Source organism: Camelus bactrianus, chromosome 9, assembly GCF_048773025.1.
Source record: "Camelus bactrianus isolate YW-2024 breed Bactrian camel chromosome 9, ASM4877302v1, whole genome shotgun sequence".
In the NCBI taxonomy this organism is placed as follows: domain Eukaryota; kingdom Metazoa; phylum Chordata; class Mammalia; order Artiodactyla; family Camelidae; genus Camelus; species Camelus bactrianus.
Genome location: NC_133547.1, coordinates 12179781 through 12307815, shown reverse-complemented (window position 1 = coordinate 12307815; position 128035 = coordinate 12179781). Strand labels below are relative to the sequence as shown.

The 128035-nt window shown below is 50.5% G+C and overlaps 5 protein-coding genes, 1 long non-coding RNA gene, 2 other non-coding genes and 1 pseudogene across 10 annotated transcripts; 5 read left to right on the top strand and 4 right to left on the bottom strand.

Annotated features, from left to right (window-relative positions):
• Positions 1-2628: 2628 nt before the first annotated feature.
• Positions 2629-8770, bottom strand: LOC105062895 (uncharacterized). The gene is made up of 5 exons (XR_006722056.2): positions 8101-8770; positions 7926-8021; positions 5466-5599; positions 4061-4800; positions 2629-3918 (listed from the first exon to the last, which is right to left on the bottom strand). It is a non-coding gene; the product is annotated as an uncharacterized LOC105062895 (long non-coding RNA).
• Positions 8771-11291: 2521 nt separating this feature from the next.
• TRNAD-AUC (transfer RNA aspartic acid (anticodon AUC)) lies at positions 11292-11364 on the top strand. Its single transcript has one exon. It is a non-coding gene; the product is annotated as a tRNA-Asp (tRNA).
• A 23433-nt stretch (positions 11365-34797) lies between these two features.
• Positions 34798-50703, top strand: ACP7 (acid phosphatase 7, tartrate resistant (putative)). 2 transcript variants are annotated; one of them, XM_074369682.1, is made up of 13 exons: positions 34798-35454; positions 36209-36504; positions 40602-40802; positions 41099-41281; positions 42165-42288; positions 42510-42572; positions 42674-42788; positions 42873-42980; positions 43073-43130; positions 43220-43287; positions 43414-43485; positions 46770-46907; positions 48400-50703. In XM_074369682.1, exons 2-13 carry the CDS (start codon positions 36384-36386, stop codon positions 48463-48465), a joined length of 1317 nt encoding a protein of 438 aa, XP_074225783.1. In that variant the 5' UTR covers positions 34798-35454; positions 36209-36383; the 3' UTR covers positions 48466-50703. The 2 variants fall into 2 exon arrangements, with proteins under 2 accessions (XP_074225783.1, XP_074225784.1); XM_074369683.1 differs by lacking the exon at positions 40602-40802.
• Positions 47656-47728, bottom strand: TRNAT-AGU (transfer RNA threonine (anticodon AGU)). Its single transcript has one exon. It is a non-coding gene; the product is annotated as a tRNA-Thr (tRNA).
• Positions 50704-57184: 6481 nt separating the features above from the next.
• On the top strand, positions 57185-99804 carry PAK4 (p21 (RAC1) activated kinase 4). Of its 2 annotated transcripts, none has more exons than XM_074369680.1 (10): positions 57185-57374; positions 88368-88441; positions 89755-90011; positions 92705-93166; positions 93384-93824; positions 95213-95346; positions 95557-95683; positions 96741-96866; positions 98175-98309; positions 98811-99804. In XM_074369680.1, exons 3-10 carry the CDS (start codon positions 89808-89810, stop codon positions 98964-98966), a joined length of 1785 nt encoding a protein of 594 aa, XP_074225781.1. In that variant the 5' UTR covers positions 57185-57374; positions 88368-88441; positions 89755-89807; the 3' UTR covers positions 98967-99804. The 2 variants fall into 2 exon arrangements, with proteins under 2 accessions (XP_074225781.1, XP_074225782.1); XM_074369681.1 differs by lacking the exon at positions 57185-57374 and adding an exon at positions 79420-79583.
• A 2780-nt stretch (positions 99805-102584) lies between these two features.
• On the top strand, positions 102585-104040 carry LOC105062896 (ferritin light chain pseudogene; annotated as a pseudogene).
• A 5553-nt stretch (positions 104041-109593) lies between these two features.
• Positions 109594-113083, top strand: NCCRP1 (NCCRP1, F-box associated domain containing). The gene is made up of 6 exons (XM_045510907.2): positions 109594-110115; positions 110698-110760; positions 110846-110897; positions 111556-111651; positions 112213-112351; positions 112485-113083. The coding sequence occupies exons 1-6, from the start codon at positions 109665-109667 to the stop codon at positions 112623-112625; spliced, it is 942 nt and encodes a 313-aa protein (XP_045366863.2). The 5' UTR covers positions 109594-109664; the 3' UTR covers positions 112626-113083.
• An 845-nt stretch (positions 113084-113928) lies between these two features.
• SYCN (syncollin) lies at positions 113929-115443 on the bottom strand. Its single transcript, XM_010947220.2, has 2 exons — positions 115007-115443; positions 113929-114093 (listed from the first exon to the last, which is right to left on the bottom strand). The coding sequence occupies exons 1-2, from the start codon at positions 115432-115434 to the stop codon at positions 114084-114086; spliced, it is 438 nt and encodes a 145-aa protein (XP_010945522.2). The 5' UTR covers positions 115435-115443; the 3' UTR covers positions 113929-114083.
• A 10121-nt stretch (positions 115444-125564) lies between these two features.
• LOC105062899 (interferon lambda-3-like) lies at positions 125565-126886 on the bottom strand. Its single transcript, XM_074371217.1, has 5 exons — positions 126707-126886; positions 126360-126437; positions 125941-126084; positions 125750-125833; positions 125565-125663 (listed from the first exon to the last, which is right to left on the bottom strand). The coding sequence occupies exons 1-5, from the start codon at positions 126884-126886 to the stop codon at positions 125565-125567; spliced, it is 585 nt and encodes a 194-aa protein (XP_074227318.1).
• Between the last annotated feature and the right edge of the window lie 1149 nt (positions 126887-128035).

The following is a 128035-nucleotide window of genomic DNA, read 5'->3' as shown; positions in this document are numbered from 1 at the left end:
ATTAAGACATAAATATCTGGGGGAGAAAGACTCTTGGAAGGGGGCACAGCAAGTGCAAAGGCCCTGTGGCAGGAGAAAGGAGCAAGAAGTCCTGTGTGGCCGAAGCATAGGGATCAAACAGGAGAGTGGTAGTGTGAAGGAAAAGCCCAGCGGGGCTAACAAGCTAAGTCACAAATCTAAGTGTAACAAGTGTCGGATTACTGATCTGAGTTCTGCTGGGCTAACTTGTAAATCTAAATTAATAAGTGTCGGTTTGCTGATTCCCTGTTCATGTTTTTGCTAGCCAGCTGGATTTTCAAAGAGACATATCTGGCCTTGAAATGTTGGTTTGCTGCCTCACTGCCTCTACTTTTGTGATAACGATGTTGCTAAAGCTGTTGCATACCTATTGGCCGAATACCCCAAGCTTGTACTTAACCCTGTAAAACCTCATGTGCACTTCTTGGAGGAGCTCAGAGCTTAGGAGCAGAAGCCCCTCTGAGCCCACCGGTGTAATAAATCTGAGTACTCCAACCCTCCGAGTGGTGCTTGTTTCTTGGCTGGCCTGTCATTTCCGTAACAGTAGGAAATGCACTCAGAGGGCTGATGGGGACAGCCTGTGGGAGCCTTAATATTTCCCCTTACTGAATCCTTATATAAAGGCTTTGTCCTTTGCCCTTTGGAAAGAGGGAGTCAGGAGAGTACTCAGAGCAGGGGAGGGTGCTCACAGGTGCCCTCTGCTTCTTGTGGGAAGACCTGGGGGCAGGAGGAGGAAGGGAGCAGAGGAAGAAGAATGCTGGATGATACGGGTGTCAGGGAGGAGGGGCCTGGACAAGGGTAGGGCCATTGGAGAAGGGACAAGTGGACGGGTTCTGGATAGATCGGTAAGTGGAGCTGACAGGATTGGTGGAGAATTGAGTGTGGGCTGCAGAGCCCCACTGAGGATGTGTGGGCTCTCAGGCAAATTTTTTCCCTGTGGAGTCCCTGTCTATGGAGATGATTTGATTGAAAAATGTGTTACAAAGTTCATGGACACAAGTGAGTTATAGTATGAAGATTTAGAATGATGGCTCAGAAGAGGTACTTCAGTATTTGCTTATCTTTCAGTCCTGGGAGGTGAGATTCTTTGATGTCCAGGTACCATTTCTTCACGTTTTTTGTTGTGAGAGGTTGTCATTAATGGCTAATTTAATAGCCCTCATTAAGCAAAAAAGGCAGGGATGCTGTTTTTACTCACTGTTATTGCCTCTGCTGATCTGAGTCCTGAGGCCTATTAGAGAGTTGTCTCAGCAGGTGAGTTTACCTCCTCTCCCCTTCTCTGAAGTCCTTATTTAGAAATGATTAGCATTAAAGCCAAAAATCAGAGAGGTATGTGCCCCAGCTACCACCACCTTGGAAGAACTGAAGTATGGGGAAGAGAGGTGATCTAAAGTCAGTCGACAATTTTCAAATTTCGAAGGTCATTCATTTAGCTGTGCTGACATCATCTCTCATGTCTCTGACTCATCCATTGTGCCCCTGTAACCACCAGCTTCCGGTGATTCTCTCAAAGGGTGGACTGGGCTTTGTTAATGATGACCGCATATGCAATTTTTAACAGAATGCAGGAAAGCATTAGCAGGAGTTTTTTTTTTTAGTTTTTATTGAAGTATAATTGATTTACAATGTTGTGTAAATTTCTTGTGAATATCATAGCCAATCAATTATACATATATATTCCTTTCCATATTCTTTCTCATTAGAGATTACTGCAAGATATTGAATATAGTTCGTTGTGCTATATGGTAGGACCTTGTTTATCAGTTTTATGTATGGTAGTTAGTATCTGCAAATCCCAAACTCCCAATTTATCCCTACACACCAGCTGTCCCACCCATCCCCAACGCCGGTAACCATAAGCTTGTTTTCTATGTCTCTGAGACTGACTCTGTTTTCTAAATAAGTTCTTTTGTGTTCTTTTTTTTTAATATATATGATTCTATGTATAAGTGGTATCATATGGTATTTTTCTGTCTCTTCCTGGCTTAAGTAATACAAGCGAATCCTCCTTTACAGGGTTTTAAAAAATTAGCCCTTGGAGAAGAGAGGCAAAGGCTTACTTGGCCCTTGGCCTAGAGTGTGGGGAGCGGGTTGGGAGAGCGCCCTGGCTGCTGGTGGCTGGGGTGGGGTGCATGGATAAAGGCTCCTGTGCTACTCCCACTGTGCCTTTGGGTGCGATGGGCTGGAGGCAGCAGAGAGATGATAATTGATGGACAGACCCACCTCCTAGGCTCCAGCCTAAGGGATGGTGGCAGACAGGTAATGATCCAGAACCCTGAACTTGTCCTTTGTCCAGCTGAGCGAGTGAAAGGCATCCCAAATCAGTATGCCAGCGCTCTTCTGGCAGCCAGCCCGTGGGAGCCATCAGCTCGCCAATCTACTCACCATGGGACCCCAGGATGACCCCATTAAGGCAAGAGTCCTAGAGTGCCTCTGGGCTTCCAGCTGACCCCATGCACCAGGGCTGGTGGTGGAGGTAAAGGCAGAGCCCCTTAATTGGGCAAGAAACAGGATGAGACTCACCTAGGTCCTGATCTAAAGTTGGGGTCCGTGCCCAGAGAGCCCACAGCCCTGGCTTAGAGAATTTCCAGGAAAGTGCTACATAGGGTGGGGACCCCTTCCTGGGTAAGGATGCTCTTGATGGGGTGGGAGAGAAGCAAGAAAAGTCCAGGGGGACGCCAAGGTTTCTGGTCCAAGAACAGAAAAGATTTCGCTACTTTTTACTGAGACAGGATGAATGTGGAAGAAGCTGGTGGGGAAGGGGTCAGAAAATCAGGACTCAATAGGAGGGAAACTGAGGCTCAGAAAGTCGAGTCCAAAGGCATAGAGTAAGGATGTGAACCTGTTTTGTCTCGTAGCCTCCAGGCAACACCACGTACCCTGGCCCCAGGGGAGGTACCATTTTCAAGCACTTGATACACCAGGCCTGGTGCTGCACTTTTCATAAATGATCTCATTTACTCTTCCCAACAATGGACACTCTGATCCTTTTTTAGGGGGAACAAGGGGAGACTCAGAGAGATCTTGTGCAAGGCCTCAGACTGAGGAGGTGGCAGGCATCAGTCACGTGTGCGCTCCCAGAACCATTTCTCCTCTTCCATCCTGGCTCGGGCTTTCCTGAGACTTCCTCCTCCTGGAATCAGGGAGCCGAGGGTCTCATCTTTGCCATCCAAGGGCCCCAGGGCTAATTCCTACTATTTTATTTGCATTGCTCAGACCCAGCTGGCCCCAGCTCTCACCTGGTGGCCAGCTAGGAGGTGTCAGAAGTGGGGACAAAATCTTCCTGGGTCCTGCTTCCATTGCCCCTCGTAGGGGGCAGAGCAGGTAGGCGTGGGGCACCCAGGACTGGCCAGACATGTGGGACCTGCTACCCTGGCTGTCTCGGGAGGCTGTTACCTGGAGAAGGCAGGGTCTTCTGGGGCTGGGACAGCTGTGAGCAGCAGGAGGCCTCTGTGTCCGCAAACTCGAATACCGGGGTTGCACTGGTAGCAGGATGCTCGTTTGCCCAGTTGGCACCCCAGCAAGTGAGCTGGAGACCAGGAGGGAGCCCCCAGTCCCAGCTTCTGGCCCCCTAACCGACCAGTCCAGGCCTGGCTATGCCCTGGCAGGCAGGTCCTCGGGGAGCAGGAGAAACACCAGAAAGTCACAATGTAGTGTCACTGTGACACTATACCCACATCTGTCATCCGCCTAATGCTTTTAAACCTGATTGATAATCTTTGCCGGGATGCTTTCCTTAGGCCTTGGGAAATAGGGGTCTACCTCTTGCATTCCTTCTACTGGAGAAGACCTTGTACTGTTGTTTTCCTCTGTAGAGTTTTCCCTCCGCAACTGAGACACTCCTTGCTCTGAACCCAGTAGTCAGGGAAGACAGCACCACTGTGTTTCTATTTAAAAGATCTGAGGGAAAACAAAAAACAAAGCGATCTGAGACACTTTTGGTAAAATAATATATTTATTACCTATGATTGGCAGATAGAGTGCTGATTTACTCTCTCCATATTTCAAAAGAATTTCAAAGTAATAAAAGAACTTTGTATACCATATAATTTAGGGTACAGCTGGGCTCAGGTGACCACTTCATTTTTCACAGGGTAGGCAGAAACATCTGACTCCAAACTTGTTTTGAGGTAGGTGACTTTCAGCTGTGAGTCCTGGTCCCAGTCTTGAAACCTCAGGAGGTTAAGTTCACCACCTAAGGGGGCTGGAATTCTCTCAGCCATAGGGAGGAGGTTCCAGTCAGAGAGGAGGAGGCTTCCCGGGAGGCAGCGATAAAGCCTCTTGAGCAGAAACAGAGGAGACAAGGGCAGAGGGGACTGGAGCTGAAACAGAAGGGCCTTGGAGGGAGGGTGAGGAGTCCTCTCCAGTTTCAGCATTTCCCTGTGCTCACCCAGGGGTCTCCACTCAGTAGAACAGGTGGCTGCCTTAGAGAAACAGCAGCAGTTAAACCTGATGGAGGAACTCTTCTAGTAGCTTCCAGAACCTGAAGACAGGGCCCAGTAGCACCCTCAACTGGACCCAGGAGATCCCAGGATGCCAGGGAGCTATAAGCCCTTGATTAACGAACGAGATGTGCCAGCCAATGGTCGCAGCTCCTGGAAGGCACAGTCAGGTGGTTTTGCAAGGACAGTCCTTTGACTAGGACGGACGGACCTGCACGATCACACTGGAGTTGGGCAGATAGATTCCGCATTGCTCAGGCCAAAAGGCGAAGTCCCAGATCCAGTGTTTAAGAGACACAAAGCGGACGCCCGTCTTGAGGTTGGAGAACACATGGCTCACCTGTAGGCAAAGAGGTAAGTCCTATCATGCCATGGCCTTGCCCTCAAAAGCTGAGGTTGGGGACTTCTGGAAGGTGGAATTTCCCACAGACGGCTGCGACAGCACCTCCAGTGCCCCCTGTACTTCTAGAATCAGACCACTCCTCATCCAGAGGTGGCGTCTAATCCCCACTCCCCTTGAATCTGGGCGGGTTTGCTTGTAACCAAGAGTGTGGTAGAGTGACTTTCACCAAGTGACCTCCAAGGCTGGGTCAGAAAGGCAACGCAGCTTCTGCTGGTTTCTCCAGAACCCTCATGGGGGAGCCCTGAGCCCCCAGGAAGCAGTCTGACTGGCCTGAAGCCGCCATGCTGTGAGGAAGCCCAAACTAGACCATGGACAGAGATCCCACGGCCAAGCTCTGAGACTAAACCAGGAGATGCTGGCCAACCACCAGCTGCTGTGTGCACACTGCACCCACCCTGCCCCCAGCTCCGGCCAGTCTCTGTATGCAACTATGTGAGAGAACAGAGCGAGAAGCTCCCAGCAGAGCCCCACTCAAACCAGGAGAGGTGATAGAATCACTGCTGTTGGTATTAAGCCACTAAATTTGGGGGGCAATTTGTTATGCAGCAATAGTTCATCATAGGCTCCAACGACCTTCCCCCTCACTCCTGTCAGAAACTCACCTCAAAGATGACACTGTTTCTATGCTGCTGAATGGGAAAAGACAGGAGAGATGTGGTCCAGGACGGCCTTGTTGGCATCTAGAAGCTGGACGGTTAGTTGATACATACAGTCAGTGCCTTGTCGGTCTGCCCACCTGTGAGAGAAGGGAAACCCTGAAGATGGACTTCCACCTCCATTTATTTCTTTGGGTGTCAAATGACTTCCCCATGTATGCAAATCCAATATGTGGTCCCTGGGACTGGTACCAGTGTCACCTGGGAGCCTGACCCCACTGCACACCCAATGAATCCATCTGCACAAAACCAGCTCCCCAGCTGGTCTGCGTGCACAACCGCTTCGGAAGTGATGACCTAGAGCAATGCTCTTTACAGCACCTCCTCCCCGTATTATTTCTTATCCATGTTTCACTGGTGGCAAAGGATGTACAACGTGTACAACAATGATGTCTGAGATACAGTTTTCTAATCAGTCCTTTAAAAGGATCCAGGGGAATCCAAATCGATGATGGGATACCCAGCGACATTCAAAGAAACAACATCCAATGACCGTCAATGGTAAATGGGTAAATTATGGCATATTCACATAATGGAACATTATACAGCCATGACAGTAAAGTAGCTGCAGCTACATGCAATTATGGGTGAACTTACATGCTATTGAGAGAAACCAGATACAAACTATATACTGTATGGCTCCATATATGTTAAGTACAAAAATGGACAAAACTCATCTACTGTAACAGAATTCAGAATTGTGCTACTCTTGGGTTGGTAGTGATGGGGAAAGGGGCATGAGGGATGCTGAGGGTGGGATTTTCTGGCATTTTCTGTTGTTGATGGGGGGGCTAGTATGGTGAATGTCTTCACTTTATAATAATTCATTCAGTTGCACTCCCAAGAAATGTGCATCTTTGATGTTAGAAATTAAAAATTTAAGAGTAATGAGTTGTATAAATTCACAAACATGTATCTACTTTACAGACACTTCACATCACTCCACTTCTCAGCTGTCTATTTTAATTCTCCACAGAATTTTGTTCTCATGTTAATATATTTTCATGTTCTTCGGATTTACCTTTCACACTATTTGGTGGCAACCACATACAAAGAATATACATTAAAAATTTTAAATTTTCTGTGACCATAAGGCTCTCAATGTTAACATTTTTTCTTTTGGACTGAATTATTGGCTACTAGTAATTTACAGACACTGCCCCAGATTGGAGTCATCTGGAATCTTGAAGATACTTTGTAGAAAAGAATTTAGCCTGGTCCAAAGGTATGGCCTTTGCCCTCTGCTTCTTTGGAATATTATGGTGACAGGAATGTCTGTTTGCCTGGGGACCTTGGGTCATACTGGATGGCCTGCCAATGTGGTTTGGTAGCGATTGGCTGCATCCACATGGGTAGTCTTATAATGGGCGCCAGCCACTCCAGGAGGACTAACAAGAGGACATGGGATGCATCACACAGTGTCAGTTGACTGGAGGCTGAGCTGAGACACATGAGAAAGCCCGATAAAAGCTCAGGTGAGCTTCCCTGGTGGCAGTATCCCATGCACATGTCACACATGATGCCAGGACAGTCTTGTGTCCGGACTCCAAGGGCAGAAGAGAGCAATGGAAGTCTGGCATTGGATTCTTCCCTTGGATGCTATCCGGTGACCTTCCCCTTGGCTGATTTTCATCTTTATCTTTTCCCTGTAATAAACTAAATTATGTATACTAGTTTTCAGTGAGTGCTATGTCTTTCTAGTCAATTACTGAGCCTGAGGGTGGTTGTAGGAACCTCCTACACTGGCCACTGAAAGGCAGTCTTGGGATTGTGCCCTCTAACTTATAGTAGTTGGCTATAAAATTCTGAGAGATGTTGATGCCTGGCTCCCTCACCCCAGATACTTTGATTTAATGGGTATGCAGCGGGACCTAGGCATCGGGAGCTTTATACAGTCCTGGGCAATGTCTGGCAATATTTGGGAGTCACTGATTATTACCATGAAATGGTACATCATTGCTCAAAGTAACACAAACATGCTACAATAGTTTGATAAAAGATTAAATTACAAAGAGAGGTTGATTGCAAATTCATCTGCTAATGATAGGGAAAACTGAGGCACATTGACTGACCCAAGGCCACAAAGCTGCAAAGCCAGGGTGTGAACTTGCGAGGTCTGGCTCCAGAATCTGAACTCTTACCCAACCATCTGGAATTGTCCCCTCTTAAAGCAAGGAGCATCTCATCCACAGACAAGACTAAGTTGGGCCCAAGTCCTCTGTATTGGACCTCACCTGACATCTTCCAATGCAGTTCCCTTTGGGGGCTATGAGAGGGGTTCAGGGAGGGCACTCTGCCAACTCCTAAAGCTCTGATGGTGGTTAAGTCATTTCCTGACCTGCTTTATCCTAAGGGGTTGTTAGGAGGCCTGAATGGAGTCACCTGTGAAAGGGCAGCGCCACTCACCAGTGAGAGACACGAATCTCAACCTTGCCACTATCCAGGAGTTCCGGCCACAGACCCTCCGCCTCCAGGTCCAACGTTTCCTTCTTGTGACACCATCTATGAAAGAGGGAGAAAGGCGATGAGAACAGGTAAGGACTCACGACCACCCTGGCCCCTGGGGAGTAGGGGCATTTACCTGCAGGTAGATGGGAAGCTGGTCTGGGAAGGGGCCCCAGGCAGGACCTCATAGTTTTCCTCCTCTGCCCAGCCGTCCCCACCGCTCAGCATCGTCCACATCTGGAAGCCATCTGTTAAAAAGGTTTGTGCCCAGGTTCCTTTCTGCCCACCAGCCCAGGAATAAGTCCCATGGGGTTCCGGTGCAGCCCTGCCTCTCTGCATCCTCCCACCACTCTGTTGAGGACGATCTGCTTCCTGGGTTCTCCACCTGTGCCCTTAGGGGTTCTGAAAGAGATTGCGTCCTATGGGTCCGCGCGCGCAGAAGCGGCCCAGGAGGCAGGCACTGGCGGCGTCGGCGCGCGGCAGGCAGCTGCGGACGACCGGCCACAGGGCGCGGTGGTCCCGGGCCAGGATCTTCAGCCACAGGCCCGGGGCGTCCACCAGGGCGCGCCAGCGCCGGCACACCTGGCGGCAGCGGCCGAGCAGCGTGCGCGGGGGCAGGAGGCTCAGCACCGCCAGGAGCAGCTCCGGGGGCAGTTGGCTCAGGCCCAGCGCCTCCTCGGGTTCGGGCTGCGGAGCCGGCCTCCCCCTGGAGGCAGAGGCACGTATGGGCTCCTCGCCTGGCCCGGGTGCCCCTGCGGGAGAGTCAGTGTCAAGACGTCAGGGACCTGCAGCCTCAGCCAGCCCTGTCCCTGCCACCCGCACCCCACGACTGTCAGCCTCAACCCCGTCAGCTGCCTCCCCATCCTCACCCCCCCGTCGCCCGGTCCTCAAGTCCCCAGATTCCCAACCAGTCCTTGCCAGCAGACTATCTCAGCCCTTCTCCCCAACACGCACCACTGCCCCCAGCAGCCAACCCCCTCTGCGGCCTCGCGGACCCCCGAGCCCTACCCTGCATCTCAGCCAGTGCTCCTCGCTGGTGGGCCTCCACTTTGCCTCACTTGCTCCCATCTCCTCCGCCGCCCTTTTTATTCACCTGCCCCTCCCTTCTTAATACCCAGCACCGTGGGCTCCCACCTCACAGCTCCATCCTCCCTCGGACCCAGTATCTGCCAGCCCCTCCCGGCCCCGGCCCCGCCCCCTTATTCACCAGACTACTCTCCTTCGGACTTCATTCGGACCACAGGGTAAGTAACCACCAGCCTAACCACCAGCCGAACAGAATCGCAGACCCCACAGATGAAAGAGGGATGGAGGCTGCCAGGATCCACAATGTGTCACTCATCGTCTCCACTAGTGGCCCCTTGTTGCTGAACAACTGCTGTTATTTTGGTCAGGTATCCAGGCAGGAGGCCTCATATTCTTTAGCTCCTGTAAAAATTCCCATCACCTTAAGGGCAGGCCATCACTATGCCAGGGAATCACTTCACAGGAGAAAACAGGCTCCAGCAGGAACCAAATGCATTTCTATTTGATTCTCTGATTGAGTGCTCCAACCAGCGATAACCCTAGCCAACCTTCAGGGAGCGTTTATTCTATCAGCAACGTCCTGTGGTGGTGAGTGCTATGTCCCCACTTCACAGGTGAGAAAACTAAGGCCAAGTGACCTGCCCAAGGTCACAGCTAGTAGCTGACAGAGCTGGGATTCAAACCTAGCCAGACTACCTCTAGAATCCTTGCTTTTAACCTCTATACCAACTCTACCCAATAAAAATAAAATATGAGCTACACATACACTTTTAAACATCAGCAAGTAAAACCAGACATGGGTTCTGGCTCCCATGGAACTTACCTTCTAGGGGGAGAGATGCGGTGAACAGGAGGCAGAGTAAGCCAATTATATACTGTTCAAGAAATCATTAAAAATAAAATCTCCTGTGAACCCCCAAATATACTTTCCACAAATGTAGGAAAGAATGAAACAGTTTTATTATCGAAGAAGCATTAAATCAGACTGTAATGCACATGGGCCATGGGGAGCAGTAAACGTGACGGGTAAATTAGATGGTGTGTTGGAAGAGGATCAGCGCTGGGGGAAAGTAGAGCAGGGAAGGGAATGGGGGATAAGCCATCCGAGTGGGGAGACCCTGAATTCTGAGAGATGGATTGACTTTTATATGGGCTTAATTTCTCTTCAATATACGGATTTTCAAGAAATTGTTTACTATTGAGGTTTTCAAACAGATCCCAAAGTAGAACAGGGTAAGAGCACTGGCTCCAACAGTTCACTACGGACCAATTTGCTTTTATCTCTACTCCCACCCACTTGCTCTCCTGGGCTATTTGAAGTAAATCTTAGAAGTCACACTACTCTGTCCATAGCAATATATTACTCCCCCTGCGCATTTAAAGAAATTGAAGTATAGTTGAGTTACAATGTTTGTATTAGTTTCTGGTGTACAAGTAGTGATTCAGTTACACATATGTATACATATTCTTCTTCATATTATTTCTCGTTACAGGTTACTACAAGCCATTGGATATAGTTCCCTGTGCTATACAGTAGGACCTTGTTTATCTATTTTATATAGAGTGGTATGTATCTGCCAATCCCAAACTCCCAATTTATCCCTCCCCACTCCCTTTACTCCCAGTAACCATAGTTTGTTTTCTATGTCCATGAAGCTCTTTCTGTTTTGGTAATAACTTCATTTGTGTCATTTTTTTAAATTTCATATATAAGTGACACATATGGCATTTGACATTTTCTCTGAGTTACTTCACTTAATATGATAATCTTTAGGTCCATCCATGTTGCTACCAGTGACATTACTTCATTCCTTTTTTATGGCTGAGTAGTATTCCATTGTGTGTGTGTGTGTGTGTGTGTGTGTGTGTGTGTGTGTGTGTGTATCACATCTTCTTTATCCATTCGTCTGTCGATGGACACTTAGGCTGCTTCCATGTCTTGGTTATTGTAAAAAGTGCTGCTATGAACACTGGGGTGCATGTGTCTTTTCGAATTAGAATTTTCTCCAGATATATGCCGAGGAGTAGGGTTGCTGGATCATATGGTAACTCTATTTTTCGTTTTTTAAGGAAGCTCCATACTGTTCACCATAGTGGCTGCACCAATTTGCATTCCCACCAAAAGTATAGGAAGGTTCCTTTTTCTCCACATCTTCTCCAGCATTTATTATTTGAGCAATACATTACTTTTTAAGGTACTATGTAAGGCGGGGGAATCGTTTTGATAATGAGATTATGAAAATTGATAATGACCCAACTACGAGTTCAAAAAGTGGTTTAAAAAAACGTTTAAAAAGTGGGGGAGGGTATAGCTCAATGGTAGAGCACATGCCTATCATGCCTGAGGTCCTGGGTTCAATCCCCTGTACCTCCACTAAATAAATAAATAAATAAATAAACCTAATTACCTCCCCCTCCACACACAAAATAAAGTTTAAAATACTTCAAGTAGAATAAAAGGGCAGATACTGACAAGTGATTATCCTTTCCTGTTCTTCAATTTCCCCCTCTGAGACAATCTCTCTTAATTCCTGGAATTATTCCCCATGCTGTAATCTGATTAAAAGGAAAAATATAATTGAGTTCCAAAAGAGCTTACTGCCTGGAAGAAAATGATTAGAGAATAATGATTTCCAGGAGAGGAGGGGGTACAAAGCATCCCAGGGGCCTTTGGGGAAAGTTATGGGTGCATTTTGGTATCACAGTAATGGGATGCTATTTGGAAGCCGTGCCCAGGATAGGGCCACCCGGGGGAGAATGGTCCTGGATTCCTCCTCCTAGTCAAAGTTCCGTGTGTTTCCATGTAAGAGGAAAGCCTGTGAATCTGAGCCTAGAACCCAATTCCAGCTTGCATGTAAATGTAAAGTGTGTTAATAGACACTGGTGCTCCAGGAATGCAGCTACTGGGTCAATTGGAAGATTGTTCTTGGCTTTGCTGGCACTTTATTGCTTGTGCTGCAAGTGAGAAAAACCACAGGATCTCTTCATCATGGCGGTGCCCACTGCGGGTCTTATGAAGCTTTAGGGGTCCACAGAGAGGTCCCAACATCTTGGGGCTCCATCAGATGCCCAGGGGAGATTTAAAATCCGAACTCTGAATCAGGTCTGCATTTGTAACAAATTCGCAAGGGATGCTGATGGCTGCCCTCTGTGGACCACACTTTGAGTAGCCGAATCTTATTGGGATCAAGCCCAAGCATCATTTACATATTGCAATATGTATTCTTTAAATAGTAAATTTCTCTCCTTCTATTTCACCTTTACACTATTGGGAGCATTTTTAGAAATGTCTGTGGAGGTAGGTTTTATTAAGTGTTTTATTTCAAGATGGTAAAGGCTACATGAGAAATTATTAGTTATAATGGGGGAAGGGGGAGGTTGGCTCTGACAGAATGAAGCAATAGTGATGGCCAGGTGAGGGTAGGGACGCAGGGGCATCTCCCCACTGCAGGTGTGGTTGAGAAGTTGGGGGGAAACCCTGCCCATCTGGTTTGCAGAAGTAGAAAATTCCTGAACCTCAGAGCACTGGGAGGCAGGCTGCATGAACATCCCAAGGACATTAGAAGCTCCACCAACTTGGCTTCCCTGCCCCTGGTTATATCCTATTAGCAAGAGTTGGGTGGCAAACTGGGAGGTATTCTGATTCCACAGAATGAACTGGATTAGGAAATGGCCCTTTGTGTGGAGGGAGGGTCCGAGGGATCCTAGGAAGGAGGAGGTAAGTAGTTAACAAAATCTCCTCTCTCAGAGGGTGGGAGGGATTAGGAAAGAGACCATGACCCTGAAAGTAGTATTGAGTCAGGCCAGCCCTGGGTGTCGGTAATCAAGCTCCTTTCCCAAGGTGATTCAGCCCTAGAATGCCCATCTCTCCTGGAGGGGGCAGGATTTGGGTTTGGAGATGGGATTTCAGGTAAAACCTTCTCAGCTCCCACCCAACAACCCAGCCTCTGGGTTGGGGGTCAAGAGCAGAAAAGAGCCATAAATCCCACAAACTTCTTTTCCCTAAAGAAGGAATTCTTCCTACTGAAGCCAGACTTAGAAATAACCAAGGCCTTTAGAAACGTTCTGGCAGAGGTCATTTTCTAGGTTAAACACAACAACAAAATAAGAGGCTTTAAAGATAAAAATACCAGAGAAAGACAAATACTGTAAGATATCACTACACCTGGAGCTTAAAAAAATACAACAAACTAGTGAATATAACAAAAAAGAAACAGACTCACAGATGTAGAGAAGGAACTATCGGTTACCAGTGGGGAGAGGGAAGGGAGAGGGGCAAGTTGGAGGTGGAAGATTAAGAGGTACAAACTATCAGGTGTAAAATAAGCTACAAGGATGTGCTGTACAACATGGGGAATAGAGCCAATACTTTATAACAACTATAAATGGAGTATAACCTTTAAAATTGTTTACTATATTGTATACCTGTAACATATAATATTGTACATCAATTATACTTCAATTTAAGAAATATGATGTTGTAAAATAAATATATTTTTTTAAAAAGATCAAACACCAACCTATCTGGAGAGGACACACACCTAGCAGGCTTTGAAAAGAAAGAGCTGGATGGGGCAAGGAGGTGGAGGGGCCAGGGAGGGCCAGGACGGGAGCATGCTCTCTGACCTCAGACAATACTACAAAGCTACAGTAATCAAAACCATATGGTACTGGCATAAAAACAGACACACAGATCAACGGGACAGAATAGAGACTCCAGAAATAAACCCACGCACTTATGGTCAATTAGTCTACAACAAAATAGGCAAGAATATACAATGGAGAAAAGACCGTCTCTTCAATAAGTGGTGCTGGGAAAACTGGACAGCTACCTGTAAAAGACTGAAATTAGAACATTTTCTAGCACCTTTACAAAAATAAACTCAAAATGGATTAAAGACCTAAATGTAAGATCAGGTAGAAAGTCTAGGAATAATGTAGTAGTTTCCAGTGGGGCAGCCAGGGGCCTCACTGAGAAGTTGATATTTGAGCTGAAGTCTGAAGGGGATAAGGGATTAAGTCATATCAATGTCTGGGGGAGGAAGATTCCTGGGAGGGGGTACAGCAAATGCAAAGGCCCTGCGGCAGGAGAAAAGAGCAAGAAGAAAGCCCGTGCGGCTGGAGCACAGGGAGCAAAGGGTAAAGTGGTAGGACATGCACTCAGAGAGGTGATAGGGGCAGCCTGTGGGAGCCTTACCTTTTGCCCTTAGTGAGTCCTTACATAAGAACTTTGTCCTTTGCTCTGTGGAAAGAGGGAGCCAAGAGAGGGCTCAAAGCAGGGGAGGGATGCCTCCTGACTCAGGTGCTCACAGGCGCCCTCTGCTGCTTGTGGGAAGACCCAAGGGAAGGCAGAGGAAGGGAGCAGAGGAAGAAGATTCCTGGATGATACAGGTGTCAGGGAGGAGGGGCCTGGATCAGGGCAGGACCATTGGAGAAGGGACAGGTGGACGGGTTCTGGATAGATCAGTAAGTGGAGCTGACAGGATGTGTGGGCTCTCAGAAAAACTATTTTTTTCTGTGGAGTCCCTGTCTATAGAGTTGATTTGATTGAAAAAATATGTTACAAAGTTCATGGACCCAAGTGAGCTATAATATGAAGATTTAGAATGATGGGTAGAGGAAGGGTACTTAGGTATTTCCTTATCTTTCAGTCCCTGCCAGTGAGATTCTTTGAAGTGTCCGAGTACTGTCTTTTCATGACCTTTATTGCCAGATGTGTCATTTCTGGCTAATTTAATAGCCCTCATCAAGCAGCAAAGGCAGGGATGCTGTTATTACTCACGGTTCTTCCTCTGCTGATCCCGAAGTCCATTCATTTAGCTCTGCTGATGTCATCACCATGTCTCTGCCTCATCCATTGTGCCCCTGTGACCTCTGGCTTCCAGTGACTCTCTCAAAGGGTGGGGCGGACTTCACTGATGACGGTCACAAATGCAATTTTTGTTTGTTTGTTTTTTTTTTAACAAATGCAACTCTTAACCAGAGAATGCAGGGAAGTGTGAGCAGGAATTTTTCTGGTTGTGTTAAGGGTCATGTTTGGGATTTTGCAGTGTCAGGGCAGAACACATCTTCAGACCAGGTCTTTCTTACACTCTTTAGGTCGGAATCCCTGCACTCTTTTCAACTTTTCAAGATCTTTCAACCTTGACTGTGCCCTTGCTTCTATAAACCATCCCCAGTGAGGACAAACGCAGCAAGGAGTGGTCCCATGTCTGCCCCACGCTGCTTAAGACTGGCCTGGGGGAGCATCTTTTCACCTATCACCTGGAAGGGCACCTGGTGTCTTGACAGCCCTGGGAGGTCAGAGCTCTTCCTGTTCACTGATTATAGAGAAGGCATTGGCCAGTCCCTTAAAAGCCTAATTTCCTGCAGCAGGAGTTACAGGTCATGGATAATAGTTTCAGTGGTAGAAATAACACGATCTTCAGAGACAGCTGAGAAAGAAGTAAATGCTCCTCTCTGAAGGTTCATAACCTTATTGTAAATCCACATTTACTGAGAGATTGGCCTCATTCTTGAAAATCCAAGAAAGTACAATTCTTAGATTTGGGGCCAATTAGGTCAGAAGAATCAGAATATATCCTGAGTGTTTATAATTTCTATTTTGATCAGGAAACATATGGTGGATTCTGAAGATGCTTTATTTAGATTTGTAAAGGAAAAACCCAGATGTTTCCTTCCTATGTAGGGAAAACCCTAGTTCTTCCTGCTGAGTTTCTCCCCGTGTGTCTCCTTTACTTCTCACACAGAACACTTCACTCTGGTCCCCAACTGTGTGGAGGTCCCCCCCCCCCCCCATAAACGATTCTCTGTGACACCAGCGGGAAGTCCAAAAGTCTTACAATTTACCTCAGTTCTGACACTATCTACCAGGAGATAGTTCAGATCCCACAGGTTAAGGGCTCAGTCCCACAAGACTGCCCCCTCCCCATCAGATGCCAGTCTCAGGCCCAGGTTATCACCTGCGCTTCTGACCAACTGGCTATGGGTCTACAGATGAGACATTCCAAAGACCCCTTCCTGGAGTTCGATTAATTTGAAAGAGTGGCTCACAGAACTCAGGGAAACACCTTTATCAGTTTATTAAAGGATATGACAAAAGATACAGACAAACAGCCAGATGAAGAGATACACAGGGTGGGTCCCCCTCCCTGGATAAGGATGGGGCGGGAGAGAAACAGAGAAGTCCTGGGGGACTCCAAGGTTTCTGGCCCAAGATGAGATTTCGCTGCTTTTTACTGAGACAGGATGTATGGGGAAGAAGCTGGTGGGGAAGGGGTCAGGAAATCAGGACTCAGTAGGAGGGAAACCGAGGCTCAGAAAGTCAAGTCCAAAGGCATAGAGTAAGGATGTGAACCTGTTTTGTCTCGTAGCCTCCAGGCAACACCACGTACCCTGGCCCCAGGGGAGGTACCATTTTCAAGCACTTGGTACACCAGGCCTGGTGCTGCACTTTTCATAAATGATCTCATTTACTCTTCCCAACAATGGACACTCTGATCCTTTTTTAGGGGGAACAAGGGGAGACTCAGAGAGATCTTGTGCAAGGCCTCAGACTGAGGAGGTGGCAGGCATCAGTCACGTGTGTGCTCCCAGACCATTTCTTCTCTTCCATCCTGGCTCAGGCTTTCCTGAGACTTGCTCCTCCCAGAATCAGGGAGCAGAGGGATCCCATCTTTGCCACCCAGTGACCTAGGACTAATTTCTGCTATTTTATTTGCATTGCTCAGACCCAGCTGGCCCCAGCCGCATGCTGTCCAGGTGCCGCCAGCCCTGCAGGGGTCCCTTGCAGAGGCCTGGGGGAGAGGCACTGAAAGGCAGGTGCCACTTGGCTGGGCCACCCATAAACTTCCACTGTGACCCATCCACCCCCGCAGGAGGCATGGTCCCCATGGTGCCGGCCATTCACCATGGACTGTGCCTCAAGCCTGCCAGGTGCCCAGGCCACGTGTCCCGTTCTTTATTCTCCCTCACCCACGTCCAGCCTCTCAGCAAACCTTGCCAGCTCCAACCTCATAAAATCTATCCAGAACTCGCTTCTTTCTGTCCCCACCATGGCTGCCTCCCTAGTCCTGTCCACTTTCGTCTCCTGTCTGGACTACAGTCTCCCTGTCCACCCACGGTGCCACCCACCTCACAGTAAATGTCAAAGTCCTCACTGTGGCCCATGATCTATCAGATCACGTCTCTGACCCCATGGCCTCTCCCACTTGCCCCCTTGCTCAGCCTATTCCAGCCACTCAGGCCTCCTTGCTATTCTGTGACCCCATCAAGCGTGCTCCACCTCAGGGCCTTTGCACTGGCTGTTCCCTCTTGGTGGAACACTCTTCCCTAGATGTCCCCATGGCTCCCTCCCATCCCTCCTTTGACTCTTTGCTCAAATGTCACCTTCTTGTCCACACCTTCCCTGACCACCATGTGTAGTATTACCACTCTGACCTTTCTATGCCCCATACCCTGTTCTGTTTTTCTGAGAAGATTTCCTGAAAAGGAAAAACTCATTTTTCCACCTCCCTGTGTAGGGAAAAACCCAGTTCTTCCCCATCGTGTGGGTCTTTATCCTGTGAGTCTCCTTTATGACCTACACAAACACTTTTCTTCTAGGCATTGAACATGTGGAGGGTTTTTCCCATGCCACGTGATTCTCTGAGACATTAGCTAGGTGCCCTACAATTTAACTCAATTCTGACATTATCTACCCAGAGATAGTGTCAGATCCCACAAGTTAAGGGCTCAGTCCCACCAGACTGCCCCCCTCCCCACGTACGCTGACCCTTGAGACATCAGCTGCAAACTGTTATCACCTGTGCTTCTGACCACCTGGTTATAGAGTGGAGGTTCCAAAGACACCCTCCTTGGGTTCAGTTAAGTTGCCAGAGCAGCTCACAGAACTCAGGGAAACTCCTACTAATGTTCACCAGTTTATTAAATGATACAATAAAGGATACAGATAAATATCCAGGTGGAAGAGTTGCACAGGACAAGGTATGTGGGAAGGGGAGGGCGGAGCTTCCATGCCCTCTCCAGGCACATCCCACTCCCAGCACCTCCACCTGTTCCCCAACTCGGAAGCTCTCTGAACATCACACTATTGGAGCTTTATGGCGGCTTCCTCCCGTAGGCATGATCAATTATTAACTCCATTTCCAGCCCCTCTCTCCTCGCTGGAGGACAGGGAGTGAGGATGTCCCATCTCCCCACCACCACTGACACAACAGCAAACACTTGTGTCTCCAACCCTGGTACAACCCTGACCTTGTTACCTCCACTCAGACTCCCAGCCAATCATCCCTGTCTTCTCCTCTCTACATCTCTGGGCCAGTTTCCTACCCTAGACAAAACAATCTCTCTGGAAATTATCACTTATTTCCTCCCAAAACAGCATTTCCCAAAGAGTAAAACATACTGGTGAGATTTTAGGTGGACACAAAATGAACATTTATCATATAAACAGCTCCATATTGTCTTTGAAAATATATTAAGTGGTATTGGTTTTCCCTTTGTAGTAGTGATATAAAGATATCTTTTAAACTAAATTAAATCTAAAAAAGATTAATGAAAAACTGTTAAGCAAATAGTAGTTCAAGTAGTCCTCAAACATGACTAAAAATCTCAAATTGTACACGAGCCACCGAGGTTGGGGGAACTTGGTCTTAGAGGAACCCAGGTGATAGTTTTGCCCCAGGTGATGGCCCCCAGTTTGTGTGGCTTGGCCTTGAGAATCTCCCTTCTTTCTTGGATCTTCTCTTCATATGTGTGAGTGTCCAGCACCTAGCTGGCCAAGGGGAAAGTTGATGGTTATCACAAGCAGCCAATATCTCTCTGTTAGAAGCCTTCAAAGAAATTACAGTGACAATGATTCAAAGCAAGCAGAGAACTTTAGGAAACCTCTGCTGAGGTAGCACAGACCATGCCCACACTCCTATTTCTTAATGTTCCTGGATGAGTAGGGGCAGGGCTGTGGGCTGTTGGGTTATGCTGTGGAAAGGGAGAGGTTTCACCACATACAATCCATGTGATGGAGACAAGCTACCTAATTTCTCTGGCCTCAGTTTCCTTATCCGTAAAAGGACTAATAAGGAAATCTACTTCTTGTACTGTGAGAACAAAATGAGATAAGGAATGTAAAATACTTCGAGTGCTTGAAGCCAATAAGTCAGATAAATTAGATGACCTCAAGAAATAATCAGACAAATCCAGAATGTGGGACGTTGTAAAGCACAACCATCCTGGACTTCCTCAAAAAGTCAGTATCTACGTCTGTGAGTTTCTTCCTATTTTGTAAATAAGTTCATTTGTGCCATTTTTTAAGATTCCACATGTAAGTGATATCATATGATTTTTAAAATACTCACAGACATAAGAAACAAATTTATGGTTATCAAAGGGGAAAGCTGGGCAGGGAAAAATTAGGAGTTTAGGATTAGCAGATAAAACTACTATATGTAAAAAAGATAAACAACAAAGTCCTACTATAAAGCACAGGGAATTATATTCAATTACTTGTAATCACCTATAATGAAAAAGAATATATATATATATAAAATTGAATCACTATGCTGTACACCAGAAATTAACACAACATTGTAAATCAACTATGCTTCAGTAAAAAAAAAAAAAAAGTCAATATTATAGAAAATAAAAGGATGTATATGTGGGAAACTAAAAGGGACTGAAGTTGTATAACAAACAAATGCCATGTGTGAGTCTTGATTGACCCTAGATTTGAAAAAAAAATGAGAACGGAAGGGGAGGAGGAAGGGAGGGAAAGAAGGAAGGAAAAACGCTATAAAAGACATTCTTGAGGCCATTAGGGAAATCTGAGATGGACCAAGTAGAAAATATTATGGATTTAGATGGGATAATGGTAGTGAGGTTGAGTAGGAGAAGGACCTGATTTTTAGGAGATGTGTGCTTAAGTATTTAAGGTTGTTAAAAAAAAATTCAACTGAGTGAATTTCAAGATCAAGTTGGCTTTTTCTGGAAAAGGCACAGCTACAGAAACAATAAAAAGATGGTGGTTTCCAGGAGTTTGGGGAGAGGGAGGGAGGGAGGGAGGGAGGGATGAAGAGATGGAGCAGAAGGGATTTTTAGGGTGATGGAATTATTCTGTGTGATATTATAGTGGTGGCTACATGTCATTATGCATTTGTCAAAGCCCATAGAATGTACAATATCAAGAGTGAACCCGAATGTAAACTACGGACTTTGGTTGATAATAATGTGTCCATGTTTGTTCATCAATTATACCAAATATGCCACACTGGTGAGGGATATTGATGGTAGGGGAGTATATATGTGTGGGTGGGGAGGGCTATGTGGGAACTCTGTATTTTCTGTTCAATTCTGCTGTAAATCTGAAATTGCTCTTTTAAAAAAAAAGTCTATTAAAAAAAAATCAAGTTGGCTTTACTCATCGATATGTGAATTGGGTAGCAGCCCATCTGGCAAATAGAAAGGTGTCGGTGTCGCGATACCATGTACACATACACACTGTACGCGGAGAGAGCTGATGGCTACTCTGAAGCTTTATTAAGTCACACAGTCTTATATAGCAAAGAAGAACGACAAGGGAAATGGTTAACAGGCAGTGTCTGGCTCAAGGTCAGAAGACCCTTTATGTTTTGGTAAATCATGTTCGTGTTGGCACCAGCGAGCCTTACAGCTTATCAGGGCAGAATGTATGAGAAACGGCTGCCTCACAACATTCTTCTTGGACTCAGGCGGCTGTGCCTGTCTTAGGTTGCGCCCCTCTGGGGATCTTCCCCGTCCTTGGCTACCCAGCCTTCTCACCTCTGAGTCTGCAGCTTTTTATAACCTGTTTACCATTCTGGCCCAAGGCTCGTTCCTTTGTTCCCACAGTCAGGGGCCTACAAAAGGAGCTCCAAAGACCTGAACAAAATGGGAGGCTTTTATAGGCAGAAGAGGGTGGGGACAAAGAAAGAGCAAATCGCTTCACCTTTTTGGGGGGGATGGAAAGTGGGGATGGAAGGCTATCAGGTGGATTACCTCTCAGTGCTGACCAGGAAATTCCAGACTGACCAGTGAGGACTGCATTTCTGGGGGAGGTAAAAACTTCAATTAGGTTAGGTATGAAATCTTGGTTTGCTGATGTGGGGCTTTGCAAGAGTGACTCCATTTGGGGCTGGCTGCTTCTTTTTTCGGTAGGATGAACAGTCATCATGTCTGCAACTCACTCTCAAATGGTTCAGAAAAAAAAAAATCAGGACAAAGCAAACACGGCAAATTATTGATAATGATTAAATCTAGACAGAGGTAATAGGTGGTGTTTATTATACTCTCTCCATTTTTCTGTATGTTTGAAACTTTTTAGTAAAAAAGGCCAAGGAAATATACATTAGCATAAGCGATTCTACTGATCAAAGGCAGGGCTAGAAAACTTTGGAGGAATTCAGAAGAGATGGGGTCCACTTAATGCTCAAAGTTATGATAGATGGTAGACCTGCTCCCCCTTGTGCGAATGGACACACAGCCCACCCCACAGCCAAGCCCTTTGTTCCCATCTTAGAGAGCCCCAGTTTTGTTCAGGTACCAGGCAACCATATTCTCAAGGAATTGGTTCCCTTTGAGGTGGAGAGGTCCAGGTCTGTGGGAAGAATGATGTTGAAACTTTGGAGAGTTTATTCTGCTTGATAACAACTATGAGGTGCTTATACTCCCTCGGGTTAGGGAAGGCTGTGATTCGGAGGGGCCATGAAGAGGGAGACATTGGGATAAGGCAGCGTTTTATATCTTGAAGTGGTTGGTGGTTGCTTGGGTGTTTGCATTGTAATAATTCATTTATGTTGTTTATTTATGTATTTTGGGTATGCATGTTATAGTGTGAGTGTGTAAATGTTTCTTTCCTTTTTGCAGCGCAGCTTGAAGACACAGCCATGCAGGAGGCACGAGAGGCTATCATAAGATAATGAGACGTCTGGTCCCAAGGTGGATGTCAACGTACTGGAGGAGAAATATGGACAGAGACGCCTCCTGCTGCCATTGCTGAAACCACACTAACCCAGGTGTGGCCCTGTCTCAACCTCTATGGTTATCAGGGAGAATAAATATCCTTATCTTCAAAGCCTCTTGGAATCAGATTTTCCCCCTTTACTATATCCCAAAGAATCTTGGGTATGGTGTTAGGGGTCTCCCCAACAACCCTTGTGTTTAGTGATTCCCTGGAAGGACTCACAAGACTCAGAAGTTGTAATACTCAGAGTATTTTTCTGTCCACTTTTACTTACTTATTTTTATTGAAATATAGTTGACACACAGTATTGTGTTAGTTTCAGGCATATTCCACTGTGATTTGACATTTGCATACATTATGAAATGATCATCATGGTAAGTTCAGTAATCATCTGTCCTCATATGAAGTTCTTACAACACTATTGACCATATTCCTTATGCCTTGTCGAGTTGTTGTTCATTATAGTGACAGGATGTGAAGCCAGGTATGCAAAGGGAAAGGTGCATGGGAAGGAATCCAGAGGAAAACATGTGCCAGCTCCCAAGAATCCTCTCCCAGTGGAGTCACACAGGATGCATGGCATTCCTCCAGCAGTGATGTGTGACAACTCATGTGCAGTGTTGTCTACCTGGGATACTCATTTGAGTCTAGGAGTCCAGAGTTTTTTCTGGGAACCGGTCATGTAGACACACATGCTCAGCTGACTGGCCATAGTCACTGAAGCTCCAGACCCCCTAGAAGGGAAGCAGGTGTTGAACCACAAATCATGCTGTTTGCACAAACCAGACAAACTGGTACAGTGTAGTTCAAGATCCTAACTGTGCAAAACACTCCTAACAGAACCTTCGAAGAGTTCAGTTTCCAGGTGTTGGCCAAGTGCCCGTTACAGCAATTTGGGTCCTTCTTGGGAATGTGCAGGGTTTGGGCAATTCAGACCTGCTGCATTAACTCTTTTCTGCACAGTATGATCATCATCCTCATTCTTCCCTTTGAGGAAATGGAGGTCAGGAGGAGCAAAGACATGTTCCCAAAGCCACTGAGCTAATAAAGGGTGGGGCTCTTAAGTCCTTGGTATGACTGCTTCAGATGTCCCCTTTCAAGTTGGCCACACCTCTGGGGCCAATTTTCTGGGCCAGAGAAAATATGGATTTGGCTCATAGGCCTGCATCTTCTGAAGATTCCACTTCTGGAAATGTCTGTAAAGGAATAAAAGGAGAGAATCTCCCCAATGGGAAAGAAAAGGGTCTAGGAAGAAAACTGTGCAAATGGATAGAAATGTCAACAAGTTTCCCAAAGATGGAACTTATTTGGGAAGCTGTTGACCTTGGGACAGTGAGAAGTTCCTGGTCCTGAACCTGCAGGAAGGGCCTACAGGAGGCACAAGGCGGGGCCAGGTGATGAGTGCGAAGAAGAGATGACAACAGGGGCTTCTGCTGTGTTAGCTGGCTGCTTACAACCTCTTCCTTCCTGCTCCACCTCCAACCACAAAGCCCGGGTAACCCAACATTTAAACCCATGACCCATCAAAAGATAAGAGGGAGGATGGACTATTTTCTAAAGCAATGCTTTCAGAACTGCAGTAGAGACTCATTCCTGGAGTGGCTACTGCTCCCCTGGGGGTGTTTGGGAAACTGGAGGAAGGTTTTAGTTACAGGAGTTAGGGGGTGCGCCAGCACTTCCCGGGAGGGGACCAGGATGCTAAATGCCCCCAACGGGCAGTCCCTCCCCACATCCCATGAAACATTCATGGAAGTAAAGAACCTGTTATCACTACCCAAGTCCAGCTCTGAGCTCCATTTCACTCATAAACAAAAATAAAAATTTCCCAGGAATGCAACTACCGCGTAAAACAAGGGAATTCTGTTCACAGTTCACCATTTTGTTCTTTAAATGGCAAATATAATGTACCTGTGTCTGTCTTCATTTGTGGCCGTCCAGACAGCATTCCCAGAGGTTCTGCCCCAAGTGCAGACACCTAGCCCCACCATTATATCTTGCAGCTCAACCAGGCCTGAGCCTTTCAGCATCACACCACAGATTACTTTCCTCTTATTTTGTCTTTCTATTACAATAAGGACACCTTGATAAAAAAATTTTTGTATGTGGGTAGGTTATATTATCCATACATTTTAATTCAGGTTAGTAAAGGGAGCATATAAAAATAATTATTATAACACTAATCTATGGTGATAAAAATCAGAACAGCAGTTACCCTGGCAGGGAGGTAGGTGGTAGGTGGTGAGAGGATGGACTGCAAAGGAGCACAAAAGAACTTCCTGGATGATGGAAACATTCTCTACCTTGATTGGGGTGGTATATAATCATCAAAACTCATCAAACAACACACTTAAAATGGGCTCATTTCATTGTGATGTAAATTATACCTCACTCAAGTTGAATAAAACATAAATCTCAAAAAAAAACCCATAAATCTCAACATATCTGTACAGAAAAATTATTCAATTTATATTTGTTGTAAAAGAGGCATGGGATCTGCTAAGGCCTTGAAATCGATCAAGTGGACTTGGACAGGCATTTAAATACAAAGGTGAAACATAACAGAATAGACAATGTCAGTCAGCACTGCCCAGGGATAAGCACTGCTCCCTGAATGTTGCACAAATTATATAAAACTTTCAATTAAATAGTAGATACACAGATATATGTGCATGTTGGGCCGTGATGTGAATGCATTTCTTATTGTGAATTGTAGCCACAAAAGTTCGAAACCCTCTTTTTATTTTTTTACAGAACAGCAAGATAACACATTTTTATTGTTTAAGCCACTTTGTTACAGCAACGAAAGGAAAATAATACAGAGATGATTGACATTTTTCAATATCAAGTCATCCCATCCAAGAACAATTGTGTTTTTTTCTTCTATTTACATACTTTTTTTGATATCACTTAGTAACATTTTAAATTGTCTTTCTATAGATCATGCACATTTTGTTAAATTATGAATTAGTGCTTTTTTTTTTTTTTGATAGATGTAGAAAAACACTCTTAAATAGGAGTTGCCAGCCTTGGATGGCACATCTTTCAGTTTAATACCCACTCAGGGCAAAGGTTTCACTGATGGTGAGGGATGAAAGTCCCTTTCATATATTTTATGGATCATTTCTGATTCTTCTGCTGCAACCATATCGTGTGTGGTTAGATCATCCTGGCTTTACCCAACAAGCTTGCTGGTCAGGAGATTGTGTTTGCAAGAGGCTTAAATGTGGCAGTGTTAGTTCTAATAATGGAAATTATAGGGAAGGGAAGAAAAAAGATGGGGTAAGAAATCTAAATCTTCATAATGAAGAGTTAGTAGATAATGCCTAAATTTGGTCAATCCAGAATTAACACTAACAAAAATAGGAAAGATACAAATCGTGTTACATACAAAAGACTAATTTTCCTAATGTGTACAGAAGGTCCCTGACTTAATGATGCTTCAACATATGAGTTTTTGGCTTTAAGGCAGTGGGAAAGCAATATGCATTCAGTAGAAATCGTATTTTGAATTTTGAATTTTGCTCTTTTCCCCAGGCTAGCGATACAAGGCCCTCTATCATGATGCTGGACAGCAGAAACAGGGGTCCCAGCACGTGATCAGGAAGGTAAACGACTAACACACTTGACAACCATCCTCTACCCAGACAACCATTCTATTTTCCACTTTCAGTACAGTATTCAACAAATTACATGAGATATATAACACTTTATTATAAAATGTGCTTTGTGTTAGATGATTTTGCCCAACAATAGGCTAAGGTAAGTATTCTGAGCCCTTCTAAGGTAGGATAGGCTAGGTTATGATGTTTGGTAGGTTAGGTGTATTCAATGCATTTTTGACTTATGATATTTTCAACTTAAGATGGGTTTAACCCTGCCTGTCATAAGTCAAGGAAGATCTGTATATAGATTTCCCACAAATCAATAAGAACAATCCCATAGGGGGAAAAATGCACAGAGAATATGAACAAGAACTCCTAGAAAAGAAAATTAAAATGGTTCTTAAATATATGAGAAGCTATAAAACATGACTTGAAGTAAAATAAATGCAGATTAAAACAGCACTAAGATATCACTTTTTATAAAGCAAATTGGTAAGGGACAAAAAGATTGGCAATGCCTTGTATTATCAAGACCTCAGGGGAAAGGGCAGGCATTGCTGGTGGAAGTGTCAGTTAATATCATTTCTTTGGTGGACAGTTTTCAAAATTTGTCAGAATTAGAAATGCATCTACTCTTCCACCCAGAAATTCATGTGCAGGAGAATGACACACGACAGAGTATACAAATACATTTGAAATAGCAAAAGATAGGAGACAATCTAAATATCCCTCAGTAGGGGATTGGTTAAATAAGTCATGGAACCCCCAACACAGCATAACACGCGGCCACAAAAAATGAATCAATCAATAGCTCGCCACGGTCACCAATGACCTCTATGTTGCTAGCTCCAGAGTTCAATTCTTTCAATATCCTTGGTCCACCAGCAGCATTTGACATGGTTAAGCACTCCATCCTTCCTTTTTCCTTTGGCTTCCAGGATACCATGTCTATTAGCATTCCTTTTCAGTCTCTCAACACTCGGTCGTTGGTCCTCACCTCTACCCATTGGTGCTCACAGCCAGTCTTGTGGCCTTAAATACTATTGATTAACTGCTGGATCCCAAATTTCTCTTTCCAGCCTGAACTCTGCCCTGAACTCCAGACTCGTTATCCAACTGCCTATTTGACATCTGCTTTAGGATGCTGAATAGGCGTCCCCAGATTAACATATTGAAAACTGAATTCCTGATTTTCTTGCCAAAATTTTTTCTCTTCCCTATCTCAGTGAAAAGCAATTCATCCTTCCAGTTGCTCAAACCAAAAGCCTTGGAGTTGTCCTTGTGTCTTCTGCTTTCTTTCTAATCCTCTCATCAGTCTGGCATCAAATTCTGTCAGCTCTACCTTCAAAATCTATCCAAAACATGACAGCATCTCACCCCTTTCATGCTCCCTCTATACTGGTCCTGTCCACCCTCATCTCCCGCCTGGACCATCTCAGAAGCCTCCTCACTGGTCTCCTGCTTCTACCTGCCCCTCCTTGTGTCCACTAAGTTGATAAAAAAAAAAAAAAAGGCCCTTCCCAGGACACGTCACAGTGAAGTTTTAGAACTCTGGGGACAAAAAGATTTAATAAGCTTTGGAAGGGTGGGGAGATGACAGGTCACCATCATCACCATCATCATCAACATCACCAGCAACCACAAAGGATCAGGAAACAGAATGGTTTTAGACTCTCAAGAACTGCCAACAAGACAATGATAAGGGAGCAATATCTTCAAAATTCTGAAAGAAACTCCTTTCTGTCCCTGAGTTCTCTAGCCAGCCAAACTATCAGTAACAGGGAAGTCAAAGACATTTTCTGATGTGCAAGCTCTCAAAAATGTACCTCCCAAGAAACCTTCCTCAGGAAGCTACAGGATGTGCTCCACCAAAATGAAAGCAGCACCAAGAAAGAGGAAGAACTGGGATCCAAGACACAGGGGACAGAAGTGAGTGGGAATCGCCAGGATGATGGAAATCCCAGCCGGGCAGCTGGGTTAGAGGTCAACCCGTCCAAAAAAAAAAATAACCTAGGTGACTCAAGGGACACTTGTGTTGACAGCTGGCATCACCAGCATGCCAACTGCCATTGTATTGTTTTGATTTTTAACCTGAAGACACAATGGTGGGTGAACATGAACCACATTCCAGTCTTGTCTAGAGAGTGATGGAGAGCCTGCTCTCCCTCTGGCATGGGCTGTTGGATTCACTGGGAAAGCTCATTCCTCCCCTAATCAATGCACTGTATGGCGCCCAAGCATGAGAGCCTGTGGAAGGCTAGGGTGTTCTCAGAAGGGGAAAACAGTGCTGACTGCATTCCTGCTGGCCATGCAGAATGTGGCTCACTTTTTGGTCCTAACAGCTACCCTCATTTACAGTTGGCTGTGTGCCTTCTCATGCCTTCACTCACTGAATTCTCCAGAAAGGGTTTTCGTAGACTCTCAGGAAGCTGACACCAGATTACATCTGGATGTGGTCCAGCTCATCCTCCCCTAGGGGCCTCCAGTCAAGAATGGCCTGTCTGTCCTTTCCTTGCACAAACAGATGGTCCTTTCTCTTTAAACTTTTTTTTATTTAAACTCAACTACATAGTGGGGGGGGGGGTGGAATAGATTGGATATGTAGTGGAAAAATCAGGTAAAATCCAACTAAAGTCTGTAGTCAAATCAGTAACATTGTGTCAACATAAATTTCTTCGTTTTGACAAATATACCATGGTTTTATAAGAACCACTAACATTAGAGGAAACTGGGCAAGGGGTATATTGGAGCTTCTGTACTATCTTTGCAACTTTTCTGTAAATCTAAAACAATTCCAAAATAAAAAGGTGGAAAAGAAACCTTAATCACTATGGTGTTGGAGGAATCCATGCGTGGGTGATAAACTATAAAGAAAAGCAAGGAAATGATTAACACAGAAGTCATGTTAGTGGGGGAGGGTATAGCTCAGCGTGCACGAGGTCCTGGGTTCAACCCCTAGTACCTCCATTAAATAAATAAATAAATACCTAACCCCCAAAATAAGTGAATAATTTTTTAAAGAAGAAGCCATGATAATGGTTACAGGGGACTTGGGTAGGACACACAGGTGGTGCTAAGGCACTGATAATGAAATGGTTCCTTACCCACGTGGTAAGTGTACAGGTTTTTAAATTGTTATTCCTTAAGCTGTATGTATGGGTTTCACACTCAGTTCTGTGTTGTAGGAAACATAACACAATATTTGGGTAATGTCTTACACAATACTTCATTATAATCTGCTATCACCAGTGACACTCCCAGCCTGAGTGAACACACATATTACAGGCATTCAATTTGTGGTCTCATGGAAAATCCTCCCTTCCAAAACAAAACCAGCTCCCTAAAGGCTATTCTATTTGATAAGCATGTGTTTCATGACTTTGTCGTTCCTTCTCATGGTAATTGTCATCCTAGTATATGATGATACATATTTGTAAGATATCTTGGATCATCAATGCAAGCCAAGCTTGTTCAGTGGGTTCTGTCATTGCTCTCAGATTTTAACCTCAATTCAAGCTTTAGCCAAACTACTGTGCAGTGATCAACTCCAACGTCTGAGGAAAAACAAGATGTCTGTGTGGCGGCTTACCCAGAGAGAAGACGTTTATGCGTGGCTTTTCTCATCTGTGAAATGGGTATAATAATATCCTTACCTCACAGCCTTGTTACAACCATGGATAAAGCACTTAGAATAGTGCCCCACCCCCCACTGAGTGATCTGGAAAGTTCTTTTTTTTAAAAAGACATAGAAAAGGTTTTTTTTTTAAGGTAATTTAAAATAACATCTGCTTTCAACTCATATTGACTTTCAACTCCTCCTCTACCCTTCGGTGTGACTGTAATGGAAAACGTAGCCAAACCAACAGTACAATAAATAGTTGGGCAAACACTAAGGAGAGCTCACATTTGTTGAGGGTTTACTCTGTCCCAGGTTTTAATGCCGGTTTTGTGGAACCATCTTTTCTACCCCATGATTGGACAGTATGAGGAGATGTCACTGGCCTTGAGTTGAGGCTTGAAATCCAGGATGTGATGGCCGATGTCTCTAGGCAGAGGGATGAGTTAGAGACAGTGAAGTCTGGTGGTTAAGTCCCTAGAGGCAGGGAGCCCTGGGAATGAACCCCAGATCTTCTTCTTACTAATTGTGACCTCAGGTAAGTGAGCTCACTTCTCTGAGCCTCAGTTTCCTTTTCTAGAAAATGGGGATGAGAGAAGAGCTGTGGAATTCACAGAGTCACACTCATAGTACCTGACACACAGTGACCTGTGTATGGCTCATTATGGCTGTGGCCATGACTATAAGGATGGAGTCTCAGGTGGGCAGAGATGGAGTGTTCAGGGGTCTGCCCTGGGTCTGTCACAAGATGCTTCCATATCCAAGGGGTGAGTCACCCTTCCTTCCTGCCATAATTTGAGTCAGGGTGGCATCTCCCAGAAGGTGATCTGTGCCCTGGGCATGCCCCTCACTTCTGATGGCTCACAGGTCCCCTGACCCATGACATCACAGTCAGGATGAAATCATGGGGCCCAAAGGTTGGGGTGAGAAGGAATGGTTCTCTATTCCCCTCTTCCTCCCAATCTCAAAGTCTTGAACCCAGCACTTAGCCAGATTCCTCTTGCAGCAGCTGGGCTCTTGGGTGTGAGCACTGGCCATGGTTACCCCTGGTGAGGATGGGGGTTGGAAGTCAAAGATAGGTTACGCTTCCAATAGTCATTAGGATTCATTCAAGTATTCAATCATTTCACAAATCTTTATTGTGCGCCTACCATGGGCCAGACACACAAAACCCCTGCCTTCCTGAAGCTGACAATCTAGTGGGGAAGTTAGACAATAAACATATCACATAAGTACAGTCTGTTAGAAGGTGGTGAGTGTCACGTGAAAATACTGTGACACGCAGGAAAAATCTAGCCCATCATTTGTTTTTGTACAGTTCCCAAACTAAGAGTGGTTTTTACATCTTTTAACATTTAAGAAAAGGAAATCAAGAGACGATTTTGTGATACATGAAATTTGCATGAAATTCACATTTCGGTGTTCATAAAGAAAGTTTTATTGGAACATGGCCATGCTCATTCAGTGACCTATTGTCTTTGGCTACTTTGTGTTATAATCAGAGTTGAGTAACTGTGACAAAGACCCCATGGCCGGCAAAGCCTGAACTACTTAATATCTTGCCCTTTACAGAAAATGTTTGCAGACCCCTGACTTAGGGGATTGGGAGTGATGTGTGGAGGTGGATTGCAATTTTATGTTAGAAAGTCAAGGAGAGCCTCATTGAGAAGGTGACACTGGGTGAAGCCTGAAGGAGGGAGGGAGGGAGTCATGTGGGCATCAGGAAAGAATGTTCCAGGCAGAGAGAGTGGCCAGTGCAAAGGCCCTAAGGTAAGAATGTGTCTGCTGTGTTTAAGGAACAGGGCAGAAGCCCTGTAAAGTATTATAGGCTTTAATATAAGCACTCAAGCACTTAAGAATTAGCCATTGCTATACCCATTTTAGAGATTAGGGCACTGAGGCTAAGAGAAGGGCAGGAATTGCCCAAGTTTACCCAGCCAAGAAGTGGCAGAACCAGGATTCAAATCCAGGTTCAGCACTTCCCTGAGATGTTAAAACTTTCTGGCTCCTTCTGCTTTCTTATTTCATAATAAGTAATAAGATGATTAACTTTCATAATTAAAAAATACTTTAAAAAAAGAAGTCTCCTTAAGAAAGGAGACTCATTTATCTTCATTTTATTAGCCATGTGTTTTAGTTTAATAAAATTAAAAACCCTACCTCACACCATACACAAAAATCAGGTCCAGATAGATTGTCAACCTAATCATTAATGCTAAATGATAAAGCATTTGGAAAAATAACAAGAGAAAATCAGTGTGTTTTGGCAGCATAGGGTATTTCTTAAACAAGATGTAAAAATAACTATCCATAAAGAAAAGATTAAGAACTTGGATGTTACTAAAGTTAAGATGTTCTGTTCATTAAAAAATGCCATTAAGAGAGTAAAAAGGCAAACCATAGAGTAGGAGAAGATGTTCATAGGATGTACTGCTAACAACTGGCTGGTGACCAGACTATATAAAGAACAAATTCATTTTTAAAAAACCCGGCTAGGGGGCAGAGTATAGCTCAAATGGTAGAGCTCATGCTTAGCATGTACGAAGTCCTATGTTCAATCCCCAGTACCTCCATTTAAAAAAATTAAATAATTAAATAAATACACCTAATTACGCCCCCTCAAAAAATGGACAACCCAGTAGGCAAGACACTTGAACAAGCACACCATGATAAAGGATATCCAAAAGGCCAATATGCAAATGTAAAAGATATTTAATTTTATTACACATTCAGGAAATGCAAATTAAAACTACAATGAGCTACCACTACACATCCATCAGAATTGCTAAAAATAAAACGCTGACATGGCCAAGTGTTGGCAAGGATGTGAGGCAATGGAAATGCTCAACTTGGCTGGAGGAAGGAGAAGAAATTATTACAACCACTTTGGAAGACTCTTTGGTAGTATCTGTTAAAGATACATATATCTCCCATGACCAAGCCATTCTACTCCTGGGTCCATACCCAAGAGAAATGTATGCATATGTTCAGACTATGTTATGAATGTACTAGAACAAACTATGTAGTAGAGTGGTAAGAGCAATACCATTTGCAAGAGCCAAAAAATGGAAAGAATTCAGATTTTCATCGGCAGTCGGTATCTAAATAAATTGTGGTGTATTCACAGGATGGAATACTACTCGGCCATGAGAAAGATTGGATCGCACTTATACACCCACCTGGATGAATTCACAGTCATACTGTTGGGAGAAAGAACACAGACACAAGGGATCACACTGTATGGTTCTGTCTATGTGATGTGGAAAACAGGCAAAACGAAACTGCTGTGCATAGAGAGGCATACCTAGGTACTCAGGTAAATCAGATGAAAGTCAGTGAAGTGGGTACCTTCATGTGGAGGGAGAATGCAGTGCCCAGAAGGAGGAAGGAGGGAGCTTGTGAAAAGCTGGGAAGATTTGCTTCCTCATCTGGGTGGTGGTTGGTTACACAAGGGTGTTTGTCACAATTCATTAAGTGGAATATTTCTGTTTCAGGTACTTTTCTGTATGTATGTCATATTTCACAATAAAAGAGGTTTAAATAATTACAAATGACTGAGAAAAGTAGTTCATCATAGTCTTATCTCACAAACTGGGCAGACTGGAAGTCTAGGGTATAATGATAATTGGTAGGGATGTGTGTGGCATTGCTCTGTGCTGAGCAATGCTCTAAGTGGTTTATACCTGTTATCTGATATAATGCTCACAACAATCCTATAAGACAGTTACTATTATCCCCATTTAAGGGATGGGGAAACTGAGGCACAGTGGGGTTCAATAATTCACCTAAGCTTGAGTCAATGCTTGAGCTAGGTCTAAACGCAGGGGCCACCTGGTCCCAAAGTAGATGCTCTGTTCACCACCACAAGATTCTTCTAACGAGTGGAGTAAGAAATAAGGAAGTGGAAGTATATTTCTCAAAACACAAAGGTATCTAAAAAGAGAAACTAGAAATCTATGATCGTCCTGAGAGTGAGAGAGGGGTGAGTATATGAGCAGGAGAGGGGAAAGGGGCCAGAAGTGAGCTATGAGCCTTCTTCCACCACATCAGGGACCAACAAGTACAATTCCAGCAGGGCTTTTTAATGCGAGTTGTCAGATGAAATTCAGGGGCTGTAAGGACTTGGATTGGAAAAACAACTTTGCTTTTTTTTTTTTTTTTGAATTTTTATGTATTTATTTACTTATTACTGTTTTTATTTTTCGTGGGGGTAATTAGGATTTTATTTACTTATTTTTAATGGAGGTACTAGGGATTGAGCTAGGATCTTGTGCATGCTAGGCATGCACTCTACCACTGAGCTACATCCTCCCCACAAATACAACTTTGCTTTTACAATCCTTCAACTCAATAGCCCTCAAAATGTGGTTTGGGACCAAAATTTTTTCATAATAAAATGAAGTTCTGTTCCTCTTTTTCACCCTTTGGAAGCAACCTGAGCTGTGAAGATGTCATTGCTGTGATGGCTAATGTATGTGTATTCTTGTGTTTTAAAAACTTTCCAGTTTTATTTTCTTACAATGGAAATATTAATATATATAACCCACATATACCAAAGCCCCTGGGGGTCCTCAATAATTTTTAAGAGTATCAAGTTTAAGAACTGCTGCTGTAATTAAAATTTACCACGTCTTTCTGCCATGGGGAGTAGGGAGGGGCAACCACAAGACAGTCAGCAGACATCTGGCTTTGTCATGAGAAGAAATCACAGATGTTTTCAAATTCCACTGTAATCATCACAAGGCTCCCAAACATTTTCTATACACTCAACAAAACTTTTAAATTACCATAATTTTGGGCCTATGCCTAGATCTTGAAGTTTAATGCATTGATAAAGAAGTATATATATTACTGTATCACATATACAAAAAAAATTGTATATCTGTAATTCAGTAGCTAGTTTCCTTTGTAATCCTGCATATTTTTTATGCATGTAAAAACCATGGTTCAGAGAAGGGTTTCACCAGCCTGCCACAGGTGTCTAGCAAAAAATGGTTCAGAACCTCAGCTCCTGGAAGACCACAAGAAAAACTAAAACTAAGAAGTTACAACTGGTGGAGGTGAGCGGGGTCTTGCGGGTATTTGAGTACGGCTAAGAGAGTGACTTTTTATTACACGTTAAGTTGTAATGAAGACGCCAGGAGGTGGGGGGAAATCCACACAGTACGAAAGCCCATCTTGAACCCCCTCCCTGAGTGCCAGTCTATGAAATTGCTGTCCCCAATCAGCAGCGGCTGCTATACTTTGAATTTACAAAGCCAAATCTCAAGTCATTTTATGTGCAGGCAGGAAGGAGAAACAACTGAAAACCTGGACTCTCTGACTTTTCCTGCTGCTCTGGGGAAATATCCAAGGGTATTTTGTGACAAATCACTCGCAACCTTCAAACAGCTCACAAAGGTTTACAGGCAAAATTCTCGTTTGCTCCCACCTAGACCCGAGGGCAATTTCTGGAGCTCATGCATTAATAATAATAAAAAGAGCAGCTGATTCTTATTCAGTCCTTACTCTGGGCCAGGCCATGTTCTCAGCATGAAATTTCATGTGCCAACTGGTTTTACCCTCACAATAACCCGTAGTGTAACGTACTATTATCACCCTCATTTCGCAAGGGAAGAAACCGAGGCCCAGCGAGGTCGAGTAACCGGCCTGGGGCAACCGCTGAGAAGCAGCGCTGCGGTTGGGTGGACTTTGATTTTCTCTCCTCAGCAAGCCCGGGGGCCTGGCGAGGAACCAGTGTGGGCTAAGATTGCAAAGAGAGGAAGGCGGAAAGAATTGCAAGGACCACGAAGCTGCGGCTGCGGGAAGGGATGCGGGAAGGGATGGGGGAAGCCCCCCGGTCGCAGGCGCTGGTGCCTCCACACCTGGGTACCTCGGGATCCGACAGCTCCAGAAGTGGGGGGCCAGTGTCCGTGCCCTGGGGGCTTCGCAGCCGCGGGTGGGGCTCCTGGGGGACAGGCGCAGCCTTACCTGTCCCGGCGCTCACCTGGTGGCCGACTTGGAGGTGGCGGCGGAGGCGTAGCAAACCTTCCTGGGTCCCCTTCCCTCGCCCCGCCCCGGGGGGTGGGCGGGTGCGCGTGAGGCTCTCAGGACAGGCCGGACCTGTGGGACCCGGGGCCCCGGGTGTCTGGGGAGGCCGTCAAATGGAGAAGGAAGGCTCTTCCGGGGCTGGGACAACTGTGGGCGGCGGGATACCTCGGCGCTTGCAAACATAAATACCGCCGTAGCAGTGGTGGCAGGAGACGCGCGTGCGGGCAGTTGGCGCCCGCGAGGGTGAGCCGGGGACAGGGACGCAACCCCCAGCCCCAGCTCCTGGCCCCCGGATGGACGGTCCTGGCTTGGCTCTGCCCAGGCAGGCAGGTCCTCGGGAAGCTGGAGACCAAACAGGAGCGGGGCGGTGGAGGGGCTGGGGGCGGGCATGGGGCGGGCAGTGGGGGAAGAGCTGGGGAGGAGGAGGGTGGATATCCATGCAGGTGCAGGGCGGGGGAGACAGGTGGAGATAAGGGGGGTTGGAGTCACTAAAGGCAGGATAGGATACTGGGGAGGGGCCCGAGGGGATGGGGCTCTCTAGGTAGGATGGAATTCTTGAGGGGTCTGGGGATGGAGTGAGGGATTGGGGTCACTAAGACGGAAATGGAATGATGGAGGATGGAGATGCTGAGGTCTCTGAGGGCAGGGTGGAATACTGGGGATGCCATCGTCAAAGGCAACTTCCCACACTGAGCTCCCCCGACCACATTCCCAAACGTCCTGTACTGAGGGGGCTGCGGTTAAGAGCAAGGGGAGCCAGGACCTCTCCAGCCTCCGGTCCCAATCCCCCACTCCATCACGCCCGAGCCCTGCAACTGAATCACTCCATCGCTCAGCTTCCTCATCTGTGATGTGGGACCGGAGATCGCAGTGGCCACCACACGTAGGAATGTCGTCAGACTCCCATGAGTTAATCTATGCAAAGTGCTTAGCACCCAATGAGGCTCAGAGGGCACCTGCCTCTTGGTACTGATGATGTTTTTTGTTTTCTCTGCAGCATCTGGAAAACCATTCGTGTGAAGACCTCCCTGCCATCCTGCCTCCTTCCCTGTGAGGCTGCCAGATCCCCCTGCATCCCCCATCATCCCAGTCCCTCCTGCTGTCCCTGAGGGAATCTGATCCACTCCAGACCCCTTCCCTTCCCCTCTCCGCTTCCCACCCTCTCCCCTACCATGCACTCCTTTCATCCCTGCTGGTCCTGCTGCTGCTTGCTCCTCTTTTCCTCCCTGGGAGTTCAGGGGTCCCCAAAGGCTCCCAGTGCTGCTCCGGAGCAAGTCCACCTGTCCTACCCAGGTAAGTGTCTACGACCTCTCCATGGGCATTTCCCAGCAAGATCCAGTTAGTTGGGGGCTCAGGAACCCCACACTAATTGCTGTGGGACCCTAATGGTGGCTTGTTCTTCCTGAGCCTCAGGTGTCTGCCTCTGTTAAATGAGGATTATAAGCAGTGGTGCATGTGGCTGTGAGGGAAATGATTCTGGTACCCAGACTATAGTTAACACTCTCCTAGGGGGGCTGCTGTTTTCCTTACTCATTTGTGTGATTGCTCCTTGTGTTCCCACAAAGCTGCCTCCTGGTCCTTGATCTTGGGGTGCTGGTGCACGGGGGAAGCAAGACCCTGAACTTGGACCCTCTACACCCAGACTTCCTGGGTTTTAATCCCAGCTTTGCTACTTACCTGCTGTGTGACCTTGGGCAAGGGACTAAACCTCTCTGGTCTCAGCCTTCCCATCTGGACAAAGGGGTTATATTAGTGAGACCGCATGGTGAGGAGTCAATGAAATATTAACTGTGAAGCAGCAAAATGGATCTGGGCACGTGGCGTGGGTCTCACAGGTTTTTGTTCAGGACACTACTACACAGCTAAAGATTATAATAACTTCAGAGAGCTTTAATTTATTCGAGTAATAGCTGTAATAGTAGCCATATTAGAAACTAAAACAGAGGCATTTAAAACTATTGATTAAATCATTTAAAATAAACAATAATGAACTCATTCAGAAGTAAGGTAAATGACATTTTTCATGAAAAATAACTAGTTTACAAAAGGAAAGAAGTGGAGTGAGAAGAGTGGCATTGATTTACATCTTTTAAGGTCTTTTTAATATCTCCTCCTATCTGTGACAGTTCCTCAGTCTTTCCTAATTTTTTGTGTCCTTGACACTTCTAAGGTAGGGTCTTAAAGGTTAGTTGCCATGTGGAATCTGAAACCCCATGAATGAACCGGCTTTGGAATTTGCTGGCCAAGTGACCTTGGACAAGGCATTTTGCCTAGAGGCCTCTGTAACATGGCATGAAAATAAGACCCATGTCCTGGGGCTGCTGTGAAAACGCAGTGAGATCGCAGCTGTCCTTTGACCTACACTATAATAATAATAACAACAACAAAGATGCTCTTACAAGGGCTTCAGCTGGAAAACTCAATAAACCTCCTACTGGACCTTACACTGTAGATACTACTGTTGCTCCCATTTACAGAAAAGTGAACTGAGGCTCACAGAGATGAAAAACCTGACCCCAGGTCACACAGGCTGGAATTTGAATCCAGGCAGGCTGGCTCAAGAGCCCACGATATTGGTTTTTAGAGCTTTAAATTTCTTACTAATTTAGATTTAATAGAAATTTTGCAAAAATACTACAGTGTTCCTATATCTCCCTCACCCAGTTTCTTCTAATGTTAACATCTTGACATTTTGGAGTACTGAGCAGTTGTGTTTTTGTTTTGTGTTTTTGTGTTTTTGGTAGGCTAGCCCTCACTGGGGGTTTGTCTGATATTTCCTCATGATTGGAACCAAGTACTGGATTTTGTGTTTTTCTGGCAAGACTGTCCCAGCTGCGATGCAGTGGCCTCTCAGTACGTGGTATCAGAGGATTCATGACACTGACGTGGCTTACGGCTGTTACTGTGTTGTTAACCTTCATTGCTTGGTTGAAGTGGTGCCTAAGTGAGGGTTCTCCACCATAAAGCTTTTATTCTTTCCTTTGTAGTTAATAACTATCTTGGGGGAGATTCCTTAAGACTGTGGAAATCAGGGTCTTCCTGAAATGTTTACCCACTAATTTTAGCATCCACTAGTGGATCGAGTCTGCAACAATTATTAGTGTGGGGTTTGCCTAATTGTGATTGTATAATTTTCTAAACTTCTCTTTCCATCTAGTTGAAATTTTACTGTAACAGGGGGCTGTCCCTCCCCACTACATTTATTTATTCAATAATTTACTTACATTAGTATGGACTCATGGATATTTATTTTATCCCCGGGTTAAAATCCAATACTATTGCTATTTACTTTATGGTTCACATTGTCATCCCTGATTTGGTCTTTTGGTATTCCCTCAGATTGGCTTCTGGGTTCTTTCAACAACCCCACTTCATATCCTGAGCTCTGCCTCACTTTCTGGCACCAAGAATTATTTCCGGCTCATCTTGTCTATTTCCTGTCCTATCTCTGGAATCAATCACTTCTCCAAGGAGCCCTGTTGCCTTTTATCGAAGAATGGGTATTTAGAAACTCAGATCTGAGCACTAAGTGTGCTCATTGCTACTGAGGTGTCACTGCTTCTAGGCCCTCTTACAAACAGACGTTACATGTGTGTATGTTCATATGTGTATGCACACATATATATTTATCTGTATGTGTGTATATATGTATGTATGTATGTGTATATGTGTGTGTGTGTGTGTGTGTGTGTGTATACCATGAAATCATACTCTGATTTTGGTCGAGCATCAAGGGTCTATTTTAGCATTCTTTCCTTATTTGTAACTTCTTTCTCCAACATTGAGAAACCAAGCTCCTGTTGTCTACATTATACTTGCCTATTTGTTCCATGCTAGAGCAAGTATAAAGCAGTTTCAGAATTGTTTGCCTGTATCCCTGTGAAGAACACTTATGAGATGATGGCATTTAGTGAGGTCTTTTTCCTCTGTAGTCTTATAGAAGAGCTTACAGTGCCCAGTCAAGAAACTATATCAATGCTTTCTTTTCTTCTCCACCACTTCAGTGTGGCTTTGTTATTTATTTTTTAATATAGTTACACTCATTTGTTAGTGTTTATATTCCATATTGGCTTCCCACCCACAACCTGGTGCTTTTAATTGTTAGTTAAATTTTGGGGTATGTGAAGAAAATATGAAACCTGGCTAGCTCTAGGAGTCTAGATTATTAAAAAAAAAATAAAAAGACAGACTCAGAGATATGTCCTCCTTCCACATCCCTGCTACTCCATTCCTATTTCCCCTTTTTTCTACCCCTTCCCAACCCACCCCCATAAGTAATTCATCTCTTTAGTTCCTGGTGTGTTCTTCCTGCATTTCTTCTGTAAAATAAATAAACAGATGCCTGTGTATTTTCTTATATTCTCTTACAGGAAGAGTGGCTAACTTTGGGTACTCTTGTGTACTTTGCTTCTTTGAACATTGTGTCCTGGACATCATTCCATATCAGTTCCTAGAACTTACCCTCTTTCTTTTTGACAACTGCGTAGTGCTCCATGGTTTGGACATTACATAGTTTATTCAGTCACTCTCCTATGTATGGGCATTTTGATGGTTTCTGATATTTTGCAATTACAAGCCCTGCTGCCATGAATAACCTTGTGCACATGCATTTTGTGCACATCTTGCAGGAGGAAGAACTCATGCTGTTAACATCATACCATCCCACATGGTGTTTTTAAAACCTTGATTTCCTTGCTGACTTTTAAGAATTTGGAGTGATCACTTAAAAGTTTGTATATCTACCTACAGATTCTCTTGGGCTAGAAAAGCCACCGTATAGATATTTGCTCTAGAAGTTGACAGATTTGGTGGCCCTGGGCCTGCTTCCTGTGCGGACACCATCACCAGAGCAGAACGATGGCTTCTGCTTTTAGACACAGCAGGCTCTATGGTTTGCCACGCACTCCACACCTTACTGCTGGCCCCTGTTCCCATTTATATTACCTAGGTGGCCTTTGGACATCTGAGGTTACAACCCCTAAATGATATCATGCATGTAAAGTGTCTGGTACAGGCTCACACACAGTTCATAATGATATTAATAATGATATTCATTCACTCATGTAACCCTGACTGTACTGGGCACATTGCTTTACTCACATTTATTCATTTAAGCCTCATAAGAACTCTCTAGAGTAGACACTCTTATTTTATAGCTATTATAGATAAGGAAACCAAGGCTCAGGGAGGCAAACTGATTTGCCCAAGGAAAGCACAACTTGGAAACCGCATAGCTGGGACTGAACTTGGGAAACTGCAGAACCAGTGTCCTTAACCAGTAAATGTTCAAGAGCCCCTCAATCTCTAGTATTGCCCCCCATGCTCTCTGCCCATCCCTCCCCGCCCCTGCCCAGGCCTCGCTGCCCAGCCCCCTCTTCCTTTCTCTCCAGGTGAGCCAGGCTCCATGACTGTCACCTGGACCACGTGGGTCCCAGCCCCCTCTGAAGTGCAGTTTGGGCTGCAGATCTCAGGGCCGCTGCCCCTCCGGGCTCAGGGCACCGTCAGCCCCTTTGTGGATGGGGGCATTCTCCGGCGGAAATTCTACATACACCGAGTCACACTGCGAAGGCTGCTGCCCGGGGTCCAGTATGGTTAGAGGGGCCCCGGGCCAGGTGTTGAGGGGGGAATGGGAAGAGCAGTGGGACATGGACTAAAAGCTACCACTGGCAGGTGGCTCAGGCTGGGCTGGTAACTGCTCTGCTTATCTGCAAGTCTATTGTATGAGACCTTGGGATGAAAATGGAAGGTGTTGGGGACCTGGGGGAGTTGAACAGAAGCGGCATGGCACAGACCGATTCAATCCCCCAACCCGTTGAAGGTGGATAGGAGTGGAGGAGATGTCTGGGGCTCCCACACCACCAACTATGACCTTTTCCTTTCCCCCCAGTTTACCGCTGCGGCAGTACTCAGGGCTGGAGCCGTCGGTTCCGATTCAGGGCCCTGAAGAATGGGCCTCACTGGAGCCCCCGTCTGGCTGTGTTTGGGGACCTGGGGGCTGACAACCCGAGAGCCCTACCCCGGCTGCGCAGGGACACCCTGCAGGGCATGTACGATGCTGTTCTCCATGTGGGTGAGGCATCAGCAAGGGTGCACCTGGACGTATGGAGTGGGAGCAGGGGGAGCCTGGGTGGGAGGCAACTCCAGAACTGTGGAGGGGACCAGGGCCAGGGCAAGGGATAAGACTGGCCATGGAGATGGTGTTAATCAGGCTGCCCAGGTTAAAAGTCAATTCTGACACTTAGAGATACGTGCATTGGTTTTCTCCTCTGTGTTATAGTTATGAGCGCTTGTTCAGAATTCTTGGGCTCTTGTGGTGGCTAAATAAGTTGACATTGTCTGGCATGTTGTAAGTGTGACATAAGCCTTCATTGTCATTATCATTGCTGTTGTGATTTGAGAGGACAGGAACCAGAAGGGAGATGGAGATTGGGACTGATATGGTTCAACGCCACAGACTCTGGAGTCGGACTCCCAGGGTTTGGTTCCTGGATCCTCACTAGCCAGCTCTGTGACCTTGAGCAAATACTTAACCCCTCTGGGCCTCAGTTTGCCCATCTGAAACGGGGATAGTAATAACATCCACTTCAGAGGGTGTTTTGAAGATGCAGGTGACCAAGTGTGTATAGAGTTTGGAACTGTGCCTGTTACAAAACCAGTACCAGACCAGACTATGCCAGTCTTATCATTGTTATTGCTCTGGGAACGAATGAGACAGGGGCTGGTGTGATCAGAGTACAGGAGACCCGCCTGGTCCTGCGGGGTCTCAGGGACCAGAGGTTTGGGAAACGGTTCCAAGCACACAGGCGGGTGGGTGTGAGGTAGGGACCAGAGAACTGGGATGGCTTGGGGGCCAGGGCTTACACAGCCCACACCAGAGCAATCAGGTCTCTCAATTCTGGCAAAAGCAGAGCAGGGTCTGAGTCCTCATCCTCTCCCCCGCCCCCTGCCTCCAGGAGACTTTGCCTACAATATGGATGAGGACAACGCCCGCGTCGGAGACAAGTTCATGAATCTTATTGAACCTGTGGCCGCCAGCCTGCCCTACATGACGTGCCCTGGGAATCATGAAGAACGCTAGTGAGGCCCGAGGGCTTCAGGGTGGGCGAGGGCCTGGCCAACGAAGACAGTCCTTCTTAGTGTCTCACCTTAGTCTCTCGTGTTGTGGCAGCTCAACTGTGGTAGTGAGAGGAGAGGAGATGAGGGCTGGGCAGAGAGCCAGGCTTGGCCTGATAGTAGGAGGTAGGTGTGGGGCAGCGGCACCCAGACCCTCCCCTCACCCTTTTACTTCCTTTTTCCAGCAACTTCTCCAACTACAAGGCTCGTTTCAGCATGCCTGGGAACAGCGAAGGCCTGTGGTACAGGTAATATCGGGGGAGGGGCATGAAGACCGGCCTCCCTCTCCTGAAGGATGGGAGATGCAGGGGAGACCCTAATGATGACCCATGCCCTTTGACCCCTCCAGCTGGGATCTGGGCCCAGCACACATCATCTCCTTCTCCACCGAGGTGTATTTCTTCCTCCATTACGGCCGCCACTTGGTAGAGAAACAGTTTCACTGGCTGGAGAGTGACCTCCAGGTAACCTGGGTGGAATCCCCCTTGGACCTGTCCCCTCCTCCCCCTCCCTCACCCCTGCCCCTCACTCTGTGCCCTTCTCTCCAGAAAGCCAATCAGAACCGGGTAGCCCGGCCCTGGATCATTACCATGGGTCACCGGCCCATGTACTGTTCCAATGCTGATTTGGATGACTGTACGTGGCATGAAAGCAAGGTGAGGACCCCCTTCCTTGGGGACAAGGTGCTGAAAGCCAGGTGGTGGGGTTGGCCTGAGTCGTCCCTCACCTCCTTGCTCATCTTGCCCAGGTTCGCAAAGGCCTCCTCGGCAAGTTCTATGGGTTGGAGGACCTCTTCTACAAATATGGTGAGTGACCTTGACTCCCCAGCCCCAGGCCCCACCTCCCATCTCTCCTGATTCCATGCAGGGCCTGACCCCGACTTGCTCTGTCTCAGGGGTCGACCTGCAGCTGTGGGCTCACGAGCACTCCTACGAACGGCTGTGGCCAATTTACAATTACCAGGTGAGGCCCGCGGAGGGCTGAGGCCCGCGGAGGGCTGAGGCCCACGTGGCTGGTGTCAGTGGGCCCCGGGTCAGATCCCCAGGCCTGGCCTCCTGTGACGCCCCCTCCCCCTTGTCCCTTCTCCAGGTATATAACGGCAGCCGGGAGACACCCTACACCAACCCTCGAGGCCCCGTTCACATCATCACAGGGTCTGCGGTGAGCAGGGCGAGAGGTGCCTTGGGTCTCTCTCTTGCTGTTTTTTTATTTTTTTTATGGAGATATTGAGGCTAGAACCCAGGACCTCATGCATGCTAAGCATGCGCTCTACCACTGAGCTATTACCACCCCATCCGCTCTCTTGCTGCCTATTGAGGGCCACACGTGTACAGCCCTGGGTCCTGCATCCTTTATACTGCTACTATCACTTAACTCTCAACCCTAGTGGTTAGGTGCACTTAGCAGCATGCCCATTGCACAGATGCGGAAACAGAGGCTCCAACAGTCCTCATTCAAAGTCGCAGGTTCTGAAGTGGCAGGGGCTGCTTGCCCAGGTCTACCAGGATCCAGGCGCAGAAGGGTTATGATTATGACTGTAACCAGACTCCAGATTTTGTCATATTCCACCAGCTTTCTCACTAACCACCTTTTTCTGCTGCAGGATTGCACACTGTGTTTAGTTATTGTGTCTCCTTAGTCTCCTGCAATCTGCGACAGTCCCTCAGTCTTCCCTGTCTTTCATCCTGGCCAGTTGTTTACTCAAAACGCCCTGAATTTGGGTTTGTCTGCTATTTTCTCCTATCACGATTCGGGGTTTGCCTTTTGGGGCCAGACAATCACATGTGACATTGTGTCCTTCTCAATTGTCACACGGAGGTATGTGTCCTCGGTGTGTCTCATTCCTGGAGGTGTTTCTCTGAATCACCCAGCTAAGGCAGTGTCTGCTGGGTCCCTCCACCATAAAGCTATTGTGTTTCCCTTTTGAATTAATAAATATCTTGGGGGAGATACTTTTAGACGCTGCAAATGTTGTTTCTTTTCCAACTTTCACCCACTAATTTTTTTTTTTGAGAGGGGAGGTAATTAGTTTCATTTATTTATTTATCTTTAATGGAGTTATTGGGGATTGAACCTGGGACCTCGTGCATATTAGGCACACACTCCACCCCTGAGCTATACCCTCCATCCTTTTACCCACTAATTTTTGAATCCATCAGTAGGGCTTGCTTGCAGCAGTGATGACTGCGGTGTTCTCCAGGGGATCTTCTATTTCCTTCATTCCTCCTAGCTTTATTCATTAGCATCCTTCTGTGAGGAAGAGTTGGCCCTTCTGCCCCATTTATCTGGTTAGTTAGTTATGGGTTTATACCAGTCTGGGCTCGTAGGTAATTATATTATCCTGTGAGCTGTCATCCAATACTACTGTTATCTATGCTGCGGCTCAGATTGCTCTAACTTTGGCCACTGGGAACTCTTCAGACCAGTCCCTGTGTCCCTTCTACGCGCCCCTGTCATTTTGTGGGCTCTTTCTTACTTTTTGGCACCGTGAGGCACTCTGGGGTCATCTTGGGTTTCCCCGTCCTGGCCTTGCAATCAGTCACTCCTGCAAGAAACTGGGGCTTATTTTAAGCTGATTTTTACCAATTAAAGTAAGAACCTCTTGTGATAAAAAGTCAAACAGTCTAGAGGGCAGGAGGTGAACACCAGCTTCCACACCCTTCCTAGTCCCACACTCACTGGTGATGAATCTCATCTCTCCGGTGGCATTTTAGAATATTTTCTGTGTATGCAAATGAGTAATTGTCTCAGTAGAGATGTGTTACAGCATCCCTCACTTTTAAAAAACAGCTTGAATCATGCTTCATGCCCTAGTGGCTCCTGACCTTGGTGCACATTAGAATTACCGGGGGGTGGTTCTTAAAACTCCAATGCCTGGACCCAACCCCAGAACAAACACCAGAATCTCTTGAGGGCTCCGCCCTGACACTACCACCCCTGCGCAGCCACCACCCACAGCAGGAAATGGAATGTTATCAGCACGGATGGTGCCTCACATCCGTAGGTGATCACTATTCTGACCTTAATCAGCACAGATTAGTTATTTTTCTTTAATTTTAATTTTCGAAATTATTTTAGACTTACAGAAATGTTGCAAAAATAGTACAAAGACTTTCCATATCCTCTTTACCCAGATTTCCCAAATGTGAACATTGAACCATGCTTGTTTCAATCTGTTTCTGACTGTCTGTCTGTCTATGCATAGATATACATTTTACTATTATTTTCAGATCCTATGAAGAGTAAGTTGCACAAACGATGCCCCTTTATCCCTCTGTCTTTATTTCCTGAAAAACTAGGACATTCTCTTACATCAGTACAGTGTAACAAATTCAAGTCATTAACACTGATAATATACCATTATCTAATCTACAGACCTCTTTCAAATTTAGCCATTTGTCCTATTCATGCCCTTTGAATCTAAGCAAATCATTTTTTTTCTGGTCCAGGATCTAGTCTAAGATCTTACGTTCTATCTCAGGGTCTTGTCTTTCTCATGTCCTTTAATTGGAAACATTTCCCCACTCTTTATTCTGCATGACAAAGAGTTGAGAGTACAGAGTTGTGTAGACTTTCCTTCAGTTTGGGTTTGTCTAATGTTTTCTGGTGGTTAGACTGAAGTTAAGCATTTTTGGTAAGAGTGCACAAAAGTGATACCGTATTCTTCTCAGTGCATCCTTCGAGGAGACGCGTGATATCTCTTTAAACCCGTTAAGCCTCAGTTTACACATCCTCTCCACCACAGTTACGGTTTTCTCCTTTGTAACTAACAAGTATCTCCTGGAGATACTTTGAGACTATGCAAATAGCCTTCTAGTCCCCAAACTTTTGCCACTGCTTTTACTATCCATTGATGATTCTTGCTTCAATCAGTTATTACGATGATGGCTGCAAGATGGTGATTTTTTTGAGCTCCCTCCTCCTTTCTGTCATATCCCTGGCTTTCCCCTGCAAGGATGAGCACTTTCTCACTCCCAGGCAATGATGATTTTAAAAGCTTTCTAAGGAGGATCTGCTGTGCAGAGAGGGCTGAGAGCCACTGATATCTTCCATTCTGTGAATTCCACTTTCCCCTCAACAATACATCTTGGCCATTTTTCTGTATCACCTCAATTTGTGACGGCTATGCTATCGTTTATTTAACTGACCCCCTCCCCCCACCCACCCACATACACTGATGGGCATTTGGCTGGCTTCCAGCTTAGGGCTTTTACAGAAAATACTGCAGTGGAGTGTCTTGCACAGCCCTGCACTATTCTAGAAATCAAAGGGCACAGGAAGCCTGGCTGGGTCAAAACAGTCGATTGTGAGTATTATTGAGGTCAAGTCTTAACTGACCTTGTCTTCCTTGAGGGTGGCAGGGTCCCGGCCTGGCTGGTCATTTCTGCTTCCCAGTGGGTCCTCCACCTGCCCCAGCCCTGGGTCTAAATGATTCTCTCCGGCAGGGTTGTGAGGAGAGGCTGACCAGCTTCACCCTCTTCCCGCGGCCCTGGAGCGCTGTGCGTGTGAAAGAGTACGGGTACACGCGGCTACATATCCTCAATGGGACCCACGTTCACATCCAGCAGGTGTCCGATGACCAGGTGAGTGCTGGCCCCATCACCTGCCTGAGTAACCAGGCCCAGTGCGTTCTGGAGCCGGTGGTTAAAAAAGAGGACTCAAGAGCCTGAAATACTGTGTTCAAATCCTGCCTCTGCTACTTACCAGCTGGATGACCTCAAGCAACTTTGAGCCACAGTTTTCCCATCTGCAAAGTGGGGATGTTAATAGTTTCTACCTCACAGGACTGTATGGGGGTTGAATGACATTATACAGAAATTGCTTAGAACAGTTTCTAAAGCATGGTAACTTCCATAAATATCTATCAATAGGGGGCAAAAACAGATCACTCCCCCGCAGGAAGAGGGAGACCCAAATGACGTGTGTATGGTCCCAGTGGCTTACCCTCTGGCTGTGTGACCCTGGGAAAAATATTTCCCGGGTTAGAGGGACCCAAATAATCGTGACTCATCTTTCTTTATGTTTTAAAAACTATTTTATTTATTTACTTATTTTTGTTTTGGGGGGAGGTAATTAGGTTTGTTTATTTACCTCTTTTTTAAAAATTTTCTTCTTTATTTTAATGTAGGTACTGGGGATTGAACATTTTACCACTGAACTAAATCCTCCCCTCTTAACTTTCTTTATTTTTCCATTGTAGATTTTTTTGGGGGAGGGAGGTAATTAGGTTTATTTATTTATTTATTTATTTATTTATTTATTTATTTATTTATTATTAATGTAATACAATTATTAATTTACTTATTGGTTTGTTCATTTATTTATTGTTAATGGAGGTACTGGAGATTGAACCCAGGACCTCATGCATACTAGGCATGCACTCTACCACTTGAGCTATACCTCCCCTTTGCCACTATCATTTTAAAATAATGGGAGTAACAGTGGTTGATTGAGCACCTACTGTGTACCAGACACTGGGCTAGATATCCTATATTTAGTAGCACTTTAATCACCACAACAATCTCATGGGGCAGATTTTCCTTCCATTTTACAGATGAGCAAACTGAGGCTCAGAGTAGGGAAGTATTTCTCCCAGAGTCACACAGCCAGAGGACACAGAGCTGGGATCTGACCCCAAAGACCATGTTATTTTCATTGTAAATAACTACCATCTATCATTATTGAGCAGCACAGGCACCAGAGGCAAGCTCTTGGGTGAATTATCTATTCAGTTCTCCCCACTTTATAGAATATGGAAATTGGACTCAAAGTTGGTTCACATCCTGAAGGAGTCATGGCTATGCTGGGACATAAAGTGAGATTTGTGTGACTCCAGGGTTCGTGCTCTAATAATAATAGCCCACACTTACTCAGCCCTTGCCATGTGCCAGGCTCCCTTTTAGCCTTTCCAAATATCTCATGAGGAAAATTGAGGCTCAGAGAGGTTTAGCAACTTGTCCAAGGTCACACAGCCTATCAGAGACAGAGCTGGGATTTGAACCCAGGCCACCTGGCCCCAGAGTTTGGACTTTCAGCCCTTATTACCTCTTTTTTTTTTTTTTTTGTCCCTTGCAGGATGGGAAGATTGTAGACGACATCTGGGTGGTGAGACCTCTGCTCGGCCGGATGATGTACCTCTAAGGATGGGGACAGCTCTCATCTGGGACCCCGGGCCTTACTGCCTTGGCTGGGGTGCCCAGGCCCAGGAGGGGAGTCAGGGCGGGCCTCGACTTCTCTAGCCTCCTGAGCCCTGTGAGGGGTGGATGCAGCCCCTAGGGAGCTGGAGCAGCTCTACCCTTCCTGACTGTCTGGAGGGCAAATGTGCAGAGTGAAGCAAGACAGGTTTTGGGTGGCACAGCCCTGCCTTCCTGCAGAGCACTGATTGGGCGGAGTGTCCACAGAGCCTCTGGAATAAAGAGGCTTATGACTGTGGCTCCGTGGAGTCTGCACTTCTGCTGGGGATGCCCTGCTGGGCCACCTCCTCTCCTGCAGGCCTGCGAGGACCATCACCAGCCCCAAGTCAGCAGAGTGGGCACGGCTGTCATGACGCCACTCTCCAGCAGATAGCACCTGTGACTTTCTCCTCCAGGCCCGCCCTCAGTGCCAACCAGAGGCGGGGCTTCAATGGCCCAAGGAATGCTAACCAGTGTCCCTTCGTGCCTCAGTTTCCCAGCCTGGCACTGACTTATTCTGGAAGAGGGGCAGATGTTAACTCCTAACTGGGCTAGCTGACAAGCATTAGGAGCTCATGGACCCGCTGTTTTCCTCCCGTTTTACATTTCCCCCTCCCTTTGTTTCCCTCTTTCTTTCATGTATTCAACCATTATTTATTGAGCACCTATCACGTGCCAGGACCTGTTCTCCATGCCATGTTGTCTGCCCTCATGAAGCCGACATTCTATCCAGGGCGTCAGACAGAAAACACAATAAATAAGTAAAATATATAACAGGGTCAATAGTGATAAGTGCTCAGAAAAAGCAGGGGAGGGGATGGAGAGTAGTAGGGGGTGGGCAGTTGCAATTTTCATGAGGATGGTCAGGGAGACTGTACTAAGAGGGTGACAGGTGAAGGAAGGAGCCATGTGGGCAGAATAGTCCAGGCAGAGGAACAGCCCGTGCAAAGGCCCTGAGACAGAAATGCACCTGCTCTGTCAGAGCATCAGTGAGGAGGCCAGTGCAGCTGGGGCAGAGAGTGAGAGGAAGAGTGGGGATGAGGGCAGGGAGGTGACAGGGGCTGATATGTGGGTCCTTGTGGGTCACAGGGAGGACTCTGTCCTCTATCCTGAGTGAAGTGGAGCCACACAGAACCTCAGGGTTCTGAGCTGAGGATGGACAGGATCTGACTCCAGAAGTCTTGGCCGTAGGGCTGAGGGCTCCCTCCTCGGAAGCCCGAGTTCTCAGCTGCTGGCTAACCACACACCTCTTCCTCCATGGCGCTGTGCAATTCCAGCCTGCTGGCATCTTATTCCCACCCAGCTTCACCTCGGCCCAAGGCACACTGGCACACCAGCTCTTTGCAACCTCTTAAGCACAAGAAGCTCTTTGTCACTGGCTCTTAGCCTTCTGCGATTCTCTCATTGATTGATTTGTTACCTTGTTTATTGTCAATCTGCTGCCCCTGGGTTGAGGGTTTGTAAGGGTGGAGGCCTGGGCCATCTTGTTCATTTAGGGGTCTTTCACCTCCACCAATTCCCCTAGACCCCTTCTCTGGCTGGGTTGGGGCCCTGCCCCACCCCCAATCCCAGCCCTGCCCACTCTGGGCTGTTAACTGTCTGTGGGTTCCAGCCCTGCCTCCCCCACTGGACTGTCAACCCTAGGCCGGTGATGCAGTGATGCCAGGACTCAATCCAGCACAGCCTGGCATGCGACGGATGCTTATTAACTATTTGTTGCCTTAAAGAAGGCTGCCACATGTCGGGCTTCTACCAGGCAAGCCAGGGACAGCGATGAATCAGCCCGGTCAGGTCCTGTGGGAGCTCATGGACAGGCAGGGACACGCAGTTACCCAACACGGGTGACAATCAAAGAGGCCATGCCATGGAGGGATGCTGCAGACCCATCGAGTCACCAGCTGGGGAGTCACTGCATGCTGCGGCCAAAGACCAAGCTGGCGCCTGTATGGGCCTGGGGGGTTCTGCTGGGCTGGCTGAGGCTGTGAACCTGCCTGGGCGGTGGGGGCCACAGAGGGCAAAGGCCCGGCACTGGAGCCGCACAGAAACTGGGTTCAAATCTCAGCTCTGCCACTTCCGATGGGTTGTGGAATCACCAGCCCTCTCTGAACCTCTGTTTCTTCATCTGTAACAAAAAAATGATAATATCCTGTGGGGTGTCCTTGGGATTAAATGAGGCTGAAAGCCTTGGTGTCGTCTTTAATTCTTCTTTTTCTCACGTCCCGCATTTAATTGAGTAGTAAATGCTGCCGGCTTTTTAATAATTTATTTTTTAAATTTATTTTTTATTGAAGTAGAGTTGATTTACAGTGTTGTATTAGTGTCGGCTTTGACTTTAAAAATCTATTGAGGGGGAGGGGATAGCTCAGTGGTAGAGTGCGTGCTTAGCATGAGCAAGGTCCTGGGTTCAGTCCCCAGTACTTTCAGTGAAAGAAAAAAAAGAGAGAATGGTGATTTAATAAGTTAATAGTTTTTTTATTTTAATTGGATGAAGGACGGAAAGCAGGGGAAATACAGGTAAAATGCTTACTAGAGCACCTGATGCTGAGGGAGCAGGTGAATAGCAGGAATGCCAGTGATTTTGGTGAATCAGATAAAGGCCGGTCCCCTGGGGCTGCCAAGGCTGGGTGTGCAGGAGACAGGCACGTACAGCTAATTGCAACACCAGTGATTTGTGACATGCACAGGAAGTGACAGGTTGCAAGCCGGAGACCCTGAGGCTTCTAGGAGGCAAAGCTGAGCAAGGCTTTTGGAGGCTACGCGGATGCCTGCCTGGTAGCTGGGGTTGGGGGGAGGGGAGGAGGTAGAGGAGTCAAGTGCTCCCAGAAAGCCCAGCAGGGGGCGCCAGAGAGAGACAAGGAAAGGAAAGCTGCGGGATCTCTGGATTCATTCATTAACAAATGCTTCATTATTAAAGTCCTTCATCGCTCCAAATGGTCTCTGTTGATTGCAACTAGGCACTGTGCAAGAACTATACACTTACTGTGATCCACGTGCTGGAGACACTGTGGTGGCCAAGATGGCGTTTCTGCCCCTGAAGCCTGAATTCTACTGGGGAAGGTAGAGAAGGAAACATGAAGACAAAAATACCATCACAGGCTAATTCTAGATGGTGCCCAGCACCGTGAAGAAAATACACTGGAATCAAAATGTGGGAAAGGAGAGGGTGCTTTAGATGTGGTGTCCAGGAGAGGCCTCTTTGAGGAAGTGACACTGGAGCCAAAGGACAGGGAGTGGGTCAAAATAAATGACCTGGAAGAATGATCCAGGCAGAGGGACCAGTGGGTGCAAATGCCCTGAGGCAGGAAGGAAACTGTGGATTTGAGAAACAGCCATGAGGCTGGGGTGGCCAGTGTGGAGTGAGTAGGATTGACAGATAAAACACAGGATGCCCAGTTAATTGGAATTTCAGACAAGTAACAAGTAAGTTTTTAGTATAAGTATGTCCCCAAATTGCATGGGACATACTTATACTGAAAATGGTTTGAAATTTGTCTGAAATTCCATTTTAACTGGGCATCCTGTATTTTATTGGCCAAATTTTCATTACCTAGGGTTATCTAGGAATGAGCAAAGGAGAATGTGGAGGAAGATGAGGACAGAAGGCATGGAGAGGGTAAACATTCCTCTCCAGATCCTGTACACATGCATGAAGGGACAGGTTGCTGTCTGAGTTCTGCAGGGACCTCTGTTATATGGGGTCCCTACTCCTAGGCAATGGTTTCTTCCTCACCTCCAAGACCTCCCTCCAAATCTTTGCTGCTTCTTTACAGCAAATTAAAAGATAATCTTTCTTTTGCTTCAGGGGAGAAAGTAACATACTCATTGTCAGAAAAAAATAAAACAAATTCAAACCATACCAAAAAGACTAAAGTGGAACTGAAAATTCCCTGGTTGTCCCATTCCAAAGAGCTTCTAGCTTTTAACATTTTAATATTTTTCCTCATAACCTCATTTTTGAAAAATGAAAATACTGTCATATGATATAGGTGGGTTTGTAACCTGTTTTTCCTTCCCACATAAATTAACATGGGCATAATATCAGCTCTGTTTGCTTTTTTTTTTTTTAACAAACTATTTTTTGGAACAGTTTTAAATTTACAGAAGAATTGCAAAGAGAGTAGAGTTCTCATAAGCCCCACATCCAGTTTCCCCTGTTATTAAAATCTTACCTTAATACAGTAACTTCATTACAACTAATGGACCCATACTGATACACTATTATTAACTAAAGTCCATACTTTATTCTACAGCATTTAAAGGAACTTTAAAATATAACTTCACTGAGATATAATTTAATACAATTAACTGCACCCTTTTAAGGTGTACAATTTGTTGAGTTTTGACACATGTGTATTCCCATGAAACCACCACCATAATCAAGATGCAGAACATTTGCATCACCCCGGAGCGTCCCCTCCCATCCCTCTGCGGTTAATCTTTCCTTCTGTCTCCCAGCTTCAGGCAACAACGAATCTGCTCTCCATCACTATAGATTAGATTGACTTTTCCCAGAATGCTCTGAATGGAAACGTATACAGTCGGCTACAGTTCTGCCTTCTCCGATTCAACCAACCCTGGAAATTTTCCAGAAAGCTCCAAAAAGCAAACCTTAACCTGCATTTTAGAAGGTATTTACATAGTGCTGACATTGTGTGAGGTCTTATAAGTAATCTAGAGGTGATTTAAAGTATACAGGAGGATGTGTGTAGGTTATATGCAAACACGAAGCCATTTTATATAAAGGACTTGAGCATCCACAGATTTGGGTATCCCCAGACGTCCTGGAACCAATCCCCCTCGGATACTGAGGAAGAACTGTAGCACTGTCTTTCACCTAGCCTAATATATTTGCAATTCACCCATGTTGTCCTGCTTCCCAAAAATTTCTTCCTTTTCATTGCTGAGTTGTATTCCATGGATGGGATCAATGCATTGCAATATCTTTATCTTTTCACAAGTTGATAGACATTTTGGGTTGTTTCTAGTGTTTGGCAATCATGACAACTGCTATGAACATTCCCATCCAAGTCATTGTGTGAATATATGTTTTCATTTCTCTTGAGTAAATACCTAGGAGTGCAATCACTGGGTCCTGTGTCTTCTAGAATCTTTTTATGACTATGCGAATGTATTCCATGACATGTTTTGAGCTCTGCTCATCATCTCATTTTTATGTTATATTATTTATTTGTTCACATGTTTATTATTATCTATCATTCAAGCGTTTGTTCTCTGAAAAAGAGAAGAAACGGTTAGGAACCTAGACCTGAGGCCACGCTGCCTTTGTGACTTTGGAGAAGTTACTTAATGTCTCTGTGCTTCAGTGTGCACATTTGTAGAATGGGTATAACAATAGTGCACAGGGCTGTTGTGGGGATTAAATGAGGTAATGTTTGTACACTTAACCTTAGCCAAAAGCCCAAGAAGTGATAAATGAGGTAATATTTGTAAAGTGCTTAGCCTAGGACCTGCTATATAATAAATGTTTGCACATATATTATTCGACATGTTTGACATACAGGTAACAGTCAATGAATATACTTACTGAATAAGTTTGAGCAATTTTTAAGAGCATCAGCTTTGAAGTCAGACTTCCTGGTTAAAATTCCAGCAAAGCTGCTTACAAGTTGTGGGACTTCATTCCATTTCCCACCTGATTCCCATGCCTCAGTTTCCTCATCTGTTAAATGGGGCTCAGGATCCCATCTTAGATATAAGTGGTGAGGATTAGAGAAGGTCAGGGAGCTGAAATGTTTACAGAGCATCTGGCATAGGGAGCAGTGACAAAAACGGAAAGCAACCTAAATGCACAAAAGAGGGGAATTGTTCAGCACAGTATCATTCATCAACAATTTTAAAACAATTGTGATAAAAAATTCTTTCTAAAATAACACTAATAATGAATATATTCACCTAGATACCTCTGTCTATGTCTTTCTTTTCCTTTGAAAATCCTTAGAAGCAAAACTGTATCAAAAGGTAAAACACATTGTTAAATCTCTTGATGAATATTGCCAAAAGTCTGCCCCAGATCACAGTCCTACAAATGGGGTATGAGAGTGACTGTTACCTTCCATTCTCATCAGCACTGATGATAGTATTAAATAAATATTTTTGAGAGAATAAAAAATATTTTTAATACTTTGATGTCAATTTCATTAATTTCTTGTTCACTGATTCCATTTTTTCTTATTCATTGTATTTTAAATTTTTGTTCATGTTCTTTGCCTATTTTTCTGTTGTGTGTTCACCTTTCTTATTGATTTGTAAATGCTCTTTACATAAGAAGGACAGAAAGCTTTGCTTGCCACCTATTATATTGCCACTGATCTTTTTCCTTGATGTACTGAAATTTGTCATTTCTATGAGGCCAAATCCTCCTCACTCTCCTCACCTGTTTCCATCCATTGGGGGTCACCTCCTCACCACCTCCTCCAGGAAGCACTCTTTGAAGAGGGCTCTTTGAGGCCTGATTTCCTCTCCCTGTGCCCTGAAGTAGGAGGGCCTAATTGCCTATTCTAAGGAAGCCCCTGGAGCAGGTCTGGCAGTGGGCTTCTTCCAGGGCTCTGATCTCTGTGATCCCCAAGTAAGTTACAAGGGGGTGCCCCCAACATGGGTGCTAGAGCCTGAGGCCCTGCGTAAATTGCATTAAAGAAGCAAAGGCAGCACCTGGCCAACCTCCTGTCCCTGTGACCTGAATAATGTGCTATGTCATCTCAACTACTAGACCTACTTTTTAAAAACTGGATGCTCAGAAAGGTATAAAAATTTCAAAAGAGCACAGAAACAAGGTTTAATGCTGGCAAGGATACTTTAAAGGGCATCTTCCCCTTTGAACCCTGGCGGGAGTGTGAATTGGATCCCTGTAACACAAAACGGCAATGTACGTCTCAGGCCGTAAGGAGGCAGCAGAGGGCAGTTAGTGAGAGCCCTGCCTGGGAGTCAAAACTCTGGATGAGCCCAGAGTGTGACTTTGAGCAAATGAAGTTACTTCTCCAAGCCTCAGTTTCCTCCTCTGCAAAGTAGGGATAATCATAGCCCCTGCTGTTTAAATTACACAGCTAAGCACCATGCATGGTGCACAGAAATGTTTGAAGCATGGGAACTGTTACTATTATTAAATCTTAAAGATGTACATTTCCTTTGACCCAGCAGTTCCATTTGTAGTGATCTATTCAAAGGCAATAATGAGAGATGTGCACGAATATTTAGCTGTTTGGAATGTGGGAGGGGGGATTATTTATCATAGCAAAATATTTACCACAGTGGAGATATTCAACAAGAAAGAGTAGTTCGAACAAATTAGAGTTCATTGAATGAATGGTATCTTATGCAGCCATTAAAATGAATGTTTTTGAAGAATACTTAAAGACATAGAAAGATACTAGTGATATTTATATTCTTGTTTTTAAAAGATACAAAATTCTTTATAAATGTGTGTTTCTAATTGTTTTTTTTTTGAAGTAGGTAAATGTACAGAGAAAAAAAGACTATGGAATCATTCATTCATTACTTCTGCAGACATTAATTAAATGCCTATTATGTGCTAGATATTGTGCTGGGACGGGAGATGCACTAAATATTTAAGAGCACTTCTGATGAGGTGGATTTATGACTCATTCATTCAACAAATGGGCATGAACAGTGAACAAAACAGACAATAATCCGTCCTCTCCTAGGGCTGACATTCCAGCAGGGGAGACAACCAAAAAACAATACCTATGATTAGCTAATTATCTAGTATCTAGAAGGTGATTCGAGCACCAGAAACTAAGAAAAAGCAGACAAGGTAAGGGGTTGAGTAGCAGGTGAAAGGAATGTTTGCTGCTTTAGTCAGAGTGGGCAGGAACAGTCCCACTGATAAGGTGACATTTGAGTAAACTCTGAAGGAGAGGAGGGAGGGAGACAGGAGGATACTTGGGTGAAGTCTATTCCAGACAAAAGGAAAGGTCAATGCAGTGACCTTGAACTGGGAGAGCACCTGTTACTTTTTTGGAAGAGCAAAGTGGCTGGAGCCCAGTTAGTGAAGTCACAGAAAACGATGTCCGAGTTCAGTTAATTCAGTTCATGGGCTTTTGTTCTTCTTGTTGTATTTAAAAAAAAAACAAAAAAACAAAAAACAAAAAAACAACTTTAAGAAATAAATTACTGAAAAAGAAAAAAAAACTTACAGAAAAGACTAAGATCAAATAATGTCTTGTTTCCGGGTCAAGTTCCCGGACTCAGACCGACAGATGTCGTACAAAACTCATTATTTACTTCCTGTCATCCCGAACCAGTTAGTTTGCCCCTCTAACTTGTCGTTTTATCTGTAAAATGGGTATTAATACAGTATGTTGTAGTGAGTATTCAGCGAGACTATGCAAGCAAAGCACTTGGCCAGGTATCTGGCACACAGTAAGTGCTTAAGAACTGTTTCTGGCCATTGTTACCCATTACTATAATGCTTTCCATCCCCTAACTCCTTCAGGGGGAAAGCAGGAACGACTGTTAGAGGAGCGCAAACATTCCCCCTTTAAGAACCCGGGTGGGCTGGGAGGCACCCTTCCCGCACCCTTTCCAAATTTTCCAATCCCGGCTTGGCATTTTCAGCCCAAAGGTCTCCGATTGGATAATCTGCACCAATCAGAGGCTGGAGCCGGCGCTGCCAGGCGCCCAGCTCCGCCCCTGAGTCGGCCCTGACTCCTGCCCGGTCAGCCCCGTTGCTATGGGGACTGGTGGGCGGTGAGTGGGGGAAAGCCCCGGATGTTCGTTGGGGACTCAACATGGCGGCGGCAGTGGCCGCGGTGGCGGCGGCGCAAGAGAACTGAGGGCGGCGTGAGGGCGCCGAGTTCCGGGCCGAGCAGCTAGGCCGCGAGCAAGTGCTCTGCCGAGCCGGTAGGATAAGCGGTCTGGCTAGGGGGTTGGGGTGGGCCGGGCGATGGCTGTGGGAGAGCGTTTACACGAGTAGGGGGCGGGGCCGCTGGGGTCGAAGTTCACTCGTGGAAGAGCCGTGTCCGAGGGATCGCGGGTCAACGCTGAGCGGGAGGAAGGTGTAGAGGAGGTCAGAGGTCAAACTAACGGAGGGGGCGTGGCGAAGGAGAGCGCAAAATGCGAAATTTGAAGTGGGGGCGAGTTGGAGGGGGTCGAGGCGAGTGTCCAAAAAGGGAGGTCAAAGTTAATTTGAGGAGAGGGTGCGCCTATGAGGGTCAGAGGTCACAACCATGGGGGCGGCGGGTTGGAGCTTTAAGGCAGTGGAGCAAATGAATGAGGTTTAGGTTGGGGGGCACCTTTATAGGATCAAAGGTGGGGCGTGACCAAAGGGCAAAGATCAGAATCTCATGGCCTGACAAATGATGTTCCCAAGGGTCAAAGGTTAAAACCCAAGTGGGACATATTGCTTGAGAGGAGGAGTAGAACATTCAAGAAAAAAGTCAAAGGTGCTTCCTGGGGGTAGGAGGGAAGCTCCCCTCCCACAGATAATGAAGATAACAGCAAACGCTCATAAAGCACTTACTCTGTGTCAGGCCCTGTTTAGAACAGGGCTTTACCTACATTTAATCCTGACCACAACCTTTTTGGCTTGGTGCCATTATTAAGAGGCTAAGTGATTTGCCTGGGGCCACCTAATGAGTATGTTGTGCAGGATTTGAACTCTGGCGTCCTGGGCCCAGAGTTCCAGGCCCTGTGGCCTCTCATATACTCGTAATGTTGGTCAATCCTTAATGACAGCCAACACTATGCTCAGCGCCCTGTGCACCTGGTCTTACTATATCGCAGTCTTGTGAAGTGGGTACTGAATAGACCCACTTTACAGACCGAAAACGTGAGGCTCAAAGAGCTTCTGCTAAATGACGGAGACAGATTCCAAGCTGGATCTGAATGATTCCAGAGCTCCTGCCTCTTGTTGCCCTGTTGTAGATTGCCAAAGGTCTGTTCCTGGAAGCAGGGGGCTGGGCAAGGCTGGGCCACTCCCTGGGCAGGAACAGATTGTATGTTTGGCCTCCATCGAAGGGTGTGATCTGGGAGGAGAAGTTCCCCTGGGCCTACGAGATGGTCTGTTTGTGGGTGGCCCAGAGTCCAAGTGAGTCTGATGGGCTTCTGGCTAGGGTGGGTGTCCTTGGGGTGGTACCCTGTACAAAGCTGGGTGTTCTCTGTGCTTAAAACCCCAAGCTCTCAGCATGGTCCTCAGTCACTCCCATCTCATTCACTTCCTACCGCTCTCCCCATCCCTCCCCACTGTCCCACCACACTGACCTGTTTGCTGTTCTTCAGGTCTGTAGGCTTATGCCTCCCTCCAGGTCTTTGACCTTTTTGTTCCCTCTGCCTGGGATCCTTTCCCCACTCTGAGTCCTCACTCATGCGTCACTCATTCACAGCCTGACCAGGACCACTGGAGTACTCCCTGCCCCCAGACACTCTTTTATCACACTACTGTTTTCTCCCAGCCCTTAACTCATCCTTACCTTATTTCTCAAGAACATTTTGTTGTCTGCCTCCCTCACTAGAATGTGGGACCCTTGCCGGCAGGAATTTGTCCATGTTGTTCTTTCCATGAATCCCTACCTGAAGCACTGGCTGGTCTGCGGAGGATGCTTGGTTGGTGGTGGTTGAATACTGGGCACAGTGCTGGGTGCTGGGTGTTCAGCAGTGGACAAGGTCCACAGGGGCCCTGGCCCCTGAGGGCTCTCAGTTTCCCTTGGTGGGAGTGGACTGGAGCCAGATCTCTGGCCAGTGATACACAGTTACATCTCTGCCAGCGGTGATGGAGCTTGAGAAGATAAGCTGAGGGAACCAGGAGGGTGCCCGGAGTCTGGGTACCAACCTGGGCCAGGGACTGTGTCCCTGGGAAAGTCCCCTGGGCAGGCTCTGAAGGCTGAGTAGGAGGGATGGGAAGGGGTACACCAGGCAGAAAGTGAGGCGTAAGTGGAGGTCGGGACGGATGCAGAGTTGGGGGCTTGTCAGCAACATGTAGCCTGTGTGAGACCCCAAGGGTCCCTGACCTGGGTGGGAGTGGAGGGGGTAGTGGAGCAGGGGCAGATGAGGAGCTACCCCGGGTGTGTGGAGCTCCAAGACAGTCCTGGGGAGTGGCTTAGAGAGCAAATGCCAGAGCATGGATGCTTGGGTCACAGCCAGCTCTGTCGCTTATAGGCTGTATGACCGTGGGCAAGTTGTTTTACTTTTCTGGGCCTCAGTTTCCTCCTCTGCAAAATGGGAATAATGATAGTGGCTGCCTCATAGAACTGCTGTGAGGATGCAGAGAGTAAAGTGCTTGGCCCAAGGCCTGGCACACAGTAGGCGCTGGGTAAGCACTAGTCTCGCTGCGGGTGCTACTGCTGCTGCTCCCTGGGGAGGGCCTCAGAGATGGTGGCGGGGTCACTCTGCACCTGCCTCCTGGCTGGCAGCGACAACCAACCTTCCCCCACCAGCTCTGGCAGGGTCATTGGGTAGGCAGGCGGCCAGGGAGCCCTGTGAGGCCAGCCAGCCTCGGGCCCTGGCACTGCCAGTTCACTGAGCATCTCGGGGCTCGCACAGATAAGGGGGACTGATAGGGCTTTGGCACCAGACACCCACATTCAGGTTACTGCCCCATCACTTACCAGCCGTGGGACCTTGGGCAAGCGATTTCTTATTTGCCCATTTTGTTCCTTGCAATACATTGTAGACTAGTGAGAAAAGTAGAGTTTTCAATATAGCAAAACACCCATGCCTCCAGCTTCCAGCCTGGGCCAGAGCATGTAGTGGGTACAGTCAGAGGCCCCACTTCTCTGCCCGCCCGCCTGCCCTGCCGGTACTGGCCACCCGGCTGGATTTGGTGGCTAGCCTCCCTCTGCAGGTTTCCCTTCTGTTACCACCCTCGGGTGGATTCACAAACAAGAGAGCAATAGTTCTCAACCCGGCCACATATAGCGGCCACCGGGAGATTTCAAAACCACTGCTGCCCAGGCCCACCCTGGAGATTCCGGCTCAGACTCCCTCGGTCCGGGGTGGGGCCAGCACCGTACAGGGTTCCAGTGGCCCCCATGGTTGCCCCCCGTTTTACAGTCTTACGGATCGTCTGAATGGTACCACAGTAAACTACTGGCTTTTTCTGCTCAGTGTTAGTTTGGCCATGTCTCTGTGTGGACACGTGCAGGTCTAGGGCCAGTCATTCGTTTTCCTTTCTTGCATTTCTTGTGATTGTGCCACACAGGAGTTACCTGTTCACCTTTTGGTGGCCATTTAGCTGGTTCCCATCGGGACTGTAACAAACAGTGCTGCAGTGAGCGTTCTAGAACGTGTTTCCTTGGCCAGGGTCTCTCTTGGGCATATTGCCTCACAGTGGCAATGCTGGACCTTCCAGATTGTTCCCCTGGGCATTTGTGTCAACATGCTTCCCAACAGTGCTTGAGGGTTCCCTCAGCCTCACGTCCTGCTTCGGGCAGGTTTGTAGCCTTTGCTGAAACCACGTCCTTGGCCATGAGATGGTAGGTTTGACTGCCCCCCACCACACCAGCTGGTTGGGAACCGTCAGGGAGATGGTTCACGTGATGGGCTTCGCTGGGGCCTGACACCTGTGAGCCCCATGCCCAGAGGAGGAGGCAGGCTTTGACCTTTGCCCTCTAGGGCATTCTGGACAGTGGTCGCATCTTTGACCCAACTCTCCTTGGGGGTCATTTCCCACGGCTGGCATTTGGGAAGGGAAATGGTACTGACTTGACCCTCCTCAGGAAGAAGGCAAAGAGGAAGAAGGTGCAGCTCGGAAAGGGATGGGCAAAGCTTTCCTGCATTCATGTGTGTCTGACCATTGTTCCCAGTGGTGACCAGCACAGTCTTAGCCCTGCCTCTTGGGCTACAGTACCATGAAGGAGACGGTCTTGTCCTCAGACAGTGACAGCCCAGAGTGGTCAAGGCCAGGAATGGGGAGGCACAGGGACTGTAGGAATCCGGAGGAGGCACCTGACCCAGCCTGGGGAGTCAGCAGAGGCTTTCTGGTGAAGGCAATATCTGACTGATGAAAGTGGGCCAGGCCTGGGAAGGAGGTGGGAAGAATAGAACAGGCAGTGGGTATGGAAAGTGCAAAGGCCCCAAGGTCCAAATAAGCTTGGGGTTTTCAGGTCCCATCAAGGAGGCCAGGGTGGCAGAGTTGGCAGTGAGATCCAGGAGGGGGGGATACCGCAGGGGTTGACAGGCTGAGGTAAGAAGCATGGATTTCGTCATGTGTGTAGTGGGAGTGATTGGAGGGCTTTGAGCACATCTGCCTTCCCTTTTATAAAGATTGCTCAGGCTGCCAGGTGGGGAACAGCTCAAGGCGGGGGGAAGGGGGACGTGGTGGCAGGGAGACCGGTGGGGAGGCTGCTGTAACAGTCTGAGTAGAAGAGGGTGGACAGCTTGAGGGTGGCCGTGTTGGAGGAGAGCCGTATGTGCTGGCCAGGGTTGTGAGTACTTTACCTCATTTGATCTTCACGACAACCTATGAGGTAGATACCATTATCACCTCCATTTTAGAGATGAGAAAACTGAGACCCAGAGAGGTACATGATGCAGCAGGCAAGTGGCAGAGGTGGACTTGAACTCCAGGCCTTTGGGCTGCAGAGTCACTGATTGTCGCAGTTACCCTCAGTGATTTGGAAGTGGTTTTGATAAGACAGGGCCACTTCCTGTTCTTACCCAGGCTTCTCTTTGGTTCAGCCTGGCTAGTTTCTGGGCACTGGGTCCCTACCTCTCTCAGGGCCTCCCACAGCCCCTTCCCTTTCTTGTCCATTGCTCACCCCTCCTTGTCCTGCTGGCTCACAGTGAGCGAGACTTCCTGGCCAGACGCCGGTCAGGGTGTCCCCAGCAGCTGTTTCTCCCATCACCCAAGCTGAGCGGCCACGAATGCCGCCAGCAGGAAGCAGTCTCCTTCCAAGTCACCGCCAAGGAAATGGGACCCTTCCCGCCCCAGCCTCCCTCCTGGGCTGGGGCTTATTGTCTGACAGCTGCCTTGGCCAACAAGAAGGTTGGGGGGTGGCCAAGGAGGGTCAGAAGGGGAGCTTTCCCAGGTCCCAGGGGAGCCAGCTCTGGCGGATGCAACAGAAGCCACCACTCACTGCAGCCTGTCTGGTGGGGCCCTCTGGCCCTGCCGTGACCTCCCCCAGGGTGCCAGGTGATGTACAGCCATCCTCGGGGTAACGACAGCTTCCCTGCCAGGGATGCCAGTCCACACACGCCCCTCAGCCGGAACCCCTAGCTGGGTGCCCCTCAGGAAGATCTAGAGTTTCCCCAGGCCTTGCCTTCCTCGCCTATCAGATGGGCTTTTGTGAGGCTCGAAGGACACAGGAGATCATGCTGTCAGGTGCTCAGCACGCTGCCTGGCACAGTCAGCCCACAGTACATGTCCCGTCTGGGCTGCAGCCTCCTGTTCGCCTGCTGCGAGCCCCCCACCTCCACCCCGTGCTCCCCACACCAGTCCCCAGCACCCCAGTGCACAGCCAGATGTGTACTTGGTGAGCACCCCGCAGGGGCTCGGCCCAGGGACCCTGAGGGAGAGGTGTTATTAACCTCATTTCTCTTTTCCTGCATTTTAATTTGGAGAAGGCCCATTTTTGCACCGTCTGCATGTATTTACTCTTTGCAGTGAGAAACTACACAGCACAGAAGGCTGCACAGCGATAAGGTCTCTCCCAGCCCAGCCGGCGGCCCCTGCCCAACGACAGCATTGTTCCTGGTTTCTTTCCCTTCTTGCGATATTTGTTGCTACACATGTTCTCCCCTCTTCTGTTTTTGCTCAAGTGGAGCCGATTTCCCATGTTTGTTTTCTGTCCTGCCCCTTGCATTTTCCACTCTTAAGCTCTCTATCAGGATGTGGAGGGCTTTCTGTGGCTGTGTCATGCCGTGTCCCTGCACACACAGGGGACAGACACCTCTAGGGGTGGCTCAGAAGTCTGAGATGTGCACCCCGGGAGCCCTGCGGTAGTGTCTCAGCCTGCCCAAGAGCACAGGCCTGTTTGCACCCTCACCCCAGTGTCTGGTGGCACCAGGGTCTCCTCATATGCTCGCCGTGTGGACGGGTGTTACCTGATGCTTGGACCTCTGCCAATCACAGGTGCCCAGTGGACCTCATTGTGCTTCTGAGTTTAGTATGAGTAAAGGGGAGCATCTTTGTGTTTCTTGAAAGCCACTCTGGCTTCCTTTTTGGGGAGCTATCTCTTCATGGTATTTTTACTTTGCCCTCAGAAGAGGAAACTGAGGCACAGGCTGGAAACCCCACAGCAAGTGAGTGGCAGATCTGGGACTCGAACTCCAATCTGGAGCTCGTAACGTAACCTGTCTGACGTAGTAAATGTGGAGGGCACAGGCTCTGGAGCCCGCTTTGCCACTCTTAGCTGTGTGACCCCAGACAAATCACTTCATCTCTCTGTGCCTCGTTCTCATCTGTAAAATGGGGTGATGGTGATACCTCCTCATAGGATTGTTTTGAGGATATAAATGCACGCTCATCAGGCAGAATGCACAGTAAGTGTTCAAAGATGGTTAGTGGCTAGTGTTAGTGCTCATAGCATGACACTGTATCCTTAGCATTTGCAGGCACTGTTTTGTGTGTCTTGAGTGAACCAACTTATTGCATCCTCCCAGCAACCCCAAGACATAGATGTTCTTATTATCTCCCTTTTGAGAGGAGAAAATTGAGAACCTGGGAGGCTCGCCTGGGGTCACAGAGCCAGCATGGCTGGGATTTTGCTGCTAACCACCGAGGCGTGTCCCTCTGCCGCCCCTCACCTGAGCCGGGGATTAGCAGGCTCTCCCTGCCAGCCCCCCGTCCATCTGTGTCTTCATTCCAGGCTGCCCCAGAGCTGTAGAGGGTACACCTTGGCAGGTGAGGGCACTGGGCAGGGGCCCCACATAGAGAGTCTCCCTCCTCGGCCTCCCTGCTCCCACCCCTGGCGCCCCAGCCCAGCCCTGAAAACTCCTGAGAAAGCAGCATTGTGTGGCAGTTTCGGGCTTGCTTCCCCCTTGGGTTTCAGCCACTCCCACACGACTGGAAGCGGCCCTGGCCTCCTCCGTCCTCCTCCCTGCTCCACGCTCAGGGCTGGGAATGGAGAGGAATTAGGACATTGAGGGAGGGAGGGAGGGAGGGCCGGGCTGCTGTCATCCCCCAGGTGAGGACACCCCCCACCGCAGTCCTGCCCTCTCTCTCTCTCTCCCTCTTTCTTGCTCCTTCTCCCTAGGGACCCTTCCTCTGCTGCCTACACCCTCCTCCACAGCCCTTCCTCCAAGTCTGCCCTTCCTCCAAATCTTCTGCAGCAGCCTGGCCCCAGATTATTTGATTCTGAAAGGCTCTGTGTGTGTGTGTATTTATGTACATTTATAACTCCACTTTTTTTAAACCTTTAATAATTGTGAAGCATGACTTGCCTACAGAAAAGTACCTCAGTGAACATGTCAGGTGAACAGGTGAACAGCACTTCAGCACACCAAGGAGAAGACTGAGAATACAGCACCCCATGACCCCCCCATCACCCTCTTGACCACCACCCTAGGAGCAGCCACTTCCCTGACCTTGGGAGTCACCAGGTCCCTGCTTTTCTGGAGCTTTTATCGGATGTGCACCCTGAGTCAGAGCCTACCGCCATTCCTGCTTTGGGACTTCACATAAACAGACCCCTCGGGCACGTCCACATTTGCGTCTGCCCTCGTCATCCTAGCCCGTGAGGCCCATCCCTGGGGTTGCAGTGTGGGGGGTTCATTCACCCTCATTGCTGTGCAGAGTTCTATGGTATAAACACACCGTAACTTACTTCTCCGCTCCTGCTGTGCGGGTGTGAACGTGCTCTTTGAACGGGTCTGCCGGGGTGTGGTGCACACACTTCTCCAGGGCGGGGTGCTCAGGTTAGAGAGTGGGGTCTCATCACCTTTAGTAGGTGCCACCGCGCAGCCATCCAGAGTGGTACCTGCACATGCGCACAGCAGCCCCTCCGCATCCTCACCGACACCGGGTCTGTGGGACTTTGTAATTGATCTTGGAACATTTTATTCTCTTCTCCTGCGAGTAGTGTGTGCCTCTTATCGCTGAGATGAGCCTCTTGACATTTTCTCCTCCCTTCCCAGGTTCCTGGCCATGCTGGCTCTTACCCATCCTGCCTATAGGAATCAAGTGCTTGTTCCTTGATAAGCCCAGTGCTGGGGCCCCAGGACCCAGAGAAAGCCTGCTGCTCTGCCTTCAGATTAGAACCTGGTGCCTCCCACCCCCCTTTGTTTTCACCCTCTAGTTCCAGCCACCCTCAACTCCTGCCTGGACTGTCGTCAGGGCAGCCTCCTGGTCTGGATTTGACTAGCCAGCCACTTGGGCCTCTCCGTGTCCCAGTTTCTTCCTCTCTAGGATCGAGGCTACTCTGGGTGTCCTAGGGCATCTCTGAAGTTCTGCTTCTGTCATACTTACCCCAGCGCCTGGAATATAAATATGAATGTGGTCCCTGTATTTTTTTTTCCAACAAATACTCTGGAGTGCCTGGCCCTTTGTGGCCTCCAGAGACACAGTGGTGAATAAACAGATCCAGTGGCTACCCAGTTGGAGCCTGTCTCTTGGACTCTGAGCCTTCTGACCACACCCCCAGCTCCCCTCCGGAAGACAGGAAGGAGAAGGCCCGAAATGACCTTAGGCCTGGGGATTCCTTTATTCTTGAGGCTGATTAATAGGGAGACCTAATTGAGGGTTTTCCTGTGCAGGGCTCCCTTGCTGCTTCTGCCCAGTCCTTCCTGGAGGAATTCCACCCATTTCACAGATGAGGAGGGTGAGGGTGGCACCAGTGGTGAGTGCTCGGCCCATCCTGCCCGTGGTGCTGAGCATATGTGGTGCTGGAGCGGTTTTCCACGTCTTCCTCGAACATCTGGAGTGCCCCTCCTGTGAAGGGCGGATTCAGTCATTTGCCTGTTTCTCCTCTGAGCTGCGTGCAGTTTTATTTTGAATTTCTGTGAGTTAAATCCTAGTTTCTGGATGAGAACCTTGTGTTTCTAAGATGGTACTCCTACCTCCTTTCAGTCTGTGGCTTGTCTTTGCACTTCTTTTTTATGTCTTTTGATAAACAGAAGCACCTAGTTTTACCAGAGTCAAATTTATCACTCATTCCCTTTATAGTCTTATTGTTCCACTTTTCACATTTAGTCTTTTTTTGTTCTGGAATTGTTTTGCGTGCGTGTGTATGTGTGTGGTGTGAGGTAGGCACCCAGTTTCATATTTTCCGCCTGGATCCCCAGTCATTCAGGTACTGTTTATTACAAACAGACCTACTTTTCTCCACTGCATAACTGGGTCTGTTCTAGGTACTCTCTTCCTTTCTCATGCTGTTTGCCTGTTCCTGCATCAGTACCCCACTTCCTGACTTCTGTAGTTGACAATAAGTCTTGATGACAGGGAGAGCAAACCCTCCCACAAGTCCTTCCAGAGTATCTTGACCATTTGGCTTTTTGTAATTCCATTTAGATATGAGATAAGCATCTTGCCACACACACAGTCGTGACTGAGTCTCCCAGTCCGTGAACGTAGTTTGTCTCTCCATTTATTTATGTCTTCTCTGATATCTCTCAGCAAAGTCATACTTTCCCAGCCAGACCTTGCCCACCTCATTGGCTTTAGTCCTGACGTGGCAGCGGGAGCCTGTGGCCTCCTCCCACGAGGCACCTTGCTCCCTGGGCTTGGCCTGGCTGGGTGAGGCTCTCACCACCGAGACAGGAGCCCACCTCTCCCCCCATCCCCTGCTTCCTCCCTGGCACCACCCCTGGGCCCTGGCAGAGGGCGGGCAGGCTGCCCAGAGAGGAGGTTGTAATTTTCCTGAATGATTTCAAGGGCTAATTAAAGGTTTTCCTTGACTAATCAGCTTACGGTTTAATTATCAGGGAGCAGGCTCAGGGATGCGGGAAGCCGCTCTGCTGGAGTCCCCTCACAGCGTGGCAGGAAGGAGCCAGGGCCCAGCCCTAACCCCACGGTGGGGGCAGGATCTGGGAATACCCTGGCACCCCCAGGAGGCCAGCTGTGGTTCTCCATCCCTGGGAGGGAATGGAGGTGGAGGGCAGCGGGCGCTGTTGAGGTCAGAGTGGGCACCTTTCCTGCTTAAAATCCTTCCATGGCTCCCACTGCCTTGGGAGGGGCCTGGACCCAGTCCCGCATCTGTTCGGCAAGGCCTTGACCCTCCGCTTGCTTGCTGAGCCTCAGCCATGCAGGCCTTTGGTGTTCTCAGTTCATTTATTCTTTGGGTCTTGGCCTAAAGGTCACCACCTCTGGGAAGCCTTCTCAGGCCACTCTTGCCTGCCAGAGCAGGTGATAAACTGCCAGCCACATGCTGGCTGTCACTGTCACTCACTCCACCAGCAATAAGTTCTGGGGGTGGTGAGGGGGATGTCTGGACTGCACCCTGTGGTCCAGCATTTAAATTGCCCAGCATTTAAGTTGCTGGGGCCCCAAGAGGAGAAGGGATTCAGGACAGGTGCTCCGAGGAGAGGGCTGGGAGTGGGTGTTCAGGCCAGGAGGACTGAGTGATCTCTGAGGGCTTCCTGAGGGAGGCGTTTGGACACCTGGCCGGTGACCTGACCAAGGATGGGCTTTTGGGAGTTTGCAAAGGGGGAGGGAACCCGGAGATGGCCGTGCCAGGCCTGGGTTCATTCCTTGCATTCCTCAGCAGGCCCCAGACTCCCATTGGCCCAAGGTGGGGGAGGGTGGGCAGTCAGAGAGGGGGCCTCCTGGACGATAACCCTGCCCCTCCCCCTTCCTTTTCCCTTTCAGTCCCATCCCACCATCCATGTGTCTCACTTTACAGCTCCCTCTCAGGGGCTCAGGCCTGGGCCTATGTCCAGGTACCTACCCCCGCAACCCACGCTCACCACTGGCCGCACGTTAGGGTTACCTGCTGCAGGCATCAGTGCCGGGGCCCAGGGCCAGACCATTTGAATCTGTATCTCTGGCTGTGGGGCCTGAGCTTTGGGTTTTGTTTTTTTTTTCAAAGCTCCGTGGGTGACTCTAGTGTGATTCTGAGTCAGGATGAGAACCACTGGCCTACAGAAATGGTGGAAAACACGTATTAGCTTTTGTAATGTTTGACTTTTCTAGTCTTCTGACATGGCATGATTAAGTCACGTCACCTCCACAGCCTCCCTGTAGGAAGCTGCAACTATTATTCATACCGGCGAGGCAGCTGAGGCCCAAGGAAGGCTTCTGTGCCTGGCAGTGCAGCCTCTGTCACTGTCCTATCTTCCCACCCGTGGGCCCTCCAGGCCCCTGTCTGGGTGACTGTCTCTGTTCCCCAGCCCCCTCTTCTCCTGTCTTTCTCTCCCTGTGTCTCTGCCTCTTGTCTCTCTCCCTCTTTCCCTGCCTCACGGTCTGCTTCCCTCCTCCCCTGCAGAAGCTTCCCCAGCTTCCCTGTTTAGAGCCAGGATCCCACTGAAGCCACAGAGGGAAGATGGTTTCTACAGGTCCAGGCCGAGGACGGGAAGGATGCTGATGTCACTGCAGGCCAGACTCCCCTGCTGCTTCTGGCACCTGGAGTTGGGGAGGGGGAGGGCATCCCACCGATGGTGGGGGCGGGGGCTACTGGCCGGCTCTGCGACCTTGCGGGGAGGACGTCCAGGCAGGTGGCCCCTAACAAATCCTGTGAGCCCCGAAATCTGCCGTTGTCATCTGTTGCTGGTTACCATTTCAGGCTCCCTTGGGGTGGCCAATGGTTTAATTCAGCAAAGGTTTGTGATAAGACGTGAATGTTGCATTGCAGGAGCTGTGGTTATTTGACAGGAGTGAGGGGGACTGAGAGTCCAGTGCCCCTGTGCGTCCTCCCTCTCCGAGGGCTCCCTGGCCTCCTCTCCCCACCCAGTCCTGGCAGGGGCTGGGCACCCAGCTTCCTCTGTGACCTCGGGCCAGGCCCCAAGCCCCAGACATCTCTGCATTGGTTCCCATCTGGAGCAGGAGGAGAAGAATTCTTGCTGCCTCCCAGGGTATCTGGGAGGATGAAGCAAGTCAGCGTGTGTGTGACGCTCAGCACTGGCTGCCATCCTTGTGTCATCATGGTTACTGTCACCGCAGTCACTGCTACAGTTATTAGAGGCAGGATACACTTAGGGATTTAGTAATTAAGGTTCACGGGGTGAGCGAGCCATACTTCTTTGCTGTTGTGACTATGGCACATTTCCTTTTGCAAAATGTTTAAAACCTTTGTATAATGGAAGTGTCCTCACACGCTCAGAATGGTCTGCTGCTCTCCCCACGTCGCCATCCCTGTCACTAGCGTCAGCCATTACCAGTCATGACCAGGCTTTTTCATCGGTACCCCCCCTCCCTGATTCTTTCAAAACAATTCTCAAACATCATATACTTCAGCCATAAATATTTCAGATTTTTTTCCTATAAGAGATGAGGAGTGTTTAAAAATATATGTAACACCATTGTCACTGGAGGAAAAGAACCAATACTTCATTATTCTCCTCACATTTCCCCAGTTATCTTATCATCCTTTCTTCAGTTTGTTTGTTTGACTTGGAATCCAGACAAGGTCTGCTTTGCATTTGGTTAATGGGCCCTTTAAGTCTTCTGTAGTCTGTAGAGCGTCCCCCATGTGTTCTTTCCTGTGGTTGCTGATTGGGTCGTTTATCTATCAAAAGCCCCGGTCCTCTGTCCTCTAGAGTTTCCCACAGCCTGGATCTGGCTGACGCATCCTTGTGGTGTCACTTCACGTGTTCCTATGTTCCCTGTGCTTCCTGTAAATTGGAACTTAGGTCCAGAGGCTCGATTGGATTCAGGTTCTGTTCTTTCATAGGTGGTGCTCTGTGTGAACTTCAGGCCAACATTTGTGTCTGGGTGACTTTTACAATGCATTTAATTAAGTTTTTTTTAGAGTAGATGGATTGAAAAAAGATTCTTCAGTCGGTCCTAGTAAGGCTGGTCCCCAGATACAGCAGAGAAGGGCAGGAGGAACTGAGGCCTAAAGTCAGAACGACTGGGGCTGGGAGCAGAGGGCTGTGGGTGAGCCCCTGGCTTCCCATGAACCCATGTCATCAGTGCACAGCTTTGGGTTCCTGCTTTGCTAGGATCAGAGGCCCCCAGCTGAGAGCTGTCCCTGACCCCCACCCCCATCCTCAGTTCTGCACCCTTCAGCCTGGCCTGGTGGTTAAGCTTTAGGGACTCCTGCCCCACCCTGCCCTTGGCCAGTCGGTCCACAGGCCACCCTCGGAAGCTTTCCCAACCCCACCTGCTTCCTCCTCCGGAACGTGATGGGGGTCGGGACTACTTGGAGGGCTGTGGTCAGGAGGCCTGGGCTCCAGGAGCTGCTGCTCTTCTGCATTTAGTGTAGAAGACTGCATTTGACCTCGTCTGCGCCCAGTCCCCTCCCACTCTCCTCTCCAGCAAGGGGCCTAGATGCGCCAGCCAGGACTTTCTCAGTCCTAACTAACTCTACCAGTCCTAACGAACTCCTTCCACTCCGGGTGACTGGCTGTGGTGCCTCAGGACAGGGGCGCCATGGATGGATATGTCCCCCGTGGCCAGAAAGGCTCCCCGGGGAGTGGGATTCATGCAGGAGGCAGCAGTCCAGGGGATGCCGAGAGTCTGAGGGCTCTAGGGCTGGCTGCTTCCAGGCCTTTGTCTTCCTTGCAGGAAACAGGCCAAGAGCTGCAAGGGGCCAAGGAGGGCTGCTGCTCTGATCGCGTGCGCGTTAGAGAGAGAGAAGTGGACAGAGAGACAGCACAAGGAACTGTGCAGGCACATGCAGATACGGAGGAAGCTCCCAGCTGTCAGGACTGCTGTCCCTGGCGTTTCCTGCACAGGAGTGTAAAATATGACATGTGCACATACAAGTGCGTAGAACCTCCCTGTTCAGTTTAATGAAGAACTGTAAAGCATATGCCCAACTAACGGCCACCCAGATGAAGAAGACAAAGGTTGCCAGCAGCCTAGAAGCCCCCTCCTCCATGTCCTCTTTCATCATTATCAAATGAATTCAACCCTCTTTTCTTCCTTTTAATTGTCACCTCTTCGTCTGTGAATTATGAAAGATTTCGGTTGCCCCCAAGAGATCAGAGAGTCACCTGATGGACTCCCGTGGGCCTGCTGCCCAGCTGAGAGAGAAAACACACTCGCTGCGGATAAAGGCCCCTGGGTCCCCTCCCATAGGTACCCAGGCCTCACTGTGGTTCCTTGCTGCTTCCCTAAACAGCATCCCGTATTGTTCTGCACGTTTTAAAACTGCATGTAAATGGTACCAGGCTGCTAGCACTTGGCTGCAGCTTGCTCTCAGTATTTCGCTTCTGAGATTTCTTGGGGTGGATAAATGAAGTCCCTGCCAATAGGAAGGCTCCCTAGCATATGTCAGAGTCCCCAGCTCCTTGTCCCCATAGCCAGATGAAAGCAGCCCTGCCCTGGCAGAGCCAGCGCTGCAGAAGGGCACTCTGGGGCTGCTACCCCCCACCCCCCAAACCACTGTCTTGGGTGAAAGGGGGCACTTCCTGTCCATGGAAGGTACTGCTGGCTTCCCAGGTCGCCACATGGGATTCAGTTACAGGCCCTTGATATGTAAGGGGGTTCTGGTATCATCCTGGGTTTGTCAGTTCTGCAGAGAAGCTGTCCCTGGAGAGGGGTGAGGAACCCCTCTCCATGTGGGAGTGGATTGGGGGCTGGGGGCAAGAGGGTCTCCTGTTAGCCAGTCTCATCCAGCCTTTCATGGAGAGGTCCCGCGGGGTGGAGATTACTATCAGAGGCCCGGGTTTGCCACCCAGCCCTGCCACCTACTAGCTAGGTGACCTTGTGCACATGGCGACCTCCCCCTCCCCGCCACAGCCTCAATTTCCCATTTTGTAAAATGGAGTCGTATTAAGGTTATTCCATCCATGTTAAGCTCTCAAAAGAGAGCTAGCACGTAGAAACCGCTCAGTGAGTGCTGTTACTGTCATTGTCACCATTCATGCGTCTGTTCTGTAGATAATCACTGTGTACCTCACGTCCTCTGAGTCCAGCCCTGTGCTGGCTAATGCCTGGGACAGGCTGGTGACCTGTCTGCCCAAGGCCCTGCCCTCATGAAACTTGTGGTCCAGTGATGGAGAGACACAGCACCAGGGAGTGACAGCCCAGAGTGACCTGGTGGGGGAAGCCCTGAGGACTGTGGGAGGACATGGCTCCAGCCTAGGAAATCAGGATAGGCTTCCTGGAGGAGGAGACAGCTGAGCTGAGGACTATAAGAGGAGTAGGAGTTAGTGTGTGGAAGGCTGTGTGTTCCAAGCAGGATGAATAGCGTGTTCTAAGGCTAAAAGGTGGGAAAGGGTCTGACCTTTTTAATAAACTATTAATATTTTTAATTAAGCTTTTTATTTGAGGTCATTATAGGTTAAATTCAGTTTTAAGAACTAGCACAGAGAGCCACTGTACCCTTTACCCAGTTCCCCCATAGTCACATCTTGCAAAATTAGTACAAGACCACAACCAGGGTACTGACATAGAGACAGTCAAGATACAGAACATTCCAACACAGAGATCCTTCCTGGAGCCTTTTTATAGCCACATCCCCTAGCTGGCCTGTCCCTAACTCCCGGCAACTGCTCATCTATCTGTCCCCCATTTTTATAATTCTGTCAACAGTGTTAGGTAAATGAAGTTCTACTGTATGTAACCTTTTGAGGCTGACTTTTTTCCACTCAGCATCATTCTCTGGAGATTCATCCAAGTTGTTGCTAGGGTCGGTAGTTCACTCTTTTCCTTGCAGAGTAGTGTCCATGGTGTGGTTGTGCCGTAGTTTATTGAACAATTCACCCCAAACATCTGGGGTGTTTCCAGTTTGGGGCTCTTAAAAATAAAGCTGCCATTAAAAGTCTTATATAGGTTTTCATGTGAACATAAATTTTCATTTTTCTGGGACAAATACCCAGAAGTGTGGTTGCTGGGCAGTGTGATAGATGCATGTTTAAAGAAACTGCCAAACTGTTTTCCAGAATGGCTGCACCGGTTTACATCCCCCCAGCCATGTATGAGTGATCAGTTTCTCTGCGTCCTCACCAGCATTTGGTGTTACGACTATTTTTTATTTTAGCTGTTCTAGTAGGCATGTAATGATAACTCATTGTGTCTTTAATTTGCATTTCTTTAATGGCTAATGATGTTGAACATCCTTTCATGAGCTTATCTGCCATCTGTGTATCCTCTTTGGCGAAATGTCTTCATGTCTTCTGCCCATTTTCTAATTGGATTATTTGGTTGTTTTTTTGTTTTGTTTTGTTTTTACCGTTGAGTGTTGAGAATTCTTTATCTCTTCTGGATACCAGTCCTTTGTCAGATAGGTGGTTTGCAAATATTTCCTCCCAATCTGTAGCTTTTTATCCTCTTCACATAGAATTTTACAGAGCAGAAGTTTTTAATTTTGATGAGGTCTGCTTTATTAATTTTTCCTTTTATGGGTCGTGCTTTTGGTATCCAGTCTGAGAACTCTGTGCTTAGCCCTAGATCCCAAAGATTTGTTTGTTTTCTAAAAGTTTTATAGTTTTACATTTTATATTTAAGTCTGTGATCCATTATGAGTTAAGATTTGTGCAAAGCGTGAGGTTTAGGTGAAGGCTCTTTTTTTTTTTTTTTTTTTTTTTTTTGAGGGAGGTAATTAGGTCTGTTTATTTACTTACTTGATGGAGGTACTGGGGATTGAATCCAGGACCTCGTGCATGCTAAGCATGCACTCCGCCAATTGAGCTATACCCTCCCCTTGAAGACTCATTTTTTTAGCAGATGGATGTCCAATTGTTCCAGTGCCATTTGTTGAAAATGCTGTCTGTCCTCCATTGAGTTGCTTATGCTTCTTTGTCAAAAATAAGTTACCACAATGAGATACCACTTCGCACCAACCAGGATGGCTATTATTTTTTAAAACATGGAAAAGAACAAGTATTGGTGAGGATGGAGAGAAGATGGAGCCCTCATGCTTTGCTGGTGGGAATGTAAAATGGTGCAGTGGCTGTGGAAAACAATCTGGTAGTTTCTCAGGAGGTTAAGTATAGAACTACTGTATAACTTAGCAGTTTGACTCCTGGGTACCTATCCAGAAGAACTGAAAGTAGACTTGAAGAATTATTTGTCCACCAGTGTTTATAGCTGCATTATTCACAATGGCTAAAAAGTGAAAACAACCCCAAAGTCTATCAACAGATGAGTGGATAAACAAAATTTGGTGCATACATGCAATGGAATGTTATTCAGCCATACAAAGGAATGGAGTTTTGATGTATGCTACAATGTGGATGGACTTTGAAAACATTATGCTTAGTGAAATAAGCCAGACATAGGGAAAATACTCTAAGATTCCACTTATATGAGGTACCTAGAATAGGCAAATTTGTAGAGAAAGGTAGTAGAATAGAGGTGACCAGGGGCTGGGGGAAGGAAGGAGCGGGGCACTGGCCCATAAGCGACACAGGGTTTTGTTAGGAATGGTGAAGGCCAAGTTTGGGGTGTAGGCTCTGATGGCGGTCACACAACATTATTGAGTATAATTGACGCCACTGAAGTCTATGCTTTACGGATGGTTAAAATGATAAGTATTATGGGTATTTTACCACAATGAAAAAAATCAGTGTTTTCAAAACCAGGTGGGTCTGGGTTCTCTCTTCCGTTCCCTGAGCTATGTGTTTCTCCCCACTGTCTTGATTTCGGTAACTGGACGGCAGGCCTTACTGTCAGAGCAAGTGAGTCCACCCCATCCATTCCTCTTTTTCACCATTGAGATATTCTAGGACCTGGGGCCTGGCATTGTTTAGCTCCCAGCGGGTTCCTTGTGTGGAAGACAGCAGTGCGGCTTACCCGCTTTCAAAGTTACCCTTGGCCCCTGCCCAGTCCTCAGCCCCCATATCTGACTCATCTTTCTTTTCTTGGGGCACACTCAGCTCTGGTCTGTGCCCCTCTCTCCATGTCCCACTGTGCTGGCTGCTTTCATCAGTTGCCTGGAGCACTGCTTCAGTCTTGTCACTTGTCCCCATGCCCACTCAGGGCCCCTGATCCCATCCTCCACAGGCAAGGCAGCCAGAGTCACACCTCCCAGATGCAGGCTCGTCCTCAGAGCCTGCCTCAGACACCCCCCCACCCCTACCCCAGCTCCAGCCTGGCTCCATCACCTCTCGTCCTTCAGCCAGCCCGACTCAGCTGGAATTTCACATTTCATCATGTGATTGTGGACTGTGAGCCCCAGTGGGACAGGGACCATGCTGCGCCCCGGCCCCAGCTTAGGGGGACATGTGGTAGACTTGCTTTGGATTTCTGTTGACAAAATCCATGCATGTAGGAAGGCGGCTGAAAGCCCCTGGAGTCCGTGATTGGAGGAGTTGGGGAGCTGGGGCTGGAGAGGTGGGAAGAGCAGGGGTGGGTTTACACAGGTCTTCCTGACCCTGCAGAAAATCAGGCCAAGGCTCTGAAGAGACACTTAGCAGAAAAGGAATTTGATGGCTTTTATAAATATGAAAGGATGCTAAATTACTAAGTAGAAAAACACAAATGAAAACTAGGCTGAGAGGGGCTGGATTTCACCTCTCTGACTGGTGAAGATCAGAGTTTGACAGCACCCTGGGCTGTGAGGCCGAGGGAGGGGTGAGAGTGGGGCGGCCACACATGGGGCAGCTTGGCGGTTTTAAGCTTTGCCTGGCATTTGCACTTCTAGGCACTTGGCCCTCAGACACATGGCGCACCTGTGAAATGATATCTGCACACGATTATCATTGCTACACCGTTTGTAAGAGCAGATGCCTGGAAACAACCGACCTGGCCCTATGGGGACTGGCTCCAGGCATTGTGGCCCTTCCATGCCGCTGCTAAAGTGGCCAGGCCATGCTTTGCAGAGATGGAGGAGGCATGATCACTAAGACATTTTTTTTTTTCTTTAACATCGTAATTTTGAATGATTAGCTTACATGCTGGAAAGTGCATAAAGCATAAATGTATAGTATAACCAATTACTCTAAATGGCAGACCCACGTAATCCCCCTCCAGGTAAAGATATAGATGGTGCCAGCCCCCCAGAAGCCTCTCCCAAACCTCCTGCCCCAAGGCAGCCCCTCCCCTGATTTTTGAGGCAGACACTGTCTTGCTTTTTTCCTTGGTTTTACCACCCCTGTGTGCATCCCTCAACAGCATACTTCATTTCGTCTGGGTTTGAACTTCTTCTTTACAAAGTCCTAGGCTGTATTGTCTTTTGTTTTGCTTTTTCTGTTTAACATCGTTTTTGATATTCACCCACATGTAGCTGTGCTCATGCACTCTCAACTGTTGTGTCCTGTTTGGCGGAGCTAGTAGATCACAGTTCATTATCTGTGTCCCGTGGATGAGCATCTGTGTTGTTTCCAGGCTCTTGCCAATTCAGACTGTGCTGCGTGAACCTTCCCATGGTGTGCAGGGGAGCCAAGGAATGTTGAGTAAAGCACAGTGCTTTAGTATGTGCAGTGTGCTGCCATTTATGTTCCTTTTCTTTTTTTAAGTATGTATATATGTTTTTTTTTTTTTGAAGTATAGTCCGTTTACAGTATTGTGTCAATTTCTGGTGTTACGTTTCTGTTTAAAAAGCTTGCAAGCATCTCTGTGCGCATGCACACAGGCATGTGTAGGCTGTCTCAGAAAGAAAACAAAGAAACTCCAGTAGAGATTGCTTCCAGGGCCAAGCTGGGGCCGGCCAGGAGGGCGCCGTCCTGTCAATGTTTACCCTTTGGTGCTGTTGGCTTTTGAACCATGTATCGTATGGAAAAGAGATAGAGACTGAGACGGAGAGAAGGAAAGGAAAGGGAGGAGGTGGATGAAACCCCGGTACAGCAGAATGTGAATAGTTGAGAATCTGAAGGGTGGGTTTTATGGGGGTTTCATTGGTTTAGTCTCTATTTTGGGGTGTGTTTTAAAAGTTTTGTAATAAAGATCTGTTCCCGTGTGAGAGGATCTTGAACTGACCTCTCCCTGCCCCTGGAGGCCTGTCCCCAGGAGAACCTCTTGTTTCCAGTGAGACTTCTGGAGGAGGCGTGCTCCCCCTATCCTCTCCCCCCTTTACCTGTCCCTCCCCTTGGGACCTAGTTTCCCTGGTTGGTCCGAACTGCCCAGTCCTGACCGCCTCCTCCACCAGAGCCCAAACCAGCCGGTCCGGTCTGGGGAGGTTTGGGAAGCCCGCCCCATTTGGCTCCTCTCTGGGTGGCTGCCTGACAGGTGCTCCACCCTAATGGGGGGGATGGAGTGGCATGGGATCGGGGACCTCTGGCCGACCCCCACCTCAGAGCCTCCCACCTGCCCTGCCATGGCCCCAGGCCCTGCTGGGAGCCCCTGGCTCTTGGGCAGGTGGTGGACAGCAGGGGGGTGGTTGGGATTTCCCAGCTCTTCAAGCCAGTTGGTCCCCTGGTCCACATGGTGGAGTCCTGGAGGAGCTGGCTTGGGTGTGGGGGACGTGGGGGGTGCCAGAGCAGGGCAGTGGGAAGGATGCAGGCCTCTGTCCACCTGCCCGCCTGGGCCACTTGCTCACTCACTCTTCACTGGGCACCTGCCTGGGGCACCTGAACCTGGTCCCTGCTGCTCACATGACCCCCTGGTCGGGGAGCAGTCCTACTTGGCCCTCAGCCCCTGGGGCAAAGGGTTTTGTCTGGTATGTTCACTGATGAATTCCCAGGGCCTCTGACAGGCTTGTCTGGTACGGGCCAGGCACTCAGCAAATGTGTGAACCAATCCGGGAGACGGACGAGTCAGAGACTGACTGCCCGAAGGTCAGCACTGGGATAGAGCCTGGGGTGTCAGGGAAGACTTCCTGCAGGAGGGGCCTGAGATGGGCCCCCAGGGTGAAGAGGGATGAACCAGGCAGCCCCAACCCTTGCCCGCCACGTCCCACCCCCACCCCCACCCCTGTCGCAGGGGAGACAGACAGAAACAAGTTTCTCAAGGGCGCTCTGCCCTGGGCCAGCGAAAGCTTTGCAGTGAAAGTGTGAGCGGGAGGGAGGTGTGACGCAGAGACGGGGCAGAGCCGGCACTGCCTCTTCTAGATTTGCCCTCTCTGGAGCCAACTAGCCTCCTGGTCAGAGCAGCTGCTTTAGGACCCAGGCACTGGGACAGATGGCTACCTGGAAAGCCCGGCGCCTGACCTCCCTGCTGGGCGCCTTGGGCAGATCACTCAACCTCTCTTGGCCTCAGTTTCCTCCGTTGTAAAATGAGCCTGATAAAGTACCTGCCCATTTAGGGCAGTGGTGAGCTAAAATGACTTAATGCGTGTCACTGCTCAGAGCAGGGTCTGCCCCAGAGGAAGTTCTCTGGAAAGTTGGGCCACTTATTTTCAGAAGGGTTAGTTACATCCTGGCAACAGCCAGCATGGCGCGCGGAAGTTCCAGCCCTCCCCACCTTTCTCTCTCCCCATTCCCTCGCGCCTAGAGATGCCAGTACAGGGGGGCGGGGGGGGGTTGGTTCACGGTGATCTCCCCCTAGTGAGGCTGCAAGTCTCAGGTTCATCCTCCTGGGTGAATTGGGTGGAGCAGAGAGGGCCCCTTCATTGTGCCCTCTGGAGCTCTTGCTGGAATCACAGCCTGGGAGTGGGGGGAGAGGGGAACACAGCAAGCCCCAGACCTCCAGGCACCCTCCCCGTAAGAGAGGCCACTCATTGCCGTCGCTCTGCCCTGCAGCCCAGTCCCACCAATATTTCAGACTTGGCTGCCCCACCAGCCGCTCTCTGGCTCTCAACCCCATCCTGTGTAGCTGCTGCTTTCCTGGCCCCTGGCACCCAGCCTGGCATGGAGAGGAAGATGGGGGTGTGCGGGTGCCTGTGTAATGGGAGACTGACCCTGCTAACACACGGGCTGCAGTCATGGTCCCCAGCTTCTGTGTCCCTGCCCAGCCCCTCCCTCCACGGGACAGTTGTGGGCCCTGTGGCCCAAGCTTTCCAGGCTCAGCCCCACCTCCCTCCATCCCTCCCTCCCACCCTCCGCCCTCCCGTGGGCTGGAACCACAGGCAAGCTCGACTCCTGCCAGGGCAGGGCCGCGTCACCAGCTGCTGCCAGGGAGGTGGGGGCGCAGAACCCTGCCCATTCTCCTCAGTGGGTGCGTGTATCCAGGACCAGGGGAACCCCTTGATCCCAGCTCTCTGCTCTCCCACCTGGAAGCCTAACCTGGGCCAGGACAGAGGGAAGAGGATGGTGGAGGTGAGCTGGCCTGGTCCTAGGGCAAGAAGGGAGGAGAGGGAGGGAGGGCTGCCTGGGTGTGGGGGAGGGCAGTCCTGCTGCCTGGCCACCTGAGCCAGCGTAAGCACGTGTTAGAGGGGCCACACCTTTCTTGGGTGTGTGTGTTTCCATGTTGGTGACGGCAGGTGTCTGTCCACTGGGGCTTAGCCCACGCCTCAGCACGGGTCCCACAGCGTCCAGGTTGGGAGTGTGTTCTGGGGTGTGATTCGCATGGGGTGGTTCCCTGGTCACTGAGTGACCCTGGAGTTGGCTGTGAGTGTGCCTGGGTCTGCCATGGGTTTTGTTACCTACTGTGTGCGGGTCTACTGCTGTGTGGTCTTGCGGTCTGACTCTGGCTTGGGAGGGTTCCTAGGTGTGAGTTTGGGGTCTGCCTTCCTCGGTGAGTCCAGCCGTAACGGAGCAGCTTTTGACTTGTGTGTGTGCATGTGTGTGGCTGTTTCTAGGTGGTGGCTGAGGTCTGTCTTGTGGTGTCATTTTGTTCCCCCAGGATCATTGCTGTGTGTCTCTTGGTCTCTTTCCAGAGCCCCTGTGTCTCGGGGGTGTACAGTGTTTGTAGAGGGGCTCCTGGGTCCATGACTTCTTGGGGTCCTGGCTGTGGATTGCCTCAGCATCCTGGCCCTTCTGTCCTGAGAGCTACCTCTGAGCCAGGCCCCTCTTTAAGACTATTCCCCCACGTTCTCCCACTGATGCCTCACAGTCTCTGCCGCATGCTTAGCTGGGCCCTTGTTCCCAGGGCCGGAGCTTAGGCTCAGAGCGGGTGTCCCTTCCCACACTCAGGCCACTGGGGTCCACAGGCACTGTGGGGTCAAGGTGGCCCCCCATCTCAGGCTGCTTGGGGACTTCTCCGTGCCACCAGTGTGTGTAAGTCCTGTGCGTCTGTGGTTGTGTGTCTGGACATCCGTGCCATGTGTGTAAGTCTCTGCAGACAGCTGTGCACTGAGGAGCATCTTCATGTGTTTCTGTGTCAAGGGCATGTGTGTGCGTGCGTGTGTGTGTGTGTGTGTGTGTGTATTGGGGAGTTCCATGGCAGGACAGGGCTTAGGTTGCAGGGCCCAGGAGGGCTCTGGGGCCTCTTTTCGGCCTGTCACCTCCTCCCTCCTTCCTGCCCGGCCTCAGGGGAGGAATGAATGAAGTCTGATCTGATTTCCCTGGTCCCTGTGGGTTCGTCCACACTCTCAGGTTTGTTGTGGCATCCATCCCCACCCTGGCTGCCTCCAGGCGGTGAGGGACACCAACAGGGCCCTTTGTGTCTGTGCCCTGTTGAGCCTGGCCGGGTTAGGAGGGGGCCCTGTTGCCTGGGGCTGCCACAGGAGCCATCTGGCCTCCCTGGGGGCTCAGAGCACCATCTCTTCATTCAGCCCCACTCTCTGAGCTGTACTCTGCCCTGTGCTGGGCAGGGTGGGGACACTGGGTGGCTGAGATGGCCCCAGGCCCTGTCCTCTTAGTAGGGGAGCTCGCAGTCCAGTGGGGGAGAGGCAGACCTGTCCTTACAAAGTGGCAGCTCGTTATGCTCCCCCATCCCAGCCCTGGAGAAAGACTTAATGGAGACAGTAAGACTGGCACCTTTGCTCAGGCTGGGAGAGGACTGTGCCCAGCACCCTCTTTCATTTGTTCGTTCCTTTCTTTATTCCTTCAGCAGCAACAACAACAGTGGCAGTAATAGTAACAGCAGCTAGCCTGTCAGGAGGGCCCACTTGGTGCCAGGCGCTGCTCTACATGTTTCACATGGGTCGTCTCATTCGATCATCCAAACACTCACGGGAGATAGGGACTGTCATTACCCGCAGTTTGCAGATGAGGACTCAGAGGCCCAGGGTCACTTGGTCACGGGCACACAGCTTGGCAGTGTTGCAGCGGGTCCCCGAGCCTGAGCAGTCAGTCTGCTCTTCGTCACCAACTGCCTGCTGAGTCCTTGTCCGGGCACAGTCTGTGCGAAGGCCTGGAGCGGAGAGGACAGCACTGCGAGTGGCCAGAACACAGAGAGCAGGGCTGCTCCTCGCTTCCCACACGGCCAACTCCAGGCCCTGCTCCCCAAGGCCAGGGTGACCCCCTGATCTGTGTCTTTTTATGGGATTCCATTCATTGTGGGGACTCAGATTGCTGGTGGCGCACCCCCAGGATGACTTGCCTCTTGCCTGTAGTCAGAAGATGCTGCCACTTGCTCAGGTTTCCAGCCTAGGCAGCGTGGTGTGGAGGGCCTGGGGAAGTGGGCTCCCAGCTGGGCACCACTTGTGGTGTTGAAAACACACACCAGCTTATTCACTGAATAGCCAGATTCGGTCTGTAAAGAGGCCCAGTTCCTTTGCAGGCATCCAGGTCAGGCTTCCAGGCATTGTGGACAGGCCTTGGAGACCCCATCTGCACTCTGCCCTCACCAGCTTTTCCTGCCCCTCTTCTAGGTCCAGCCTCATCACTTTGGCAAAGGCATCACTCATTTGTTGCACAGACGTTTCCTGGGCACCTACTGTGTGCCGGGCCCTGCTCCAGATGCCAGGGGTATGGCGAGAACAAGACAAAGGCCCTTGCTCTCAAGGAACCAATATTCCACTGGGAGGAGGGGATGGGAGGGGAGGGGACCGACCAACAGTCAACAGGTATTTAATACCAGATGGTCCTGAATGCCATGGAGAAGTAGAAAGCAGGGGTGCAAATTTTGTCAGGGAGTCAGGGAAGGCCTCTCAGAGGAGGCTTTATTTGCACTGAGACCTGAATATCAGGAAAGGATGAGACATGCAGCTCTGGACAGTGGGGACCGAGGGTGCAAAGGCCTGAGGCTGGAACAAGCTTGATGTGTCCAAGACTGAAAAGGAGGAGGCCAGCATGATTAGGGTGCGGTGCGGGAGGTGATGAGGTCCCAAGGTGGTCAGGGCCTTGTTAAGTCACGGAGGAGCCAGAAGCCCTTGGAGAGTTTGATTTGTTTCACATTTTTTCAGAGTCCCTCCTAACTAAGGCAAGTCCTGATCTTGGTCCTGGTCATCGGAAGTAGAGTTGTCTCTGCCCATGTTCTTGTCCCACAAGCCTCTGGGGCAGCAAGGCCTTCTCCGTGGGTCAGAGTGGACGCCTTTGTGCCCTGGTGCTGGGCCATCCTGGGCAGTGACTTCCCTTCTCTGGGCCTCAGTTTCCTAGGTCAGGAAACAGAAAGGAAGAAAACTCAGACCCAAGAACAGTTGAGAGGGTTCTATGCAGCCTGGTCTGCCTGCATTGCGCAGGCTGGGCCAGAGTCAGCGCTGAAATACATGTGCGTCCTCTCCATCCACTCAGCAGCCGCAGAGGGGCAACCTGTAACCAACCAGAACGTGGCTCCTGCCTGCACCAAGCCACCGGCTTATCCTGGAGACAATAGTAGACACAGTCATAACCATATAACATGTTAGGTGATGCTAAGGACAGAGGGAGAATGGACCGGGTGCCAGAATGTGCCAGGCTATGGGGGATGTGGTGATGGGCAAGATCAGACCAGGCGCCCACCCCCGGGGAGCTCACGTTCCCGCTGTTAGAGGAGGTGGTGTCAGTCCTTGGCAATCCTGCCATCTTGCCTTCACAGCCTACCCAGAACCTGCCTGTTCCTTGCCCTCCACGGCCTCACTTGGACCCGTCCACCCTCTTCTCCTGATGGACTATCACATCTTCCTCCTTCTTGGTCTCCCTACTCTGTCCTGCCCTGCCCTGCCAGTCTGTCCCCACATGCAGCCAGAGGGAGCCTGTAAACACCTGAGTCAGGCCACGCCCCTCCCCAGCTCAGAACCTACCCGTAGCTCCATCGCACTCAGGTAAGAGCCTGAGTCCTCCCTGTGGCCCACAAGTTCCCACATGATCTGCCCTCCTCTCTCACCCTTCGCTCACCACGCCTAGCCACTCGGCCTCCTCGCTGCTCTTTGACCACATCAAGCGTGTTCCTGCCTCAGGACATTTTCATGGGCTGTTCCCAATGCCTGTGTGCTCTTGCTTCGAGTACCCACAGGGCTCCCTCTTCTCCCCACTCTGGTCCCTGCTCAGAAAGGTCCCCCTGACCATTTCATTGAATATTCCCACCTTTCCTCCCCCCCACCCCTACTGTATTCTCAGCACTTACCATCCAACTTGCTAGCTATTTTTCTGATTTATCTCACTTATTGACAGTCTCCTTTCCCCTAGAATGTGAGCTCCGCAAGGGCAGGATATTCCTGGCTGTTCAGGCCTCCGCTGTCATCCCTGCCCCGGGCCGGTCCAAGGTCAGCCCTCAGTGGACAGTGATGATTGGACAAATGGGTGGGTGTGTGAGTGTGATGGGTCACATGTGGATAGAGTAGGTGCCAAGGAGGGGCTTGGGCATATGTCAGTCCCAAAGCTTAAGGAAGGGTCTAGGGGGGACATGGTACCTGAGGACTCCTTGCAGGAACTAAGCTCAGGGCAGGAGGCCTGAAGAGAGGTTTGGATGGGAGAGGGGGCCACATAGGTGAGCAGTAGGCGCTGAGCAAAAGTGTAGGGGGGAAGGGCGTGGAGGCTTTGGGGGGCAGGGAGAGCCTGCTGCGGGCCACCAAGGTAAGTCAGACTCCCCCTCCATCATCAAGGAAGGGGGAAACTAAGGTAGCGAGGGGGCTTCTGGAGCTGGTAGGTGAAGATCATGGTGGAAAGGTGAATGGGAGCCCAGGCTGGAGAGCAGGCTGGGGACAGTGAGCGCTTCTGCATCGTCCCCTTCCTGCACTAGTTTCATTTTGGTGAATACCAAAGGACAGCTATGACCCCTGCGGCATCCTCTGACCTGCCCCTGCACCACAGGTTCTGGCTGGGTCAGCCCCTCCACTGCCCGTGATCAGGGAGCTTTATGCAGAGCCTGCAGGGGCAGGCTGGGGCGGGGGGAAGGAGTTCTGCGCACACGCACACGCACACGCACACACACTTCCCAGACACTTTGTCACTCCAGTGGATCTCGCTCTCCCCTCTGCATTGATTTCCTTGGTGGGGGGAATGGTGAAACGATGGCCGTTTTTCTCATGAAAGGTCAGAAGGTAGGACACGTGATGTGAGCACAGGGAGTGACAGAAAATGTGAAGCTTTTGCTAGGACAGATCGGAAACTGCCCTTCCTATATGTTAAATAATCCAAAAGCCTTTTTTTTTTAATTGAAATAAACATTCTAGAGTAGGATGGAGACATGCCTGCGTTTGGGGAATCAGACACCGGACTTCAGAGGCATCATGCTCTGGCTGGTGGCCACGGGCTGCACGCTGTCCTCCTTTGTTCTCTGTCACTGGGGTCACCGCTTCACCCTCTGCCTCTGGATTGCAGGGGTTTCTCTGCCAGAGTTTTACAAGTCCTTCCTGGGCAGAGTCTGAGGTGTCTAAGCGGGTGGGTAACGTAGCAGGTACAGGGGAGCGTGTTCATTCACCATGCGTTCCATGCCTGCTGTGGGCCATGCGGTGTTGTAGGAGTTGGGGTACAGCGGGGAGCAGGACGCAAGGAGCTGACATTCTAATGGGAGAAGCAGACACTGAAGAATTACACACACACACACATACACACACACACACACAGGTGGTGAGTAAGGCAAGGAAAGAGGCATAGAGAGGGTGACAGGACAGGAACAGGGACACTTGAACACAGATGTGGGTGGAAGGAAGGAGGGGAGGAGCCATGTGCAGATCAGTGAGAAGAGAGTTCCAGCAGCGGGGGCAAACTGCCAGTGCAAACGTAGGGGCATGTCTTGGGTTTGAAGAACAGCATGGAGGCCCAAGTGGCTGGGGCAAAGTGAGCGAGGGGGCGTGTGGGAGGAGAGCAGGACTGATGGGCAGGTGGTGCAGGACCTCGTGGGCTACAGGGAAGAGCCTTGAGGGCGAGCAAAGTGTTCAAGGATGCTGACTCTGTAATGGATCTGACCATCTTCCAGGCCCACCTCTGCTTCGTGACCTTAGCAAGAGATTTCACCTTTGTGAGCCTCAGTTTCCACATCTGCAACACGAGGGTGAGAATAGCCACTCCACCAGAGTGCGGGGAGCCAGTGCTGAGCATTGGCATTTGCACAGGGTCATGGTCCCCTCCCTCCCCCACAGTGGTGGCGGGGGTGTGAGTTCTGGGGCTCAGCCTCAGTAAGCCACATTCGGTGGCGGGGACTGGTTCTTGGACATCTTTTCCAGTGCAGACTGACACGCCAAAGGCCTGTGGAAAAGGTGAATAAGGAGCCTTGGGCGGGGGGCGGGGGAGGCGGTGGTCAGAACCCCACTTTGTGCTGCCTCCTACTACCCCCTGGGGGCCTGGGACAGGTCAGAGTGGAGGTGAGGACCCTCAGCTCCAGGAGGGCTCAGGGCAGGAGAGAAAAGGCCAAGTCTGGTTGTGGAGAGAGGATGGGGAGAGAGGGAGGAAGGGAAGAGACAAGGACGAGACTTGGAGGAGATGAGGAGGAGGAGGATGATAAAAACAAAAGCACCTCCACAAGCCCACGGGCGCAGGACAGGCGGGTAAGAGCCTAGACGTTAGTCCCCCAGCTGCCCGTGTTCAGATCCTGGGTGCCCTGGACAAGGTTTCTCCCCTCTGGGCCTCAATCTCCCACCTGTGAATTGGGGACGATGAGAGTGCCTGTCTCACAGGTGGCAGTGAGGGTGGAATGCGATTAGACAGAGCCCCAAGCAGGGCTGGGCACACACGAATCTCCAAGGACACAGCTGCTGTAATTCCAAGAACCAGTGGGGCCCAGGCTCTGGGTGAGACGGGCCTGGAGCATCATGTCCACTCTGCATCCCAGGCTACGGGCCCCGGGCGAGTGGGGCACCCTCTCTGTGCCTCGTCTTCCTCATCTGTAACACCAGGCCCATAATGGCACCTTCCTCCAGGGTCAGGCATGCAGGTTGAATGAGGGACTCCCAGTCAGGTGCTTAGGAGAGGGGCCGGCACGGTAGGGGTTCAGTAAGTGTTGCTGCCGCTGTGATGGTGACCGGCGTTACCGAGCACTTCCTTACTGTGTGCGCTGTCCCTGTCCCTGGGGCCAGGCCCCCAGTGCCTGTGTTCTCTGTGACTCCGTCTAAGAGCTCCAAGAAGCAGGTACTGTCATGGTCTTCCTTTAACAGAGGAGGAAACTGAGGCACAACGCAGCTGAGCCACTGGTCCAGGGCCACGCGGTGAGCGCCCAAGGCAGGTGGGTCACCCCACTTCACAGGCACAGAAAGTGAGGCAGCAGAGTGTGTGGCAGCGGCGGTGGCCGGCTCTGAACTTGCCCAGGAACCCCAGCGCCCACTCTTCACCCACCTTGCTCCTGGCACAGGCCCCTACCTTTGTGTGGCAGCTCCTCTCCCTTCTCCTCTGCGGGCCCCATACAGTCCATATCTTGGGGACTTGGTGGGAAGGGGGCGGGGGCGGGGGTCTGGTCAGGGGAACCGGCTGTGTTGGAGCTGCCCCAGGGTGGGGCTCCCGCCTGATCATTATAAACACAGTCAGTTCCTCTGTTTGTCCTGCCCTCCATGCAGCGCCCAGAGGGAAGGGGTGGCCCCAGGCAAATATCCGGAGGTGTGCCCCTGAGTCCCCTTCGCCTGCAGTCGCATGCAGCTGGGGGCGGGCGGGCCAGCTGCCATGCGCAGGCAGTGCTCAGGGCTTTATGGGTGGGGGTCCTGGGTTGGCTGCCCCATCTTCCAGGCTGCCTCCTGCGCACTCTGACTGGATCCTGAGCTCCTCCCTTCCCTGGGTTTAGTGAGGGGTTGTGTGGCTAATCCTATTCCTGAGGAGGGCTTGGAGCTGACTTGGTGCCCGCAGGCCCTGAGCTGGGGGGTGGAGGATGGGCAGGTCCAGTGAGAGAGGCCACAGTGAGTGAGGAGTGAGGCTGGGGCCAAACAGGGGCACATGTGGGAAGACAGAGGAGGTGATAGAACATGGGGCGTAGACCTGGAGTGATAGCAGGGGTGATGGGGGAGGGTCGGGGTGTAGGGATGAGGCTAGGGGCTAGAACTGAAAGGGCCGAGGGCAGAGAAGCCTGGAGAGAAACAGAGTAGGTCAGGGCCACTAGTAGGTAGGCCAGGCCAGAAGCCTGGGAGCAGAGGACGGACAGTGTTCTGGGGGCCAGAATTGGGGAGAGACACTGAAGGGCTCCTGGCTTGGTAGGGATCAGAGAAGAGGCAGAGGGCCCCCACCCCAGCCAGGGCAGCCAGGGAAACTGGACCCGCTGGCAGAGCCCTGGCTCTGGCCACCTGCTGGCCAGGAGGTCCAGGCCAGTTGAGACAGGTTGGCTGCTGGGTCCCCACCCGCCTCCCGCTGGGCTCCCATTGCCAAACCGGTTCTCCTGGCTGGCTGCCCACTGATAGTCCTGCCTCTGGGCCAGGGGTGGCAGCCTCTTCGTCCTCACCTCACAGAGCGGCTCCTACAGGAAAGAAGCCAGGAGGGGAACCAGGGGCTGCGGGGGCCACATCCCAGACACGCTCCTGAGCATCCTCACTGGGTCACAAGACTTACTGAGCTCGGGGCTGACCCTGTGCTGGGCACTGTGCCAGGCACTGAGGAGCCAGCCATGAACCAGACAAGATCCCTACCCAGTGCGTTTCCCCATGTTCTCTGGATCTCAGCTCACATGGCCCCTCTTCTGGGAAGCCTCCCCTCACCTCATCCGCATCCTGCCATCCCTCTGGGCTGGGTCTGGGACCCTGGGACCCCAGCCCCAATCACTCTGGGCTGTCTGTCCGAGGCTGGTCCATCACCGCTGTATCCCTGGCCAGCCAGCACAAGGCCGGGCACAAAGGAGTGAGTTATTACTGAATGAATGAATGGTGTTTTCTTCCCCTTTTACAGATGAGTAACCCGAAGCCCCAAGAGGAGACGTCACCTGCCAGAGGGCACTTCTAGCACAGCCAGCATCAAACCAGGTCTGTGGCATCCAGGGCCCCTATGTAGGACAGGGGAGCAGCGCCTGGGGCCCCTCCTCCTCGGGCGCTGCTCCGAGTAACCCTAATCATCAGAAGAGCAAACACCGAGAGGGCCCTCGCTCCTGCCCAGCCCTGCGCCCAGCCCTACTCATATTAACTCATTAATCCTCCCGGCAGCCCCATGGGAGTTGATCCGGGGCACAGCCAGTTTAAGTCACTTGCCCAGGGTCACTTGTAGTAGACGGCAGAGAGATTTGCACTCTAGCCATCTGGCTCCCCTGCCTGTCATTTCTCTGGTCCCGCTGTGGGGACACCACCATCATGCATGTCCCCTTTGGCCCTTTTGGTTTTTAAATCAGATTTCAGTGTGCATTTATGCAGCCCCTGGTACTGCTCGGAGTACTGGAGTGGAGACCACAGACTCTAAGGACAGGGACTGTTTGGTCTGTTAGTTTCTTTAATGAAGCGGATCTTTCCCTGCTATGTGATCTTGGTGAGGAACTTCCCTCCTCTGAGCCTTAATCTTCATCTGTAAAATGGGAATGTTGCAGTGAGGCTGCCTAGTGTTCACGCATAGGATGGGCTCAGTGACCATTTGTAGAACAGGTAACCAAAGGTGTGTGGTGTTCCTAGCCCAGAGTCCTGGCTGGGAAATCAAGGATGCTGGTGGCAGGTCTTTAGGAACCAGTCATTGAGCACACGCTGTGTGCCAGGCTTAGGGTGGGACATGTGGAAACTGGGCAGGTGAAACCTGGCCAGGGGTGCTGAGAGTCTAGTGATGGGGGTATAAATGTTGAATTAGTAAATACAAGATGGAACAGCAGAATTTCCAGAAATTAAGCATGCTATGAAATGATGTACTGGGAAGACAGTGGGGCACGGGGGCTTTTTTTCTTTATCAGGAAAGGAGTCACCAATGACTGACGCCTGAAGGAGGGGAGGGAGGGAGCCATGTGTGAATACCAGGGAAGAGTGCTCCCTGCAGAGGGAACCGCCAGTGCAAAGGCCCTGAGGTTTGGAAGCCAGTGTGAGCGAGAGGGAGAGATGAGAGCTGAGAGGTGGTGGGGCAGGTCTTGTGGAGTGGGCCACAAGTAGGACTCGACTTTCCTGAGTGAGGTGGAGCCCCAGGAGGGCTCTGAACAAGGGACCTGACTCGGGTGTTCACGGGGTCCCTAGGCTGCATGTGGGGGGCAGACTGGACAGGGCAGGGGGAGCAGGGAGACCAGGGAAGGGAGGAGGGAGGACGGAGCGCAGGCAGGGCCAGAGGAAGGGGCAGAGATGGGCAGGTTCTGGTGAGCAGCCCCCTCCTGCAGGCCTGCCAGCCGGAGCCCAAGTCTACACCCTCGCGCGCTTAAAGCCTGGCACCATGTTTGGGAAGAAGAAGAAACGGGTCGAGATCTCGGCACCATCCAACTTCGAGCACCGTGTGCACACGGGCTTCGACCAACATGAGCAGAAGTTCACGGGGCTGCCCCGCCAGTGGCAGAGCCTGATCGAGGAGTCTGCTCGCCGGCCCAAGCCCCTCGTCGACCCCGCCTGCATTACCTCCATCCAGCCTGGGGCCCCCAAGGTATGTTGGCAGCCACCACCATCTCTTTGGACCCATGCCAACCCTCATAGGGGGACCCCATCCCTCGATCCCATACTCTGGGGCCAACACCTCCTCCAAACAGACCTCTAGACACACCAGCTGCCCACCTCATCTTCACGCCCGACACTGGCCTTTCAGTCACCCCTCCACCCCCTAATCCCTCACTTGGCCTCTCAACACGGACCGCCTTACCTTCCCAAGAACCCCACAGTGACCTTGACCCCTCGACTGTCCCCCCACACCAGCCCCAAGTCGTGCTCAGAGGAGCCTCACGCACTGAGCTCTGTGCTCCTGTCCCCAGTACTGCAGACTTGTCCTCGGGCCACCGCGGGGGGAGGGACAGGCCTATTCCCACATGGTGACTGCCCCAGCAGGTCAGGGCTGGGCTGGGGGAACCCAGAGAGGGCACCTGACCCAGCCCCGGGATCCAGGCCTGCTTCATGGGATGAGGCCTGTGGGATAAGGGGGAGGAGGAGTCATTGAGGCAAATTGTGAGGAGGCAGGGCATCTAGTGGAGGAACCCGCCCACGAAAGCATTGTGGGTGGGGGTTGGTTTGGTTTTTTTTTCCCCTGCCATCTTAAGCAAAAGGACAGAATTGGGATTTGAAGCAAGGTCTGTTTCCAAGGCTCATGCTTTTAATCCCTTTCCTGTCTCCGAGGTCCTGGCTCCCGGGTGTGGCCTGTGGTGAGGCTGGTCTGAGGGCAAGGGCTACAGCCTGGACTTTATCCAAAGGGCAGTGAGAAACCAGGAAGGGCTGCAAGCCAGAGGATAGCAGCCAGAGTTGTTCCGAGGGGCGGGGCTGGGTGTGCCGGTCAGCAGGCCCAGCGCCCCAGGGCAGGCCTGTGGCTGACTCATCCTCTCCCGGTGCCTGGCCAAAATGGGCAGAGAGGTGCAGGCGCTCTCCCCCTACGGCCTCCATCTGGCAGCCCACCAATGTGTGCCTGTGCCCTATGCAGGGGGCTTTTGGATACTTTGAATTCTTTGCCACTGCCTAAAAAAGCAAGAGACTTCACGTCCAAATCTATATTTCTGGCTTCTCCCAACCAATGGGCTGGGGCCACTAGAGGGGCAGCTGCCTCCGTAGGCTGGACACTGGCTCTTCTGGGCCCACAGGCCCCACCCAGCCCACCCAGTTCCATCCCTGACCTGGCCCAGGGCGCCTCCTAAAATCTAGCCGCTGCTTAGCCTGCCCGCCACGAGCTCTATCTGGGACAGTGTCCGCCAGGAGGAAGGGGCACCTTGTCTTAAGTCACACAACAATGCCACATGGGCTCACACTGTCCTGGGGCCCCATGGGCACTTGTGTTTGCTACCTTTGGTTGAGAATCTCCCTAGTCATCCCAGACCCGACCCTGACCCCCAGGGACTTCTCAACCTCTTATTCCAGCACCAGAGTCTGACCAGGTGTCTCCCTTGCTTCATTGAGGCCCTGGACAAGGATGGGCAGTTCTGGCTTTAGGATGTCTGGCAGCCCCTGTCCCTGCCTGCTGGTGATTGACAGCACAGGGCTGGGGACATGTTCTCCCCTCCCCACAGCCTCCTCCCATCCGGCCTCACTCACTCACTCAGGGATTCAGCAAACATTTATTGAGCACCTTCTGCGTACCAGCTGCTGTTCTAGGTGCTAGGCGTAGCCAAAGCAGAAACAGACAGGAAAAAACAATGGCTGCCCTCAGGAACATTGTTCTGGGGGAACAGGCAGTGTGGACAGCTATATGCGTGCTTTATGTTAGCTGGTTTCAAGTGCCCTAGAAAAGAAGAAAGCGGGGTAGGGAGACAGGAGGTGTTAGTTTAGACTACGGGTTGTTAGCAAAAGCCTCCCTCTGAGAAACTGAGTTTTGAGCAAAGACTTGAAGATAGGGTGGGGAGGGATCCCTGGGCAAACATGGGGGAAGATGTTCCAGGCAGGGAGAACAGCCAGTGCAAAGGCCCTGAGGTTGGTGCATGTGTGGTGTGTTTGAGGAGTAGTGAGGAGACCCATGTACCTGGAGCTGAGTGAGGGGCAGGGGGAACCCTGGAGGCTCTGACCTGAATCAGGGTGGCGGCCATGGCGGGTGAGGCCTAGATTTGGGACATGCTTTACGTGGGCATTTGTATTTACCCCCACTTCTGGGGCACTCCTACCCTCTACTTTGGGGTCAATCCTTTCTGACTCTCCCTTTACCCCACCCTCAGCCTCCAGGGAAACAGAGAGCATGGTTTGGGGTTAACAGCCCTGGGCAGGCTACAGGGGAGGCAGTGCCAGGCTGGGCCCTGGCTGCAGCATCCTGTAATTTGCAGCTCTTCGGGGCTGATTATGGGGTGGCGTGGCCTCTGCCCTCCTTCCCCTCCACCACTCAGGGCAGGGACTTCCCCCAAGCCTGGAGCTCAAGAGAAAGACTGGGTGCTTTTCAAGGGAACATCCAGCCTGGGGGCAACAGCCTGACTGATGGGAAGGTCGTCCTTCAGGTCCCCTCTTGTGACCCATGACTAGGTGCTGGGGGCGGGGCTGCAGGGGCCTCCCTGGTGCTGCCCCTGCCCTCCCAGCCCCATCATCACCCCATGGCATTTCTTCATTCCGTCTCTGTCTTGTCTCTGTGTGTGTTGTGTTGTCTTGTCCCTGTGTGTCGGATACACGTCCTGTGTCCCCCTCCTTACCTGGCCCCCACCCCGCCACTGCCCTGCATCCCAGACCATCGTGCGGGGCAGCAAAGGCGCCAAGGATGGGGCCCTCACGCTGCTGCTGGACGAGTTTGAGAACATGTCGGTGACACGCTCCAACTCCCTGCGGAGAGACAGCCCGCCGCCACCCGCACGTGCCCGCCAGGAAAACGGGATGCCCGCGGAGCAGGCCGCCATGGCCAGAGGGGGCCCAGAGAAGGCGGGCGGCCAAAGCCGGGTTGCTGGTCGCCACGAGGCAGGTGGCACCAGTGGTGACAGGCGGCGGGCAGGGCCGGACAAAAGGCCCAAGTCTTCCAGGGAGGGCTCGGGGGGCCCTCAGGAGTCCTCCCGGGACAAGCGCCCCCTCTCTGGGCCTGACGTCGGCACCCCCCACCAGCCTGCCAGTCTGGCAAGCGGGGCGAAAGTGGCAGCTGGCCGGCCCTTTAACACGTACCCACGGGCCGACACGGACCACCCATCCCGGGGCGTCCAGGTAACCGATTCCCTAGCCCCAGGACCCCTCCAGCGTCCCCTTGCCCAGAGCTTCCCCATTCCCCACCCACCAGCTCCAGCCTGTGCCCAACCCACTGTCCATCTCCATCCTGACCACCATGTGTCTGTCCCACAGAGCCAGTGTCCCAGTCCTGCTCAGGGAGCAGAGCCGATCCCCCAGCCCCTCCACTGACAGCTGCCTCTCTTTTCTGTTGCAGGGGGAGCCTCACAACATGGCCCCCAATGGGCCATCGGTGGGGGGCCTGGCTGTCCCCCAGTCCTCCTCCTCCTCCCGGCCCCCTGCCCGAGCCCGCGGCACCCCCAGCCCTGGTGTGCTGGGCCCCCATGCCTCTGAGCCCCAGTTGGCCCCTCCAGCCCGTGCCCTCGCTGCCCCTGCTGTGCCTCCTGCCCCTGGGCCCCCCGGCCCCCGATCACCACAGCGGGAACCACAGCGAGTGTCCCATGAGCAGTTCCGGGCTGCCCTGCAGCTGGTGGTGGATCCTGGCGACCCTCGCTCCTACCTGGACAACTTCATCAAGATCGGCGAGGGCTCCACGGGCATCGTTTGCATCGCCACCGTGCGCAGCTCGGGCAGGCTGGTGGCCGTCAAGAAGATGGACCTGCGCAAACAGCAGAGGCGCGAGCTGCTGTTCAATGAGGTGGGCCAGCCAGCACACCGCCTCCCCTCTGCCTCCACCTCCTCCCCAGGCTCCTCCGAGCATGGTTTGAGGGCCCTGGAGGGGTGAGGGTGGGAGAGGCCCTTCCAGGCTGCGGTGCCTCAGGGCCAGGTGCTGTCTTCTCTGCTCACACCTTCCCAGGCTGTCTTCTCTGTCCCCACGACACCCACAGCCACATCTCTGTCCCGTTCCTGGCCTCTCCCCAAGCCCCCACTCCAGGCCCCCTCAGCCCACTGAACACCACCCTCTGCGGGCCTTCCAGGCCCCTGACACCAAAACTGGCTCCCAAGCATTTCCCCCAAACCTGCCCCTCCAAGTTCCTTGTCTCAGAGAAGCTCCATACCCTTGTCCCCAGGCCAGAGCCCTGGACCTCCCTGGCCCCTAACCCAGCCTGTCAGCCCCAAGCCTGTCACTCCTTCCCCCACGCCTGTGCAGCCCATCCTCTGGTGCTGGGCCCTGCCCTCGCCTCCCCTCTGGGGTGCCCCCCAGGCATGCCCACACCACCGCCAGAGGGCTGCCGCACACCCCGCTGCGGCCCTTTACAGTGCCCCAGTGCCCTTCAGATACTGAGATCAGCCCCCATTTAGGCCTTTGGTTCTGTCTGACCTCAGGCTTTGGCTCTTGAGGGGCTCACTGCCAGAGAGCTTGTTCCAAAGGCAGACAGACTCCTGGATCCTTCCCAAAAGGAATCTGTGTTGGGAGCAGCCCTCAGACTCTGATGCCAGAGTCCCAGGAGGATATGAGGTCTGGAGTTGTCCAGCTCTGGCTCTCACCTCCCAGTCTCTCCACACTCCCCAACCAAGCCCCATGACCCATTCCTCAGGAGTACAGTGTCCAGCTGCGCCAGGAGCTTCTGTTTAACGTGGCCCCGTGAGCACCGTGTTCCCTCACCTCTGCCAGTCTTTGCCTTCCAGGCCTTCCTGCCCCCGAAATCCACCCCCCCACCCCCTACCTTGTATCTAACCTTGGCTGATCCCTGCTTGTCCTTCTGGTCTCAGCCCTGGGCTTAGGCGCTCTCTTTCCACCTCCCTCTCCCAACATCAGCGTGGTCATCAGGGCCACTCAGAGACCAGCTCAGGGCTGGTCAGAGATGGACATCAGCAGCGTGGTGTGTGCGTGGGGTGGGGAGCACCCCCGGAATGGAGTGCAGATGTCAGGCCCCAAGCTGCCATTGACAGCTCTTGGCTCTGGCCGTAGAAGGGCAGTCTAGGGTGATCCCAAAGAACAAAAGTGATGGGTGGAACCAGACCTGCAGTGTGGCAGGGCCCACGCCTGGGCCAGAGAGGGAGGCAGGAGGGCTGGTGGCTAGGTCTGAGGGCAGGAGCTGGTGGTCCTCCACCGTGCTGACCCAGCCTCCCTCCCGCACCCAGGTGGTGATCATGAGGGACTACCAGCATGAGAACGTGGTGGAGATGTACAACAGCTACCTGGTCGGGGACGAGCTCTGGGTGGTGATGGAGTTCCTGGAAGGAGGCGCCCTCACCGACATCGTCACCCACACCAGGTATTGCTGGGCAGCGGGTGACACCCAGCCTGCTGGCTCTCCAGGCTCCCCAGGGTAGACCTGGGTCCCCTCAGAACTCTCCCACAACAGGACTAATCCCCTCCAGACCCCTGGGGTGGGGCCATGTCTCAGAGCCAGCAGGGTGTGTCCCCCTCAGACCCCAGGGCAGGGCCTGTCTGCCCTACCTTCTCAGCACCCCCCACCTCGCAGGATGAATGAGGAGCAGATCGCCGCCGTGTGCCTGGCGGTGCTCCAGGCCTTGTCTGTGCTCCACGCCCAGGGCGTCATCCACCGGGACATCAAGAGTGACTCCATCCTGCTGACCCACGATGGCAGGGTGAGGAGTAGGGTGCTTGGCCTCCCCCTGCCTGTCCCCAGCTCCCCCTCTGCTGGTAGGATGGGCTTTGACCCCTAGTTCAGTTGCTTGAGGAACATTAAGTTTATTTGTTCCTCATGGAGCAGTCCAGTGAGTTGGGGGTTCTGTTCACAGTCAGGGGGCTCAGATTGGAGGGGGCTCTGCCGTCAGCACAGGCTCAGACAGGGGAGGCTGCCACAGCTCTGGGCCACGTGAGAACCTGTTTCCGGCCGGGCAGCCAGGCATGGGCTGGGGACTCCAGTCCCGTCTCCTGTCTTCTGGACTGAAGTTCTAAATCTGAGGATGACCGTCCCAGGGCCCAGAACCTGCATTTATATTCCAAGAGTGGACATGATTTTCAGTGGGAGGGGGCCCTTGACCTTCACCAAATTCTTGGTAATTGGCCCACCCTCCTCCAGGAAAGTTTAGCCAGTCACCAGGGCAGGGTGTGTGGGGGGCTCTGTTTCACTGGGAATTTCAGCTGGGGTCCATGAACACCTAAAGATGTCTACAGATGTGCTTTGGGGACATCAGGAGCATGGAATCGTACGCACACTGTGTGGGTATGTCTTCTGGGGGTGGAGGGTCCATAGAGATCCTCAAGAGCCTGAACAGGGCCCACGGTTCCAAAACAGGTGTAAATCCGTGGGGGACGTGGCTGTGGCAAGGCTGTCCCTGCCACACATGTCAACTGAAGACGTGCTTCGTGCAGGCAAGCAGGGGCCCGGGGCATGGGCTTTGGGAGCCAGCCCTGGTCTAAGCCCCCACCCAGCCTTTGGTACCCATGGGACACGGGCCACTTCTCCAAGAGCCCCAGTGCAGACCCTGTCAGGGAGGCAAATAGTGTGATCTTAGGCAGGTGACCTACCTGAGGACTCCAGCCGGGAGATGGCAGAGCTCCCCAGCGGTCTGGCTCTAACCTCTGGGCTGCACGGTAGAGACCCAGCATGTCTGAGACCAAGGAGTTATATAGGTGGACGCCTCTGCTCACCTTCCCCTGGCCAGCACCTCTGACCCCGCTGACTGCACCCTGCTCCAGGTGAAGCTGTCGGACTTCGGGTTCTGTGCCCAGGTGAGCAAGGAGGTGCCACGGAGGAAGTCACTGGTCGGCACACCCTACTGGATGGCCCCGGAGCTCATCTCCCGCCTTCCCTATGGACCGGAGGTGAGCCAGAGGCGGCCTGCTTGTCCCACTGTCAGCACTGGTTTACGCTGTGACAGGCTAGAACTGCTGGAGTGCTGGGGGGAGGTGGGGCCCGGTGCTGTGGACGGTTTTGTGCGAGGAGAGGTAGGCGCACACACGCCACTCATCACTGACTGGGTACTAGTTCGGAGCAAGGCCCAGTGCTTGGCAGTGGGAACAGAATGCTGAGCACAAATGGCCCTGGCCCTGCCTGACAGCCTGGTGCAGAGGCCATGAATGGGCAGGCGCTGGCTGCTGTGGTCTGAAGATGCTTTTGCAGGCACTTTAAAAAGAGAGCTCTCATAAAAGTCTGAATTTTTATCCTCTTTTGGAAAACCAAGAGATCTGGCCACCTGGAGGCCACATCCCCACATAGCAACAGTTGGCAGGTGCTGAGGGGCTGCTCCGATTTAGAAAGGGCAGGATACCTTTGTCTTGGCCATAGTCCTCACCTATCTCTCTTCCCTCCGCTGACCTGCTTTACTCACTGCCGCTACCTGCCTGGCTCTGAGGTCTTTGAGCTGTGGCCCGTGGCCTTGAAGATTCCCCTGGTCAGTCAGCAAGACTTGACCCCAGTGCCTGGCATGAGGAAGGACCCCTTGGAAGCACATCTGGGGGGACCTCAGGCAGGAGCGGGATCACACTGGGAGGGGAAGCTGGTTTGAGGTTGTGAGGGGCCATCTCAGTCAGGATTGCCAGTGAGTGACAAAACCAGCTCAAACAGATTTAGCAAAACGAAAAGCTCTGGGTCCCTAGAACTGTGAAGTTGGAGGGGCGACCGGCTTCTGGCCTAGCAGTCGGTGTGCTTGTTCCCTCCAAGCTCTGATGTTCTCCATGTAGTCTTCATTCAGGCAGGTGCTCCCCTGGTCGGAGCAGAAATGACCCCAGCAACTCCAGACACATCTCCCTGTCTATGAGCACCACCGTTTTCCTGGACATTTTGGTTAAAATCTCAGGGTTGACTGTGATTGGCTCGGCTTGCATCACGTGTCCATTCCTGAACCAATTACTGTGTCTCCTACTCTGCTGATTAGGCAACTTGGTCATGCTCCGTGGACAGGGGCTGGGGTGGGATGGGGTCCACCAAAGGAACCCAGGGAGGTTAGCAAAAAGAGGATGGATGCTGGGTGGGCAGAACCCTTCAGAGGGCACCCTGTGCATAGGGTCTGGCAGGCTGGGTGTCAGAGGGTGTTCGGGCCCAGGGAGTCCAGGAGCGAAGAGGCAGAGGCAGAGCCATGGCCAGCCTCTGCAATTGTCCCCTGAGCTCAGGCTGCCCCTCCCCCACTGCAGGTGGACATCTGGTCTCTGGGGGTGATGGTGATCGAGATGGTAGACGGGGAGCCCCCCTACTTCAATGAGCCACCCCTCAAAGCCATGAAGATGATTCGGGACAACCTGCCACCCCGACTGAAGAACCTGCACAAGGTGGGCCACTCTGGCAGGCAGCAGGTGTAAGGAGATGACCCCCAGGCAGGCAGGGGGGTGAGGTGCCACCCAGCCCCAAACCCAAGCAGAGTGCTGGGGATGGGCAAGACTAGGGTGTTTATGGCTCCTGAGGTGGTCCCCGAGGCCTCAAGTGTCCACATGAACTCTGTGCCCTTGCCATCCCACAGAGGCTGTGCTTGGGCTGGCCTGGCTGACCGCACACAGCACAGCCAGGTCCAGGAGAGGGGCCTTCCTGGTGGAGAGATTGCCTGGTGAGAAAGGGGTGCCTCCAGGGTCCGGCTCCTTGCCAAACCTCAAAAATGTGTTGGAAATGAGCCCCTGGGGCCAAGTTCCAGACACCTGGGCCCTCTTTGCCTGCGTCCATCCCTGAGTATTAGATGTTGTCAGCCCATTTGACAGAAGAGGAAACTGAGGCCCCACAGCGAGTGAGCAGTGGAACTGGCACTCAGACCCCTGACCCTCTCCCTTACCTCTCGACAGGTGTCGCCGTCCCTGAAGGGCTTCCTGGACCGCCTGCTGGTGCGTGACCCGGCACAGCGGGCCACGGCGGCTGAGCTGCTCAAGCACCCGTTCCTGGCCAAAGCAGGCCCACCCGCCAGCATCGTGCCCCTCATGCGCCAGAACCGCACCAGATGAGGCCCAGTGCCCCATCCCTGAACCAAAGAGCCCTTTGGGTCACCCCTGCCCTGCCAGAGGCCAGTGGGGAGCTGGCCCTGCTCCTCCCAGCCTGGGAGACACTCCGTGTGGCCCTGCCCTCCTTGCTGGGGAGTGTGTGGGACCCTACTACTGAACTCCGGTTTTGATTTTGTGACTTTTAAAAAAACACAGGGACTTGTGGGAGCAAGTAAGGCTCCCAGGACCCCTGCCCCCACCCTCCGGGACAGGCCAGCCCCTGTGTTTTCCTGTCTCTAGGAAGGACAGGCAGCCCTCCCATCACTGGAACTCTGCATTGGGGGCCACCGGGGGTAGAGACAACACTACAAAAGGTGTGTGTGTGTGTGTGTGTGTGTGCACGCGTGTGTGTGCGCGCACGTGTGCGTGCACACGTGTGGAAGGGCCAGCGCCTCTGTCCTCCAGCCTGCAAGTGGGTGTCTCTGAGACCTCGCCTGACACACAGCCCCTCCCCCCCGAGCCACTACGGGGGGTCGATCATGAATGTCTGAAGAGTGGCCTTTTCCCGTCGCCCCGCACCCCTTTATGTGGCTGGTGGGGAGCAGGGGTCAGGGCGTCCTACCCACCCCCAGCCTCTGCAGAACATGACTACTGCACCTGGACAGCCTCCTCTTTTCTAGAAGTCTATTTATATTGTCATTTTATAACACTCTAGCCCCCATCTGGGGACAGATGGTCTCTGTCCCACAGGGTGGCACCAGGGACAGAGCCACTGCTTGAAGAATCAGGTTCCTGGCCCCTCGGCGCAGCCCTGCCCTCCCCTCCCTCAAGTTAGTTTTACAATTAAAACATTTTCTTGTTTTGTGTGTGTGCGGTGTGTGTAGAGGCCCCTCCCTGTCCAGACCATCTGGGGGGCGGGTGTGGATGGGGACAGGCTCTGGGGTTGGGAAAGGAAGGCCTGGCTAGCCCTGGGATTCCAGGCCAGCCGGGGCCAGGGCTGTGGCTGTGAGCGGGTGGGAGTTCAGGTCCAAGCAGCCCGTAACGCTCCCCATCGTGGCGGCAGGGTTGACACCCCTTGGGCCTGGAAGCAGCCAGTTTACTAATCCACATCCCACGGTGACCAGTTTGCTGAATCTATGATTTGTTGGAGGCTTATTTTAAAGGTCACCTGGAGTGTGTTCAGTGCACAGGAACTGATTCTTGGTGAGTTGACGTTAAGAAATTGGTCAGCAGGCCGGTGAGCTTTGGGGGATTGGCTAAGGCAGATGGACATAGCGCTGGGGCTTCAGAGATAGTCCACTGGCCGAGAACTTCCCTCCTGGCTGGGCCCCGGGGGCTGAGCTGAGCCTGGCTCTCAGTGACTAGGATAATGGAGAAAGGAGTCCGGCTGACAGGTGACAGCGCTGCTGCTGCGCTCTGGGCAGTGACTGCCCCAGGCCAGTGTGAACTTTGAGTGCATCCTCCCCAGGACCCTGAGAGGTGTCAAGGGCAGCAGCGGCCTCCTGGGGACACTGGGAGAGCGAGGAGCAAATCCCTCTCCCCAGAGCCCTCCCCAGTGTCAGGGACCTCAGCCTGGTTTGTGGGCGGGAAGTGTGTTGAAAGGGCTTAGTCCCGTCTCCACTGTCAGCACCCGCCCCGACGGCACACCTCCACAGGCCCTGAGTCCCCCAGGATTGGGCGCTGTTTCCATGACAGCCTGGCCAAGTCCATGCATGAGCTGGATAGCTGATTACAGAGACTTAAACACCAGTGCGGGCAGCTGTTGCTATAGATGATGAGTGTGTTTGAGGCCTGGGTGAAGGGGGTACGTCTCTGGGAAAAAAACAAGCCAAAACTGGCGTAAGGAGAAATAGAACAGAAGAAAAGACCGAAATTCATCCCCCCACCCCAACACAGAAAGCTTCGAGCTTGAATGCGTTTACAAATGAGTTCTACCAGACGGATGGATCAGGTAATTCCCACCTTGTACAAGTTGTTCCAGAAAATAGACAAAGAGGATGGCTGCCTGGCTCATTTAGGAGGCTGGTATGCCCACGAGTCCAGAGCCAGGTAAGGCTGGTGGAGGAGAGAACATCGCAGAGTCTCCGCTCACAGCCCCGGGGCACTGAGAGCAGCTCTAGGCTCAGGGACAGGAAGCACCTGCCCGCCTCATTACGTGGTGGGGGCAGGTCTGTCTGGCTCCACGGAGCCTGCAGCTTCAAGAATAGTTTTGGGTGGCATGAGGGCATCTCCAGACCCCTTGCCTCCCTCCAGCTGCTGCCACCCACACAGACGGGGTTCCAGGGTAGCAGTCGCCCCTCTAGTCGTTTTCCCTGGGGGATGGGGGAGGTTAATACAAGGGGTTGGTTACCAAGGCCCTGGGAAGTCTAGGGGAGCCAGAGGGCTAGTGACCCAGCCCTGGCAGGAGGCCGCCACCTCCCGGGGGCTGGAGGAACAAAAGGGTCAGTGGCACCACCTGAACCCTGAGGTCTGTTCAAGTCTCCGCCATGGCTGGAGCAGGGTGGCTCTCCCTGCTTCCCGCCCTCTGCTCCCACTCCCGTGCCTCCTACCGCGGGTACCTTACTGATTCCCACTGGCAAGGGAGTCAGACCAAGAGGGTTTTCAGGCTTCCAGCCTCTACAGAACAGGGGGCTCCTAGAAGGGCAAGTGTGGCAGAGCAGCAGCAGACATCTGCCCACAGCCAAGCAGCCTGGAGGACTCCCTTTGTCCAGGGGTTGGTTATTGACCAGATGTGGCGCCCCCTCTGGGCGGAGTGAGTGTTAACCTGCGCTGCAGCAGGTGCTGTAGGTGGTGGTCTGAACTGCAGATGCCCAAGAGGGGGAGTCAGAGATGTATTCACCCATAGATGAGACGTGTTTACAGAGACCCAAAATGAGTGATTGAAACAAGTCAGACCGGTGGTTCTCAAAGTGCGGTTCCCAGACCAGCAGCCTCCCTGGGAACTTACTGGAAATGTGAATTCCTAGGCCCCACCCCAGGCTGAATCAGTGACTCTGGGTGGGGCCAGCAGTCTTGTATTTGAACAATCCCTCCCAGGGGTTCTGATGCCACTCAAGTTTGAGAACCACTGAGAGCTACAATTGTGTAAAAAGGCCAAGGAGTATGGGATCCAGCCCTGTTGGGTCAGCAAGGTCCTAGACCCCTTCCCTCTTGGGCTCCTCCATCCTAGGGTTGTTGCCTCTCCTACGTGAAGAGCGGGGCACTCCACTTCCCTTTAAGGACATGACCCAGAGGTTTCACCATTGCCCCTTTGGCCTGAGCTTAGTCACGCAGCCACGCCTGGCAGCAAGGCAGGTTAGGAAATGTAGTCTTTATTCTGGGCGGCTGTGTGTCTAACTAAAACTGTTACTGCAGAATTGTGACCTTCCATCCCTACTCTTCACTAGATTTGTCAAGCTTCACCCCAGAGAACCCAGAGGCAGACCCAAGTGTATGCAGGAGCAAACTGATGGGGGGAAATAGATTGTTTGATAATAGTGTTGAGGAAATTGGTTCATTCTTTGAAGTAAAAACTGACTCCCTACCGAATACAACAAAAGGGAACCCAGTTCAGGGCAGTAGAGATATGAAAAATTTCTATTATCTCAGTTCTGTTGGACAGTGCTTCTCTAGCCAGATTAAACATCACCATGAAAGGTAAATTATAAAGTTGATAGAGGAAAATACTCGATGACCTAGGGGCAGAGAAGGTCTTCTTAAAGCCCCAAAGGAACACATTAAAGAAAAATAATCAATTTGATTTTATCAAAAATTTAAGTTTTTGTTCAAGGAAGGACATTGCGGGAAATGGAATAGGTTTCAGAATGGGAGAAGATGTTTACAAAGCCTAACACCTTCAAGATATTTCTTTAGGCAGTGTGCTCGGTGATCCTGCGGATCGTCTCTTGCTTCAACAGTGTTTGGACAGAACAGACTCAGGGACGCCCCTTGCTCCAGCCTCCGACCACCCTTCAACGTTTTTTCTAGTTGAAACCTTCAGAAGCAGCCACTCTGCTATCCTCAGCCTCGGGGACCAGCCAACACCATTTTGTGAGCTTAACTCATTACCAATCAACCATGAGCTCCCAGATTCGTCAGAATTATTCCACCGAGTTGGAGGCTGCCGTCAACCACCTGGTCAACATGCATCTGTGGGCCTCCTACACCTGCCTCTCTCTGGGTTTCTATTTCTGCTGCGATGATGTGGCTCTGGACGGCGTGGGCCACTTTTTCCGCGAATTGGCTAGGAGAAGCGCGAGGGTGCTGAGCATCTCTTGAAAATGCAAAACCAGTGTGGTGGCCGCAGCCTCTTTCAGAACGTGCAGAAGCCATCTCAAGATGAGTGGGGTAAAAACCAGGACGCTATGGAAGCTGCTATTGTCCTGGAGAAGAACCTGAACCAGGCCCTTTTGGATCTGCATGCCCTGGGTTCCACCCACCCAGACCCACACCTCTGTGACTTCTGGGAGAGCCACTTCCTGGATGAAGAGGTGAAACTCATCAAGAAGATGGGCGACCACCTGACTCACCTCCACAGGCTGGCTGGTCCCCAGGCTGAGCTGGGCGAGTATCTCTCCCAAAGGCTCACCTCAAGCACGACTAGGAGCCTCTGCAACCCCGCGGCCTTTGTGGAGCCCCTCTGGTGTCAGCGCTTCTGCCTGAAGCCTCTCTCTGCGGTCACCAGGCAGCTTTTTAACCATCCTGGAGCCCTCTCCCAACCCTTGGACCACATAGTAACAATAAAGCTTTTTGCAACAGCAAAAAAAAAAAAAAAAAAAAAAATTTAACGGGTAAAAGAGCAACCCTAACAGAAAAATGGGCAGAGGATATAAACAGGCAATTTACAGAAAGAAAAAAATCCAAAAGGCCGATAGGAATATGCTCAGGTGCTTAAGCTCATCAGTGATCAGAGAAAAGCAAATTCAACAATGAGCTGTCATTTTTAACACGGCGAACCTAGTAAAAATTAGAAAGTCGGCCTTCGTCAACCGAAGTACTGCGCATGCGTATCTCCCAGTAATTCCGCTCTTGGGTGACTTCCCAAAGAAACTCTCCCTCTGGACCAGGACAGGGCGAGCACAAGGATATTCACCACAGCAGTGTTTCTGCCAGAGCTGAGAGCACCAGCAAGGGGCTCCTGTGCAGCCGTTGGGAGCCAGGGACCGAGTGTGCTCATAGGGAAGGATGAATGAAAGAGTGGTCTTGGGAGAAATAAAGGCCTGAAGGCCATGCTGAAGGTCTGTTATATAAGCAAATCGCAACCCCCTTTGGTGTGGACTGGGGCCTGGCCACAGGTATCTAAAATGAGAATTATCCAGGTGATTCTAACCCGCAGCCAGGATGGGGAATGGGAGAATGGCAGTTTGCCTCAGTAAGTCATTGTTAGCATCAAACCTCATGCCTGCCTCCAGCCAATGTCCCATGAGAAGGGCCCAGGGAATCATCTCACATCTTCCCTCATTTCACAGATGTGGAGACTGAAGTCCACGGAGGGAAAGGGCCTCGCTCAGGGTCTCACGGCTTACGAGGGCCAGGCTTGAAATCTCAGGTCCCTCACTGGCTTTTAGAGCCAGGCTTTGGGCTGGATGGTGGGACTGCAACAGCGAGCAGGACAGACCCGGTCCAGGAGGGCCAGGCAGGTGACATCGGTGGGGGTAGGGGGGTGGGAGGTGGTCGCACACACGCCCCTCTCAGGGTCAGTCACTTCTCAGGGCTCTGTGGCCTTGTGGGAGTTTGGTCCAATGATGCCAAATGTTCTGACTTTCCTCAAGAAATCCCCATTTTCATGTGAGAGCTCTTGAATCTTAAAGGCAGGCAACTAATTCAAACATAGTATCACGTGGGCCAAGCAAAATCAAGGTAGTAGTTAACATTTATCAAAGCCTTACCACCTCTGGTGCTTTGCTGAGCTCCTGGTATTACCTCATTTAACCCTGTAGTGGATTGAAGAGTGTCCCCTTTCCCCCCACCAAAAAATCAGATATGTCCCTGTGGAACCTATGGATGTGACCTTATTTGGAAAAGGAGTATTTGCAGATGTGATCAAGGATCTTGAGATGAGACCATCCTGGCTTATCTGGGTGGGACCTAAATCCAGTGACAAGTGTCCTTAGAAGAGAAAAGCAGAGGGAGATTTGAGACACCCAGAGAAGGCCAGGTGAAGACATGCAGAGATTACAGCGCCGTGGCCATGAGCTAAGCCACATGGGCAGCCACCAAAAGCTGGAAGAGGCCAGGAAGTCTTCTCCCCCTAAAGCTCCCGAGGGAGCAAGTCCCTGTTGACACCTTGATTTCAGGCTCCAGCTTCCAGAACGACAAGAGAAGACATTCTTGCTGTTTTAAGCCACCACATTTGTGGCAATTCAATATGGCAGCCCAGGAAACCAACGCTACCCTCCTAGCAGCCCTCTGAGGGCTGTACCTTCCTTGTCCCAATTTACAGCTGGGAGATTAAGGACCAGAGACATGAAGTCACCAGCCTGAGGTCACACAGGAAGAAAGAGGCAGGGTTTGAAGCCAGGCACTTGGCCTGGAAGTCTTTCCTCTTCGTCATCACGCCACAGCCTCCTGAAGACTGGGCAGGGCTCCCCTCAATACCACACCTGAGGGACCCCTGGTCTGAGCAGGAAAGTGTCAACCCTGTCTTTTGGGGCTACCAGTCACAGCAACTAGGCCAGACCCCCAAAAAGGGACTCCAGAAGAAAGACAGTCACTCCTAGAGAAGACTGAGCTGTATTGAGGTTGGGGGACAAGATGGGGCAGCAAATAGTGTCCTGGCCTGTGGTTTGCGGAGGTGGGGACAGCTCAGAGCCTTTCCCCAGATGATCAAAGGCATCAGCAGAAGTTTGGGGACCACTGGGTTAAACAGAGTTAAACTCTCTCTCACTTTCTTCCTGCCCCATCTCTTCCCTCCACCTTTATTCCCAACTTTCTCTCTCTCTTTCAATCATTTAATCTTATTTAATATTTGAACAGGTAACCAAAGCCCATGGTACCAACTGTAAAGGCCCCCAAAAGGAATAAATTGCAAAGTCAACCTCCCTCCCTCCCCACTCCCAGACTCCCAGTCCCCTCCCCAGGGGCAGCCACTGATACAAGTTTCTTGTGTCTCCTTCCAGAAATGTATGCACAGACCGGGAACTACCTACGTGCATATATTCATATATGTTCTACTTTGTGCAAATGTTAACATAATGGACACATCCTTCTACACCTCGCCTTGTGCTATCTAATAGTGCATTCTGGTAGAGGAGGTGGGTCCCAGCTGGTACATAAAAGCAACCTCACTTCTGCTAATGACTGGGTGGTATTCTACGGTGCACATGAGCCATGATTTATTGAAACAGCCTGAAATGATGGATGTTCAGGAAGCCCGTGGTTACTTGCTGTTCTAAACAATGCCCCAAGAGAGATCTTCATGCACTTTCCATTTGGTGCTGGGCAAATTTATTTGGTGTGCATATGCCTTGCGTCCTCCCCCACCTGCCCCTGGACTGTCACCTGGCCTCTGCCGCAGGTAATGCCTTCTGGCCCCTGACCCTCCCTCCCTGGAACTAGTCAACTCCACCCCAGTCTCCATAAGCGTCTCTCTTTTTGTCTGTCTCTATGCTTCAGCCTCTCCGGATCTCTCTGCCTCTCTTTCCTTCTGTCTGTCTTTATCTTCAATTCTCTACCTAGATAGCTGTCTTCATCTCTACACCTTCCCACCTCCTCCTCTTCTCCCTTTGTCCTGTCTTCATTTCCCTGGTTCTACCCTAGTTCATCCCTGCCTCTCTGTTGCCCCCTACAGGATGAATCTGGCTCAACACACATCCCTGCCTCAGCCCAGTGGTTTCTATCTGGGGGATGTGGTACCCAACCTAGCACAAATTTTTCCCACCCTCAACCCTCTCCTGACCTGGCTAGGATTTCCATCCCCTGCAGCCCTGGCGGAGAAACCACCATCTTCCCCTCCAGGCCCCAGTGCCTGCCCTCCTGGACCCCTGCCTTTCTCTCTCTGTACCAGCAGGATTGGGCCCTGGGATGCACAGATGCTCCTGGGGGTGATCTAGTTTTGCAACAGGAGCTGTGGGAGCTAGACTTGGGCAGGTTGGATGTGGTTCCTGGGCTGGACAGAGCCTCATCCTCCTGTTCAGGGCCCAGCCTTCTTGCCCTCCTTGCTCAACAAACAGAGCGACCAGTCTGTGTCAGCCCTGAGCTGGGGACAAACAATAAACAAACCCACCCAAGGCCCTGCCCTGGTGAAGCTGACATTCTCACCGGGTGACACAGGTCATGACCAAGTGAACATACTCACATACTTAGAGGTATTTACAAATCACACTAAGTTCAAGAAAGAAAGAACTGGGTGTGGTGATAAAGAAGACGGGGGATGGGGGTGGGGGGGCAGGAATTGACCTTGGCAAGGGAGGGCCCAGCTGCCTTCTATGAACCAGTAGGGAAGAATCAGGTAGAATAAAGCAAGAAGGGGTGTGCCTTCTGAAGAGGTGACATTTGAATGGAGATGAAGGTATCTATGGAGGCATGGAGTGGAAGGCCTTTTAGGCAGAAGAGACAGCATGTGCAAAGGTCCTGAGGTAGGCAGTTGGAGGGTCAAGGACCAGCAAAAATATGGGACTCACAGTAAGTGAGGAGGAAGGCATGGGCCATCTCAAGTAGTATGGTGGGGAAGAGATATCCCATCTTATAGATGGGACACTAAGGCTTGGAGAGAAGGAAAGTCCTTTGCCTGAGGACACAAAGGGAGAGGGTGAGGACTGTTGAGCTCAGGCAGCCTTGTGCTCCCCATCACTAGGACAGTGATTCTTAGTGTGGGGTCCCATTCCAGCAGCATCAGCATCACCTCTTGGTCCCCCCCCCCCCCGCAGAACTACCAAATCAGAAGCTTGGGGTGGGCACTGGGGTGTGTGCCCAGCAGCCTGCATTCAATAAGCCCTCCAGAGGATTCCAACACACAAATATGAGAACCACTGAGCCAGACGCTCCTGCCTCTACAAGTTTTGGTCCTACCGTTTGAGGCACCCTTGCCCACTATGGGTTGGTAGGTGGTCCCCCTCAAAAGATACGGCCACATCCTAATCCCCAGAACCTGTGCATGCTATTGTATTAGGAAAAAGGGTCTTTGTAGTTATATTTAGGTTGGGGACCTTGAGATGAAATGATTATCCTAGGTAACCCTGATGGGCCCTAAATTCAAGGACAAGTGTCCTTAAAAGAGTGAGACAGAGGGAAATCTGAGAGAGAAGGAGGCATTTGAACAGGAAGGCTGAGATTGGAGGGATGTGACCACAAGCCAAAGAACACTGGCCACCACCAGGAGCTGAGAGAGGCAGGGAAGGATTCTCTCTTAACTCTGGAGGGTGCCTGCCAACTTGATTTCAGACTCTTGATCTCCAGAAACGTGAGAGAATACATTTCTGTTGTTTAAGCTACCAAGGGTACACCGATTTGTTGAGTGAGTTACTAGACCTCTCTGGGCCTCAGTTTCCTACCTGCCAAATGGGTTTAACAAGAGTATCTGTTTCCTAGGGAGGATGTGGAAATTGAATTAATGACTCCACGTAAAGAACTTAGAACAATGCCTGGCACACAGGCAGCCCTTAATTACATGAGAATTGTCATTCGGGTGTGAGCTCAACTCTGAGTGTCTGTAACACGTGTTTCTCAGCATCTTGTGGGAATCTGGGGCATGAAGGGCCCTTGGAAGTAAATGGGGTTATCTGGGGTGGTATGGGCCTGTGAGAGGGAACTCTATTTCCTCATCTGTGAAATGGGCATAGCAATAGCTCCCCACTCAGGGTTGGTGTGCAGGCAAGAAGGGTGCTGGAGCATATCGGGCCGGCGTGTAGCTCCACACATACTTCTCTATTACCTTTCCTTTACCCATAAAATGTCCATAATAGTAGCACGTACGACCTTACCCTTATGAGAGGATGAAATGAACTTCTAATACTTAGAACAGCACCTAGCAAGCAGAAAGCGCTCACTGTGGTGCATGTTACTGGTCGTCCGTATGGAACTCTGCGCCTGTGCTTACCTGGCCCAGGTGTGGGATGAGGATTGGGCAGGATGTGGCCGTGGGCATCTGGCCCTGCAGGTTCCTCCGCCATCCCACTTCCTCCGCACCCTGACCTCCTGCCCCCAACATCGCTCCAGCCCTCACTCCCAATTCCCTGTGACCTCTGAGGGCGGAGGCTTTGGCAGCCTGTGCCGCCTGCTCCAGCCCCAGGGAGGGGAGCAACGCACCCTGATACCCAGGTGGGGTTGCTGCTTCTCCCTCAGTGTCTCCCTGGGGTCTCCCATCTCTGTGACTCCTCATCGCTGGCTCTGGGTCTCTTTCAGTCCTCCGCCCCCCACCCCCATTACGTTTCCAGAAAAGGAAATATCAGGGACCCAAGGTTGTGTCCTAGGGCAGGGCAGAGGAGGAAGTAGCAGAAGCAGGACCTCCCCTCCCTCCCCACCCCCACCCCTCACCGCCTAGCTGAGTGCCGGCAGGATGGGGAGGAAGAGGGGGTTTCATTAATTAGCCTCTAATCCTGCCATGCGGGATCTTAACGAGGTGGATGGGCCTCATTAGTGAGCCGGAGCCCTGGCATTAGCGCCTTTGTCACACCCCTCTCCCAGGGCTGGGTCCTCAGCTGGCCCTGGGGAAATGGGGGCAGGAGGCCTGGGATACGGAACCGGGCTGGGACCTGGACTTCTGCATTTTGGGAGGAGGGGCTGGGACCCGGACTCCTGGGTCTGATGGAGGAGGGCCAGGGGCTCAGATCCTCCCCTCAACACACCCCTCACTTAAATGTCAGCCGAGGTACCCCGCCCTCTCCCGCCCCGGGTAACCCCGCGCTCTGCCCCTGCAGAGGAGCCGGGACAGTCGCCCAGACCCGACAGATGGAGAAGGTGCAGGACGGACAGGCGCTCGGTGGCGGGATGGAGGCCGACCAGCCCGCAAGCCCCCAGGAGCCGCCGTCGCCGCCCTCGCCGCCCTCGCCTCCGTCGCCGCGGTCGCCCGCGGCCCCCGAGGCCCCCGAGCTCCTCGCGCCCGAGCCGCCGACCGAGGCCTCCGCGCGGCAGCTGCTGCTGCAGGAGTGGGCGCCGCCGGGCGGGAGCCTGGAACTGCCCCCTCGCCTCACCTGGAAGCTGCTCTTCCTGCGGCGGCCGCTCTACCGCAACCTGCTGCGCTCGCCCAACCCCGAAGGTGCGGGATGGCGGCCCGGCCGGGCTGGAGCCGCCCGAAGGCCGCCGCGTCCCCGTCTTCTTCCCCTAGACTCGCTCACTCTGACCCTGTGTCTCTGCTTTCCGCCGCTCTCTTCTGTCTCTCCGTCTGTCTCTGCGTCTGTCTGCAACTCTTTATTCCTCTACATCATTCTCTGTCTCTTTTCTCTCATTGTGCAGTTGTCTCCTTGCGTCTCTCTGTCCCACCTGCATCTCCATCTCTATCTCTTTGTGTGTCATGTCTGTCTGTCTCTCCCGGTGTCTCTTTGTCCCACCCTGTATCTCTCTCCCCCTCCCTCCGCTCATATTCTGCCTCTTTCTCTTGGTGCCTTTCTCTGTCTCATGGCAAAGCCCTCCCGTTCCCAGCATTGTCCCTCTGTCCCCAGGACCTTCCCAGGGCTCTCTCAGGGCCCTGACTCACTCATCCCTGCCAGGCTGGTCTGGCCTGGCAGGCGTGGCACTGATTCCCGTCCTTCCAGCGGAGCCCTGGGGGCAGGGAGTGGGGAGCATGAGGAAGGTGGGCAGCCTCAGCTCGCCTGAGGCTCCACTTCCCTGTACATTTCAGGCATCAACATCTACGAGCCAGCGCCCCCTACTGGTCCCACCCAGAAGCCCCTGGAGGCCCTGGGTAAGCTATTGGTGGCTGGCCAGGTGGGGAGGGGGTGGTCCTGGAGAACAGGTGCATTCTAATCCTTCACTTCTCCACCCGCCAGGCAATTTCCGTGGGTGGCACATTAGGACTGAGAATCTCCAGCAGAACCTCAGGTGAGTGGCCAGGACCCATGTGGTCTGAGTGTGACTCCCTGCTCTCTCCTTCCTTGCTGTGGGACCTGGAGTAACCCTCTTTGACTCTCTGGGCCCCAGTCTCCTGCTCTGTAAACAGAGTTCGTCATAAGAGAGAACATATGGCAAAGGATCTGACCAGGACTAGCTTGCACATAGTAGGTGGTCAATAAATAGCAGCTAATACTGTTTCTGCGCTCAGCCTTTCTGTGGGAGGTGGAGGCTCAGCCAGGCCACCAGCTGTTCTCGATTAAACCAGGCCCTGCTTCTGCACAGGGGGTGAGATGGAGTGACTCAGGGGCTCAGAGTTATGCATCCCAGGGTTGGGTTCCCAGCTCTGTCATTTCTTTTCTTCTTAATCTTGGCAAATTACTTCCCTTAGTGAGCCTCGGTTTCCAGTTTCCCCATCTGCAGCCCGGGGTTCAGAATGCATCACCCTCAGAGGAGCTTGTGGGAACTGAGTCTGCGAGGTGCTGAGTGAGGGCTCAGGGCCTCTATGTGGGTGCCCTTGACATCACTTCGATGTCAGGATGCCTGCCATGATCAGGGTGTCCTGATTCTGGGGGCCAGGCCAACCTGGGGGATGCCTGAGAATCCCAGCAAGTGACAGACCTCACCTCCTTCATGCCCTCTCTCACAGCTGGACTGTGAAGCAGCAGTGTGTGGACCTTCTGGCCGAGGGCTTGTGGGAGGAGCTGTTAGATGATGAACAGCCACACATCACGGTCATGGACTGGTACGTGCCTCTCCCAGCCAGCCTGACCAGCCAGGTGGCACACGGGGTCTCCTCAAAGGGCAAGCCTCTCCCTGTCCTGCAGCTGCAGGATCCAGCCCTGCCCACCTCTCTGGCCCCTTCTCTCTGATTCTCAGTTGTTCAAACATGCCAGCCCAGAGGCTGTTCCTTCTTCCCTGGATCCTGGCCACCCTCTTTTCTAGAAACAAATTCCTCCCTCTCCTTTAGGAGTCGGTGCACATGGCTCCACCAGGAAGCCTTCCCTGACCACTGCCAAACTGGGTCAGATGCATTATGTTCCAGTGCCCCGGATGTCCCCCATCCCAGCCCTGACCATTCCTGGTTGTCACTGCCTGGTGACATGTCTGCCTCCCCCACTGGACCATGAATCCCATGAAGGCAGGGCAGGGGGCTGTCGTGGTCACTGCTGTGTGGCCAGCACCACCCATCCCCAGTGCACAGAGTGGATGCCAGTGAGTGTGTGTTGAATGGTGACAGAGCCAGGGGTTGAAGCTGGGAGCTTGGGGCAGTGGTGGCAGCTGAAGGCCTGGCCCCCACCCCCAGGTATGAGGACAGCCGGCTGGATGTGTGTGTGTATGAGCTGCACGTCTGGCTGCTGGCAGCTGACCGCCGCACAGTCATTGCACAGCACCATGTGGCCCCCCGGACATCTGGAAGAGGCCCCCCCGGCCGCTGGGTCCAGGTGAGGCTCCCTACTGCGGCCACCACCCGTACCCACGTGGTCGTGTCCCAAGACCTCGCAGAGGGAGGAGGGAGGAGAGCAGGATTTCTGGGTCCCTAATAAGGACTTCTTCCTGACCCCGGGGCTGCCACAGGTGTCCCACGTGTTCCGCCAGTATGGCCCCGGCGTGCGCTTTGTCCATTTCCTGCACAAGTCCAAGAACCGGCTGGAGCATGGTGGGCTGCGGCGGACAAGGGTGACCGACTCCTCCGTGTCTGTACAGTTCAGGGAGTGACGGGCTAACTCCGGGCCCGTGCTGACCCCTTGTCTCACCCATACACCCCTTGACACCTCCCTGAGCCGTTAGCATCTCTCTGTCCCCTTATCACTTCTGGCCTCTTAGCATCTCCCTGACCCCACAGCAGCTCCATGGCCCTTAGAAGTCCCTAACCCTTAGCACCTCCTTGTCCCTGAAGCACCACCATGTTCCCTTAGCACCTCCCTGCTCCCTTGATACCCTCATGACCCGTCAGCTGCTCCAGGATCACTTACTACCTCCTACACCCCTTAATCCTGCCTGGCCCTTGGTTTCTCATTTGACATCTCCACACATCTTTGAATGTCTGACTCTCTGGCATTTTCTCTGCCCTCCCTGAGTGCCACAAGGGCAGTGGCACTTCTTCCAGTGCTTGATGGATGGTAGGGGTTCAATAAATCTTTGTTGGCTGAAATGAATAAATACACGTGCCCAAGGATGCTGACTATTTCCTTGCTGTTTGCTCCTTAGAACTTGACTGAGTTCATTTCCCACTTGTATATCCTCTAATCCTTGATCCTCCAGCCTCTCACAACCCCTGAACCTTTTACACCTCCCTTGACCTCTGATTTCTTCACTTATCCCCAATATACAGCCTCCAAGCATCTCTGCTTACCTCTTCTGCCATATCTCTTAACTCTCAGAATCTCCCCCAATTCCCTTCCTCCTTCCAACCCCAGCTGTCAGCCCCCTAGAGTTGTGCCCCTACCTCTCTTATCTCCAAGACCCCTCATTTCTTTTCTCTAGTTCCTTCTCTACCTCCTCCCAAACCCAGATATCCATCAAGGGCCCTTATTACCCTTGGGAGAAGTAGGGGAAAATAGGTTGAAAAGTCAAATTTGCAGAAAGATGCAAATTTGAACTAAAGTGGTCTCCAGGTGTTGGGGAGGGGGGCATTGAAAGTATTTAACAACCCATAAGTCCTGGGCAGTGGCAAAATCACAAAACAGACCCTGGCCCTAGCCTAGGGTAGGGTCCTTGAAGGCCTCCTTCTGTCCCATGCATGAATTCGGAGGGAGTCCAGAGGTCCCGGGCAGGCCTGAAAAACCGGGAAGCTTTCAGAGAAGGGCCGTCCACCAAAAGTGTGGGAAGCATTTTGACGTTTAACCATCTGCACGTCACACGTGTCCTGTGGTGGGGGGGTGTGCACGCACCTAAATCCATGTCAGGACCCATGTCCCTGGCATGGGCTGACCCAGGCCTCACCACCATGTTCTCCTCACCATCCCACCCCGTGTTCATGTGGACTCGGGTCCCGAGCACAGTAGACAGCAGACCGGGATGACTTACAAGGGCTGTATTACAAGGAAGGCAGGGTGGGGGCAAGCAGAAAGCTCTCTTCTCTTGGATCTTGGGGACTTCAGCAGATCCCACAGACAAGGCCAAGTGAGGGCCTCAGCAATTTGTGGAGGATGGAGGTGACAGACCTCTAAGGTATCAGTTGCATCTGCAACAGAATCAAAAATGATTACTACGGGATGCCAAGGGCTCAGAGCCTTAAAGTGTGGAGAGTTCTAAGCCTGAGAAGAGGTGGGGAGCTGGAGCTGGGCTCGAAGTTCAGGACCTAGGCATCCTGGCCTGGGAGTTTGGGGCTGGGGGCTCCTGGAGCTCTTGGGGATAGAGGGGCAGCTGGGGGTGGTTTTAGAGGGCATTCTGGCTAGATCTAGGGCCTCGAAGTCTGTGAGCGTGGATATGTGAGTCCAGGGTGGGTTCAGGGGCCTCCAAAGTTGGGTCTGGGGGCTTCAGAACCTTCACAGGGGCTCTGGAACTGGTTTCCCGGCCACAGCCATGGTTGCACTAGAAGGCCTAGGTGGGTGGAGCATGAAGGATAGATAGGATATTCCTAGACTTAGGTCTGGGGTCTTGAGTTCTGGGTCAAATGTAGAATCTGGGAGTTTCAGAGTCAGGTCTGAGAGCTCTGGGATCTGATGACTTAGAGGGTGGGGAAGAACTGGTTTTGGTTCTGGGGGCTTCAGGGTGAGCTAGACTTGGGGACTCCGGAGTTAGTCTGCACTCCCTGGAAAGTGCAGCTGCCAGTAGGCGGTAGGCAGGTGGGGGATTCAGGAAGGTTGGAGGGGGCAATGGAGGCAGGAAGGTTGGGTCAGCTTCTGAGTCTGGGAATCTCAGAGTTGGGTCTGGGAGATCCAAGGGGCATGGGCTTGGGGGGAGGTGGGGGTTGGGGTGAGGAGAAGGGGGATCTCCAGGACTGGTTCTAAGGATGCCCAATTTGGGTCAAAGTTTCAGGGGGCGGGGCGAGGGGGGCGGTCTGGAGCCCCGGTGCTGGGTTGGGAGCTGGGGAAGCAGATGTGCGGACTAGGAGACACTGGCGGGGCGGGGTCTGGACGGGCGCGGGCGCGCACCTGCAGTAGAGCGCGGAGATGGCGTTGGACCAGTCCCCGAAGATGCCGCGGCGGTACTCTTCCAGGCGCGGGTAGGTGCCGGCCGAGAACTTGCGCTTCTTGCCGGCCTTGCCGCGAATGGACCACACGGTGAGCTCGCAGCGCTGGCCCACCACGAGCGACGAGATGACGTTCGTCCAGTCAGAGGGCAGGTAGGGCAGGTCGGCGCCCGGCTGCAACGCCAGCTCGGCGCCGCCGCAGCAGTTCTCGTAGTAGGGGTCGCTCTTGTCGTAGAGCTTGGCGCACGTGCGCGTCCCGTTGGCGCTCTTGAGGTCGGCGGGCACCGGGCAGGCGCCTCGGACACCGGGGACGGCCGCCAGGGCCAGGGCCAGGGCCAGCAGCAGTGGGCACAGCGGGGACATGGTGACACTGCGAAGCGACGCCCCCATGTCCTTTTATGCATCTGATCCGTGGGAAAGGAGAAGCTGCGAGATAAGGACTTGGGGAGGGAAGGGGAGGGCGCCCCTCTCCCAGGAACAGGGAGACCGTCCTGAAGTAGGTCAAAAACCCAGACCGAAGAATACAAGACAGACTTATTTGTAGAAAATTAGCAGCTTAAATTTTATGTGGCAAATAGCAGGACCAGTGACTTGCAATACAAAGGGTAGCATAGGGTTAATAGCTCTAGGTAGGAAGAGCCCTTGAAAATTGACAAGGAATGAAACAACCCCCTTCCAAACGAGGAGAGACCCAGCGAGGGGAGAGGGGGAGGGGGGCTGGGCTCCCAGGCTGGGCAGGTCTCCTACCCGGACGCAGGACCTTGGGAAAGGAAAAGCTGGAGATAAGGAGAGAGAGACCCTGGCGGGGAAGGGAGAGGAGGGGAGGAGATGGGGAGGGAGACCCCGTTCCCTCCTCCCCCGAAGCAGGAGATCCAGACCAAGGTCGAGATGTTGATAGACATATTTGCATAACAAAAACCATTGCAAGGTACAAAAAGCTTGGGGAAAAATTTGCAGCACTTGGGGCCATGTAGAATTAGTAGCTATAATATATAAAGAGGGCTTACAAATTGACAAGATATCAAGATCCCCTCTTCCAAGGACAAGCCAAAGAGGGAGAGACTGAGGAAAGAGGAAACTGCCACCCCCTTATTCCCAATCCCAAGGAGCCAGGAGATTTTCTTAACTAAGTTTGGATAACTTGAATCTATAAAATAAATAAAGATCCTATTGAGCTGTATAAAACTTAAACTTTTTGTAATAGCAACAAAGAACAAACAAAATCCTCATTGGGTGAAAACAGACAATTCTTGTACAATGAGTGCTTACTAATCAGCAGGCAGCAGTGACACAAGTCTAAGGCAAAATTAAGCAGCTGTACAGGAATGTTAGGGAGGCTGGGACCCCAGGGAGATACAGGGCCCCCGGCATCTGGTTGTGTGACCAAGGCCCTTTAGAGACTTTTTGGAGTTCCTGGCCTCCTGCCAGATGAGCATAGGGTCAAAAGTGTGGGTGAGCTGATCAGACAGACAGTGGTTCAAGTCTGTGGCTCCCTGGGTGAGTCCAAGTCTGGGCCTCAGTTTCCTTATCTGTAAAATGGGCGAATTTTCTTCCTACACTGTAGGATTGTTGTGAAGATTACAAGGGATAGTAGAAAGTATGGGGGCTAAAGGAATAGCCTGTGGAGCCAGGCTGTCTGGAGCCAGATCCCAGCTCCTCCACAAGCTTTTGCACAGGATTCCATCTTAGGGCCTCATGGAGACAACGAGGGTATCCACCTCAGAACGCTGGTGTAAGGAGTATGAATTAATCCACATAACCGTGCTGAGAATAGGGCCCTTGCTTAGCGCCGTACAAGCATCTGCCATATTATTATTACGAGAGCCCTTAGTGCAGTGCCTGGCACACAATAAGGGCTCAATAAACGTAAACCAGAACAACACATCTGCTCTTGACCACGGCCACTCAGCTGACCCTGATCCCTCCTGGGCCCCCAGATGCCATCTTCCGCCTTGGCCAGGGTAAGGTTAAGAGGTTAAGAGCCAAAGGCTGGGAACACTTGAAACTAGGTTCACATTTTGACTCTGTCACCTTGCTGAATGCCCTTGGGCAAGTGAACTCACCTCTCTGAGCTTTTCCTCCTACCTTCAAGGGGATACTAGAAAATGATCATCAAAATAGAAAAGGATAATAGAAAATTACTGTATCAAGGCATTTATAACTAATAGAATATTAGGAACCATTCACATAATTGTGACTTATAAATATAATATAAATACTGCATGTGTGATATTGAATAAATGCAACCGTATAAATATATTTATAAATAACAGTATAAATATAATATAAAAACAATATGAATATAAAGCATGAAGTCCAGTATGTGCTCAATAAGCAGGAATTACTAGGACTGTTCTTAATACTTTCTTTTCCCCCTTTACAGAGGGACTGGGGATTGAACCCAGAACCTCGTGCGTGCCAAGCACACGCTCTACCACTGACCTATACCCCCCACCCTATTAAGACTATTCTTATAATGGCTCCGAGACCCTAGACCCTGACCTGGGCCTGCCTCAGACCAGACCTGGATCCTTCTCCCTCCTTTCCTCTCGTGACCTTTTGAAATCTAATCTCCAGCCGCTAACTTCCCAGCTGGCCTCCTTAACCTCAGGGGCACAGAGTTCCCACTGTCCCAGCTGTGCAAGGGCATCTGGACTCAGGGATGGACACAGTCACCTAGAACCCCAGCCACCCAGGAAGGCCATGAGTTTCTGACATGGAGAGCGACATGGGATAGTGAGGAGACCTCGACAGAGAGGCAGACCATGGACAGGAACACAGGACCCATGGGGCCAGAGCACACAGCCAGCGTCAGAGAGAACCCATGGAGACCCAGGACATGGGCACTGCATCCCCAACCCTGGGACAGACACATGGGCAGGGGGGTAGGGACACTCCTTCACGCAGTCAGCCACTGATGATCACTGATTCTCACTGGTGGATCCTAGAGGGCTACACATATTGAATGTAGACACATGCTTATGTCCCAGAGAAACACAGTCCCAGACAATGCCCCACTCCCTGTAGAATCACACACCCACAGCCACCAACAAGCTCCCACCCCTCAACCACTACCCCCCTACACTCCATGAAATTTCAAATCACAAACCCCCATGCCCACATCTAACATGCCCACATGAGCACTCACCAGGCATCTTCATCCAGAAACAATTTCCTCACTGTTAATAAGACAAACTGGACAAATAGTAGAAAAATAAACATCTCCTTATTACACTTTTTTTTTCTTCAAATGGAAGAATGTCCTTGAGGAACCCATGAACCTTTGAGAAAGTCAGAAGGTAAACCAACAATTCGAACACAATGTGAAAAGAGTTATAAAGGACTCTAGGACTACAGTGGGAAGAATAGCAGGCTTATAAAAAAAAATCCACCAATATATTTTGATTCATATAATAGGAAAAAAACCCTCTTTTTAGATGTCACACCTTGATTTGACATTTTTCATTAGACCATAAAAAAGGAGATTGGTATACATGTGAAATTGTCACTGGAAGTTTTTGTCTCAATAAGGGTGGAACCAAAACATAAATAACATGATAGGTGACACATAAGTTAAATGAAAATGCTAAGTCTGGTGGAAGGGTATAGCTCAGGGGTAGAGCACAAGCTTAGCATGCACAAGGTCCTGGGTTCAATCTCCAGTACCTCCATTTTCAAAAATTTTTTAAAAAAGAAAATACTAAATCTGCTGCATAAATACAGGAAAATCACATCAGCACTTAAGTTCACACTAGATCATGGGAATGCATTACACTTCTGTAAGAATAGGTCACTGACTGGGATCATTTCTATATAATCCTTTTTTTTTAATGTTTTTTTGAGGGGAGTAATTAGGTTTTGTTTTTTTTTTTAATGGAGGTACTGGGGATTGAACCCAGGACCACGTTCATGCGCTCTACCACTGAGCTCTACCCTTCCAACCTCTGCCTGCCCCTCCTCAACAGTCTTGAGTTTTAAACGTTCTCTTGGTAACTTGATGCTGGAGTTTGAGAACCACTGGGTTAGGGCTTTGGTCTCCTAACACTTCATATGTCACTGGTTGTTTATTACATCTAGAATTTCTATATTGATACCTCAATTTGCTCAGCTCCTATAAAGTTTATTTTACATAGATTTCCAAACAAATTATTAAACAAAATTCCATTAGCAATAGAAAACGGAGTATCTCTGGGGATCCCAGATGCAGCGGCGTAAGACAGTGCCTGGTACCCAAATGCTGGAAATGAACTTGAATCTTCCCCAAAACAGACAAAAAGTCAGTCATCATCTAACTTCAAGACGTGGCTGAAGACCATTTTCTTAGCTACACCTGCCCCAGGTGAGGTGCCTATCTGTAAGGCTCCCTGGGTCCCACGACCCCTTTGTGGTCTAGGCCAGAGCTACCCAACCTTCACTGGGCTGCAAATTACTTGAGGGTGAGGTGGGGCGGGGAGGGTCCTGTTAAGATGCAGATCCCAGTTCAGCAGGTCTGGAGTAGGATTTCGGGTCCGCCATTTCCAGCCAGCTCCCAGGTGATGTCAGGCTGCTGGGGGCCATTGAGTAAGGGTGACACACCCAGCTGAGACAGATGCAGCAAGAAGACAGCTCCAAACTGGCAACCTGCCACCAGGAGGGCGTGGCGGGAATTCAGAAGTGAGCCAGGCCCTGGGGGCCGGGAAGAGGTCGGGGAACACGGGATGGTTGAAGCTGGAAGAAAAATCCAAATGACATTTCGGAAGGAAGCTTGTGGCAGAAGCAAAGTCCGAAATTCCCGAGGGCTGCAGCAGCTTGGGCTCGAGAGCCCCGGCAGGTGGGCAGTGGAAAGCCTACTCACCCCGGGGCGCGGAAGGTTTCGCGTGCGCCCGCCGGATCGGGGGAGGCTGGGCGCACTCGCAAGGTGGCGCCAAAGCACAGAGATTCCTGTCGCGGGCTGGGGCGTGCTGGGGCCCGGGTTCAAATCCCCACTCTGCCACTTACGTGCTTCGCGAACCCGGGAACTCGCTCAACCTCCGTGACCTTCCGTGTCCTCTTGTGTGAAGTGGAGACAATACACACAAAAGCTAGTTACCTCTTCTAGTGTTGAGGCTTGTAAGGAACATTTCCTTTCTTTTTATTTTATTGTATTATGATTTTTAGAGGTTACAGAGATCAGAAGAGAAGAAATAAAATTATATGCAGATGATATAATTGTCTACATAGAACAATGCCCACAGTAGAACTTAATGACTTTTTGGTGACAAATCTCTCCCAGCCAATCTCTACCCTGACAATAGTCATCCCAGGTTTAGAACCACGGGAGGGTTGAGTGAATTAACCACAAACACAAGTTTGACCCACATCCCTAAGAATCTTCACAGATACAGACCCTAGGTCCATGATAGAGCCATTGTCCCACTGATTTGATCCAGCCAAAGCCTCCTTTGGATATCTTATTACTTGGTGTAATGATTGCTTGTGGTGTTTAAGTCACTTACAATGAAATATTCCATTGCTTATAGCTGAAAACATCCTTAATGAGCCTTTCACTCCTCATTCATTCTTTCTTTCATATTCTTTCCCTCTCCTTCTCTTCCCTCTCCCCATGGCCATCCACACACACTCAGAGGGCCACAGTCACGTACAGGCTGCATGGTCCATGGCAGGTGCTGCATGAATGACATTGTTTTCCGGGATGAAAGAGGTGCATCCCTAGTGTCCCAGCAAGAGTGAACCAGCATCTTCAGGGAAGTCAGAGGTGGCTCCCTCCATGGGCCTGGGCTGGTTGGGGCGGGGTAAGTTTTTACAAACTGGTCTCCCTGATAACGATGGTGGTGGTAAGATCCCTAAATCATAGAAGCAAGGTGGTGACACAAACTTCAGAAGCAAGCTGGACACAGTCATTGCAATGAGGGGCAAGGCTGGATCAGCAGCCAGTGGACCCGACGCCCACAGAGCGATGGAAATGGTTAGTAAAACACAAGTCTCCAAGAGGCAAGATATATAGCAGTCAAGAAGAACATGTCTTCATTTACGTAATCAAAAGAAATTGAGGGTGAATGCTCTGGAGGCTAAGGGCAGACACTCTCATAGAAAATCATGGTCCCTTACCCGGTTTCCAGATCAGAGTCAATTTTCAAATCCCAGACTTCAGGGGAGGCCAGGTCCCTATGAGGACGGAGCTGTAATGCCGCTGCCAGTGTGTTATTAGCGATTTCCCACATCCTTTCCCAGTGACCCAGGGCGAGCTGGAGCTGGCTTGCACCGACTTGCCTTAACTGAGTGTTCAATTTGCAGGAATTTTGTAAGTTGACTGTTAAATAAAGCCATTACAATTTAAAATTATATAAACTTACAATTAAAAATTATATTAAAGCAAAAGTCAAATACTCATCAATCACTTCCTGATCGTTTTACCCCTTTTTACTATTATCTATGCTCTGGAGATTATTTCTGAGTTGAGTTGTATCCACCCAAAAAGATTTCGTGAAGTCCTAACCCCCAGGACTGAAGATGTGACCTTATTTGGAAACAGGATCATTGCAGATGGAATTACTTAAGATGAGGTCATTAAGGCGGCCCTAATCCAGTATCACTGGGGTCCTTATAGAGAGAAGACCCACAGCGGGAGAGACACAGAAGGAGAAGCCAGTGGAGTGACAAGTGAGGGAGAGGCTGGAGTGATGCATTCATGAAATACCAAGGACCCCTGGCAAACACGGGAAACTGGGAGAGGCAAGGAAAGATTCTCCCCTACAGGTTTCAGAGGAAAACCTGCAGGGCCCTGCTGACACCTTGACTTTGGACTTCTAGCCTTCAGAACTGTGAGACAATCAATTTCTGTTGTTCCACATCACTCAGGTGAAGTACTTTGTTATGACAGCCCCATGAAAGTAAAACATTGTGTATTACATCTATATAGAAATACTATGTAATGTTCTGCTACGCATCTCTTCCAAACTCCGTGCTCAGTGACATCATGTTGGCAGCTTGATATCAGCCATGGTGGTTGTGTTAGCACCACAGAAATTTTCAAATGCTACAAATTAGAGCTTTTCTCCTCAGAGAGCCTGTTGTAGAACATTTAATGGGCAGACTGGTGCCAGTGGCAATTTCCTTGGTAACAGCACACTGGCAAAAGGAGAAAACTCGGACCTTTGGTAACTGTTGGACACAGGATCTGAATTAATGTTGATGCTGAGGACACAGAGAGCCATTCTCGCCCTTCGGTTAGAGGCAGTGGGGGAGTGGGGGGAGGGGGACAACATTATGGAGGCAGATAATGAATGGAGTCCTGACTCAGCTCTGGCCCATGAACTGGCCCCTTCCCATCCTGGCCATCATAATTTTTTTTTAAATCATCACATCCCAGGAGTGATGGCAGAGATTAGTGCCATTCACAAAGACATGAAGGATGCCAGAGTGGTTGTTTGTATCATATTCTCATTTAATTCACCCATCTGACCCTTTCAAAAACCATCTGGATCCTGGTAGATGATGGTAGATGTGTGAACTTAACCAAGTAATAGCCTAAATTGCAGCTGCTCTGCTGGACAGGGTATGTCTTCCAGAGAGGATTAACACAGCCTTGATATGTGAGATGCAGCCCTCGATCAGGCGAATGCAGTATTTCCATTCCCACCAGAAAGGAGGTTCAGAAGCAGCCCACAGTTACTTAGGATGGCCAAGATGCATGTTTAGAATAGGTACAGAGACAACTAGCTGGAGTCTCTGCCACTCCTGCTTTGTTGAAAATTGTGTGATTGTGTGATGGCTGGAGCTGAAGCAGCCATCTTACGCTCTTACAAGGAGAGAATACTGATACATTGAGAATGGAGGAGCAGCCAGAGGGAAAGAGCCTAGATTCTCTATGACATCACGCTGTCTAAACCAGCACTATTCAATATAAATATTATGTGAACCACATATATAGTTTTTACATTTCTGGTAGCCACCTTTTAAAAGTTTTAAAAATATACGAAATTAATTTTAAATACAAGCACACTTCATTTTATTGTGCCTTAGTGCACATCACAGATATCACTTATTATGCAAATTGAAGGGTTGTGTCAACCCTGTCTTGAGTAGGTCTCACCAGTGTCATTTTTTCAACGGCAATCACTCACTTTATGTCTCTGGGTCATAATCTGGTGATTCTTGCAATATTTCAAACTGTCTACCAGCAAAAAGATAATGACTTGCTGAAGGCTCTGATGATGGTTAGTATTTTTTAACAATAACCTATTTTGGGGGGCTGGGTGTATAGCTCAGTGGGAGAGTGCATGCTTGGCATGCACGACGTCCTGGGTTCCATCCCCAGTGCCTCCCTTAAGGGGAAAAAAAAACAATAATTGATTTATTTTTATTTTTAATAATAACCTATTTTTTAATTAAGTTATGTACTTTTTAAAATATAATGCTATTTCACACTTAATAGACTGTGGTAGAGTGTTAACGTAACTTAGACATGCACTGAGAAACCAAAAAATTGTGTGACTCAATTTGTTGATACTCCAGTTATTATGGTGGTCTGGAAACAAACTCCCAGTATCTCTAAGCTTTATTTTACATAATAGATCCAAATATCATTTTGACTTACAATCAATATACAAATTATTAATGCAATTTTACTTTTTTACAGAAAATAAAAATTCTATACATACAAACATCTATTCTCAAGCTCTGTCTACTGAGAGGGTAGAGGCAATGAGATCCTTGCAGCAATCAGCCCACCTAGCACCCAAATCTTGGTTTCTAAATACTGTTCTCCACTAAAAAGAATCACAGCTCTATGGAGAAATAGCTGGTTACAGAGAAGGGACAGGAAAATTACAAAATGAGCCTGGAAATCTGATTCCAGAAGGTGAAGAAGTACCCAAAAATGAGGGAAATACATCAAAAGGACATGAGCTCTCTGGAAAGGGTTCTCACTGGCCTCATCTGGGACAAACTGAGCATCACAGTAAATGATAGTAAAGAATTACAATCCATTGAAAAAAAAAAGAATTCATGAGTCCATATTGATATAAATCCATTGGTAAGTACACATGAGGGAGGGGAGGAAACCTCCTCTTAAGAGTAGAATGTCTGCTAAGGAATGTAGAAAGATGGATGAAGGTAGAGGCTCACTACGGGGTGGCTGTCATAATGTTCCAGGAAGGCAAAGCCATCAATAGATGCTAAAAAGACTGGGTCAGAGTTTGAGAAGTCACAGGAATTAACATGGTTGCAAAGACTCTCCACATCCTTGTTTATTACAAAGAGAAAACTAGAAACTGCACAGTGGAGAAACTTGGCAGGCACCATCTGAAAAAATAAAATAAGAAAAATTAAAAGGCATTAAATTCTGGAGGATATTTTATACTTAGAGCACAGCTTGGCTCCCACTAGTTACATTTCACCTGCAAAATAGCTACGTGTGATCTGGGGACCCTACTGGACAGTTCAGCTAAAATAGACCCCGCTGTTTCAGAATTCTTATTTTTTACTTTCTTGTGGGGGGAGGTAATCAGATTTGTTTGTTTGCTTGTTTATTTTAATAGAGTGATGGGAGATTGAACCCAGGACCTCATGCATGCTAGGCACCCACTCTACCACTGAGCTATACTCTCCCTCCTCAAGACTTCTGTACAATAATAAATGTTCTCATTATTAAGGCATTTTTACTTACTATTACTTTACTTGTAACAGAATGCACTCTAGTGACACCATCACACACGTACTGTGCTTGGCTGAATAATAACCCAACAAAGATACCCACACCATCCCTAGAAGTTATAAATATCTTGTACACACCAAAGGGACAGTGCTGTTGTAATTAAGGTTTATTGACTTTAAAATAGAGGCATTAACCTGGGTTGCTTGAGAAGGCCCAATCTGAACACATGAGTTCTTAAAAGTACAGAACTTTCTCAAGCTGAGGGCAGAAATGTGACAGAAGAAGACGTGGGAGGGATTCCAGGCATGAAGAGGACTTGACCCACCATCGCGGGCTCTGAGGTAGAAGGTCCACTTACTGGGACCAGAAAGAGGTAGCCAAGAGCTAAGGACAGGTCTTCACAGCCAGCAAGGAAATGGGACAAGGCGCCTGACAACCGCAAGGAGCAGAATTCGGCCAAAAACTTAGATGGGTTTACAAAGCCTCCAAAACAACCCAGTTGGCCACAGTATGACTCAGCATTGTGAGACCCACAGCAGGGGAACCAGGCGAGCTCACCCGATCACTGCCCTGTGGAAACGTGAGAGAAGGAATTCAACTTGTGTTGAGATGCTCAGTTTGGGACAATTTGTTAGGGCAGCAAAAGTAGACCAATCCTCACACACGCAGTCGCAGACCACAAAGAGCATCTTTTCCTCATTGTTTATTTGCAAAATTTTTACAAAAGGTAGAAAAATAAACATTTTATTGGGTCTGAGTTTGAGAATTCATACACATAAATACAAAAATAGTGACTTGCAGGCAATAAATTAAGAAAATGGTTCTGATGCATCAATACACAAATAACATGTAAGATGCTGGAACAGGTTGCAGGTAGATCTCAGGCTCAGACACACAGGTGTCCGCTGGCGACACATTTCAGGTCCCGGGTGAGGAGGCGGAAGAGGTTGAACATGACAGAGGCCTCGAGGCAGTCCTGGGACTCCTGTGGGAGGGGAAATGGCTCAGTGGTCCCCGTGCCTGGGCGCCCAGCTGCTCCCAGACATCAGTTTCCCCACCGCGGTCACTCACCTTCTTCGGGGCCTCCTGGAGCCGGTGCAGCCAGTGGTGGAGGCGGTCCCGGGGCCTGGGGCCTGCTGTGGGCTGAGCTGGGACCTGTGGGCAGAGGAGGGGGGTGTGAGGGGGTGAGGAAGGGCCTGGGACAGAGAGGGACATTCAGGAGGTCAGAGCCCAGACACGCTGCGGGTGGCCCGAGCACTCACACAAGCCTGGAGCTGGGAGTGGATGTGGCCCAGGGTGTGCAGGGGCTGGTCCAGGGTGCTGCCCAGGGATGAGTTAGCCATGGTCCCCAGGACGGCCAGGGTCAGGGCCACCTCAGCCTTCAAGGCCACGGGACGCTCCCACACCTGAGGCGGGGAGACAGGGGCAGGGGAGAGCTGCATGTGAGAGAGGACAAGGGAGGAGGGGCAGGTGGGGAGGACACAGGCAGGGACAGTTGAAGGGGAAGGTCAGGGTCAGGGGAGAGGCACAGCCGATGTGGTCAGCGGAGGGGAAGGGGTCGGGGACAGGTGGGCAGGGCGGAGAGAGGAGGAGGCGGGAGGAGGAGGAGGGGAGGGGCCGCCTGCAGAGCCAGGTGATCTGGGCCAGGTGAGGGCAGGTGGGCCTGACTCTCCGGACTCACCTGCAGCTGCCTCAGGTCCCGGGTCCTGGGGAAGATGCGCGAGCTGCAGTTCCAGTCCTTCTGCAAGAGTGACTCTTCCTAGGGAGCAAGAGCAAGGTCAGCCCACAGCACGACCGAGGGGAGACCCCGGTGAGACTGGAGGGAGGCCGACCTCAGGAGGAGGGGAGGTGAAGGTCCAAAGGACGGCAGAGGCACGACCACCACAGGAGGACAGGGCTCAGCCCTCTGCGGGGAGGGCGAGGGGCCGGTGAAGGGAGAGCAGGTCCCCCTTGAGCAGAGGAAGCCCGGGCACCCACAGCGCGGGGGTGGAGGGGAGCCCACAGCAGGCGGGGCTGGGGGACACTCACAAAGGCGTCCTTGGCTCTCTTGAAGGCCTGCAGCTCTTGTGGGGACAGAGACTTGAACTGGGCCAGGTGGCAGCCCCTTGTGCCCGGGAGGGCCCTGAGGGGTGAGGGGACAGGAACTGCTCCTGTCCTGGTCAGCGCTGCGGTCATCAGCAACAGCCCCAGCAGGCAGCCCGAGGTCATGCCTGTGTTGTGGAAGGAGAGGAACGTGAGGGGACGTAGGTCACTGGGGACTGAGGGGAGGGCGTTTTGTGGGGCTCAGGTCCCGGGCAATGATGTCGGAGCTCACCCAGCTTCATTCCTGGTCTCTGGTCTCTGGTCTCTGTCAGCAGGTGGGGGATCAAGTGTCCACTCCGAGGCTGTCGCCTGAGATCTCTCAGTCTTGTTTGACGTCTCTGACCCCAGTCTTCTCTTCTGGACCTCAGCCCGCTGCTCTGTCCGAGTGTCTGAACTTCCAGCTCCGTCTGAGGTCTAATTCCTGCCTGAGCTCCATGGTGCCGCTTTTAGCCTGTGCAGCTGGGCAATCCCAGCTGATGTAGGAAAAGTGAAAACACAGCTAGAGGGTGACACCGGCCACCAGGGAGGCCCAGGCAGGAAAGCCCAGAGCAGGGCGGGGCCTGGGAGCCAGGTGAGCAGCTGAGTGAAAGAGAAACTGACATCCATTAGGGCTCACCTCCAAGAAAGTGCGTTCTGAAGACAAAATCCAGGCTGGGGCAGCTGCAGCCCCACATGGGGGTGCCTTGTGCAGTGGCCAGGCTAGATCTAGGACTGGAGTGGGGAGGGGACAGAGGGATTCCTTTCTGCAGGATGCCCCAGTGCAGGGAGTGGAGGGAAAGAGCACGCCTAGAAGGAGTTGCCGGGAAGAACCTGGACCTTCCAAGTGGGAGGCTGTTTAGGTGATGGGAGAAGATCTGGGGGTGCTGCTGGGGGTGGGGAGAGAGAGTCAGAAGGCAAAACACACCCATTAAGAGAGAAGACCAGCTCCTCCCCACCTTTTGCAACCTGGTACAGACAAAGATGGAATGGGGGAGGAGGGGAGCCCGCACTAACATCTCTAATTGTCCAGGCATAGAAGGACCCAGGAACAGGAGGCTCTGCTCTGGAATTGCGGGCCGACCAAGCCTTCAAGGGAACCAGCTTGGTTTGTGACAAACACCTTCATTCGTTCACCAAATATTTATTCAGCCACCACTTTGGGTCAGACCCTGTTCAAGGTGCCAGGGCAAGAGCACTGAAAAAAGAAAAAGACATACCACAATCCTTCATGGAGCTTTTTACTAGAGAGGAGGAACACACAGTGGAGGTCGGGGAGTTAGGCTTGTGGTGTGTATT

Coding starts and splice junctions, on each gene's coding strand:
- NCCRP1 (XM_045510907.2), top strand. CDS start 109,665: ATGGAGGAGGGCCAGGGGCTCAGATCCTCCCCTCAACACACCCCTCAC. Junction 110,116..110,697: donor GCGCTCGCCCAACCCCGAAG/GTGCGGGATGGC, acceptor TGTACATTTCAG/GCATCAACATCTACGAGCCA. Junction 111,652..112,212: donor CACATCACGGTCATGGACTG/GTACGTGCCTCT, acceptor CCCCACCCCCAG/GTATGAGGACAGCCGGCTGG.
- LOC105062899 (XM_074371217.1), bottom strand. CDS start 126,886: ATGACCTCGGGCTGCCTGCTGGGGCTGTTGCTGATGACCGCAGCGCTG. Junction 125,834..125,940: donor ACTCCCAGCTCCAGGCTTGT/GTGAGTGCTCGG, acceptor CTCTGCCCACAG/GTCCCAGCTCAGCCCACAGC. Junction 125,664..125,749: donor TCCAGGAGGCCCCGAAGAAG/GTGAGTGACCGC, acceptor CCCCTCCCACAG/GAGTCCCAGGACTGCCTCGA.
- ACP7 (XM_074369682.1), top strand. CDS start 36,384: ATGCACTCCTTTCATCCCTGCTGGTCCTGCTGCTGCTTGCTCCTCTTT. Junction 42,573..42,673: donor AGCGAAGGCCTGTGGTACAG/GTAATATCGGGG, acceptor TGACCCCTCCAG/CTGGGATCTGGGCCCAGCAC. Junction 42,981..43,072: donor GTACGTGGCATGAAAGCAAG/GTGAGGACCCCC, acceptor CATCTTGCCCAG/GTTCGCAAAGGCCTCCTCGG.
- PAK4 (XM_074369680.1), top strand. CDS start 89,808: ATGTTTGGGAAGAAGAAGAAACGGGTCGAGATCTCGGCACCATCCAAC. Junction 90,012..92,704: donor TCCAGCCTGGGGCCCCCAAG/GTATGTTGGCAG, acceptor CCTGCATCCCAG/ACCATCGTGCGGGGCAGCAA. Junction 96,867..98,174: donor GCCTTCCCTATGGACCGGAG/GTGAGCCAGAGG, acceptor CCCCCACTGCAG/GTGGACATCTGGTCTCTGGG.
- SYCN (XM_010947220.2), bottom strand. CDS start 115,434: ATGGGGGCGTCGCTTCGCAGTGTCACCATGTCCCCGCTGTGCCCACTG.